We start from the raw sequence: 131432 nt of genomic DNA on the forward strand, positions 1-131432 counted from the left end.
CCCTACATGTTTATGTTCAGTACATCACATAATGTTCAGGTAACTTCAATCGTTATATTTCAGAATACATAATACAATTTATTGTTAAAAAGTTCATAGAACACAAAACAGTTAAGTATTTAGAACTTAAAAAGATAACTATATGGTTGGCGATGTCACTTTATTACTTTAAGTCTTGAACACTAATACTTTGGGTTACTCGAATGGTTCTAGGCAATGGGTTTCCTCAAAAAAAGATGTAATTAGCTGAACTAATGACTTTTTACAGTGTGGGACATATGCTTCAGCCTATACCAGCATTTCCCAAACTCGGTCTTCGGGACCCCAAGGGGTGCATGTTTTGGTTTTTGTTCTAACACTACACAGCTGATGCAAATGATCAAAGATTATTTGGTCCTGCCGTACATACCTACACGTACGCTACGGTCACAAGATGCAGGCCTCCTAATTGTCCCTTGGAATTTCTAAGCAAACAGCTGGAGGCAGGGCTTTCTCCTATAGAGCTCGATTTTTACGGAATGGTCTGCCTACCCATGTGAGAGACGCAGATTCAGTCTCAACCTTTAAGTCTTTACTGAAGACTCATCTCTTCAGTGGGTCATATGATTGAGTGTAGTCTGGCCCAGGAGTGTGAAGGTGAACAGTCCTCCCTAGGACCTGAGCCCTAGGACCATGCCTCAGGACTACCTGGCATGACGACTCCTTGCTGTCCCCAGTCCACCTGGCCGTGCTGCTGCTCCAGTTTCAACTGTTCTGCCTGCAGCTATGGAACCCTGACCTGTTCACCGGACATGCTACCTGTTCCAGACCTGCTGTTTTCACCTCTCTAGAGACAGCAGGAACGGTAGAGGTACTCCTAATGAGCGGCTATGAAAAGCCAACTGACATTTACTCCTGAGGTGCTGACTTGCTGCACCATTGACAACTATTGTGATTATTATTACTTGACCATGCTGGTCATTTATGAACATTTGAACATCTTGGCCATGTTCTGTTATAATCTCTACCTGGCACAGCTAGAAGAGGACTGGCCACCCCTCATAGCTTGGTTCCTCTCTAGGTTTCTTCCTAGGTTTTGGCCTTTCGAGGGAGTTTTTCCTAGCCATCGTGCTTCTACACCTGCATTGCTTGCCGTTTGGGGTTTTAGGCTGAGTTTCTGTACATCAATTTGAGATATCAGCTGATGTAAGAAGGGCTATTTAAATACATTTGATTTGATGATCAAAGCTTGGTGATTTGTTGATTATTGGAATAAGTTGTGTAGTGTTAGGGCAAAAACCAAAACATGCACCACTTGTAGTCCCGAGGACCAAGTTTGGGAAACCCTGGCCTATACTGTTACCTGTCATCTCCCCCAACATGATTAATAGAGCACTACAGACCTTATACAATGTAAATGCTTTTACTAATATGGAAGCCATCAGTATGAAGGGTATAATGTGAAAAATGATTCACAGCACCAGATACAGTTGGGGGAACAAGTATTTGATACACTGCCGATTTTGCAGGTTTTCCTACGTACAAAGCATGTAGAGGTCTGTAATTTTTATCATAGGTACACTTCAACTGTGAGAGACGGAATCTAAAAATCTAAAATCCAGAAAATCACATTGTATGATTTTTAAGTAATACATTTGCATTTTATTGCATGACATAAGTATTTGATCACCTACCAACCAGTAAGAATTGCTGCTCTCACAGACTTGTTAGTTTTTCTTTAAGAAGCCCTCCTGTTCTCCACTCATTACCTGTATTAACTGCACCTGTTTGAACTTGTTACCTGTATAAAAGACACCTGTCCACACACTCAATTAAACAGACTCCAACCTCTCCACAATGACCAAGACCAGAAAGCTGTGTAAGGACATCAGGGATAAAATTGTAGACCTGCAGGCTGGGATGGGCGACAGGACAATAGGCAAGCAACTTGGTGAGAAGGCAACAACTGTTGGCGCAATTATTAGAAAATCGAAGAAAATCAAGATGATGGTCAATCACCCTCGGTCTGGGGCTCCATGCAAGATCTCACCTCGTGGGGCATCAATGATCATGAGGAAGGTGAGGGATCAGCCCAGAACTACATGGCAGGACCTGGTCAATGACCTGAAGAGAGCTGGGACCACAGTCTCAAAGAAAACCATTAGTAACACACTACGCCGTCATGGATTAAAATCCTGCAGCGCACGCAAGGTCCCCCTGCTCAAGCCAGCGCATGTCCAGGCCCGTCTGAAGTTTGCCAATGACCATCTGGATGTTCCAGATGAGGAATGGGAGAAAGTCATGTGGTCTGATGAGACAAAAATAGAGCTTTTTATCTAAACTCCACTCACCCTGTTTGGAGGAAGAAGGATGAGTACAACCCCAAGAACATCATCCCGACCGTGAAGCATGGAGGTGGAAACATCATTCTTTGGGGATGCTTTTCTGCAAAGGGAACAGGACGACAGGACGACTGCACCGTATTGAGGGGAGGATGGATGGGGCCATGTATCGTGAAATCTTGGCCAACAACCTCCTTCCCTCAGTAAGAGCATTGAAGATGGGTCGTGGCTGGGTCTTCCAGCATGACAATGACCCGAAACACACAGCCAGGGCAACTAAGGCGTGGCTCCGTAAGAAGCATCTCAAGGTCCTGGAGTGGCCAAGCCAGTCTCCAGACCTGAACCCAATAGAAAATCTTTGGAGGGAGCTGAAAGTCCTTATTGCCCAGCGACAGCCACAAAACCTGAAGGATCTGGAGAAGGATCTGTATGGAGGAGTGGGCCAAAATCCGTGCTGCAGTGTGTGCAAACCTGGTCAAGAACTACAGGAAACATGATCTCTGTAATTGCAAACAAAGGTTTCTGTACCAAATATTAAGTTCTGCTTTTCTGATGTATCAAATACTTATGTCATGCAATAAAATGCAAATGAATTAAATCATACAATGTGATTTTCTGGATTTTTGTTTTAGATTCCGTCTCTCACAGTTGAAGTGTACCTATGATAAAAATTACAGACCTCTACATGCTTTAAGTAGGAAAACCTGCAAAATCGGCAGTGTATCAAATACTTGTTCTCCCCCCTTTATATCTCAGAGGGAGTTTGCCTCCAGTTTCGCATGTAGTCCTATGTATTTTCAGGTCTGTCTTAACATACTGCTCCAAAACCCATTTATATGCATTCGTACATGTTTGTATGTCTGCACACACATATATTCATCATTATGTTCATGCATACTGTCATGTTCGTTGAAAGGAGGAGACCAAGGCGCAGCATGATATGAATACATGTTACTTTTAATAAGACAGACACTAAACAAATGGGAAGCTATATAATAGTATTGCAGACACAGGCAACTAGACATAGACAATAACCCATGAAATACCCAAAGAAGATGGCTGCCTAAATATGGTTCCCAATCAGAGACAACGATAAACAGCTGCCTCTAATTGAGAACCAATCTAGGCAACCATAGACATACATAAACACCTAGATGGTAAACAACCCCATAAACATACAAAACCCCTAGACAGTGAAAAACACATACATCACCCATGTCACACCCTGACCTAACCAAAATAATAAATAAAACAAAGAATACTAAGGTCAGGGCATGACACATACATATTTTAATACATGCATATGAGCATGGAAGCACACCATGCAGATAGGCCTACAGTCATCACACATAAACTCAGCAACAACAAAAAAACGTCCTCTCACTGTCAACTGTGTTTATTTTCAGCAAACTTAAGATGTGTAAATATTTGTAACAACATAACAAGATTCAACAACTGAGACATAAACTGACAAGTTCTACAGACATGTGACCAACAGAAATTGAATAATGTGTCCCTGAACAAAGGGGGGGGTCAAAATCAAAAGTAACAGTCAGTATCTGATGTGGCCACCAGCTGCATTAACTACTGCAGTGCATCTCCTCCTCATGGATTGCACCAGATTTGCCAGTTCTTGTTGTGAGATGTTACTCCACTCTTCCACCAAGGCACTTGCAAGTTCCCAAACATTTCTGGGGGGAATGGTCCTAGCCCACACCCTCCGATCCAACAGGTCCCAGACGTGCTCAATGATTGAGATCCGGTCTCTTCGCTGGCCATGGCAGAACACTGACATTCCTTTCTTGTAGGAAATCACACACAGAACGAGCAGTATGGCTGGTGGCATTGTCATGCTGGAGGGTCCTATCAGGATGAGCCTGCAGGAAGGGTACCACATGAGAGAGGAGGATGTCTTCCTTGTAATGCACAGCGTTGAAATTGCCTGCAATGACAACAAGCTCAGTCTGATGATGCTGTGACATGCTGTGAGGACCTGCCTTATAACAGGCCTACAAGCCCTCAGTCCAGCCTCTCTCCGCCTATTGTGGACAGTCTGAACACTGATGGAGGGATTGTGTGCTCCTGATGTAACTTGGGCAGTTGTTGTTGCCATCCTGTACCTGTCCCGCAGGTGTGATGTTCGGATGTACCGATCCTGTGCAGGTGTTGTTGTACGTGGACTGCCACTGAGAGGACAATCAGCTGTCCGTCCTGTCTCCCTGTAGCGCTGTCTTAGTACGGACATTGCATTTTTTTGCCCTGGCGACATCTGCAGTCCTCATGCCCCCGTGCAGCATGCCTAAAGGCACGTTCACGCAGATGACTCAGTAGAAAGGCCTCTTTAGTGTCCTAAGTTTTCAAATACTGTGACCTTAATTGCCTACCGTCTGTAAGCTGTTAATGTCTTAACGATAGTTCCACAAATGCATGTTCATTAATTGTTTATTATTTGTTAATTGTTTCATTGAACCAGCATGGGAAAGTGTTTAACTTGTTCACACTACCAGGTTCCCCAAGGGCACCCCCCCCCCACGCCCAACTCAAAAGATGGCGCACAGAATGCAAAAATATTCTTAGAAATATTTAACCTCCACACATTAACAAGTCCAATAGCTCAAATGAAATATAAACACCTTGTTCATCTACCCAGCGAGTCAGATTTCTAAAATGTTTTACGGCGAAAACATAGCACATATTTATGTCAAACCACCACCAAAGACACAGCCAATATATAGCCATTTTGGGCACGCATTTCCTCCAAAGGGGGCAGTATTCTGCCTATCCTTAACTGGTTTAAACCATTAACAATGAAGATCTGTGAAGTTATTTTGATATTTACGAATTATCTTTGAAAGACAGGGTCCTGAAAAAGGGATATTTTTTTTGCTGAGTTTCTTTCATGTTTGAATACACAAACAATATACAACACATGAATAACATGGAAGTATGCATTTAATGCATTTATTAATAAATGACTATTACTATTACTATTACTATTATTATTTATTAATAAATGACAATATGAGTAGAATGCATGACAGTGAATGGACATGGCACAAAAACTATTTGTCATCAATCTGGATATAGCCTACTGTAAACACTGTCGTGGAAATTCTACACAGGGACACTGGAAGTTAATCTTAAATTAATCATTATTTTTTATCAGCTTGCTGGAGAGGTTCCAACCAACTCAATGCACCATGTGCACATGCTCTACTGGGGCCGTCCCGTTAGTTCTCTTATATACAGACAAGTTATATTTGAATGATTTAGCTTTTTCATCATTCATATTTAATTCATCATTAACGTTTGTTTCATTTATGTGACCGGCATACTGGGTAATGCACGTAACAGACCAATAACAGACCAATACCAGTAACAGACCAATACCTCACGAGGCTTCTTCTCTCTAAGCTGAGACCTTGAAACTGAGATATCTTTTGTTCTCAAAACAAGGGTCTGGGCGTACTGACAAATTGCAGATACTGCAATCAATCACTTGCATGAACACATAAATTGATTATTAGAAAAGCACAAACATAGAACACAGAAATTTGTTAATAGAAAAGCACAAACATACATTTTTTTATCACGTTCCCTCCTTGTATCACTCAATCTGTGATAATTATCATTACATTTTAAGGTACGCATTATATTATAGCTTCTATCAAAAGGTCTGATACTTCTATCAAAGTAAGGGAAATCAACACATAAAACCAGACACTTCATAATTTCAAACCCTTCATTCTGTTTTTTTTGTAAAACCATGGCTTATTAAGACCTTCGCTTCATACAGTTACACAAATGCTTCATTACACAATTTCATTTATGAATTCTGACAATAGCATTTCAGCTGGGGCTTTTGTCGCGAGTGGCTGTTAACTACGGGATCAGTGTCCCCCCATGGGACGGTTGAGCTAATGTAGGCTAATGTGATTAGCATGAAGTTGTAAGTAATAAAATAAATCCCTGGACATAGACATATTTGATATTGGCAGAAAGCTTAAAGTCTTGTTAATCTAACTGCACTGTCCAATTTACAGTAGCTATTACAGTTAAATAATATCATGCTATCTTTTGAGGAGAGTGCACAAATTTGAACATGAAAGGATAAAGATATTGATATTAATAAACTATTTAGGCAGATGTAGGCAGTCTTGATACAGCATTTTCAACAGAAATGGAGTGGTTCATTGGATCAGTCTCAAACTTTGCACATACACTGATGCCATCTAGTGAACATAATTTAAATTGCACCTGGGCTGGAATAATACATCATGGCCTTTCTCTTGCATTTCAAAGATGATGGTACAAAAAAATACAAAAGAACGGTTGGTTTTTCTTTGTATTATCTTTTACCAGATCTATTGTGTTATATTCTACCACATTCCTATCACATTTCCATAAACGTCAAAGTGTTTCCTTTCAAATGGTACCAAGAATATGCATATCCTTGCTTCAGGGCCTGAGCAGTTAGACAGGCAGTTAGATCTGGGTATGTCATTTTAGTAAAAAATTGGGGTTAAACAACAGGTCTACACCTAAGGTGTAACCTGTTGTTTTCGGCGCACGTGACAAATAAACATTGATTTCATTTGATTAGGTTTCATATTTTGAATAGTTTATGTCCCAGGGACAGTTAGTACAGACCTGTATGTCAATGCAACAGGCCAAAAAGATTAAGTTTACAGAGAGGAGCTCTGAGATTGTTTACTTCAGAAGGTGTCTATCCAGCTTTACGGGACATCGTATCATCTGATGTGTCTGAAGTATAATTCTGTATACGGATGGGTTTATCAAAACTTCCTGCCCAAAATGCAGTCATCTTGATTAAGATTAAGAATTTTTAGGACTGATCAATTTTTAGGACTGATTAAGATCTGCAAACTAAGAACATGTTTATTTTCTTTCTTCCAGGACTTCCAAGTTTTTTTTAACGTGTTTATCAATAATTCTGCATCTCTCCATTTTGAAATGCTTTCTGAGGCAGGTGCCTTGGGAGTTAGTATAAAGGTTCCCGAAGTTGGCTGTTGAAGGAGGCCCAAATTAGGTAAGGCTTGGCCATTTTGTTTGTTTTTACCTGTTATGAATGTTTGTTAATGGTGTAAAATGCTGCTTTATTGTTTGGGGTCTTTTTATTTTGGTTTGAGTGGGTTTTTCACAGGTTATAAATGATGTACCTTATTAAAGGGCACACAAATTAAATGTTCTGAAGTATCTATTGTCCGAGTTTTGGTGGCACACATGTAAATTCTCTTGATAGAAAATGTAATTTAAATCCCAATGTAAACCTGATACACAAAATGTTTGACATTTTTTAAATATCTTTAAATAATTTTTGAGGTACGGGGAAAGAAACAATCACACAATGGGGTTGAATGACCTCTGACCTCTGTTCTGACTTTGTGGTGAGGCCTGATCACCCTCACTAAAGAGACTAGACATTGGTTGAGATTGAAATGGGCTATGTAAGCACTAATAACTAGCAGAAGTTTATAATTTAGCAATAGTCCTATGTGTGATTTGAACCACGAGAACGACAGAGAGCGAGTGTTGGCCCTGACCGAGGGACACCTGTCTCTAGTCTATTTTACTATTTATTGAATTACCTTATGGGATACAATTAAGTTAAGATGGAGTCATCAAGGGTTGTAATTCTAATTGTATTTGTTATTTTGATTTAACAGGCAGTGTTGTTGTTTTTTTTTCCATCCACTTTGAACATGTGCCATTGGGAGGATGAACAGAAACACCAGAAGAATGAGTCCTCAGAGGTATCAGGTTGATTGTGGAGGTCTGCACACTGCAAAATGTATATCACTTTAGACTAGAAATGCATTGAAGTACTGATATGTTATCAATAACCTTAACAGATCTAAGCACACAAGATATGTGGAAGCAATAGGTATTTCACATCTGTGCAGATGAAAGGCAGGAGAAAAGGAGAGGAAGCCACTTTAGTCTATTGGGATGCATTCTGGCAGGGATTACATCTCCCTCTACTGATCCGTACAGAGATAGACATCCAATACACAAACCACTAACCAGCACACTGAAATAAACAATACACTGTGGAGACAGGCAGAACAGTGCAGAATCTGGGTAGAGGATAGTTATGATGACAATGGTGGAGCTGACAACAAAGTTGAAAATGATTTAGTTACTGTACACTTTGGAAAATTAGTTTCAAAAGGGTTCATTGCGGAGGGATTAGGGTTCTACCAAGAACCATTTTGATCAGAATAACTGTTTTTGGAAGACAATTGTTTGTAAAGCAAAGAGTTCTACCTAGAATCTTTAACATCCTATGAACTGTTTTTGGAACAAAGGGTTCTTTGATGATTATTTGGAAGACATGAAGGGTTCTACATAGAAACATATAATATTTCCCAGCTCGCTCTATTGCAGGGAGATGACAGAATTAGTTGTTTTAATGTGATATCTGTGTTTTTTGCATGTTCACTGAAAATAAATATAAAAGCAACACGCAACAATTTCAAAGATTTTACTGAGGACATCACTCAAATAAAATAAATGCATTATGCCTTAATCTATGCATTTCACATGACTGGGAATACAGATATGCATCTGTTGGTCACAAAAACCATTAAAAAAAGGTAGGGGATTGGATCAGAAAAGCAGTCAATATCTGGTGCAACCACCATTTAACTCATGCAGTGCGACACTTGTCCATCGCATAAAGTTGATCAGGCTGTTGATTGTGTTCTGTGGAATGTTGTCCCACTCCTCTTCAATGGCTGTGCGAAGTTTCTGGATATTGGCGGGAACTGGAACATACTTTAGTACAAGTTGATCTAGAGCATCCAAAACATGCTCAATGGGTGACATGTCTGAGTATGCAGGCCATAAAAGAAAGAATATAGATCCTTGCGACATTTGACCGTGCGTTATCACGCTGAAATATGAGATGATGGCACCGGATGAATGGCACGACAATGGGTCTCAGGATCTCATCAGGATGTGCATTCAAATTGCCATTGATAAAATGCAATTATGTTCGTCGTCTGAAGCTTATGCCTGCCCATACCATAACCTCACCGCCTCCATGAGGCACTCCGTTCACAACGTTGACATCAGCAAACCACTTGCCCACATGACACCATACTTACTGTCTGCCATCTGCCCAGTATATCTGAAACCGGGATTCATCCGTGAAGAGCACACTTCTCCAGTGTGCCAGTGGCCATCGAAGGTGAGCATTTGTCCAATGAAGTCAGTTACGATGCCGAACTGCAGTCAGGTTAAGACCCTGGTGAGGATGACGAGCACAGGCTGAGAGGTAGTTGGCTAAATTATAGATGGGCTATGTACAGGTGCAGTAATCTGTGAGCTGCTCTGACAGCTGGTGCTTGAAGATAGTGAGGGAGATAAGTGTTTCCAATTTCAGAGATTTTTGTAGTTTGTTCCAGTCATTGGTAGCAGAGAACTGGAAGGAGAGGCGGCCAAAGGAAGAATTGGTTTTGGGGGTGACCAGAGAGATATACCTGCTGGAGTGTGTGCTACAGGTGGGTGCTGCTTTGGTGACCAGCGAGCTGAGATAAGGGGGGACTTTACCTAGCAGGGTCTTGTAGATGACCTGGAGCCAGTGGGCTTGGCGACGAGTATGAAGCGAGGGCCAGCCAATGAGAGCGTACAGGTCGCAGTGGTGGTTAGTATATGGGGCTTTGGTGACAAAACGGATGGCACTGTGATAGACTGCATCCAATTTATTGAGTAGGGTATTGGAGGCTATTTTGTAAATGACATCGCCGAAGTCGAGGATCGGTAGGATGGTCAGTTTTACAAGGGTATGTTTGGCAGCATGAGTGAAGGATGCTTTGTTGCGAAATAGGAAGCCAATTCTAGATTTAACTTTGGATTGGAGATGTTTGATATGTCTGGAAGGAGAGTTTACAGTCTAACCAGACACCTAGGTATTTGTAGTTGTCCACATATTCTAAGTCAGAACCGTCCAGAGTAGTGATGTTGGACAGGCGGGCAGGTGCAGGCAGCGATCGGTTGAAGAGCATGCATTTAGTTTTACTTGTATTTAAGAGCAATTGGAGGCCACGAAAGGAGAGTTGTATGGCATTGAAGCTCGCCTGGAGGGTTGTTAACACAGTGTCCAAAGAAGGGCCAGAAGTATACAGAATGGTGTCATCTCCATAGAGGTGGATCAGAGACTCACCAGCAGCAAGAGCGACATCATTGATGCATACAGAGAAGAGAGTCGGTCCAACAATTGAACCCTGTGGCACCCCCATAGAGACTGCCAGAGGCCCGGACAACAAGCCCTCCAATTTGACACACTGAACTCTATCAGAGAAGTAGTTGGTGAACCAGGCGAGGCAATCATTTGAGAAACCAAGGCTATCGAATCTGCCGATGAGGATGTGGTGATTGACAGAGTCGAAAGCCTTGGCCAGGTCAATGAATACGGCTGCACAGTATTGTTTCTTATCGATGGCGGTTAAGATATCGTTTAGGACCTTAAATGTGGACCCTCATCACTGTCAAACACTCCCTAAAACACTTCTGTGAGCTGGCCTTTCTAATCGACCTGGCCCGGGTATCCTGGAAGGACATTGACCTCATCCCGTCAGTTGAGGATGCCTGGTCATTCTTTAAAAGTAACTTCCTCACCATTTTAGATAAGCAGAACTAAGAACAGATACAGCCCTTGGTTCACTCTAGACCTGACTGCCCTTGACCAGCACAAAAACATCCTGTGGCGGACTGCAATAGCATCGAATAGGCCCCCCGATATGCAACTGTTCAGGGAAGTCAGGAACCAATACACGCAGTCAGTCAGGAAAGCTAAGGCCAGCTTCTTCAGGCCCAAAAAGTTCTGGGTCACTGTGAAGTCCATGGAGAACAAGAGCACCTCCTCCCAGCTGCCCACTGCACTTAGGCTAGGTAACACGGTCACCACCGATAAATCCATGATTATCGAAAACTTCAACAAGCATTTCTCAACGGCTGGCCATGCCTTCCGCCTGGCTACTCCAACCTCGGCCAACAGCTCCGCCCCCCCCGCAGCTACTCGCCCAAGCCTCTCCAGGTTCTCCTTTACCCAAATCCAGATAGCAGATGTTCTGAAAGAGCTGCAAAACCTGGACCCGTACAAATCAGCTGGGCTTGACAATCTGGACCCTCTATTTCTGAAATTATCCACCGCCATTGTCGCAACCCCTATTACCAGCCTGTTCAACCTCTCTTTCATATCGTCTGAGATCCCCAATGATTGGAAAGCTGCCGCAGTCATCCCCCTATTCAAAGGGGGAGACACCCTGGACCCAAACTGTTACAGACCTATATCCATCCTGCCCTGCCTATCTAAGGTCTTCGAAAGCCAAGTCAACAAACAGGTCACTGACCATCTCGAATCCCACCGTACCTTCTCCGCTTTGCAATCTGGTTTCCGAGCCGGTCACGGGTGCACCTCAGCCACGCTCAAGGTACTAAACGATATCATAACCACCATATCATAGCAGCCGTCTTCATCGACCTTGCCAAGGCTTTCGACTCTGTCAATCACCACATTCTTATCGGCAGACTCAGTAGCCTCGGTTTTTCGGATGACTGCCTTGCCTGGTTCACCAATTTGCAGACAGAGTTCAGTGTGAGTGAGTTCAGTGTGTCAAATCGGAGGGCATGCTGTCCGGTCCTCTGGCAGTCTCTATGGGGGTGCCACAGGGTTCAATTCTTGGGCAGACTCTTTTCTCTGTATATATCAATGATGTTGCTCTTGCTGCGGGCGATTCCTTGATCCACCTCTACGCAGACGACACCATTCTATATACTTCCGGCCCGTCCTTGGACACTGTGCTATCTAACCTCCAAACGAGCTTCAATGCCATACAACACTCCTTCCCTGTCCGTCAACTGCTCTTAAACGCTAGTAAAACCAAATGCTTGCTTTTCAACCATTCTCTGCCTGCACAGGCACGCCTGACCAGCATCACCACCCTGGATGGTTCCGACCTTGAATATGTGGACATCTATAAGTACCTAGGTGTTTGGCTAGACTGTAAACTCTCCTTCCAGACTCATATCAAACATCTCCAAACGAAAATCAAATCAAGAGTCGGCTTTCTATTCCGCAACAAAGCCTCCTTCACTCACGTCGCCAAACTTACCCTAGTAAAACTGACTATCCTACCGATCCTCGACTTTGGCGATGTCATCTACAAAATTGCTTTCAACACTCTACTCAGCAAACTGGATGCAGTTTATCACAGTGCCATCCGTTTTGTCACTAAAGCACCTTATACCACCCACCACTGCGACTTGTATGCTCTAGTCGGCTGGCCCTCGCTACATATTCGTCGCCAGACCCACTGGCTCCAGGTCATCTACAAGTCCATGATAGGTAAAGCTCCGCCTTATCTCAGTTCACTGGTCACGATGGCAACACCCATCCGTAGCACGCGCTCCAGCAGGTGTATCTCACTGATCATCCCTAAAGCCAACACCTCATTTGTCCGCCTTTCGTTCCAGTACTCTGCTGCCTGTGACTGGAACGAATTGCAAAAATCGCTGAAGTTGGAGACTTTTATCTCCCTCACCAACTTCAAACATCTGCTATCTGAGCAGCTAACCGATCTCTGCAGCTGTACATAGTCTATTGGTAAATAGCCCACCCATTTTCACCTACATCATCCCCATACTGTTTTTATTTATTTACCTTTCTGCTCTTTTGCACACCAATATCTCTACCTGTACATGACCATCTGATCATTTATCACTCCAGTGTTAATCTGCAAAATTGTAATTATTCGCCTACCTCCTCATGCCTTTTGCACACAATGTATATAGACTCCCCTTTTTTTCTACTGTGTTATTGACTTGTTAATTGTTTACTCTATGTGTAACTCTGTGTTGTCTGTTCACACTGCTATGCTTTATCTCGGCCAGGTTGCAGTTGCAAATGAGAACTTGTTCTCAACTAGCCTACCTGGTTAAATAAAGGTGGAATTTTTAAATTTATTTTTTAAATAATAATTGTAGGATGGCTGGGGTGTTAAGCATGTTCCAGTTTAGGTCACCTAGCAGCACGAGCTCTGAAGATAGATGGGGGGCAATCAGTTCACATATGGTGTCCAGAGCACAGCTGGGGTCAGAAGGTGGTCTATACCAAGCGGCAACGGTGAGAGACTTGTTTTTTAGAGAGGTGGATTTTTAAAAGTAGAAGTTCAAATTGTTTGGGTACAGACCTGGATAGTAGGACAGAATTTTGCAGGTTATCTTTGCAGTAGATTGCAATATCGCAACCTTTGGCCCTTCTATCTTGTCTGAAAATGTTGTAGTTAGGGATGAAGATTTCAGAATTTTTGGTGGTCTTCCTGAGCCAGGATTCAGACACGGCTAGAACATCCGGGTTGGCAGAGTTTGCTAAAGCATTGAATAAAACAAACTTAGGGAGGAGGCTTCTAATGTTAATAGGCATGAAACCAAGGCTATTACGGTTACAGAAGTCATCAAAAGAGAGCGCCTGGGGAATAGGAGTGGAGCTAGGCACCGCAGGGCCTGGATTCACCTCTACATCACCAGAGGAAAAGAGGAGGAGTAGGATAAGGGTACGGCTAAAAGCTATGAGAATTGGTCGTCTAGAACATCTGGAACAGAGAGTAAAAGGAGATTTCTGGGGGGGCGATAAAATAGCTTCAAGGTATAATGTACAGACAAAGGTATGGTAGGTTGTGAATACAGTGGAGATAAACCTAGGTATTGAGTGATGATGAGAGAGATATTGTCTCTCGAAACATCATTGAAACCAGGTGATGTCATCGCATGTGTGGGTGGTGGAACTGAAAGGTTGGTTAAGGTACAGTGAGCAGGGCTAGAGGCTCTACAGTGAAATAGCAATGGACAAGGCATATTGACATTAAGGAGAGGCATGCTTAGTCGAGTGATCATAAGGGTCCAGTGAGTAGTGATTCAGACAGCTAGCCGGGCCATCGGTAGCAAGCTAGCATAGGATGGAGTTCTGTTTTTAGCCACCTTGTGCGTTTCCATAGGTAGATTAGTGCGGTTCCGTGTGGTAGAGGGGATCAATTCGATTGGCAAAATACATATAGTTTTAGTGACACAAGAAAAATTGTCCAATAGACCTATTCAGATAGCAGACAATAAAACAGCTAACGATTAGCGGGCGTTTAGGTAACGTCGCGATGGAGGGGCCAGTTGGATAACTCCCTCGGGCAGATAACGTTGGTAGTCCAGTCATGAAGGCCCGGTGGGGCTCTGTATTGGCAGTAAAACGGGTCCGGATAGGCGATTATAGCCCAGGAGTGGCTGATGAAACACTTCAGCTGGCTAGCTCCGGAATAATTGATGTTTGCTCCGGGATCGACGTAAGCCAATAGTCACACGGATAGCAGCTAGCTAGCAGCGAGATCCAGGCGTAAATGTCCAGAGCTTGCGGTTGAAATCAGGGGATATGGAGAGAAAAATAGGTCCGGTATGTTCTGGTCTGAGTCGTGTTGTACAAAACTGGCGATAGCTTTTCGAGCTAAAGGATAGCTGATGACCACAAACCGTGGTTAGCTGAATACTAACGTTAGCCAGTAAACTGGCTAGCTTCTGGCTAGAGAGGCTAGCTTCTATTGTTGCAGGAGAGTGTTTTGAAGTTTGAAAATAAAATATATAAAAGATACGCGAAGAAAGGTGTTAATATATATATACACGGGACACGACAAGACGAGGACAAAGGACATCTGACTGCTATGCCATCTTGGGTAATAAATATGTATGTAATATATTGTCATAAATGATTATAATTTAAAAGCTAATAAGGCTGTTGGAACTGTTCATAGAGGGTTCTAGGAAGAACCCTCCCAAAGATAAAAGGGTTCTGGGGTAGAATCCTTCATAGACAGTTCTAGAAATAACCTAGATGATAAAATTGCTCTTGTTAGAACCCTTCAAAGAGTTCTAGGCAGATCCATTCATAGAGGGTTCTAGGTAGAACTATATTCAGGGGGTTCTTTGAAGAAACCTACATAAAGGGTTCTATATTGAACCCTCTACAAAGGGTTCTATCCATCACCGAAAAAGGGGTCCCCTATGGCAGGGGTGTCAAACTCTGTATGGTTCTACTTTTCCAAGAGAGTAGGTCGTAATTATTACGCTCATCACTGTGCTTACCAATGAGATGCTGATGTGGTCGATTATAACAAGCCTTATTATACAGCTAAATGGCTGTCATTTCTCTGTGCCCTACTGAGTGAGGATGTTCACTGGTTATTTCTCCATGGTTGGTGATGGAGACTGGGGAGAGGGTCAGATGGAGAAAGAGGTGGTCAGAAAGGGAGATGCTGCTGGATGCGCAGCCTGCTGGGAATTGTGCCCTCCTCTCCCTTGTGGTCAGCCCCTTGGCACGTCAGTTGGCAACATGCTGTGACTCTGTCCCGGCAACAGTGTCACAGCGTTGGTCCTCAGCCACGGCGGTCTGAGCCAATCAGAGCACTTACGATGCCAGATTACACGAGAGCCAGCCTATTGGGAGGCTGGGTGAACTCAGTCTCTTCCCTCCCAGATGTGAATTCCTTCAAACCCTCCAGACATACACACACACACACACACTCTCACAGATATTCTTGCTGACATATGCAGACATTTTGAGAATAACTGTCTCTTCCTCTGTATTCGTGGGGACCTTCCCTGAATGCAGCCAGCTAATATTTTCAGTTGTTTTCCGAACTGTGAGCATCTGCATACAGACCAGTGACCACTGCCACACATGATTGGCCTTTCACATGGGAAATGTACCAGCCCACAGTCAGATGCACCACAGTCTTGTGGCGTCCTCTAGTGGGCAACAATGGTGTTACAGTGATGAAACAAAGTGCATGACAGCAAATGGGGGAAATAAGATATTGTATTTAATTAACACAAGCTGTCTCCAATCTGTGCGTGTGTGTGTGTGTGTGTGTGTGTGTGTGTGTGTGTGTGTGTGTGTGTGTGTGTGTGTGTGTGTGTGTGTGTGTGTGTGTGTGTGTGTGTGTGTGTGTGTGTGTGTGTGTGGGGGGGCTCACCTAAGCCAGGGGAGGCTGATCTACAAATAGTATTCTCTGCCAAATAATAGGCTCTGTGTGATTAAGATTCACACAGAGATATGCCTCCCCTGGCTAAGGTGAATCCCCCACCAAATACACACCGCACAACAAGACTGTGATTGATTGATTGATTGATTGGAGAAAGCTTGTATCAATTAAATAACTTTTCCTAGGGTTTTCTACCAGCAGCAAACCCAATGTATCATGCTGGAAATTCAAGTAAAAAGTGCCAGAAAAACAACAACCAAAAAGCATGGTCCTACTTATGTGGTCTTTTAATGTTGTTCTCTATATGTATCTATATCAAATCACATATGAAACATAATTTTAATTCTTACTAATGGTATATGTCATGTTTGTCATTTATTATCATGTCTTGTCCCTGTGCTCCCCATTCTATTCGTTTCCCTCTGCTGGTCTTATTAGGTTCTTTCCCTCTTTCTATCCCTCTCTCTCCCCCTCCCTCTCTCACTCTCTCGCTCTCTCTTCTCTCTATCGTTCCGTTCCTGCTCCCAGCTGTTCCTATTCCCCTAATCATCATTTAGTCTTCCCACACCTGTTCCCGATCCTTTCCCCTGATTAGAGTCCCTATTTCTTCCTTTGTGTTCCGTTCCTGTCCTGTCGGTTCCTTGTTTAGAATTCACCGTGCTGTGATTGTGTATCGCCCTGTCCTGTCGTGTTTTTGCCTTCATCAGATGCTGCGTGTGAGCAGGTGTCTCTGTCAGCTACGGCCTACGCCTACCCGAAGCGACCTGCAGTCTGTGGCCGCTTCTCCTGTTATTCCCCTCTACAGACTAGAGGATTTCTGTTATTCCCTGTTTGGACATTTCCTGTTAAGGATTCAGGATTTGTCGTTTTCTGTTTGGACTTGAATAAACTCTGTTTCTGTTAAGTCGCTTTTGGGTCCTCTTTCACCTGCATGACAGAAGGAACCGACCAAGGAATGGACCCAGCGACTTCAGACGCTCGTTACACTGCCGTCGAGATCCAAGGAGCCATGCTCGGCAGACACGAGCAGGAATTGTCTGCTGCTCGCCATGCCGTGGAGAACCTGGCCGCTCAGGTTTCCGACCTCTCTGGACAGTTCCAGAGTCTACGTCTCGTGCCACCTGTTACTTCCTGGCCTGCCGAGCCTCCAGAACCTAGGGTTAATAACCCACCTTGCTACTCCGGTCAGCCCACTGAGTGCCGCTCCTTTCTCACGCAGTGTGAGATTGTGTTCTCTCTCCAACCCAACACATACTCTAGAGAGAGAGCTCGGGTTGCTTACGTCATTTCACTCCTTACTGGCCGGGCTCGAGAATGGGGCACAGCTATCTGGGAGGCAAGGGCTGATTGCTCTAACAAGTTCCAGAACTTTAAAGAGGAGATGATTCGGGTTTTTGACCGTTCAGTTTTTGGTGGGGAGGCTTCTAGGGCCCTGGCTTCCTTATGCCAAGGTGAACGGTCCATAACGGATTATTCTATTGAGTTTCGCACTCTTGCTGCCTCTAGTGAGTGGAACGAGCCGGCGCTGCTCGCTCGTTTTCTGGAGGGACTCCACGCAGTGGTTAAGGATGAGATTCTCTCCCGGGAGGTTCCTTCAGATGTGGACTCTTTGATTGCTCTCGCCATCCGCATAGAACGACGGGTAGATCTTCGTCACCGGGCTCGTGGAAGAGAGCTCGCATCAACGGTGTTTCCCTGCTCCGCATCGCAACCATCTCCCTCCTCTGGCTTTGAGACTGAGCCCATGCAGCTGGGAGGGATTCGCATCTCGACTAAGGAGAGGGAACGGAGGATCACCAACCGCCTGTGCCTCTATTGCGGAGTTGCTGGACATTTTGTTAATTCATGTCCAGTAAAAGCCAGAGCTCATCTGTAAGCGGAGGGCTACAGGTGAGCGCAACTACTCAAGTCTCTCCATCAAGATCCTGTACTACTTTGTCGGTCCATCTACGCTGGACCGGTTCGGGTGCTACATGTAGTGCCTTGATAGACTCTGGGGCTGAGGGTTGTTTCATGGACGAAGCATGGGTTCGGAAACATGACATTCCTTTTAGAGAGTTAGAGAAGCCTACGCCCATGTTCGCCTTAGATGGTAGTCATCTTCCCAGTATCAGATTTGAGACACTACCTTTAACCCTCACAGTATCTGGTAACCACAGTGAGACTATTTCTTTTTGATTTTCCGTTCACCGTTTACACCTGTTGTTTTGGGTCATCCCTGGCTAGTATGTCATAATCCTTCTATTAATTGGTCTAGTAATTCTATCCTATCCTGGAACGTTTCTTGTCATGTGAAGTGTTTAATGTCTGCCATCCCTCCCGTTTCTTCTGTCCCTACTTCTCAGGAGGAACCTGGCGATTTGACAGGAGTGCCGGAGGAATATCATGATCTGCGCACGGTCTTCAGTCGGTCCCGAGCCAACTCCCTTCCTCCTCACCGGTCGTATGATTGTAGTATTGATCTCCTTCCGGGGACCACTCCTCCTCGAGGTAGACTATACTCTCTGTCGGCTCCCGAACGTAAGGCTCTCGAGGATTATTTGTCTGTGTCTCTTGACGCCGGTACCATAGTGCCTTCTTCCTCTCCGGCCGGGGCGGGGTTCTTTTTGTTAAGAAGAAGGACGGTACTCTGCGCCCCTGCGTGGATTATCGAGGGCTGAATGACATAACGGTTAAGAATCGTTATCCGCTTCCCCTTATGTCATCAGCCTTCGAGATTCTGCAGGGAGCCAGGTGCTTTACTAAGTTGGACCTTCGTAACGCTTACCATCTCGTGAGCATCAGAGAGGGGGACGAGTGGAAAACGGCGTTTAACACTCCGTTAGGGCATTTTGAGTACCGGGTTCTGCCGTTCGGTCTCGCCAATGCGCCAGCTGTTTTTCAGGCATTAGTTAATGATGTTCTGAGAGACATGCTGAACATCTTTGTTTTTGTCTATCTTGACGATATCCTGATTTTTTCTCCGTCACTCGAGATTCATGTTCAGCACGTTCGACGTGTTCTACAGCGCCTTTTAGAGAATTGTCTCTACGTAAAGGCTGAGAAGTGCTCTTTTCATGTCTTCTCCGTTACTTTTCTCGGTTCCGTTATTTCCGCTGAAGGCATTCAGATGGATTCCGCTAAGGTCCAAGCTGTCAGTGATTGGCCCGTTCCAAGGTCACGTGTCGAGTTGCAGCGCTTTTTAGGTTTCGCTAATTTCTATCGGCGTTTCATTCGTAATTTCGGTCAAGTTGCTGCCCCTCTCACAGCTCTTACTTCTGTCAAGACGTGTTTTAAGTGGTCCGGTTCCGCCCAGGGAGCTTTTGATCTTCTAAAAGAACGTTTTACGTCCGCTCCTATCCTCGTTACTCCTGACGTCACTAGACAATTCATTGTCGAGGTTGACGCTTCAGAGGTAGGCGTGGGAGCCATTCTATCCCAGCGCTTCCAGTCTGACGATAAGGTTCATCCTTGCGCTTATTTTTCTCATCGCCTGTCGCCATCTGAGCGCAACTATGATGTGGGTAACCGTGAACTGCTCGCCATCCGCTTAGCCCTAGGCGAATGGCGACAGTGGTTGGAGGGGGCGACCGTTCCTTTTGTCGTTTGGACAGACCATAAGAACCTTGAGTACATCCGTTCTGCCAAACGACTTAATGCCCGTCAAGCTCGTTGGGCGTTGTTTTTCGCTCGTTTCGAGTTTGTGATTTCTTACCGTCCGGGTAGCAAGAACACCAAGCCTGATGCCTTATCCCGTCTGTTTAGTTCTTCTGTGGCTTCTACTGATCCCGAGGGGATTCTTCCTTATGGGCGTGTTGTCGGGTTAACAGTCTGGGGAATTGAAAGACAGGTTAAGCAAGCACTCACGCACACTGCGTCGCCGCGCGCTTGTCCTAGTAACCTCCTTTTCGTTCCTGTTTCCACTCGTCTGGCTGTTCTTCAGTGGGCTCACTCTGCCAAGTTAGCTGGTCATCCCGGTGTTCGAGGCACTCTTGCGTCTATTCGCCAGCGCTTTTGGTGGCCGACTCAGGAGCGTGACACGCGCCGTTTCGTGGCTGCTTGTTCGGACTGCGCGCAGACTAAGTCGGGTAACTCTCCTCCTGCCGGTCGTCTCAGACCGCTCCCCATTCCTTCTCGACCATGGTCTCACATCGCCTTAGACTTCATTACCGGTCTGCCTTTGTCTGCGGGGAAGACTGTGATTCTTACGGTTGTCGATAGGTTCTCTAAGGCGGCACATTTCATTCCCCTCGCTAAACTTCCTTCCGCTAAGGAGACGGCACAAATCATTATTGAGAATGTATTCAGAATTCATGGCCTCCCGTTAGACGCCGTTTCAGACAGAGGCCCGCAATTCACGTCACAGTTTTGGAGGGAGTTCTGTCGTTTGATTGGTGCGTCCGTCAGTCTCTCTTCCGGGTTTCATCCCCAGTCTAACGGTCAAGCAGAGAGGGCCAATCAGACGATTGGTCGCATACTACGCAGCCTTTCTTTCAGAAACCCTGCGTCTTGGGCAGAACAGCTCCCCTGGGCAGAATACGCTCACAATTCGCTTCCTTCGTCTGCTACCGGGTTATCTCCGTTTCAGAGTAGTCTGGGTTACCAGCCTCCTCTGTTCTCATCCCAGCTTGCCGAGTCCAGCGTTCCCTCCGCTCAAGCGTTTGTCCAACGTTGTGAGCGCACCTGGAGGAGGGTGAGGTCTGCACTTTGCCGTTACAGGGCACAGACGGTGAGAGCCGCCAATAAACGCAGGATTAAGAGTCCAAGGTATTGTTGCGGCCAGAGAGTGTGGCTTTCCACTCGCAACCTTCCTCTTACGACAGCTTCTCGTAAGTTGACTCCGCGGTTCATTGGTCCGTTCCGTGTCTCCCAGGTCGTCAATCCTGTCGCTGTGCGACTGCTTCTTCCGCGACATCTTCGTCGCGTCCATCCTGTCTTCCATGTCTCCTGTGTTAAGCCCTTTCTTCGCACCCCCGTTCGTCTTCCCTCCCCCTCCCGTCCTTGTCGAGAGCGCACCTATTTACAAGGTACATAAGATCATGGACATGCGTTCTCGGGGACGGGGTCACCAATACTTAGTGGATTGGGAGGGTTACGGTCCTGAGGAGAGGAGTTGGGTTCCGTCTCGGGACGTGCTGGACCGTTCACTCATCGATGATTTCCTCCGTTGCCGCCAGGATTCCTCCTCGAGTGCGCCAGGAGGCGCTCGGTGAGTGGGGGTACTGTCATGTTTGTCATTTATTATCATGTCTTGTCCCTGTGCTCCCCATTCTATTCGTTTCCCTCTGCTGGTCTTATTAGGTTCTTTCCCTCTTTCTATCCCTCTCTCTCCCCCTCCCTCTCTCACTCTCTCGCTCTCTCTTCTCTCTATCGTTCCGTTCCTGCTCCCAGCTGTTCCTATTCCCCTAATCATCATTTAGTCTTCCCACACCTGTTCCCGATCCTTTCCCCTGATTAGAGTCCCTATTTCTTCCTTTGTGTTCCGTTCCTGTCCTGTCGGTTCCTTGTTTAGAATTCACCGTGCTGTGATTGTGTATCGCCCTGTCCTGTCGTGTTTTTGCCTTCATCAGATGCTGCGTGTGAGCAGGTGTCTCTGTCAGCTACGGCCTACGCCTACCCGAAGCGACCTGCAGTCTGTGGCCGCTTCTCCTGTTATTCCCCTCTACAGACTAGAGGATTTCTGTTATTCCCTGTTTGGACATTTCCTGTTAAGGATTCAGGATTTGTCGTTTTCTGTTTGGACTTGAATAAACTCTGTTTCTGTTAAGTCGCTTTTGGGTCCTCTTTCACCTGCATGACAGTATATACTTTTTAACATAATTTAAAAATGATAAACTACAAATAACACACAAGAGGGAGGAGGACAAAGTAGGTGGTTTGAAATAATGTTTTATTATCAGCAGATAATTCAGCAATAACTGGTGTCTAAATACTTCATCATAGAGAGTAATGGTATGCTTTATTTAATAGAGGTTAAACATCCATTTTTATCTCTGCTGAAAAATGTGCATTAACGCATTAACAAGAGATGAGAGCAAGTAAGCACCTCCACATTGTCTATCTTTGTGGGGAATAAAAACAAGAACACTTCCCTGTCATCAAACCTGCAACAGGAAACCGTAAGAAATTCAAACTATGCAATTTTCTTAAGAAACGTGTTTGAATTGTATAAGAAAAGGTTGAAATAAAAGGTTTCATTTCCAGTTGAACTCCTAGAGATCCATCATATGGAAGTGTCCTGAAGTCATCATTTTGTCTGGAAAAAAGAAAAGAAAAATATAAGTATAAGTTGTGAAAACCTTGTAATGCTTGTTTTATATTCAAAATGTAACTGTGGCTTAACCAGCAATAAAATGTGAGTAAGTGTGATAATGAGGTTGCAGTGACATAGAAAACAACAACATATAGCCTCGGGGTAGACCCATTAGATTTATATGGAACATGAAGATAACCTGAATCCCCTCTGTGTGGGATGACATTCCATGTCTGAAACTCAACAGGTGCTTCAATAGGTCATCAATGCAGTAAAGACACACTGGGACATAAGAATGCATTCTTATATTTAGTGTTTTACGCTAATCGAACAAACATACAGTATATTGCACTTCAAAGCTAAGCAGTGAAAACCTGTGAGGTGGTTATATCCTCCCTCTCACCTTGACCAGAGTGACTGTGAAGCTGTAGAGGAGGGAGATGAGGAAGAGGACCAGGAAGATGCAGGCCATGTTCCAGTTCTCCTCTGCAGTGTCCGCCAGAATGGGATCAGACCTGTTCTCATCAAAGAACACACCCTCCACCTCAAGGAGCTCTACTCAAAATGAAAGAGGTTTTCATTGAGAAAGTATTGCAAAATCAGGCTAGCCTGGAATCCAAACTGTAATACTCTACTATAATGATGAAAGAGGCTAGCACAAGGAAAATGTTCTTGTATCAAAATTGAGTGAACAGACAGACACCTGGTTTGGATATGTTCAGGGCCAGAGTCTGGGTGGAGTGGGTCACCCTGCAGGTGTAAACAGCCCCCGGTGCCCAGTCCTGGTGTGCCAGGCTAAGGTGGCTCCTGATGCCGAACTTTCCTCCTGGTGCCCTGTAGGGGGTGCTAGTGTTGTTGTTCCACAGCTCTGTGACGTTGTCCAGCAGCCAGGTGATGTTGATGTCTGAAGGGCTGAAGCCAAGCACCAGGCAGACGAGCTCACTGGGACCCTGGAACAGGGTTGCTGTTGGTGCGGTGGGGGTCACTGAGCCTGGAGAGAGAGAGATAGCGAGAGTCATGGAAGGAGAGACTGGAATGGATGAGACTGGGGAGAGAGGGGGCTGTATGACTGATAGTCTGGAAGAGAAACTGGGTGGATAGAGGGGGGGCTGCATGACTGATAGTCTGGGAGGGGAGAGAGGGGGCTGCATGACATAGTCTGAGAGAGAAACTGAGTAGAGCATGGATGCTGGATCAGGACAGGAACTGGGGTAATGGTATTTGATCATGGGAAAACTAGGTTGGAGTCATTCAAACGCATTTTTCAACCACTCCACAAATTTCTTGTTAACAAACTATAGTTTTGGCAAGTCGGTTCGGACATCTACTTCGTGCATGACAAAAGTAATATTTCCAACAATTGTTTACAGACAGATTATTTCACTTATAATTCACTGTATCACAATTCCGGTGGGTCAGACGTTTACATACACTAAGTTGACTGTGCCTTTAAACAGCTTGGAAAATTCCATAAAATGATGTCATGGCTTTATAAGCTTCTGATAGAATAACTGACATCAGTTGAGTCAATTGGACATGTACCTGTGGATGAATTTCAAGGCCTACCTTCCAACTCAGTGCCTCTTTGCTTGACATTATGGGAAATCAAAATAATCAGCCAAGACCTCAGAAAAACAATTGTAGACCGACACAAGTCTGGTTCATCCTTGGGAACAATGTCCAAACGCCTGAAGGTACCATGTTCATCTGTACAAACAATAGTACACAAGTATAAACACCATGGGACCACGCAGCCATCATACCTCTCAGGAAAGAGACGCGTTCTGTCTCCTAGAGATGAATGTATTGATTTGCGAAAAGTGCAAATCAATCCCAGAACAATAGCAAAGAACCTTGTGAAGATGCTGGAGGAAACAGATACAAAAGTATCTATATTCACAGTAAAAAGAGTCCTTTATAAACATAACCTGAAAGGCAGCTCAGCAAGGAAGAAGCCACTGCTCCAAAACCGCCATAAAAAAGCCAGACTACGATTTGCAACTGCACATGGGGAGAAAGATCGTACTTTTTGGAGAAATGTCCTCTGGTCTGATGACACAAAAATAGAACAGTTTGGCCATAATGACCGTCGTTACGGTTGGAGGAAACTTGGAGGGAAGGCTGCCATTGCAGTCAGGGGGGGGGGGGTCTGTGCGTATTTGTAAACAACAGCTGGTGCAAGGAATCTAAAGAAGTCTCTAGATGTTGCTTTCCTGAAGTAGAGTGTCTTGTGATAAATTGCAGACCACACTATCTGCTTGGAAAATTTTCAGCAATAATTTTTCTTTAACAAGCAGGACGCACAGGACATTCTCAGAACACCCGACAAGGCCAACATCCCAGTTATTTTCAAGTGGAAGAGACACAGAGCGGGGTGCTTCGTAAGGATCCTCAGAAAGCGAGTGGGATGCTGCCGTTACCGCCAATATTACTCGCCAATGTGCAATCATTGGACAATAAATTAGATGAGGTATGATCACGAATATCATTTCTATCAACATGTCAAATGTGCAACCAGAGGGAAAACAATCCTAGATCATCTGTACTCCATACACAGAGACGCGTACAAAGCTCTCCCTTGCCCTACATTTGGTAAATCTGACCACAATTCTATCCTCCTGATTCCTGCTTACAAGCAAAAATTAGAGCAGGAAGCACCAGTGACTCGGTCTATAAAAAGGTGGTCAGATGAAGCAGATGCTAAACTTACAGGACTGTTTTGCTATCACAGACTGGAACATGTTCCGGGATTGTTCTGATGGCATTGAGGAGTTCACCACCTCAGTCACTGGCTTTATCAATAAGTGCATCGAGGACGTTGTCCCCACAGTGACTGTATGTACGTACCCCAGCCAGAAGCCATGGATACAGGCAACATTTGCACTGAGCTAAAGGGTAGTGTTGCCGCTGTCAAGGTGTGGGACTCTAACCCGGAAGCTGATAAGAAATTCCTCTATGCCCTCTGATGAACCAATCAACAGGCAAAGCGTCAATACAGGGCTAAGATTGAATCGTACTACACCGGCTCTGATGCTCGTCTTATGTGGCAGGGCATGCAAACTATTATAGACTGCAAAGGGAAGCACAGCCGCGAGCTGCCCAGTGACACAAGCCTACCAGATGAGCTGTATCACTTCTATGCTCCCTTCGAGGCAAGCAACACTGAGGCATGCATGAGAGCATCAGCTGTTCAGGACAACTGTGTGATCACACTCTCCATAGCCGACGTGAGTAAGACCTTAAACAGGTCCACATTCAAAAGGCTGCGGGGCCAGACGGATTACCAGGACGTCTGCTTCGGGCATGTGCTGACCAACTGGCAGTTGTCTTCACTGACATTTTCAACATGTTCCTGATTGAGTCTGTAATACCAACATGTTTCAAGCAGACCACCATAGTCCCTGTGCCCAAGAACACAAAGGCAACCTGCCTAAATGACTACAGAACCGTAGCACTCACGTCCATAGCCATGAAGTGCTTGGAAAGGCTGGTCATGGCTCACATCAACTCCATTATCCCTGAAACCCTAGATCCACTCCAATTTGCATACCGCCCAAACAGATCTACGAATGATGCCATCTCTATTGCACTCCTAACTGCCCTTTCCCACCTGGACAAAAGGAACACCTATGTTAGAATGCTATTCATTGACTACAGCTCAGGGTTCCACACCATAGTACCCTCAAAGCTCATCACTAAGATAAGGATCCTGAGACTGAACACCTCCTTCTACAACAGGATCCTGGACTTCCTGATGGGCTGCCCCCAGGTGGTGAGGGTAGGTAGCAACACATCTGCCACGCTGATCCCCAACACTGGAGCCCCCCAGGGGTGCGTGCTCAGTCCCCTCCTGTAATCCCTGTTCACCCACAACTGCATGGACAGGACCAACTCCAACACCGTCATTAAGTTGGCCGACAACACGACAGTGGTAGGCCTGATCATGGACAAAGACGAGACAGCCTATAGGGAGTTTGACGACCCTCCCATTCTGTCTGCCGAATTCATTCTCTTTGCCCTCATTTTCCTTAATAGGATGTCGTTGGGCGGAGCTGGGAGGGTCGTCAGAGAAATGGGACAAACCTGGGCTCAGGTGTGTCCCAGAATAAATACACCACTTACCCATTCATGGAGGAGACTCTCTCCATGCAGACACAGACCGATTTGGTTGTGGCATTTTTGTGGCTATTTGGTTTATATGAATTGGCACCTTTCAACACCCCTCATTATAACATGTATGCACGTGACAACTCACTTACACTACTGACTAAACACACACCATTGTTAATTGTATTTACTTTACTTCAGTTAATAAATATATTTAGCTAATTCCTTATCTCCACATTGTCTCCCTTTTTGTTACGGGCTTAGAGCCAGTTCGTGACAGGAGGAGGTCAGAAACCTGGCCGGGTGGTGCCAGAATAACAAGCTATCCCTCAACTTAACCAAGACTAAGGAGATGATTTTGGACTACAGGAAAAGGAGGACCGAGCACACGCCCATTTTCATTGATGGGGCTCTAGTGGAGCAGGTTGAGACCATCAAGTTCCTTGGAGTCCACATCACCAACAAACTTGAATGGTCCAAACATACGAAGACAGTCTTGAAGAGGGCACAACAAAGCCTATTCCCCCTCAGGAAACTAAAAAGATTTGGCATGGGTCCTCAGATCCTCAAAAGGTTTTACAGCTGCAACATCGAGAGCATCTGACTGGTTGTATCACTGCCTGGTACGGAAATTGCTCGGCCTCTGACCGCAAGGCACTGCAGAGGTTAGCACGTATGGCCCAGTACATCACTGGGGCTAAGCTGCCTGCCACCCAGGACCTCTACACCAGGCAGTGTCAGAGGAAGGCCCTAAAAGTTGTCAAAGACCCCAGCCACCCCAGTTATAGACTGTTCTCTCTACTACCGCATGGCAAGCGGTACCGGAGTGCCAAGTCTAGGACAAAAAGGCTTCTCAACAGTTGGTACCCCCAAGTCAATAGACTCAGACTACTCAGACTATTTGCATTGTGTGCCTCCCCAACCCCTCTTTGACGCGTCTGCTACTCGCTGTTCATCATTTATGCATAGTCACTTTAACTATACATTCATGTACATACTACCTCAATTGGCCCAACCATCAGTGCCCCTGCACATTGGCAAACTGGGCTATCTGCATTGTGTATTTTTGGTAGGCCGTCGTTGTAAATAAGAATTTGTTCTTAACCTTTTAGGGATAGGGCTGTCTACTGCCCCCGCTGGAGTAATTGCGTGCCCATGGTAAACATAATTATTTTTTGTCAAAAGTTGCTAATATATGCAAATAAAAAATATTATTGAATAGAAAACACTCTAAAGCTTTTAAAACTGTTTAAATTGTGTCTCTGTGTAAAGCAGAACTCTCAAAATATGCATTCTCCCAAACTATCTCTTCTCATCAGAAAACTTATGCCACCTTTGACGTCATCACAGACACCCTCCACAAACAGTTACCGCTCCCAGAACAGTCTCCACGTGTTCAGCGTGATCTCAGCTTTCAATGGGGCTTGTCATTGTGAGAATCGCCCGCTCACGAGAGTTTGAGCACGGGGTATGCTCCCAGTCAATCAAAAACAGCTGTCACTTTTCTCTGCGCAGTGGTCAAGTCCTCTCTTTCTTCCAAGATCGATTGAACGGTGCCTGTGTTTCTGTTTGTTCTCAAAATTGCTGTACACCTTTATAACCTGTTAAAGCTTGATTATGAAGTTAGTTTGACAAGTTAACTAGACATATAATATATAATTTCAACGTTTTGGTGCGCAACTACTTCAATTTTGCGTAAATTTCGACCGAAATGTGGGTATTTTGAGAACCGAAAGACGTAGACTTGAAAACTAAACGCTGGTTTGGTAAGTATAATCCCTTCCAGGTCGTTTGATGGAAGAACAACAAAGGTAAGGGAACATTTAATGTATTAATTTTGGGTTTCTGTCGACTCCAAGATAAAGGAGTCATTATGCTACTGTGGGAGCGCCGACTCCATATTATAGTCTAGTGAACGCAAAATGTAACGTTAAAATTAAATGTAACAATGCAATTGCATTTAGAAGAAGTGTATCTTGCTATACATATGTAAAACATGCATATTTAGTCAAAGTTTATGATGTGTATTCCTTGTTAGCTGACGTTATCTGCCGGGGCTATCGTCATTTCTCAGGACATTTGGGTAGCATTTTTTGAACGATGCATCATTGTAAACAGAGATTTATGGATATATATAGCATATTATTGAAAAACAATGAATGTACTGTGTAACATGTTATATTACTGTAAACTGATGAAGATTTCAAAAGGTTAGTGAAATGATTTCTTTTAATCCTACGTTTGTTGATTGCATATTTTTTTCCTACTTGGCTATGCTAATGAGCTATGTCTGCGGTGGTGGTTTGACATAAATATGTGCTATGTTTTCGCTGTAAAACATTTTAGAAATCTGACTTGCTGGCTAGATAAACAACTTGTTTATCTTTCATTTGAGCTATTTAACTTGTTAATGTGTGGAGGTTAAATATTTTTAGGAATATTTCTTGCGTTCCCTGTGCCACATTCCAGCTGGGGGGGTGGGGGCGCGTGTCCAAATGGGAACTGGTGTCTCTAACAGGTTTTAACTGACTTGCCTAGTTAAATAAAGGTTAAGTAACATTTAAAAAAATACAAATATATGATCACAAAGTTCCATGCTAACCTTTAACATTACTAGTCTTCTCTGTGGAGTTGAAGCAGCGATGTTCAGCTCTGCATGTTATTGTGTTCAGGGTTTTCCATTGGCTTGAGGGAAGAGTCAGGTTACTGCTGATGCTCTGAGTTGTGCTGCTGGCCTGGTTCACTGGGGTCCTACTGGTTGGGTCTTTTCCATCCAGAAGCCAGGACACTTTGGCGTCATATGCAGAGTGGATCACACATGTAGCTGTTACCTCAGTCTGTGTCATCACTGTCCTGAATCTGGGAGTCTCCAGGTGGAGGGATGGAGTAGACGAGGGAAACGCTGAGAGCAAAACAGATGAGTGTGGAGATAAAATCGTAAAATAGTGTTTTATAATCCAAGGTAATTAGGTTTTGATTTATGACTTTTAAAGCAAAACTTTAAACAGGTAAGGTGCTTCTGTAAGTTTACAAACTACCTGTGCATAAACTGGTGCTCTTCCTGACAGTTTTCTGAAGGTCTTTGTCATCTACCTCACAGATGAAGTCCTTTCCCTCATTCCACTCCTGCTGTGTTACTGTGATATGACTGGTTAGTGCCACATATCCGTCTTCTCCCATCCTTATCTCATTGTCTGCTGCAGACCTCTGTTCAGACCCAGAGAGCCACTTGATCTTAGGGTTGAAGCCCCACCCAGAACACATGAGTTTCTGGGTCCCTGAGCCAGACGACTCCTCACTGGGGACAAGAAGGAGTTCCATGGACAGTTCACCTGGAAAGAACACCATTTCCTTTTTCAATTTTAGCCCTGGAGTGCTGAATGAATATCATGCAACAAACAATGGAAACATAATTTCATGTTGGTAGGTCTTTCTACATTTTCAAGCATTTGAGAAGGTATAATTGGGTCAGATGAGAGAAGTTCACTCACCAAAAAGTTTGACTTTGGAGCTAGACACCAAGCTGTTGGAGAAACCTTGGTTAACTTTACAGGTGAAAGTGTTGTCTGTCTTCCAGTGTGATTTGGGGATAGAGAACCGTCTGGTGAGTGAATGGGGGCCTTTGGAGGCAGGCAGATCCACATACTGTTTCTCAGGGAAATCAACCCCATTGGCCTGAAAGGTGACATAGAGGTCACTGGAGGAGAGTTGAGTGATGGCACACTCCAGCACAGCACTGTCTCCCTTCAGTAACTCTGGGAGAGACCTCCTGATCAGAACTGTGGGAGTGCTGCTCACTGCAGGTCCTGGAGAACACACACACACAGAGGAGAGGGGTAAACAGGAGAAAGGAACACTGATCTGGCTTCAGTGTCAATAATGTCTATGGGGGAGGACAGAAGAATACTGAATGTTTTTCTGTACATATCTCTGTATATATCTCATTCAAAGACTCAATCATGGACATACTTACTGACAGCTGTGGCTGCTTTGTGTGATGTATTGTTGTCTCTACCTTCTTGCCCTTTGTGCTGTTGTCTGTACCCAATAATGTTTGTACCATGGTTTGTGCTGCTACCATGTTGTGTTGCCACCATGTTGTTGTTATGTTGTGTTGCTACCAATGGCGCCAGAAGAAATGGCAGCAGTTTTACAGGCACCCAACCAATTGTTCTATTATGTGGGGATTTTTCATGTTATTTGTAACTTACTTTGTACATAATGTTTCTGCAACCGTATCTTACTGCAAAAAAGAGCTTCTGGATATCAGGACAGCGATCACTCACATCGGATTAGACAAAGAATTTTTCTTCAACAAGCAGGACGCACAGGACATTCTCAGAACACCCGACAAGGCCAACATCACAGTTATTTTCAAGTGGAAGAGACACAGGTACAGAGGACACAGAGCGGGGTGCTTTGTAAGGATCCTCAGAAAGCGAGTGGGATGCTGCCGTTACCGTCAATATTACTCGCCAATGTGCAAACATTGGACAATAAATTAGATGAGGTACGATCACGAATATCCTACCAACGGGACATCATAAACTGTAATATCTTATATTTCACGGAACCGTGGCTGAATGATGACATGGATTTTCAAGTTAGCGGGAAATATGGTGCACCAGCAAAATAGAACCGCACACTCCGGTAAGACGAGGGGGGATCTGTGCATATTTGTAAACAAAAGCTGGTGCACGAAATCTAAAGAAGTCTCTAGTTTTTGCTTGCCTGAAGTAGAGTATCGTGTGATAAATTGCAGACCACACTATCTGCCTAGAAAGTTTTCAGCTATACTTTTGGTGGCCGTTTATTTACCACCACAAACGGATGCTGGCACTAAGACCGCACTCAGTCAGCTGTATAAGGAAATAAGCAAACAAGAAACCGCTCACCCAGAGGCGGCGCTCCTAGTGGCCGGAGACTTTAATGCAGGGAAACTTAAACCAGTTCTACCTCATTTCTATCAACATGTCAAATGTGCAACCAGAGGGAAAACAATCATAGATCATCTGTACTCCACACACAGAGATGCGTACAAAGCTCTCCCTTGCCCTACATTTGGTAAATCTGACCACAATTCTATCCTCCTGATTCCTGCTTACAAGCAGAAATTATAGCAGGAAGCACCAGTGACTCGGTCTATAAAAAGGTGGTCAGATGAAGCAGATGCTAAACTACAGGACTGTTTTGCTATTACAGACTGGAACATGTTCCGGGATTGTTCTGATGGCATTGAGGAGTACACCACATCAGTCACTGGCTTTATCAATAAGTGCATCGAGGACGTTGTCCCCACAGTGACTGTACGTACAGTGGGGAGAACAAGTATTTGATACTCTGCCCATTTTGCAGGTTTTTCAACTTACAAAGCATGTAGAGGTCTGTAATTTTTATCATAGGTACACTTCAACTGTGAGAGACGGAATCTAAAATCCAGAAAATCACATTGTATGATTTTTAAGTAATTCATGAGCATTTTATTGCATGACATAAGTATTGGATCACGTACCCACCAGTAAGAATTCCAGCTTTCACAGACCTGTTAGTTTTTCTTTTAAAAGCCCTCCTGTTCTCCACTCATTATCTGTATTATCAGCCCAGAACTACACGGCAGGACCTTGTCAATGACCTGAAGAGAGCTGGGACCACAGTCTCAAAGAAAACCATTAGTAACACACAACGCCGTCATGGATAAAAATCCTGCAGTGCACGCAAGGTCCCCTTGCTCAAGCCAGCGCATGTCCAGGCCCGTCTGAAGTTTGCCAATGACCATCTGGATGATCCAGAGGAGGAATGGGAGAAGGTCATGTGGTCTGGTGAGACAAAAAATTGAGCTTTTTGGTCTAAACTCCACTCGCCGTGTTTGGAGGAAGAAGGATGAGTACAACCCCAAGAACACCACCCCAACCGCGAAGCATGGAGGTGGAAACATCAGGGCTAAGATTGAATTGTACTACACTGGCTCTGACGCTCGTCTTTTGTAGCAGGACTTGCAAACTATTACACACTACAAAGGGAAGCACAGCAGCGAGCTGCCCAGTGACACGAGCCTGCTAGACGAGCTATATCACTACTATGCTCACTTCGAGGCAAGCAACACTGAGGCATGCATGAGAGCATCAGATGTTCCGGATGACTGTGTGATCACACTCTCCGTAGCTGATGTGAGTAAGACCTTTAAACAGGTCAACATTCTCAAGGCTGACCAACTGGCAGGTGTCTTCACTGACATTTTCAACATGTCCCTGATTGAGTCTGTAATACCAACATGTTTCAAGCAGACCACCTTAGTCCCTGTGCCCAAGAACATGAATGCAACCTGCCTAAATGACTACAGAACCGTAGCACTCACGTCCGTAGCCTTGAAGTGCTTTGAAAGGCTGGTCATGAATCACATCAACACCATTATCCCAGAAACCCTAGACCCAGTCCAATTTGCACATCACCCAAACAGATCTACCGATGATGCAATGTCTATTGCACTCCACACTGCCCTTTCCCACCTGGACAAAAGGAACACCTATGTGAGAATGCTAGGAGAATTCAATACCATAGTACCTTTACAGCTTATTACTAATCTAAGGATCCTGGGACTCAACACCTCCCTCTACTACTGGATCCTGGACTCCCTGATGGTCTGTCCCCAGATGGTGAGGGTAGGTAGCAACACATCTGCCATAATGATCCTCAACACTGGAGCCCCCCAGGGGTGAGTGCTCAGTCTCCTCCTGTACTCCCTGTTCACCCACGACTGCATGGCTAGGCACAACTCAACAACATCATTAAGTTTGCAGATGACACAACAGTAGTAGGCCTGATCACGGACAACGACGAGACAGCCTTATAGGGAGGAATCAATTTAACCATATCTACATGTACATACTTCCTCAATCAGCCCGACTAACCGGTGTCTGTATGTAGCCTCACTTCTGTTATAGCCTCGCTACTGTACATAGCCTTGCTACTATTTTTTTTCACTGTCTTTTTACTGTTATTTTTCTTTCTTTACTTACCTATTGTTCACTGAATACATATTTTTGCACTGTTTGTTAGAGCCTGTAAGTAAGTATTTCATTGTAAGTAAGTATTTCACTGTAAGTAAGCATTTCACTGTAAGTAAGCATTTCACTGTAAGTAAGCATTTCACTGTAAGTAAGTATTTCACTGTAAGTAAGCATTTCACTGTAAGTATTTTCACTGTAAGTAAGTATTTCACTGTAAGTAAGCATTTCACTGTAAGGCATTTCACTGTAAGTAAGGCATTTCACTGTAAGTCATTTCACTGTAAGTAAGGCATTTCACTGTAAGGCATTTCACTACACCTGTTGTATTTGGCGCACGTGGCAAAAAAATTGATTGGATTTGCTGTGTTGTCATGTGTTGCTGCCTTGCTATGTTGTTGTCTTAGGCCTCTCTGTATGTAGTGTTGTGTTACCTCTCTTGTCGTGATGTGTGTTTTGTCCTGTATTTATATTTTATTTATTTATTCATTTTTAATTCCGGACCCCATCCCCTCAGGAGGCCTTTTGCCTTTTGGTAGGCCGTCGTTGTAAATAAGAATTTGTTCTTAACTGACTTGCCTAGTTATATAAAGATTCAATAAAATTTAAAAAATATACAAATATATCATCACAAAGTTCCATTCTAACCTTTAACATTACTGGTCTTCTCTGTGGAGTTGAAGCAGCGATGTTCAGCTCTGCATGTTATTGTGTTCAGGGTTTTCCATTGGCTTGAGGGAAGAGTCAGGTTACTGCTGATGCTCTGAGTTGTCCTGCTGGCCTGGTTCACTGGGGTTCGGCTGGTTGTGTCTTTTCCATCCAGAATCCAGGACACTTTGGCGTCATATGCAGAGTGGACTACACATGTAGCTGTTACCTCAGTCTGTGTCATCACTGTCCTGAATCTGGGGGTCTCCAGGTCAATGGATGAAGTAGAAGAGAGAAACACTGAAAGGAAAACAGATGGAGATGTCACAAGACTTGTAGATTTGGATTGTTAATAGGTTTTTCAATTGTACACTTTTCTATACCCATCCTCTGGCCCAATACACAGTTCTGCCACTGAAACCCACCTGAGCAAATGCTGGTGGTCCTGGAGACTGGTGTTCCTGTAGGTGGTCCTTGTGCTGCATTGTGGGTTGCCTTGCATGTGACCTCTGACCCTTGAGTCCATTGGCTCCAGTCCAGCTCCAGCTGGCTGTTCAGGCTGAATGTTTTCTCCTCACCTTCTACACTCTGCAGCTTCCGCTGGACTGGAGATGTGGTCACAGTCTTGTCATCTAGCAGCCACTCCACACTCAGCTTGTCAGGGTAGAACCCACTCAGGATGCAGAGGATTCCCACCTTTGATCCTACCTCCAGTTCCTCCCAGAGAGGATACAGTGTGATATTTGGAGGAATGACCCGCTGCACTAATACAAAGTGGAAGGAGGAAGAAAATTCAGGGCCACTTTTTGACTTTGACAATTTTTTCCGATTTGGTGATTAACAAGATGTAAACCAAAGTCAGATTGTAAACTTTTAATCAAATTATTCATACCATTTTATATGCAGTTTAAAGTAACCCAGTCTATGAAAACCAGGCCTGGGCTGAGTGTAATGACTTTTAACATAACCTAGATGGAGCTATGGACCTATTAGGTAGCTGGCTGACTGGGCACTGAGAACTGGTAATGGTAGTGGTCAGATGTGGAGTTGGAGGGTTGTGAAACACAGGTGTTAGAGCAGGACAGGCCTCAGCGAACAGGGAATGCAGCAGGCGGAAGCGTGGGGTAACACCCTGGTCCCAAAAAAGCATCCCAAAAAAGAGAAGTGAAACATGTTGAGCAACCGTGTGTATTAGAAGCCAGGTGTGTGTCTACTTCTGCTTAAGGAAATCAGTTTCCATTTGCATGTTTCTGAGCTATCTGCATGAAGAGTTCTCTTCTATAATTCTGTTATGTAACTTCTTACCACTCGGTGTTACACTTTCGTTGTTATGACAACCCATCAAGCTATTTCTGAATAGTTTGCATACCAAGTTTAGCAAGGCCCACTGATTCCAGATGTGTTCATGCAGAACCCAGTGCGCAAACAGCATCCAGCAAAAATAAGATGTAGATTACTTACTGTAGATTCATCCACACATCACAACAGCCACGCAGTTCTAAAATCACTTTTAAAACACTTATACTAATGTAACCGTAATTAATACATGTGTTTCTTCAATGTTTATAATATATTATAACGCATCATTCTAGCTGCATTTTCTTTCTAATGAATGAAGAAACGCTAAGGGAAGAACAATACACTGTTGTTCACTTCAGTTACACTTTTATTATCTTAATAGTTTAAAAAGGCACAATGAAATATTTACAAATCTAACCTCTACAGTTGAACTATTCAAACAAATCAACAATAAAGACAAGCAGGAGAACAGTTACATGTATTGTATCCATTCATATACTGTATTGTAAGTATGAAAAGTAATATCTTCTTCAAGTACTTCAAACTCAGTTTCTTCATTTCACCTGAAATAAGAAGCAAACATTTGTTCACTTAAATTACTTACAATAATTGTTACATCTCTTTAGATGCAATTATTATTTTTATTAGCTGACACTTCAATAAAACGACTTGTGTAATTAACTATACTTATATATAATATAACTATTAGGCCTATATAATAATATAGTTATAATGTAAGTTATATATAATATATTTAGGTTATTACTGTATTCCCTCTCACTAGTATGCCTCTTGTAGAGAATTGCAACACACAAAACAGGCCTATGTGTACATTCATGTCTTGCTAGAATCTGTTCATGTTCCTACTGAAAGTTCTACCACGCATACATGGATTATTTATTTGAATGTGGATCCATACAGACTATGGAACTTTCAAAACCAAAATGTCTTCCTTTCCCACTACTCTTCCCACACTACGGTCATGGCTAGAAGGGATACAGCTTTTGTCAAGTTAACTTTATTTTTGCATTTTAGCTAACCCTAACCTCTTTCCTAACCTTATCCTAATTCTCCTAACCTGCTACGTTAATTCTCCTAACCTGCTGCGGAAGGTAGCCTAGTGGTTAGAGCATTGGGTCAGTAACTGAAAGGTTGCTGATTTGAGTCCCTGAGCTGACAAGGTAAAAATCTGTTGTTCTGCCCCTGAGCAAGGAAGGCAGCTAACCCACATTTCTCTCAGCTCTGAAAATGTGGATGTTGATTATGGCAGCCCCCTGCACCTCTATGATTCAGAGGGGTTGGGTTAAATGTGCAAGACAACTGACTAGGTTTCCCCCTTTCCCCTAACCTGCTACAAAAAAAGTCAAATCTGACAAAAGCTTATCCCATTTAGTAAAAACCCCAGATTCCCAACAAGGCATTACCTTGATGGCAGTTGCTCCAACGCCATACAGCAGAGTTATGAGGAAGAGTATGATGAAGGTGAAGGCTGTTTTTCCCATGCTGTCCCTGTCGGTTTCCATGGTGTTGCTGCATGGACAGTCAGTCAACACGAGACAATCTGCATGTGGATATGAGAACAGTGTCAGTAGGCAGTCAAAACAGTTACTCATCACTCTGGTGCCCAGTCTGAAACCCAATCACAAACCCCAACTTCTGGACACTTATTGATGGCTCCTAAGAAATCTGAAAGTATTTGTTATAGATCTTAGTTCCGCCATCGCTCCAGCCATATTGTTAACAAGGGGGAGTTTTGCATGTAGCCTACCCTTACTGTTCATTGCAGATCTAAAGGGGCTATCAATAAGTGTCAAACGGTTGGAATGGGTATACTTTCAACTGTTTTATGGGAAACCATGCATAGTACAGCTGTCCCCGGTATCAGTCATAGATAATACTGTCTCCGGTATCAGTCATAGATAATACTGTCTCCGGTATCAGTCATAGATAATACTGTCTCCGGTATCAGTCATAGATAATACTGTCTCCGGTATCAGTCATAGATAATACTGTCTCCGGTATCAGTCATAGATAATACTGTCTCCGGTATTAGTCATAGATAATACTGTCTCCGGTATCAGTCATAGATAATACTGTCTCTGGTATCAGTCATAGATAATACTGTCTCCGGTATCAGTCATAGATAATACTGTCTCTGGTATCAGTCATAGATAATACTGTCTCCGGTATCAGTCATAGATAATACTGTCTCCGGTATCAGTCATAGATAATACTGTCTCCGGTATCAGTCATAGATAATACTGTCTCCGGTATCAGTCATAGATAATACTGTCTCCGGTATCAGTCATAGATAATACTGTCTCTGGTATCAGTCATAGATAATACTGTCTCCGGTATCAGTCATAGATAATACTGTGATATTCGGTAGGACGTGAGAATAAAATCTAAAGCATACTTTGTCTACTGGACTTGAGCATGTTTTTTCTGCCTCACCCCCTATGACCTTTCATCAATTACTGAGTTATTACTTAACGAATACAACACATTGAAAATCTAAAACATGAGGATATCAAACCAGCAGTGAAGGTGACCCTGACTTGCTTTGGCCAAACGGCACACTTGCCGATCAACTTCTACTTGGCTTGGCTTGCTTCTTGTGAACGAACCGTAGTCATATCTCATCCATTTCCAAACCCATGGTGGTAGACTTGAATCAATAGAACGGGCTATAGCATTTCTATAGGTGAGACCCAGTAGCGGGAACAGAAGCACACAAAGCCAAACAACAAGAAGACAGGACAGCCTGATTAAGTTCAATGAACTACATCTGATTACACCAAAGACATGAGGAGAATATCTGAAACAGCAGATAACTGGGTTGCTAATGCTAGAGCTACACTTCCATAGTTCATTCCTATCATCAGGGGAACATTTTAACAATGTGAGTGTATATCACTTCTCTATTGTGTACAAGACTATAGCTCAGTGTGCAAAATAAGCTTTATACTAATACATTATTCACTGTCCACCATTACTGTATTACAGACATATTGCATGGTAATTTGGCCTGATTGCAAATTTGAAGCATCAATACTTTACTTGACTTGTATTGTCACTTTATCATTAGTTGACAGAGAGAGTTGACATTTTCCCCAAACAGAGATACTGAAGCTATGCACAAAAGTGGGGAGACGGGACAGACATGAGTAGGAACTGCATGACATACAGTACATCAACAGGATTAATGATTTCAAGTTTTTATTTGGATTTTGATTCTGCACTTAAAAGACACACAACATGTTATGTCACTGACACAAACAGCAGAGTAACACGCAGCAACACACATCAACAAAACACAACACAACCTCTACTGGGCCTTGCAGCTCTGAGGCACATTCAAGCTGAGGTTAACTAGGTTGGGTTGGTTTGAGGTTCTGTCAATGGTTCTCATAAGAATTTTTGTGGACTTGATCATGCTTTCGTGGTAAACTACACAGCTATACACCACTTCTTCGTTCTTCCACAAGTCATTGCTAAATGTGAGCTGACTGTAGACAGAGTAGGTCCTTCCTGATTGAATCTGGCTAGTGGTGTTGAATTGGTACGATGCTGAACTGCTCGTTCTCTCCACCAGCTCATCGTCAACAAGCCAAGCCACTAAAACGTCCTTGGGGTAGAAGTCTTTGACGTAGCAAGTCAGGGTCACCGTATTATCACTAGTTTGTTCTGCTGGAGCCAGCAGAAAGACAGATGGACGCTGTGGATCTCCTCCTGGAAGCATGAGAGAACAGTCAGGGCTTCTCCCCACGAAAGTACTTGGCAAACAATTTACATTTAGCTGAATGCTGCCTATATTAAGCCAATCAAACAATGTCTTCCCTCACAAGAGTTTCGTCTTGAGAGGCCAAAGGGACCCTTCATAGACAAGCATTTTGTCATTTTGCAGTCAGTCATCATCTGATTTAATCAGATCAAATTGCTATCAGCTCCATTTGGTTCCTTGCAACTCTGACAATTAAAGTCACTTTTCACTAGTCTACACAATCTCCTATCATAATTTTTAATTCCCACATGATGGACAATTGGATATCTGTTTAATAGGTTTTGAAACATTGTAAATATGAAATCCCAATTAAGTAAAAAGAAAAGTGAGGGGGAAACCAAAGCAGTGTGTCTTACCGGTCTCCCTCTTGTAGGCTTTCTTTACCAAGGTCCCCAGGTTTTCCATGTGATCTACAGCGCAGTAGAATACTGTCCCATTGCTCCAGTCCTCATAAGTGATGTCAAGTATGGCAATTTTGTCAGTGGCACCCTTTCGGCTGGTTAAGGTCTTTCCCTTGTCATTTTCCCATTTGACGCACACGAAGCCAGGAACTAGTTCATTGACATCGCACACAAGCTCAGCTTTTTTGTTCATAAGCATATCCTCAAGAGACGGCTCGATGATCGTAATGACTACTGAATGTCCATGGACTGGACCTGCTGAGAAAGGATGTAAGGAATGTTCACCAAGCTGTTTGTGAGAGCAGCAATTAAAATGTAAACAGTTTGTATGTCTTGGATCAATGTAGGTTATTCTGTTTTCCCTCCAGCTGGCTGGTCACAATCAATCCTTTTTCATGCATGGGCTATTTTTATGCAATTTAAGAAAAACATTTAAGTGCTAATTAGAAAAATCTGCTAACTTTTCAATATGGCCTAGAGCTCTGTCACAAAAGCCCTGCTTCTTGATGCTCCCTTAATGAGGTACCAAGAGAAGATAATCTGACGAATTTTACTCACCATCTGATGAAGTGTAGCCCACAGTTCTGCTCACATTTCCAGCTTTGTTCTCAAACACGCAAGTGAATGTTACTTCTTCACTCTTCCACTCACTCTCATTGACTCTGAGATAGCTGGTTGTGCTGTACAGAGTTTTCTCACTCCTCTTCTCACTCTCACAAGAACTCGTGAAATCAGATAAAACTTCGTTTTCTGTTCCTTTTTCCATCCTCATCCATTTGATTGTGTGTGTACGGGGTGAAAAGTCATTGGCAAAGCAGGCGAAGGAAGCCGTCTTATTTTCTGCCATCTCCTCTTTAGAGGGGGTCATTACGTAAAGAGACGGCTGCTGCAGATATTCCGCTAAAAAACAAACATACACACACATATATATATATATATGCAGAAGCAGAGAGAAAACAACATACATTTGCAGAAGCTGGCATAGGCTACACATGCGCAGTAAAGATGAACAGAACAGCTAAACAGCTTATGGGAAATTTCATGGTAACAGAGTGACAGTGAGACTCCGATATTTCACTTCTAAAAAAAAATCAAACTAAAACAAACCATGCAACTCTATCCACAAGGACTCATTTTTACAATTTCCACAGAAAATTTGACAAAAACACATTTACTTGAAGAACAGTGAAGACAAAATTTGGTAACAGAATGACGGTTTGTGCTGTCATTCTGTTACCAAACGTTGAATCGGTACTATTCAAGTAAATATTCTTTCATTTTTTTAAAGTGTATATCAAAGTATATACCGTCTTAGACTGTGGACATAGAATAATTATGCGGGCAGACGAAAGCAAAAAGAGCTGAACTCTGTTTGATGCATGTCTTCTCAGGGGAGATGGCTTAAATAGTCAGCAACTAAAGGGGCAAGCTACAGCCACTCCAACCAACTCTCATCCTAGTGCCATAGCACATTCACCACAACTAGACTGACACCTATCAATGTTTATACAATTGGCCTAAATGGTTTATTCTACAGTGGGTGACAGTGACACAAATGTTGATTGTTACAGTGAACGGCAATTAGCAATGACTACGTTTTAATGCATTTATTGTTAATTTTGCCGGAAGGTGTCAGGTAATTTAGGTGTTACTAAATGATTTAGGTGTTACTAAATTACTGCATGCGCGTTGATAACAATTGTAATATTGTACCCTAGGCTGTATAGTCCATTATTTCAGCATCAAAGTTATTGTACCCTAGGCTGTATAGTCCATTATTTCAGCATCAAAGTTATTGTACCCTAGGCTGTATAGTCCATTATTTCAGCATCAAAGTTATTGTACCCTAGGCTGTATAGTCCATTATTTCAGCAGTGGAATTTTCCAGCAAAAACATGTGCAATTTTTAGGTCTTATTCAGATTTCATAAACTTATTGTCTTCAATATTTTGATTTCTAAAAATGTGTCTTTCAACAAAACTAAACATAAAATTACCAGCAAATTATGATTATCACAGAGGCTGTTTTTTACGAAATTAGTAGATGAATAGGCTACATGGATATAAATACATTAAACTCAATAATATATTATTATTTTTTAGTGACATATGTTATTAAATAGATAAACAAATACATCTTACGTTGTTTTTTCACTGGTACTTTCTTTGATCCAGCAGAATGTTCCACGGCGCATTCAAATGTTTTACTGTCCCAGTCTGCTCTCTTTACACGGAGTTGACTGACTCCCATGTAGCTTCCACGGGTTTGGACCGCAGGGTACTGAACGAAATCAGTCAGGGAATTCCCGCCTTCGTCATTCCATTTGAAGGTGAGGGAGGCAGGCGTGAAGCCAGTGGCAATGCAACCCAGAGTCATCATATCTCCGGTCCCGGAGCCACATTGCGCAAGAGGGAACAAAGTCGGAGCAGTTGATGAGGCTGTAAGATAAATAATGTGTTACAAATACTCCATAAAGCCCAACCATTTTATAGAATACACCATGAAAAGATAAATACATAAATCAACCAACACTGACCAAATAAAATAGTTAACAATTCTGAGGACAATTCTATTTTACATCGTCGGGTTATTTAACATTTAACATTATTTAACATTCATTAAGTAGGCTAGGTTTAATACAGGATGATTTATTACCAGGGTAGGATATTGTTCACTCCAAATACATGCACATCGGTTACACCGAGTTGAATGTGTTATCAAAAACGTAAAATACAATATCCACTGATAAAAGACAGGTAGTTAGGAGTGTAGGCTATATACGTTTTTGATTGATTAAACATATATATTTTTATTGATTAAATATTTGTCCTTAAAATTAAGCGATCATTTTCCACTAGAATATAAACGGCTTCAAAATGTATTTGTAAGATTACGACATTTTCAATTGAAAGTCTCACCTGATGAAACAGTAACCATTGTCCCTTTCCCCCAGTAGTCAAAACGGTAGTCACAGTGCAAATAACCAATACAGGCTACGCACAAAAACCTGTGCCAATGTAGTTCGATATTTAATATCATCGATATCATACTTTTTAAAGGTTCGTTTTAAAATCACATCAATGAATTTCAGTTGTTTTTGTCCAGATTATGAATAGGGCTTTGTTATAGAGTAGGCCTACCGTTACTGTTTTTGATCCTCAATTCAATTTAGCAAATTGACAAAATGAAGCCTAGAATCGAGTTGTATAAAAACCACATGCATTTGACTTTTCGAATGATCACTGACACATTTGATGAAATCATAATGCTTTTTCTTACCTGATGAAACGGTAACCATTGTGCCTTTCCCCCAGTAGTCAAAAACATTGTCACAGTGCAATCTTTCAATACGTGCCACGCACAAAAACTACCGCAAGTGAAGACCAAAAATAAATATTTCAAGCGTTTAGGAGAGAGGGACTTTTAACTCAAACTCCAACCTCAATAATAATGCAAAAATAAACAGAATATGTTTTTGTTTTACCTGTGGACACGGTCACCATGGTCCCTTTCCCCCAGTAGTCAAAGTAGTTGTCACAGTGAATGGTCTGACCAATACTTACATTTACATTTACATTTAAGTCATTTAGCAGACGCTCTTATCCAGAGCGACTTCGTACAAAATCAGTCAAAATAACCTGAATAGTCACTAGTTATGCGTCAATAATTAAATAACTTCTTGAATGTTAAGGCTACTTACCAGAAGTTATCGTGACTTGGGTTCCTTTCCCCCAGTAGTCGAAATAGTAATCACAGTGATAATTGTTTATATGCCCCTAAACTAAAAACCCAATTCATTTCAAACTATTGCTTCATGAACTTTATTTTGTGGCATATTGATGGTTGGCTCCTTCCCTGGGGAGATGCACTTCCCATCAAAACGGAGGTGTTGCATGAAGTTAACTTTGGCTGAAAGTGTGAGCACATTTTTCTTCCTGTTCTTTTTGAGAGTGAGCCGCTGCTTTCTCAATCTGTTGTGAATGTTGATGTATGGGAAGCATCTTGAGCATCATCCTAATAGTTATTCATCCTGATAGGGCTATTTCATTCCATATACTGTGGGTGTGATACCTTGGTGACACACAGAATTAACAATCATTGGTCAAAATCTCTGTTCCTTGTTTCCACACAGTTGCTGGTAGTTGGTCGTGAATGGTGGCCATCATTCCGGAATGTGATATGTATAATTTAGGTCAACGCTTAACACAGACATTTGGCCAAAAAACATTAATGGCCGACCATCACTTAATTGGTCGTCTCTATAGAAACAATTAGAAGACCACAATCATTCTAGTGCCCAAGAAAACCAAGCTGACATGCCTAAATGACTCACCCCGTTGCACTCACCCCTGTCATCATAGTCCTTTGAAAGGCTGGCACACATCAAGGCCAGCATGCCAGACACACTAGACCCACTCCAATTTGCTTAACACTCCAACAGATCCACTCAAGATGCCATCTCCATTGCAATCCATACAGCTCTATCACACCTGGACAAAGAGGAACACCTATGTGAGAATGCTGTTCATTAACTATAGTTCAGCATTCAATACCATTGTTCCCTCCAAGCTCGGGCCCTGGGTCTAGTTTCCGTCCTTTGCAACTGGATACTGGACTTCCTGACAGGCAGACCACAGGCTACAACAGCTGAGGATTGGCAACACCTCCTCCACTACACTGACTCTCAAAAATACCTCCACTACACTGACTCTTAACACGGGGCCAGACACGACACCAACCATCACCAAGTTTTCAGATGACACCACGGTTGTAGGCCTGATCAACAACAGTGATGAGACAAGGGAAGAGGTAAGAGACCAAGCAGTGCGTTTCCAGGACAACAACCTATCCTTCAAAATCAGCAAAAAGAAAGAGGTGATTGTCAACTTCAGGAAGCAGGGAGAAGGATATGCCTAATCCACATCGCTGGGAGTGCTATGGCGAGAGTCAGTCACTTCAAGTTCCTCTGCATCCAAATCACAGAGAACCTGACATGGACACACAACAACATCACTCTGGTCAAGGAGGAGCAACAGCTCCTCTACTTCCAAATCACAGAGAACCTGACATGGACACACAACAACATCACTCTGGTCAAGGAGGAGCAACAGTTCCTCTACTTCCAAATCACAGAGAACCTGACATGGACACACAACAACATCACTCTGGTCAAGGAGGAGCAACAGCTCCTCTACTTCCAAATCACAGAGAACCTGACATGGACACACAACAACATCACTCTGGTCAAGGAGGAGCAACAGCTCCTCTACTTCCAAATCACAGAGAACCTGACATGGACACACAACAACATCACTCTGGTCAAGGAGGAGCAACAGCTCCTCTACTTCCAAATCACAGAGAACCTGACATGGACACACAACACCATCACTCTGGTCAAGGAGGAGCAACAGCTCCTCTACTTCCAAATCACAGAGAACCTGACATGGACACACAACAACATCACTCTGGTCAAGGAGGAGCAACAGCTCCTCTACTTCCAAATCACAGAGAACCTGACATGGACACACAACACCATCACTCTGGTCAAGGAGGAGCAACAGCTCCTCTACTTCCAAATCACAGAGAACCTGACATGGACACACAACACCATCACTCTGGTCAAGGAGGAGCAACAGCTCCTCTACTTCCAAATCACAGAGAACCTGACATGGACACACAACAACATCACTCTGGTCAAGGAGGAGCAACAGCTCCTCTACTTCCAAATCACAGAGAACCTGACATGGACACACAACAACATCACTCTGGTCAAGGAGGAGCAACAGCTCCTCTACTTCCAAATCACAGAGAACCTGACATGGACACACAACAACATCACTCTGGTCAAGGAGGAGCAACAGCTCCTCTACTTCCAAATCACAGAGAACCTGACATGGACACACAACAACATCACTCTGGTCAAGGAGGAGCAACAGCTCCTCTACTTCCAAATCACAGAGAACCTGACATGGACACACAACACCATCACTCTGGTCAAGGAGGAGCAACAGCTCCTCTACTTCCAAATCACAGAGAACCTGACATGGACACACAACAACATCACTCTGGTCAAGGAGGAGCAACAGCTCCTCTACTTCCAAATCACAGAGAACCTGACATGGACACACAACACCATCATTCTGGTCAAGGAGGAGCAACAGCTCCTCTACTTCCAAATCACAGAGAACCTGACATGGACACACAACAACATCACTCTGGTCAAGGAGGAGCAACAGCTCCTCTACTTCCAAATCACAGAGAACCTGACATGGACACACAACAACATCACTCTGGTCAAGGAGGAGCAACAGCTCCTCTACTTCCAAATCACAGAGAACCTGACATGGACACACAACAACATCACTCTGGTCAAGGAGGAGCAACAGCTCCTCTACTTCCAAATCACAGAGAACCTGACATGGACACACAACAACATCACTCTGGTCAAGGAGGAGCAACAGTTCCTCTGCATCCAAATCACAGAGAACCTGACATGGACACACAACAACATCACTCTGGTCAAGGAGGAGCAACAGCTCCTCTACTTCCAAATCACAGAGAACCTGACATGGACACACAACAACATCACTCTGGTCAAGGAGGAGCAACAGTTCCTCTGCATCCAAATCACAGAGAACCTGACATGGACACACAACAACATCACTCTGGTCAAGGAGGAGCAACAGTTCCTCTACTTCCAAATCACAGAGAACCTGACATGGACACACAACAACATCACTCTGGTCAAGGAGGAGCAACAGCTCCTCTGCATCCAAATCACAGAGAACCTGACATGGACACACAACAACATCACTCTGGTCAAGGAGGAGCAACAGTTCCTCTACTTCCAAATCACAGAGAACCTGACATGGACACACAACAACATCACTCTGGTCAAGGAGGAGCAACAGCTCCTCTACTTCCAAATCACAGAGAACCTGACATGGACACACAACAACATCACTCTGGTCAAGGAGGAGCAACAGCTCCTCTACTTCCAAATCACAGAGAACCTGACATGGACACACAACAACATCACTCTGGTCAAGGAGGAGCAACAGCTCCTCTACTTCCAAATCACAGAGAACCTGACATGGACACACAACACCATCACTCTGGTCAAGGAGGAGCAACAGCTCCTCTACTTCCAAATCACAGAGAACCTGACATGGACACACAACAACATCACTCTGGTCAAGGAGGAGCAACAGCTCCTCTACTTCCAAATCACAGAGAACCTGACATGGACACACAACACCATCACTCTGGTCAAGGAGGAGCAACAGCTCCTCTACTTCCAAATCACAGAGAACCTGACATGGACACACAACAACATCACTCTGGTCAAGGAGGAGCAACAGCTCCTCTACTTCCAAATCACAGAGAACCTGACATGGACACACAACAACATCACTCTGGTCAAGGAGGAGCAACAGCTCCTCTACTTCCAAATCACAGAGAACCTGACATGGACACACAACAACATCACTCTGGTCAAGGAGGAGCAACAGCTCCTCTACTTCCAAATCACAGAGAACCTGACATGGACACACAACAACATCACTCTGGTCAAGGAGGAGCAACAGTTCCTCTGCATCCAAATCACAGAGAACCTGACATGGACACACAACAACATCACTCTGGTCAAGGAGGAGCAACAGCTCCTCTACTTCCAAATCACAGAGAACCTGACATGGACACACAACAACATCACTCTGGTCAAGGAGGAGCAACAGTTCCTCTGCATCCAAATCACAGAGAACCTGACATGGACACACAACAACATCACTCTGGTCAAGGAGGAGCAACAGTTCCTCTACTTCCAAATCACAGAGAACCTGACATGGACACACAACAACATCACTCTGGTCAAGGAGGAGCAACAGCTCCTCTGCATCCAAATCACAGAGAACCTGACATGGACACACAACAACATCACTCTGGTCAAGGAGGAGCAACAGTTCCTCTACTTCCAAATCACAGAGAACCTGACATGGACACACAACAACATCACTCTGGTCAAGGAGGAGCAACAGCTCCTCTACTTCCAAATCACAGAGAACCTGACATGGACACACAACAACATCACTCTGGTCAAGGAGGAGCAACAGCTCCTCTACTTCCAAATCACAGAGAACCTGACATGGACACACAACAACATCACTCTGGTCAAGGAGGAGCAACAGCTCCTCTACTTCCAAATCACAGAGAACCTGACATGGACACACAACAACATCACTCTGGTCAAGGAGGAGCAACAGCTCCTCTACATCCAAATCACAGAGAACCTGACATGGACACACAACAACATCACTCTGGTCAAGGAGGAGCAACAGCTCCTCTACTTCCAAATCACAGAGAACCTGACATGGACACACAACAACATCACTCTGGTCAAGGAGGAGCAACAGCTCCTCTACTTCCAAATCACAGAGAACCTGACATGGACACACAACAACATCACTCTGGTCAAGGAGGAGCAACAGCTCCTCTACTTCCAAATCACAGAGAACCTGACATGGACACACAACAACACCACTCTGGTCAAGGAGGAGCAACAGCTCCTCTGCATCCAAATCACAGAGAACCTGACATGGACACACAACAACATCACTCTGGTCAAGGAGGAGCAACAGCTCCTCTACTTCCAAATCACAGAGAACCTGACATGGACACACAACAACATCACTCTGGTCAAGGAGGAGCAACAGCTCCTCTGCATCCAAATCACAGAGAACCTGACATGGACACACAACAACATCACTCTGGTCAAGGAGGAGCAACAGCTCCTCTACTTCCAAATCACAGAGAACCTGACATGGACACACAACAACATCACTCTGGTCAAGGTCAGGAGCAACAGCTCCTCTGCATCCAAATCACAGAGAACCTGACATGGACACACAACAACATCACTCTGGTCAAGGAGGAGCAACAGCTCCTCTACTTCCAAATCACAGAGAACCTGACATGGACACACAACAACATCACTCTGGTCAAGGAGGAGCAACAGCTCCTCTGCATCCAAATCACAGAGAACCTGACATGGACACACAACAACATCACTCTGGTCAAGGAGGAGCAACAGCTCCTCTGCATCCAAATCACAGAGAACCTGACATGGACACACAACAACATCACTCTGGTCAAGGAGGAGCAACAGCTCCTCTACTTCCAAATCACAGAGAACCTGACATGGACACACAACAACATCACTCTGGTCAAGGAGGAGCAACAGCTCCTCTGCATCCAAATCACAGAGAACCTGACATGGACACACAACAACATCACTCTGGTCAAGGAGGAGCAACAGCTCCTCTACTTCCAAATCACAGATAACCTGACATGGACACACAACAACATCACTCTGGTCAAGGAGGAGCAACAGCTCCTCTACTTCCAAATCACAGAGAACCTGACATGGACACACAACAACATCACTCTGGTCAAGGAGGAGCAACAGCTCCTCTACTTCCAAATCACAGAGAACCTGACATGGACACACAACAACATCACTCTGGTCAAGGAGGAGCAACAGCTCCTCTGCATCCAAATCACAGAGAACCTGACATGGACACACAACAACATCACTCTGGTCAAGGAGGAGCAACAGCTCCTCTACTTCCAAATCACAGAGAACCTGACATGGACACACAACAACATCACTCTGGTCAAGGAGGAGCAACAGCTCCTCTACTTCCAAATCACAGAGAACCTGACATGGACACACAACAACATCACTCTGGTCAAGGAGGAGCAACAGCTCCTCTGCATCCAAATCACAGAGAACCTGACATGGACACACAACAACATCACTCTGGTCAAGGAGGAGCAACAGCTCCTCTACTTCCAAATCACAGAGAACCTGACATGGACACACAACAACATCACTCTGGTCAAGCAGGAGCAACAGCTCCTCTACTTCCAAATCACAGAGAACCTGACATGGACACACAACAACATCACTCTGGTCAAGGAGGAGCAACAGCTCCTCTGCATCCAAATCACAGAGAACCTGACATGGACACACAACAACATCACTCTGGTCAAGGAGGAGCAACAGCTCCTCTGCATCCAAATCACAGAGAACCTGACATGGACACACAACAACATCACTCTGGTCAAGGAGGAGCAACAGCTCCTCTACTTCCAAATCACAGAGAACCTGACATGGACACACAACAACATCACTCTGGTCAAGGAGGAGCAACAGTTCCTCTGCATCCAAATCACAGAGAACCTGACATGGACACACAACAACATCACTCTGGTCAAGGAGGAGCAACAGCTCCTCTACTTCCAAATCACAGAGAACCTGACATGGACACACAACAACATCACTCTGGTCAAGGAGGCAACAGCTCCTCTGCATCCAAATCACAGAGAACCTGACATGGACACACAACAACATCACTCTGGTCAAGGAGGAGCAACAGTTCCTCTGCATCCAAATCACAGAGAACCTGACATGGACACACAACAACATCACTCTGGTCAAGGAGGAGCAACAGTTCCTCTGCATCCAAATCACAGAGAACCTGACATGGACACACAACAACATCACTCTGGTCAAGGAGGAGCAACAGCTCCTCTACTTCCAAAGGCAGATGCAGAAACTTGGCATGTCCCCCCCTTATACTCTCCAACTTCTACTGCTGCACCATTGAGAGCATCTTGACCGGCTGCATCACAACCTGGTATGGAAATTGCTCCGCTCTCGACCACAAGGACCTTCAACAGGTGGGGAAGACGTCCCTGTCCATCACTGGTGCCGTGCTCCCACCTGTAAAGTACATGAACTTCAAGCGGTACCTGAGGAAGGCACATAACATCATCAAGGACCCCACATACCCAGCCACAGACTGTTCAGGCCTTTACTGGTTGGCAGACGGCATCGGAGCATTGAGTCTCGGGGCTCAGAGACAGCTTTTACCCACACACTATCAGACTGCTGAACACCTGAACCAGGACGACCACCTCTACACCAACAGTTTATTTGCATGGACTTTTCACAACCTTTGAAGACATGCACTCGCTCACACATCCACTCACATGCCCACAGTCTGTTTTTTCCTGCTACCGAACGGCAAGCGTACCAGTGCCAAGTCTGGGACCAAAAGCCTCCTGAACAGCTCTACCACAAAGCTATGAGACTGCTGAACAGTTCATTAAACAGCTTCCCGGACTTTCTGCTTTTCACCACCTACCTACATGTACATATTACCCTTAATCAATCACCCCAACTATCTTGTACCCCAGTACACTGACTCGGTACTTGTACTCGTTGTATATAGCCTGTTATTGATATTTTATTGTGATATTATTTTGTGTTACTATTGTCTTTTGATCTATTTTTTAATTTTCATACTTTTTAACTGCTTTGTTGTGAACGCGCTTGTAAGTACGCATTTCATGGTAAAGTCTACACTTGTTGTATTCAGCACATGTGACAAATTTGATTTGATTTGACATGCACAAACCCACAAACCATGACTACTGCTTTTGGACTTGTAAAATTATTGCACAAACTTACTGCATAATTCAACACTTTTCTCTCCGTACTCACCCTCCCCAGCACATGTAAATATCCTACTGTAAATTGTTTGTGCCTTTCTTGAATTTATATTTCTGCTAATTGTATTATATTTATATTCCATTGAGCTTTTATTTTTTGCATACTTACTCCTATTCTTATTACTGTCATATTGTTGATAGGTGAACCTGCAAGTAAGCATTTCATTATACTGTGTACCATTTGTATCCTGTGAATACGACAAATCAACTAAGGTCTATTTTTCTGAATTTCCACCTGACTGAAGTGGCCAAAGTTAACTACTACTCAGGCCCAGAAGCCAGGATATGCATATAATCGGTAGCATTGGATAGACAACACTTCAAAGTTTGTATAAAGGTTTAACTAATGTTTGAGACTATAACACAATTTATATGGTAGGAGAAAATCCAAAGAAAAACCAACCAGAATCTTTTATTTTTAGGTACCAGGCTCTTATAATGTAAAGCTATGGGTCCTATGCATTTCCAGCTGCCAGATTGCAATTCCTATGGCTTCCACCAGATGACAACAGTCTTTGTTCAAGGTATCAGGATTTTTTCTTCCAAAACTAGTAAGAATTTTGAGTTTTGGTACAAAGATTCACAGTGGAAAATCAGTCTGTGGACACGCACTTCCTAATTTTACTTTTCTATTGAACATACTTCTTTCCGTATGAAATATTATAGTTTATTTACATTTTAGGGTACCTGAGGATTAAATAGAAACATAGTTTGACTTACTTGAACAAAGTTTAGTGGTAGCTTTTTGCCATTCTTTTGTCTGCATGTTGAACAAGTGGATTACTGAAATCGATGGCGCCAACTAAACAGGCTTTTTAGGATATAAGAACGGATTTAATCTAACAAAATTACCATTCATTTGTTAGCTGGGACACTTGGGATTGCAAACAGAGGAAGATTTTTAAAAAGTAAGTGATTATTTAATCGCTATTTTTGATTTTATGAAGCCTGTGCTGGTTGAAAAATATGCTGTGGGGCGCCGTCCTCAAACAATCACATGGTATACTTTTGCTGTAAAGCCTATTGTACATCGGACAATGCAGTTAGATTAACAATTTAAGCTTTTCATCGATATAAGACACTTGTATGTTCATAAATGTTTAACATTACTATTATTTATTTGAATTTCGCGCGCCCTCCAATTTCACCGGATGTTGTTGACAGGTGTCCACGGGATACCTAGCCTTAAGAAGTTAAAACCTCTCTGGGATATGTGATGCTAGTGTCCCAACTTTCCAAAATCCAGTGAAAATGCAGAGCGTCAAATTCAAATAAATTACTATAAAAATTTAACTTTCATGAAATAACACTTGCAAGATACCAAATTAAAGCTATACTTGCTGTGAATCCAGCCAACATGTCAGATTTCAAAAAGGCTTTTCGGCGAAAGCAAACGATGCTATTATCTGAGGATAGCACCCCAGTAAACAAAGACAGAAAAGCATATTTCAACCTTGCAAGCGCGACACAAAACGCAGAAATAAAGATATATTTCATGCCTTACCTTTGACGAGCTTCTTCTGTTGGCTCTCCAAAATGTCCCATAAACGTCACAAATGGTCCTTTTGTTCAATTAATTCCGTCGATATATGTCAATTTATTTGGCGCGTTTGATCCAGAAAAACACTGGTTCCAATTTGCGCAACATGACTACAAAATGTCTCATAAGTTTAACTATAAGCTTTGTCCAAACATCTCAAATTACTTTCCTAATACAACTTTAGGTATTTTTAACGTAAATAATCGATACAATTGAAGACTGGATGATCTGTGTTCAATACCGGAGGAAAACAAAGTGGAGCGAGCTTTTCAGGTCACTCGCCTCTATCAAAGAGTACACTTCTCTCTACCCTCATTCTGAACAGTGTTACTTCTTCATTTCTCAAAGGAAAAACCTCAACCAATTTCTAAAGATTGTTGACATCCAGTGGAAGCGATAGGAACTGCAGGAAAGTTGATTAGAAATCCTGATTCCCAATGAAAACCCATTGAAAAGAGAGTGACCTAAAAAAAAGAGATCTGGACGGTTTGTCCTCTGGGTTTTGCCTGCCAAATAATTTACGTTATACTCACAGACATGATTAAAACAGTTTTAGAAACTTCAGTGTTTTCTATCCAAATCAACTAATAATATGCATATCTTAGCTTCTGGGTCTGAGTAGCAGGCCGTTTACTTTGGACACGCATTTAATCCGGACGTGAAAATACTGCCCCCTGTCCCAAATTGAGACTGCATTGTTGGTTATGGGCTTGTAAGTAATCATTTTTCTGTACCTGTTGTTTTGTGACCACTATGTGACAAATACAATTTTCTTTTCTTTTGAGATCAGCAAGGATGGAAGTGATGGGGGCAGACTATTTTGTTTGTGTCAGAATCCTTACGGCACTGTTTTGGATGAGCTGTAGTTCATGAACTGAATTTGCAGGCAGCCCCCCAGTAAATGCATGTATTAGCTTTTCTGCATCAGATGTGGTGAGAGTCTTAATTGGGAAATGTTCTTCAGTTGAAAGAATGACATTTTAAAGAAGTGACTTAGGTGGGCATGGAAGGAAAGAGACGGGTCGAATTTGACACCAAAATTAGGGATGACTGATGTGAGTGTGATGATGTGGCCATCTATGGCAGGGCGGATGCTGCAGGAGTTGGTGATCTGCTGGAGTGTGCTTATCAGCATTGCTTATGTCTTGCTGCTGTTGAGATGGAGGAAGTTGTTCTGCATCCGAGATTTGACCACCTTCCAGACAGTTGGACAATGTTGACAAAGCAGATGATGTGTCAGGATTTGTTTTAATGTTCACCTTTGTGACGTCTGCATTGCAGTGGAATTGGACACTGTGTTGTCTGTAGATCTGGTCAAGTGGGAGCATGTAGAGCAGGAAGAGGATAGGTCCTAACACCCACCCATCTGGGACACCACAGTAAATGGTGGAGTCCCCTGATCTTGCCTCACAAAGTGTGACGTACTGCTTGCGGTTAGTGAGGTAGGAGGTGAACCAATGGTAGTTACCTTAAGCCAAGTCTCTCCACTTGGCTTAATTCAACATAGTTACAATAGCTACTGAATTACTGTAGCAAGCTATCCCGAATAATGTGCAATACTTTAAGATGGTTAGCATTCTGCTTCATGTAATGTAGGTTCAAAGATTGTTGAAATGCAGCTTTTAGCACTACCAAAGGACTCATGACTCAAGCTTGGACTCGAGGAATCTGACTCGATCACTAGGGACTTTACTCGGACTCAAGGTTTGGTGACTAGACTACATCGCTGCTGCAGGGAAGAGGACTGGTTTGCTTAAACCTAGCCCTTCTTAATGTCAGTCAAACATGAAATTCATGGAAAATATTGTGTATTGTGTTGACTAATTATGTGGACTGAGGGAGGGGAGGACATGTTGCCACTTTGTGACAGATGTTTACACAACATTGTGGTGCCATGTAACTTTTCTAGTTCCAGAGCTGTATGGCATGTAGTAAAAGGTTATCCAAGTCCTCAGGCTGCAGTATCTGCCAGTTATCATCCTTGCCTTCAGGGACTGAGTTCATTGGTGGGCCAGGAATTTACATTCTCTACCTAAATAAGGAGTCAATTGATCAATTAACTCAGAAGCAAGAATTTGGTTGGTATTTGTTGTAGGACTGTTGAGAAAAATATTTTAGATTCACTTTTACTGTACAATTGAAAAACAGGCTAAAGACTGAATGCTTGTTGATTTAGAAAGTGACATTTGCACCCACTGTTTCATAACATAGTGGTGGTTTCTGAGGGCTCTATGCACCCTCAGTCCAGAGGAGGTTTCAGTTAGTGTGCCTGTGTTATGGGGAAGCACCTGTTCCCTCAGTGTGGTGAATGACATGGCTGGTTTCCTGTCTGTTACCTCTCATTACATAACTAATATCCAGTGTGGATACGCTCTACCACAAGACCAAAATGTTCCCACTATGTCTGTTATTTTGGTTGAATCATCATTCATTTGTATGTTAATCTATATTTTTGTCCATCCATACATCAACTCATATCAACATCAGTTTTATGACGAGCGATATGACACTGTAAACGATAATGGCAAATGTAAGTACCAGTGTTCAACACATGATTAAAGACCTCGACCTTTCATTGCTACCTCTTATCATCAAGATAACTTAGCAGATTTTAGGCAAATATTTTCAGACTACATATGTATAGCTCAGCTAAGAAAAGGGCCAGCCCTTTGTTATTTTGATATTATCTTTGTAGGTGTCTTGTCACATGATATAACTAAAGAAAACAAAACATGTTTTTTTATGTATGACTATGGCATTAGGTCTGTGTTGCGCAAAGTTGGATATCAGTATTAGATATAAGGTATCACTGCACTAACTCTGCACTAAATATATTTGGATTGGGGCAGGTATTGTCGTATAAGCAGTTAATTGTCACAGAGTCTGCTGAGGTTTCAGTAAGTATGTGCTGCCATGACCAGCACTCGGGCTGAGGTTTTTGTTGTGGTGTGTATCACTGTGGCTGTCCCCATACACAGTGACACACACCATTACAAAAACTCACGTCAAATGCTCCCACAGTAAGGCTAATGTATTTATGTGAAACATGTTATTCATTTGCAGTCAAAATCGACATTTGTCAAAACGTCTATATGTGACAAATAATTCTACTATAAAAATGTCAATATGTTACTTTTTTAAGTCCAGCCAATTCAATGTTTTTCCAAATATGATGAAAAAAGCTAGTTCAAAGTTAACATAATATATTTTTTTAAATGCGATGTGAGAACGTTTAATTGCAGACAGAATTCAATGGTTGCTCCAAATATGACATGAAAAGCATGAGACCAGCTAGTTTAAGATTATAGATTGTTTCATTGTGTTAGGTATGTGTAACTGGCTATAAGGGAGGCAGGTGCAGGAGACCAGCTAGTTTAAGATTATAGATTGTTTCATTGTGTTAGGTATGGGTAACTGGCTATAAGGGAGGCAGGTGCAGGAGACCAGCTAGTTTAAGATTATAGATTGTTTCATTGTGTTAGGTATGTGTAACTGGCTATAAGGGAGGCAGGTGCAGGAGACCAGCTAGTTTAAGATTATAGATTGTTTCATTGTGTTAGGTATGTGTAACTGGCTATAAGGGAGGCAGGTGCAGGAGACCAGCTAGTTTAAGATTATAGATTGTTTCATTGTGTTAGGTATGTGTAACTGGCTATAAGGGAGGCAGGTGCAGGAGACCAGCTAGTTTAAGATTATAGATTGTTTCATTGTGTTAGGTATGTGTAACTGGCTATAAGGGAGGCAGGTGCAGGAGACCAGCTAGTTTAAGATTATAGATTGTTTCATTGTGTTAGGTATGTTTAAGATAACATGGCTATAAGGGTAACTGGCTATAAGGAGGCAGGTGCAGGAGACCAGCTAGTTTAAGATTATAGATTGTTTCATTGTGTTAGGTATGTGTAACTGGCTATAAGGGAGGCAGGTGCAGGAGACCAGCTAGTTTAAGATTATAGATTGTTTCATTGTGTTAGGTATGTGTAACTGGCTATAAGGGAGGCAGGTGCAGGAGACCAGCTAGTTTAAGATTATAGATTGTTTCATTGTGTTAGGTATGTGTAACTGGCTATAAGGGAGGCAGGTGCAGGAGACCAGCTAGTTTAAGATTATAGATTGTTTCATTGTGTTAGGTATGTGTAACTGGCTATAAGGGAGGCAGGTGCAGGAGACCAGCTAGTTTAAGATTATAGATTGTTTCATTGTGTTAGGTATGTGTAACTGGCTATAAGGGAGGCAGGTGCAGGAGACCAGCTAGTTTAAGATTATAGATTGTTTCATTGTGTTAGGTATGTGTAACTGGCTATAAGGGAGGCAGGTGCAGGAGACCAGCTAGTTTAAGATTATAGATTGTTTCATTGTGTTAGGTATGTGTAACTGGCTATAAGGGAGGCAGGTGCAGGAGACCAGCTAGTTTAAGATTATAGATTGTTTCATTGTGTTAGGTATGTGTAACTGGCTATATGGGAGGCAGGTGGGAGACCAGCTAGTTTAAGATTATAGATTGTTTCATTGTGTTAGGTATGTGTAACTGGCTATAAGGAGGCAGGTGCAGGAGACCAGCTAGTTTAAGATTATAGATTGTTTCATTGTGTTAGGTATGTGTAACTGGCTATAAGGGAGGCAGGTGCAGGAGACCAGCTAGTTTAAGATTATAGATTGTTTCATTGTGTTAGGTATGGGTAACTGGCTATAAGGGAGGCAGGTGCAGGAGACCAGCTAGTTTAAGATTATAGATTGTTTCATTGTGTTAGGTATGTGTAACTGGCTATAAGGGAGGCAGGTGCAGGAGACCAGCTAGTTTAAGATTATAGATTGTTTCATTGTGTTAGGTATGTGTAACTGGCTATAAGGGAGGCAGGTGCAGGAGACCAGCTAGTTTAAGATTATAGATTGTTTCATTGTGTTAGGTATGTGTAACTGGCTATAAGGGAGGCAGGTGCAGGAGACCAGCTAGTTTAAGATTATAGATTGTTTCATTGTGTTAGGTATGTGTAACTGGCTATAAGGGAGGCAGGTGCAGGAGACCAGCTAGTTTAAGATTATAGATTGTTTCATTGTGTTAGGTATGGGTAACTGGCTATAAGGGAGGCAGGTGCAGGAGACCAGCTAGTTTAAGATTATAGATTGTTTCATTGTGTTAGGTATGTGTAACTGGCTATAAGGGAGGCAGGTGCAGGAGACCAGCTAGTTTAAGATTATAGATTGTTTCATTGTGTTAGGTATGGGTAACTGGCTATAAGGGAGGCAGGTGCAGGAGACCAGCTAGTTTAAGATTATAGATTGTTTCATTGTGTTAGGTATGTGTAACTGGCTATAAGGGAGGCAGGTGCAGGAGACCAGCTAGTTTAAGATTATAGATTGTTTCATTGTGTTAGGTATGTGTAACTGGCTATAAGGGAGGCAGGTGCAGGAGACCAGCTAGTTTAAGATTATAGATTGTTTCATTGTGTTAGGTATGTGTAACTGGCTATAAGGGAGGCAGGTGCAGGAGACCAGCTAGTTTAAGATTATAGATTGTTTCATTGTGTTAGGTATGTGTAACTGGCTATAAGGGGGAGGCAGGTGCAGGAGACCAGCTAGTTTAAGATTATAGATTGTTTCATTGTGTTAGGTATGTGTAACTGGCTATAAGGGAGGCAGGTGCAGGAGACCAGCTAGTTTAAGATTATAGATTGTTTCATTGTGTTAGGTATGGGTAACTGGCTATAAGGGAGGCAGGTGCAGGAGACCAGCTAGTTTAAGATTATAGATTGTTTCATTGTGTTAGGTATGTGTAACTGGCTATAAGGGAGGCAGGTGCAGGAGACCAGCTAGTTTAAGATTATAGATTGTTTCATTGTGTTAGGTATGGGTAACTGGCTATAAGGGAGGCAGGTGCAGGAGACCAGCTAGTTTAAGATTATAGATTGTTTCATTGTGTTAGGTATGGGTAACTGGCTATAAGGGAGGCAGGTGCAGGAGACCAGCTAGTTTAAGATTATAGATTGTTTCATTGTGTTAGGTATGGGTAACTGGCTATAAGGGAGGCAGGTGCAGGAGACCAGCTAGTTTAAGATTATAGATTGTTTCATTGTGTTAGGTATGGGTAACTGGCTATAAGGGAGGCAGGTGCAGGGGAGCAGAAGTTGGGTAGCCAAAGGTGTCATGTTTTGTCATTTATTATCTTGTCTTGTCCCTGTGCTTCCCATTCTATTCGTTTCCCTCTGCTGGTCTTATTAGGTTCTTTCCCTCTTTCTATCCCTCTCTCTCCCCCTCCCTCTCTCACTCTCTCGCTCTCTCTTCTCTCTATCGTTCCGTTCCTGCTCCCAGCTGTTCCTATTCCCCTAATCAATCATTTAGTCTTCCCACACCTGTTCCCGATCCTTTCCCCTGATTAGAGTCCCTATTTCTTCCTTTGTGTTCCGTTCCTGTCCTGTCGGTTCCTTGTTTAGAATTCACCGTGCTGTGATTGTGTATCGCCCTGTCGTGTCGTGTTTTCCTCAGATGCTGCGTGGTGAGCAGGTGTCTGAGTCTGTCTGGTTCAAGTGCCTTCCCGAGGCAACCTGCTGTTCACCTGCTGTTCAAGATCGAGTCTCCAGTTTGTCCTCGTCATTTCGAGTGAAAGTTGTGTTTTTTTGATTGTATTTACTTTACTGGATTAAAGACTCTGTTTTCGCCAAGTCGCTTTTGGGTCCTCTTTCACCAGCATGACAGAAGGAACCGACCAAGGAATGGACCCAGCGACTTCAGACGCTCGTTACACTGCCGTCGAGATCCAAGGAGCCATGCTCGGCAGACACGAGCAGGAATTGTCTGCTGCTCGCCATGCCGTGGAGAACCTGGCCGCTCAGGTTTCCGACCTCTCTGGACAGTTCCAGAGTCTACGTCTCGTGCCACCTGTTACTTCCTGGCCTGCCGAGCCTCCAGAACCTAGGGTTAATAACCCACCTTGCTACTCCGGGCAGCCCACTGAGTGCCGCTCCTTTCTCACGCAGTGTGAGATTGTGTTCTCTCTCCAACCCAACACATACTCTAGAGAGAGAGCTCGGGTTGCTTACGTCATTTCACTCCTTACTGGCCGGGCTCGAGAATGGGGCACAGCTATCTGGGAGGCAAGGGCTGATTGCTCTAACAAGTTCCAGAACTTTAAAGAGGAGATGATTCGGGTTTTTGACCGTTCAGTTTTTGGTAGGGAGGCTTCTAGGGCCCTGGCTTCCTTATGCCAAGGTGAACGGTCCATAACGGATTATTCTATTGAGTTTCGCACTCTTGCTGCCTCTAGTGAGTGGAACGAGCCGGCGCTGCTCGCTCGTTTTCTGGAGGGACTCCACGCAGTGGTTAAGGATGAGATTCTCTCCCGGGAGGTTCCTTCAGATGTGGACTCTTTGATTGCTCTCGCCATCCGCATAGAACGACGGGTAGATCTTCGTCACCGGGCTCGTGGAAGAGAGCTCGCATCAACGGTGTTTCCCTGCTCCGCATTGCACCCATCTCCCTCCTCTGGCTCAGAGACTGAGCCCATGCAGCTGGGAGGGATTCGCATCTCGACTAAGGAGAGGGAACGGAGGATCACCAACCGCCTGTGCCTCTATTGCGGAGTTGCTGGACATTTTGTTAATTCATGTCCAGTAAAAGCCAGAGCTCATCTGTAAGCGGAGGGCTACAGGTGAGCGCAACTACTCAAGTCTCTCCATCAAGATCCTGTACTACTTTGTCGGTCCATCTACGCTGGACCGGTTCGGGTGCTACATGTAGTGCCTTGATAGACTCTGGGGCTGAGGGTTGTTTCATGGACGAAGCATGGGTTCGGAAACATGACATTCCTTTCAGAGAGTTAGAGAAGCCTACGCCCATGTTCGCCTTAGATGGTAGTCATCTTCCCAGTATCAGATTTGAGACACTACCTTTAACCCTCACAGTATCTGGTAACCACAGTGAGACTATTTCTTTTTTGATTTTCCGTTCACCGTTTACACCTGTTGTTTTGGGTCATCCCTGGCTAGTATGTCATAATCCTTCTATTAATTGGTCTAGTAATTCTATCCTATCCTGGAACGTTTCTTGTCATGTGAAGTGTTTAATGTCTGCCATCCCTCCCGTTTCTTCTGTCCCTACTTCTCAGGAGGAACCTGGCGATTTGACAGGAGTGCCGGAGGAATATCATGATCTGCGCACGGTCTTCAGTCGGTCCCGAGCCAACTCCCTTCCTCCTCACCGGTCGTATGATTGTAGTATTGATCTCCTTCCGGGGACCACTCCTCCTCGGGGTAGACTATACTCTCTGTCGGCTCCCGAACGTAAGGCTCTCGAGGATTATTTGTCTGTGTCTCTTGACGCCGGTACCATAGTGCCTTCTTCCTCTCCGGCCGGGGCGGGGTTCTTTTTGTTAAGAAGAAGGACGGTACTCTGCGCCCCTGCGTGGATTATCGAGGGCTGAATGACATAACGGTTAAGAATCGTTATCCGCTTCCCCTTATGTCATCAGCCTTCGAGATTCTGCAGGGAGCCAGGTGCTTTACTAAGTTGGACCTTCGTAACGCTTACCATCTCGTGCGCATCAGAGAGGGGGACGAGTGGAAAACGGCGTTTAACACTCCGTTAGGGCATTTTGAGTACCGGGTTCTGCCGTTTGGTCTCGCCAATGCGCCAGCTGTTTTTCAGGCATTAGTTAATGATGTTCTGAGAGACATGCTGAACATCTTTGTTTTTGTCTATCTTGACGATATCCTGATTTTTTCTCCGTCACTCGAGATTCATGTTCAGCACGTTCGACGTGTTCTACAGCGCCTTTTAGAGAATTGTCTCTACGTAAAGGCTGAGAAGTGCTCTTTTCATGTCTCCTCCGTTACTTTTCTCGGTTCCGTTATTTCCGCTGAAGGCATTCAGATGGATTCCGCTAAGGTCCAAGCTGTCAGTGATTGGCCCGTTCCAAGGTCACGTGTCGAGTTGCAGCGCTTTTTAGGTTTCGCTAATTTCTATCGGCGTTTCATTCGTAATTTTGGGCAAGTTGCTGCCCCTCTCACAGCTCTTACTTCTGTCAGGACGTGTTTTAAGTGGTCCGGTTCCGCCCAGGGAGCTTTTGATCTTCTAAAAGAACGTTTTACGTCCGCTCCTATCCTCGTTACTCCTGACGTCACTAGACAATTCATTGTCGAGGTTGACGCTTCAGAGGTAGGCGTGGGAGCCATTCTATCCCAGCGCTTCCAGTCTGACGATAAGGTTCATCCTTGCGCTTATTTTTCTCATCGCCTGTCGCCATCTGAGCGCAACTATGATGTGGGTAACCGTGAACTGCTCGCCATCCGCTTAGCCCTAGGCGAATGGCGACAGTGGTTGGAGGGGGCGACCGTTCCTTTTGTCGTTTGGACAGACCATAAGAACCTTGAGTACATCCGTTCTGCCAAACGACTTAATGCCCGTCAAGCTCGTTGGGCGTTGTTTTTCGCTCGTTTCGAGTTTGTGATTTCTTACCGTCCGGGTAGCAAGAACACCAAGCCTGATGCCTTATCCCGTCTGTTTAGTTCTTCTGTGGCTTCTACTGATCCCGAGGGGATTCTTCCTTATGGGCGTGTTGTCGGGTTAACAGTCTGGGGAATTGAAAGACAGGTTAAGCAAGCACTCACGCACACTGCGTCGCCGCGCGCTTGTCCTAGTAACCTCCTTTTCGTTCCTGTTTCCACTCGTCTGGCTGTTCTTCAGTGGGCTCACTCTGCCAAGTTAGCTGGTCATCCCGGTGTTCGAGGCACTCTTGCGTCTATTCGCCAGCGCTTTTGGTGGCCGACTCAGGAGCGTGACACGCGCCGTTTCGTGGCTGCTTGTTCGGACTGCGCGCAGACTAAGTCGGGTAACTCTCCTCCTGCCGGTCGTCTCAGACCGCTCCCCATTCCTTCTCGACCATGGTCTCACATCGCCCTAGACTTCATTACCGGTCTGCCTTTGTCTGCGGGGAAGACTGTGATTCTTACGGTTGTCGATAGGTTCTCTAAGGCGGCACATTTCATTCCCCTCGCTAAACTTCCTTCCGCTAAGGAGACGGCACAAATCATTATCGAGAATGTATTCAGAATTCATGGCCTCCCGTTAGACGCCGTTTCAGACAGAGGCCCGCAATTCACGTCACAGTTTTGGAGGGAGTTCTGTCGTTTGATTGGTGCGTCCGTCAGTCTCTCTTCCGGGTTTCATCCCCAGTCTAACGGTCAAGCAGAGAGGGCCAATCAGACGATTGGTCGCATACTACGCAGCCTTTCTTTCAGAAACCCTGCGTCTTGGGCAGAACAGCTCCCTGGGCAGAATACGCTCACAATTCGCTTCCTTCGTCTGCTACCGGGTTATCTCCGTTTCAGAGTAGTCTGGGTTACCAGCCTCCTCTGTTCTCATCCCAGCTTGCCGAGTCCAGCGTTCCCTCCGCTCAGCGTTTGTCCAACGTTGTGAGCGCACCTGGAGGAGGGTGAGGTCTGCACTTTGCCGTTACAGGGCACAGACTGTGAGAGCCGCCAATAAACGCAGGATTAAGAGTCCAAGGTATTGTTGCGGCCAGAGAGTGTGGCTTTCCACTCGCAACCTTCCTCTTACGACAGCTTCTCGTAAGTTGACTCCGCGGTTCATTGGTCCGTTCCGTGTCTCCCAGGTCGTCAATCCTGTCGCTGTGCGACTGCTTCTTCCGCGACATCTTCGTCGCGTCCATCCTGTCTTCCATGTCTCCTGTGTTAAGCCCTTTCTTCGCACCCCGTTCGTCTTCCCTCCCCCTCCCGTCCTTGTCGAGAGCGCACCTATTTACAAGGTACATAAGATCATGGACATGCGTTCTCGGGGACGGGGTCACCAATACTTAGTGGATTGGGAGGGTTACGGTCCTGAGGAGAGGAGTTGGGTTCCGTCTCGGGACGTGCTGGACCGTTCACTCATTGATGATTTCCTCCGTTGCCGCCAGGATTCCTCCTCGAGTGCGCCAGGAGGCGCTCGGTGAGTGGGGGGTACTGTCATGTTTTGTCATTTATTATCTTGTCTTGTCCCTGTGCTTCCCATTCTATTCGTTTCCCTCTGCTGGTCTTATTAGGTTCTTTCCCTCTTTCTATCCCTCTCTCTCCCCCTCCCTCTCTCACTCTCTCGCTCTCTCTTCTCTCTATCGTTCCGTTCCTGCTCCCAGCTGTTCCTATTCCCCTAATCAATCATTTAGTCTTCCCACACCTGTTCCCGATCCTTTCCCCTGATTAGAGTCCCTATTTCTTCCTTTGTGTTCCGTTCCTGTCCTGTCGGTTCCTTGTTTAGAATTCACCGTGCTGTGATTGTGTATCGCCCTGTCGTGTCGTGTTTTCCTCAGATGCTGCGTGGTGAGCAGGTGTCTGAGTCTGTCTGGTTCGAGTGCCTTCCCGAGGCAACCTGCTGTTCACCTGCTGTTCAAGATCGAGTCTCCAGTTTGTCCTCGTCATTTCGAGTGAAAGTTGTGTTTTTTTGATTGTATTTACTTTACTGGATTAAAGACTCTGTTTTCGCCAAGTCGCTTTTGGGTCCTCTTTCACCAGCATGACAAAAGGAGCCTTATATTTCGGCGAACAAAACACACAGCACTAAGAACGCTAGACACAATAGGGGTTGACATAACCCAGCGCAGACCAGTCTATCGTGCACATACCTCGAAACAACAAACAATTCCACACACAGACAAGGGGGAACAGGGGGTTATATACATGTCTAATACTGAGGGAATTGAAACCAGGTCTGTAGAAAAACAAGACAAGACAAATGGAAAAATGAAAGGTGGATTGGCGACGGCTAGAAAGCTGGTGATGTCGACCGCCGAATGCCGCCCGAACAAGGAGAGGAACTGACTTCGGCGGAAGTCGTGACACATTTTAAGATTAAACAGTTGTATTCAACATAGCCCATAGTCATTATATCCAGAATTCATATAAGGTGTATTCAGAATATTCCAGTATGATCCGTCACTTAATACAGATTCTGGTGAGAACCACTTGTGCTGAGGTTTTTGTACTGGTGTATATCATTGTGGCCCCCAGTGTACACAGTGATACATGCCAGTACAAAAACTCATGCAACATAGCGACTCCCTCAATAAAACCATTTGTTATTTTATCTCCAACATTGACACCATAGTTTTCCCCCAATAAACTTTCATTAACAATCAACTTTAAAAAATGTATCATAATAGAATTGGAAATCATGTTTATGCATAAACTGGTTTTCCACTTCATACCAGCTTTATGTCCAATTCTCATCGATAAATGTTTCTCCCTAATTAACAGATGATTTTAAAATTGATTGATGATTTTAATTTTAAAAAGCTATGAATAGGTATGAGAAACACACATTACGCTCTTCACCTAGTTTCTCCCCTAATACACACTCTAAACCCAGCATCAGTGTTAGAGATGGGGTAGGGTTTTTGTCATGAGCTGTATCACTGTGGCCATTATTCTGCACTGTGATACATCCTTGTACAATAACCCCTCTCCTGTCCAGATGGGGGAATTTACAATGTAGTTTGGGCAGTTGTGTGAGACATCAGACATCGATGCCCTTTCTCTCAATATCAAAAGGAAGCATCTGTTGTGTTTGGTAAAACATTGTTTCCCAACAATTGTTTATGAACAATGTGGTTTCAACGTCTTTATGGAGGAAACATAAAAGCTTCTGTAATGATCTTCCTCTGTTGTTTGTAGAAAGTCAGACCGAAATGCAGCGTGTAGGTTACTCATGACTTTTAATGAAGAAAATGCTGTACATGAAATAACTGAGAATACAAAACAACAAACGAGTGAAACTAATACAGCCTATCTGGTGACTAACACAAAGACAGGTACAATCACCCACGAAATACAACTCGCACTCAGGCTACCTAAATACGGTTCCCAATCCGAGACAACTAGAATCAGCTGACTCCAATTAGGAATCGCCTCAGGCAGCCAAGCCTAACTAGACACACCCCTAATAATACACACTCCCAATTAATACAAACCCTAATACGAAATACAACATATAAACCCATGTCACACCCTGGCCTACCCAAACATATAACAAAAACACAAGATACAATGACCAAGGCGCGACAGCTTCTCATCAATCATTGATGTAGCCTATCAATTAACCTCAGATGGAGTACTTGAGATTGCTATATATCAGTAGTTGACGATATAGAATGTTTCTAAATGATGTTACAGTAGAAGGACTACTCTTTGGACTAAGGCAGTATTTGATATGACTATAATAGGAGACTTGGCATTTGATACCTCCTGTAAATAAAGCTATATGTCTGGACAACGTCATAACCATGACTGTTACATCTGAAATGTCATGACTGACCACCTTTAAAGAGTGCTACTGTATATTTATATGGACAAGCGTGTCAGAAAAACAAACATGGTCGTCATACAACATTTTGGCTAAAAACAGCAGAGTAGGAATCAGTATGAAATCAGAAACATTGGACACAATAGTAGAATAGCAACCAATACTGGGATGGAGAAAATGAAGATGAGAATTTGACCATTCAAAATCATAGCAGAAATGATCTCCCATATGGGTCCAGAGTGAAGACAATGTTTACACAGTGTAATGCTGTCAACCCTCATGTCCATGGAGAGGTTTTAGTATTGATGTTTATCACTGTGGCTACTCCCGTACACAGTGACTCACACCATTACAAAAACCCATGTCACATACAGCCACAGAATCCTCCGTTAAAGTCACTGAAACCTTCAATGTCTCCATGTGCACAATGTCTTTTTCCAATTCTGTGTCATTTACATCTGCTATTGAAGTTCAATTCCAGCTAATTTTTTAGATCACATGATTTACAGTGTACATAAAAATAGTTGTTCCTCAGTGTATGTCGGTTTTAAAGTTTTTCTTGTCTGAAGTAGGCCTAAAGAGTATGGACATTTGTTTGAGTTGATGTGTATAAATGTACCAGCACGTTCAGGTTAACTGCCTATATACAACCAGAATGTACATGTCTGTGTTCCTTAGGTGTCAGGACTCTCACACTCTGTGCTTGGTAGAGGTGGAAGCTTTTTGTCATGGACTGTATCATTGTGACCTGCTATATGGCACAGTGGTTTAACCCTGTACAAAAAGCTCCCCACCACTCTGTGCAGGGCCAAAGCTGGAATAAACATGTGCAACTTTTCACAACAACCACAACATGATCTATTGATTTTGATCTGATGAACAGTATGTCAAATTATGTTTAATTACTTATTAATATCTATTTTATTAGTTTGGGCTTTCAGCTTTTGCTCTGTCAGGCATTTTGACCATAACAATGATTAAAGAACTTTGCTGGGACAGTTTTATAGACAGTGATTAAGTTAATTTTGAGTTCTTATTTAAATGTTAAAATACTGCTGTTTTAATAAAATAAAAATATATTCTGTTGTCGGAATCCAATAGTTGGAGAAGCTGTTTAAATGTTTATCTTGTATTTACATATAAGATGAAGTGGGTAGCCATTTCCACTACAGTGGTTTTTGTTATGGTTTGTAACACTGTGCCCCCGTAGTTATCACGATGACACACACCCATACAAAAACCTCTCCACACACCAGAGACCAATAGATGTATCAGGTACCTGTCATATTTCCCTGGAGTCATCACAAATCTCTCTGATTCAATAAATTATCTTATTTTTACCTTGGAAATGTGTCTTTATCCAGTAGAGTTGATCTTGTCAGATTTTATAATCCAAATGTACATGAAGAAATGCCAATCCGTTCTCACCGTCCGTTGTGGATGAAGGATAGCGTGCAGGATAGCGTCAATGTACCAAACTTTACATTGAAGATGAGGGAAAGAGGTAGGATGACTATCCGTACCAAACTTTACATTGAAGATGAGGGAAAGAGGTAGGATGACTATCCGTACCAAACTTTACATTGAAGATGAGGGAAAGAGGTAGGATGACTATCCGTACCAAACTTTACATTGAAGATGAGGGAAAGAGGTAGGATGACTATCCGTACCAAACTTTACATTGAAGATGAGGGAAAGAGGTAGGATGACTATCCGTACCAAACTTTACATCGAAGATGAGGGAAAGAGGTAGGATGACTATCCGTACCAAACTTTACATGGTATTTACTGCCACTAGCATTTTTCCACATCCAAAATTGGTTTAGACATGATTCTTCTGCACTTTGGCTGAGTATAGAGATAAATACAGTGTCTCCTGTTGCCCTGGAAGAGGTGGTCTTCACTGATATGTCCATTTAACAACATAAACTACGCTTTGGTAAAAGCCTATTGTTGCTCACACAATTTCTATTTGAATCAAAATTGAACAAAACAATGTAACTGAGGAAAAAAATGCCATGAAGGTAGGAAACAACATCTCCACTTCACTGATCCTCAACAGTGGGGCCCTACAAGGGTGCGTGCTCCACCCCCTCCTGTACTCCCTGTTCACCCATGACTGCGTGGCCATGCACGCCTCCAACTCAATCATCAAATTTACAGATGACAACAGTTGTGGGCTTGATTAGGAAAAATGACGAGGCAGCATACATGAAAATAACCTCTCACTCAATGTCAACAAAACAAAGGAGATGATCGTGGACTTCATGAAACAGCAGAGGGAGCACCCCCCTATCCACATTGATGGGACAGTAGTGGAGAAGGTGGAAAGTTTTAAGTTCCTCAGCGTACACATCACGGACAAACTGAAATGGTCCCCCCACACAGACAGCGTGGTGAAGAAGGCACAAAAGCGTCTCTTCAACCTCAGAAGGCTGAAGAAATTTGACGTGTCACGTAAAAGCCTCAAACTTTTACAGATGCACAATTGAGAGCATCCTGTCAGGCTGTATCACTACCTGGCACGGCAACTGCACCGCCCTCAACCGCTAGGCTCTTTAGAGGGTAGTGGGGTCTGCACAACGCAACACTGGGGGTAAACTACCTGCCCTCCAGGACACCCACAGCAGCCAATGTCACAAGAATGACAAAAAGATCATTAAGGACAACAACCACCCGAGCCACTGCCTGTTCACCCCGCTATCATCCAGAAGGCGAGATCAGTACAGGTCATCAATGCTGGGACCGAGAGACTGAAAAACAGCTTCTATCTCAAGGTCATCAGACTGTTAAACAGCCATCACTAACAGAGAGGCTGCTACCAACATACAGACTCAAATTAAATGCCACTTTAACCGTTACCAGGCTACCTTTGTGAGACTTGTGGGCGTCGTAGAACAAATGGAAAAACACCATTGTGTTAATGCTGTTTATGAGAGTCTCATCTTGTAGCCAATCGGTTGGGACGCTATTCGATTTTCGGGATGTCTACTCGTCTGAAAAACACCGCTGTATACAGAACCAGTACCGTTCCGGATGTGGGTAGGGTGTGGGTGGGGCTATGTTTACATAAGGGTGCTTTTTTTAAACTCACAAAAGCTCTGACGAAGGCTGTGAGGCCGATACGTAAAGCTTATTAAAGAGCAGTAATACTATCAAGAGCAGTGTGTGGGTTTCTTCTTTCATCTCATTTTATTCAACTGTTACCATGTACCTTCATAAAAGGTAGCTCAGATGTGCGAGTGCCTTTTTGAACTGTGAAGAACATGTAAAATATATATATTTTTTAAATGTAATGCTCACTGTTCAACCCCCCTACACACATTTACAGTATATTACATATGTGGTGTTTGAGTCCACTGCACTCGAGGTTTATAAAAGTGTGGAAAAGTGTGTGTGTAGTTGAAAACAAGTAAAAATTTAACAAAAATATTTGCTGTGTGCCTTCACTCTGTCTTCCTCTTCCCTGGGCCTGCTTTTTCAACACAGCACCAAGAACCTGTCTGTCTCCCTGCCTGTCTCCCGCTTTTCTTGTACTCTTTACCCTTTGTAGTGTGTGAAACTACACAATATCTTGCGGGAACCTGCACAATGTTATTTTAATACATTATTTCGATACATTGTAAACAATTCAGTATTTTCCCACACTCTACCTCAGCCAGGTGCAAATTGGGGGAGCGAAACAACAAATAAATAGCTTTGCATGTGTGGCTCCTTACCACAATCAATCAGTATGGCAAAAAGGAGAGATAAGCTAGTGTGGAGAGAAGCTAGTGTGGAAGGAGCATCTTCCACTTTCCGAATATGAGGATCATGTCTCTGTCAATTTGGAGTCTGACAGTGAGTTGGAAGAAGAGGATGAGATTGACCCTCAGCTGCCCGTCAGCAACCAGCTCATCAACAGCCTGCAGGAGGAGAAATATGGATGTAAAAAAATTGTGAAATTGAATGCTCTTCTTGCCCAAGGAATGAGCCACCCCGCATGGCTGCCAATTTGATAAGGATGCAACCAGGGACGACACAGAGAGTGGTTACTCACGTTCAGGACAAAAGGCATTCTTTTGAACTGTTCATCACAGACACCACCCAGAAAATTATTCTGGACTGCACTAATTTGCAGGGAAGAGGTGTTTTTGGAGAGAGATGGAAGGAGATGGACCAAACTAATTTAAATGCATACTTTGATGTTCTTATCCTAGCTGGTGTTTTCAGATCAAATGGGGAATCCACAGAATACACTGGCAGATACGTTTTCCATGCAACAATGTCTCTGGAAAACTTCCACATTATTTTCAGGATTACCCGCTTTAAAAACCAAGACATCAGACCAGCTCGGCGGCAGAGAGACAAGCTTGCTGCAATCAGGTCAGTGTGGAACAATTAGGTGGACCGCCTTCCCCTGTTTTACAACCCTGGGCCAAATGGTACTGTTAATGAGCAGCTTATGCCATTTAGTGGCTGCTGCCTCTTCAGGCAGTACATATCGTCTAAACCCGCAAAATGTGGAATCAATATCTGAGCTGTCTGTGATGCTGCTTCATCATATGGGTGGAACTTGTAAGTGTATAAGGGGAAGTCAGATGGAGGAGCCCCTGAGAAGAACCAAGGGATGCGTGTTGTCCTGGACGTGACACAGGGACTCCGTGGCCACAACATCACGTGATAACTTTTTTATTTCGCACAAGCTGGGACAGAATCTCCTGAAGAGGAAGCTGACAGTGGTAGGAACACTACCTCAACTGTTGAATATACGGAAAAACCCTACCAATTCCTCTACGTTTGTGTTAAAGGCCAACACGTCCCTAGTGTTCTACGTGTCAAGGAAAGGCAAAAATGTGGTATTTATGAGTACGCTGCATAGGGATGGGAGAATCTGTGGCCAGGAACATCAAAAACTAGATATCATAATTGATTACAATGCCACAAAAGGAGGGGTGGACAATTTAGATGACTGGTGACTGGCTGCAGCTGCAAAAGAAGAACCCCACACTGGCAACTTGAGATATTCAACATCTTGGACGTCTCGGCGTACAACGCTATTGTCATCTGGATGGCGTTGAACCCAGATTGGAACAGAGGGAAGCTCCAGAAGTGACAGCTCTTTCTCGAGGAGCTGGGCAAGGCATTGGTAAGACCTCATATCCAGAGGAGGCAACATATCCCAACGACCCTCGTGAGGAGGATTCAGGAGGAGGATGCTGGTTCCCTATCTGCCACACCCACAGAACCAACAACTCCAATACCTGAAGTAAGTGGGAGTGATGTTGCATGTGTGTATGTCTGACTCTCCTACCTTGACCTGCTGTAACTATATACGTATGTGAGTGAGTGAGTGCAATGTTAGTCAAATTCCTGAACTAAGTGTTTTCATCATTCTAGATTGCAGCTGGTAGCAACAAGAAGCGCTGTGATGTGTGTGGACCCAAGAAGGACAGGAAGACACAGTACACATCAAGTACAAGAAATGCATTTACAACACACACAAACTATGTCCCTCATGTGGTGTGTAGCCTGGCTTTAATTTGTGTTCAATGGGGCTAATTTATAATTTCCATAAAACATTGTATGTAAAAAATGTAGAACGAATAGCGCTTTTATTGCTAAATGTGATCTAGCATAGTTAAATGACAAATATTAACAATGTATGCTGTCTGTATTGCTGGTAATCGATATAAGTCAACATATAAGTATTAAGAATGAAGTATTTTTATGTAAATTGTTGTGGCTATATCGTTTTAAAACCCAAATAATGTTGTGGGTCCATCAGACCTGCGAACATTGGATGAATAACAAAAACATGAACACCACACAGGGGTTAACCATCATGGCTACCACAGCATTCTGCAGTGATACACCATCCCATCTGGTTTAAGCTTAGTGGGACAATCATTTGGTTTTCAACAGGACAATGACCAAGAACACACCTCCAGGATGTGTAAGGGCTATTTGACCAAGGAGGAGAGTGATGGAGTGCTGCATCAGATTACCTGGCCTCCACAATCACCCAACCTCAACCCAATTGAGATGGTTTGGGAAGAACGCTGAGTGAAGGAAATGCAGCCAACAAGAGCTCAGCATATGTGGGAACTCCTTCAAGACTGTTGGAAAAGCATTCCTCATGAAGCTGGTTGACTGAATGCCAAGAGTGTGCAAAGCTGTCATCAAGGCAAAGGGTGGCTACTTTGAATAATCTAAAATGTATTTTGATTTGATAAACACATGTTTGGTTACTACATGATTCCTTGTGTTATTTCATAGTTTTGATGTCTTTATTATTATTCTTCAACTGTGGATAGATGGTAACATTCACGCAAAACTGAACGTGTAAAGTACTGCATTTAACCATGACAAGGTGACTGGGAATATGGCAGAATACAAACAGTGTAGTTATTCCCTCTATCTTAAACTGACAGATTTAGATTTGTTGTATTAAGTTAATTACATTTTTCACACAGGTCAATCGATTAAGGATTTAAAAGGGGTACACACAAATTCACCATCATGAGTAAGAAACTGAAAAATATTTCAATCAAACCCTACTTCATCGATAGAAAACATTTGTCACAGAAAATAAATGATTTGCAGTATGGATCATGAGAGAGGTTATTACCACTAAATAAATCAGTTCATCTTGTTTGTTCAAGCCTAGGCAGCGAAGGGTTGGATCCGGAAGACCTTAAGCTGAGACTTAGTAGTTTGGGGAGGCCTGAACAAACAAGACTTACTGGCACATACAGACAGACAACACAGGTATAAATACACAGGGGATAATGGGGAAGATGGGTGACAAGTGTAGGGGGGTGGAGTCAATCACAAAGACAGGTGAAACAGATCAGGGTGTGACATTTCAGGTGTTATGGCAACTTTGATTTGATCTCTAGTGCTATTCAATATCACTCTTTTTGAATATGGAATGAAATGATGGAAAATATGGTAAAGGTCTATCCTATGCAGCATTGTGTAATAAATGGTAAGACAATTTCAGTGATAGGTGTAGAACCTACAGGAGATAAGGTTAAATCATAAAATGAATACAAGCATTGACAACGGCTTATAATATAAATGAAATAGTGATTCAATTGTCTCATTCTTTGACCCATCTCCCCATTTATTCAAACCAAATGCAAATCGTGTTCACGTGGTTGAAAAATTGTGTGGTTACCAGACACCAGCTGGCTTATGCAAAAAAGGCCGTTTCTCCTCAGCTGAAACATGGTAGTGAGAATTAGATCATGAAAGTGTATAGGAACAGTCCCTGCAGTCCCTGGGCAACTTAACTACTTTAACTGTCTATCTGAATCATCAGAGATGCTAACCTGGGACCCTGAAACACCCAGGTGACAGACTGGAGTTCACCAAGCATGGTGCCACACAGCTGTGAGGGTCACGGAGGGGAAGAGAGAGGGGTGGGGTGTGTGAGAGAAACAGACACCACTGAGAAAAGGAGAGCAGGGCCTGTGTGGAGTGGATTATCAAACATAAATCCTTAGATTATGGAATGGATGCTTTAATAGTTACTTTTCATACAGTTTGAACAAAAGTATGGAAAATATGCTGTTTCTGTGTGACTTAAAGCATAGTAATTATGACAAAAGTAACCATAAATAGGTTTATTCCAAACTCCAAGTATTTACAATTAAATAGTTTATTATTATTGATATGTTCAGTCAATTTGGTCAGAATCTGTGACGATTTGGCTATTTGTACATTTTACCTATTTAATATTACTTTAAAGCTTCAATATCTCAGGCCCAGAAAGTCAGATTCTTACGATGTAAAGTTCTCCTTGTTCAGCATGGTCCTTGGTGGTGCTACAGACCACAATTGTAGCTGAAAACATCTGCATGTTTGTTCTTTCTGTATATTTGCATGTCTTAAAGCATATTAACTGTTTGAAAAGTAACAGTGCACTGGAGATGGAGTGCTCTGTCCATAATAAGTCCTGAGAAAGGATAGTCGGGGCCTTAAGTTTATTTAACATGTTCAACATTCATTGGTTCTACTTAACAGGGCATGGATTTTGTTTCAAAATGTCAATACCTCCTGTAAATAATGCTACACATATGGACAACGTGATAACCATGATTGTTACATCTTTAATGTCAGGACTGACCACCTTTAACTTCTTCGATATAGGGGGCGCTCTTTTAATTTTTGGATGAAAAACGTTCCCGTTTTAAACAAGATATTTTGTCACGAAAAGATGCGCGACTATGCATATAATTGACAGCTTTGGAAAGAAAACACTCAAAGACGCAAATACATTGTCTGTGAGTGCCACAGAACTGATGTTACAGAAAAAACCCAGATAAATATACAACCAGGAAGTGCCACATTTTTTAAAACCGCCTCATGGCAATGACTCCTTATATGGCTGTGGAGAAGCTAGGAGTTAGCTTACCTTTTCCACGTTTTCCCCAAGGTGTCTGCAGCATTGTGACGTATTTGTAGGCATATCATTGGAAGATTGACCCTAAGAGACTACATTTACCAGGTGGTCGTTTGGTGTCCACTTCGGAAAACATCCGAAGTTCTTCAAAGGTAAATTATTTTATTTGAATGCTTTTCTTGTTTTTGTGAACATGTTGCCTGCTGAATGCTAGGCTTAATGCTATACTAGGCTATCAATACTCTTACACAAATTGCTTGTGTAGCTTTGGTTGAAAAGCATATTTTGAAAATCTGAGATGACAGTGTTGTTAACAAAAGGCTAAGCTTGAGAACCAGCATATTTATTTCATTTCATCAGCTTGAGGCTGTATTCACGATCCCGGATGCGGGATGGCTAGAATCAAGAGGTTAACGGGATTACAGCCCTAAGACGTTTTAAACAATACAGAACATGTTTGCTGATTGACTGTGATCACTGATGTCTGGCTTTATCTTAGAATGTATTTATTGCCTTGAAACCTCTTCTATATGCATGTGACATGCTACTACCCAACCATGGTTGTCATGCAAATTCTGTCTCCCAAGTTTGTGTACTTATATGATTTTTCCTCCAATAGGTGAATTGTCTTCCATAGTGATAAGATGACAGGGAAACTACACCTCCTCCTGGTCTTGCTGGGCCTCTGTAGTATGTACTCAATAATCTAGCAATTTATTGGAACAAGGTATTTTACGTATAGACATAATTATAATGTCCATTGAGTTAACATATTAGTGATCTATTGTCTTCCTTCTCTTTTCTCTATTGGAGGTGTATGGTCAGAGTCTGGAGGCCATTCCCTCCAGTCGTCCAGAAAAAGCCTTCAGAACCTCTCAGCCTCTCAGCCTCTCAGCCTCTCCTGTAAGGGACCTTCAGTAGCTACAACATGGCCTGGATATGTCAACCTGCAGGAAGAGCACTTGAATGGACAGGCATTATATGGAGTGATGCTAGTGGAACTTCATATGCAAAAATTGTTGAAGGACGGGTAGAAGTCACCAGAGAGAATTTTAACAGCATCTGAAGCTGTCTGGTCTGAGAGAAGAGGACTCTGCTGTTTATTGCTGTGCAAGAGACACAGTGGTGTGAGTGAGAGGAGGATCTGCAAAAAAATCCCTCAGAGATTCTAACTGGCGGCAGAGTCAACAGAGGGCAGTAGAGCATCAGTACAGAAGAGTCAACAGAGGGCAGTAGAGCATCAGTACAGAAGAGTCAACAGAGGGCAGTAGAGCGTCAGTACAACAGAGTCAACAGAGGGCAGTAGAGCATCAGTACAGAAGAGTCAACAGAGGGCAGTAGAGCATCAGTACAACAGAGTCAACAGAGGGCAGTAGAGCATCAGTACAACAGAGTCAACAGAGGGCAGTAGAGCATCAGTACAACAGAGTCAACAGAGGGCAGTAGAGCATCAGCACAACAGAGTCAACAGAGGGCAGTAGAGCATCAGCACAGAAGAGTCAACAGAGGGCAGTAGAGCATCAGTACAGAAGAGTCAACAGAGGGCAGTAGAGCATCAGTACAACAGAGTCAACAGAGGGCAGTAGAGCATCAGTACAGAAGAGTCAACAGAGGGCAGTAGAGCATCAGTACAACAGAGTCAACAGAGGGCAGTAGAGCATCAGTACAACAGAGTCAACAGAGGGCAGTAGAGCATCAGTACAACAGAGTCAACAGAGGGCAGTAGAGCATCAGTACAGAAGAGTCAACAGAGGGCAGTAGAGCATCAGTACAGAAGAGTCAACAGAGGGCAGTAGAGCATCAGTACAGAAGAGTCAACAGAGGGCAGTAGAGCATCAGTACAGAAGAGTCAACAGAGGGCAGTAGAGCATCAGTACAACAGAGTCAACAGAGGGCAGTAGAGCATCAGTACAACAGTGTCAACAGAGGGCAGTAGAGCATCAGTACAACAGAGTCAACAGAGGGCAGTAGAGCATCAGTACAACAGAGTCAAAATAGGGCAGTAGAGCATCAGTACAACAGAGTCAACAGAGGGCAGTAGAGCATCAGTACAACAGAGTCAAAATAGGGCAGTAGAGCATCAGTACAACAGAGTCAACAGAGGGCAGTAGAGCATCAGTACAACAGTCAACAGAGGGCAGTAGAGCATCAGTACAACAGAGTCAACAGAGGGCAGTAGAGCATCAGTACAGAAGAGTCAACAGAGGGCAGTAGAGCATCAGTACAACAGAGTCAACAGAGGGCAGTAGAGCATCAGTACAACAGAGTCAACAGAGGGCAGTAGAGCATCAGTACAACAGAGTCAACAGAGGGCAGTAGAGCATCAGTACAACAGAGTCAACAGAGGGCAGTAGAGCATCAGTACAGAAGAGTCAACAGAGGGCAGTAGAGCATCAGTACAGAAGAGTCAACAGAGGGCAGTAGAGCATCAGTACAGAAGAGTCAACAGAGGGCAGTAGAGCATCAGTACAGAAGAGTCAACAGAGGGCAGTAGAGCATCAGTACAACAGAGTCAACAGAGGGCAGTAGAGCATCAGTACAACAGAGTCAACAGAGGGCAGTAGAGCATCAGTACAACAGAGTCAACAGAGGGCAGTAGAGCATCAGTACAGAAGAGTCAACAGAGGGCAGTAGAGCATCAGTACAGAAGAGTCAACAGAGGGCAGTAGAGCATCAGTACAGAAGAGTCAACAGAGGGCAGTAGAGCATCAGTACAGAAGAGTCAACAGAGGACAGTAGAGCATCAGTACAACAGAGTCAACAGAGGGCAGTAGAGCATCAGTACAACAGTGTCAACAGAGGGCAGTAGAGCATCAGTACAACAGAGTCAACAGAGGGCAGTAGAGCATCAGTACAACAGAGTCAAAATAGGGCAGTAGAGCATCAGTACAACAGAGTCAACAGAGGGCAGTAGAGCGTCAGTACAACAGAGTCAACAGAGGGCAGTAGAGCGTCAGTACAACAGAGTCAACAGAGGGCAGTAGAGCATCAGTACAACAGAGTCAACAGAGGGCAGTAGAGTGTCAGTACAACAGAGTCAACAGAGGGCAGTAGAGCATCAGTACAGAAGAGTCAACAGAGGGCAGTAGAGCATCAGTACAGAAGAGTCAACAGAGGGCAGTAGAGCATCAGTACAGCAGAGTCAACAGAGGGCAGTAGAGCATCAGTACAGAAGAGTCAACAGAGGGCAGTAGAGCATCAGTACAGAAGAGTCAACAGGGGGCAGTAGAGCATCAGTACAGAAGAGTCAACAGAGGGCAGTAGAGCATCAGTACAGAAGAGTCAACAGAGGGCAGTAGAGCATCAGTACAGAAGAGTCAACAGAGGGCAGTAGAGCATCAGTACAACAGAGTCAACAGAGGGCAGTAGAGCATCAGTACAGAAGAGTCAACAGAGGGCAGTAGAGCATCAGTACAACAGAGTCAACAGAGGGCAGTAGAGCATCAGTACAACAGAGTCAACAGAGGGCAGTAGAGCATCAGTACAACAGAGTCAACAGAGGGCAGTAGAGCATCAGTAAAACAGAGTCAACAGAGGGCAGTAGAGCATCAGTAAAACAGAGTCAACAGAGGGCAGTAGAGCATCAGTAAAACAGAGTCAACAGAGGGCAGTAGAGCATCAGTACAACAGAGTCAACAGAGGGCAGTAGAGCATCAGTAAAACAGAGTCAACAGAGGGCAGTAGAGCATCAGTACAGCAGAGTCAACAGAGGGCAGTAGAGCATCAGTACAACAGAGTCAACAGAGGGCAGTAGAGCATCAGTAAAACAGAGTCAACAGAGGGCAGTAGAGCATCAGTAAAACAGAGTCAACAGAGGGCAGTAGAGCATCAGTAAAACAGAGTCAACAGAGGGCAGTAGAGCATCAGTACAACAGAGTCAACAGAGGGCAGTAGAGCATCAGTAAAACAGAGTCAACAGAGGGCAGTAGATCATCAGTACAGCAGTCAACAGAGGGCAGTAGAGCATCAGTACAACAGAGTCAACAGAGGGCAGTAGAGCATCAGTAAAACAGAGTCAACAGAGGGCAGTAGAGCATCAGTACAACAGAGTCAACAGAGGGCAGTAGAGCATCAGTACAGCAGAGTCAGCAGAGTGCAGTAGAGCATCAGTACAGCAGAGTCAACAGAGGGCAGTAGAGCATCAGTACAGCAGACTACAAACTGCACACATTCCACTGAGAATCAAATCAACCAGTAAACCTTCACCTGAACTGCTGTTAACATGAGCATTGTCCTATAGGCAAGAGTAGATAGTTAGAAACATTGATGAAAGTGTCACTCCACAATACATACTGGTACATTAATTGACAATACAAAATGCTGAAACACATTGTGGACCACTCAGAGTTCTGAGACACTGTAGGCAATCATATGCAAACATAGTTCAGTATGTAATTTGGTATTAGCTATAATACATTATAGAATGGGTTGTTAGGATCCTGGATGCTGATTGGACAAGCAGCATTCCAGGCCGTGCTGTATTGGCCGTTACAGACATGCCAATGCCTGCTGACAGTTCCATCTGAAAATGATCACTGCACCTCCATAAGAATATCATGTTCATGTTGCTGTCTGAATCATCTCTTGTATTTATCTCAACTCGCACAATATTTCCCCTTGCTTCTAGCCCAACATTTAGTTTGGAAAGATTTGGAAGATTTGTTTCACTTTTGAAATTTAAATTCCCTGGTAGAGAGAAAGGTCACGTCCCCCTTTCAGACGTTGCACGCATCAAACAATGGTTGCGTGCCACGTCATCGACTATGTCATCGACTGACAGATTTCCATAGAGATCAGGATGGGGCGGCAGGGTAGCCTAGTGGTTAGAGCGTTGGACTAGCAACTGAAAGGTTGCAAGCTCAAATCCCCAAGCTGACAAGGTACAAATCTGTCGTTCTGCCCCTGAACAGGCAGTTAACCCACTGTTCCTAGGCCGTCATTGAAAATAAGAATTTGTTCTTAACTGACTTGCCTAGTTAAATAAAGGTAAAAAAAGACTCATTCCTAATTCTATGCAGATAGCTGTAACATACAATGTGGTTATCTGCTAGGTAAAATACCTATCCAGGCGTTGTAAGAGTTGACAAGTGTAAGCAATTTTAATTTTAATTTGATTTATTTCACCTTTATTTAACCAGGTAAGCTAGTTGAGTTCTCATTTGCAACTGCCACCTGGCCAAGTTAAAGCATAGCAATTTGACACATTCAACAACACAGAGTTACACATGGAATAAACAAAACATAGTCAATAATACAGTAGAACAAAAGAAAACAAAAAGTTTATATACAGTGAGTGCAAATGAGGTAAGAATTGAGTTAACAGGGTCCTTAGCAATTGATTTTTTAACACTGATGAGTATACCATTAGATGTTTTTGTTGATAAGGGTAAAATATTAGGATTGCTAAAAATTGTTCTATGGCTGTTTTTCGAAACATTCTATACAGTCCCATCCCATAAGTGAAGCATCAAAATTCAATATGGTTCACAAAGGGTTTTCTGACATTCTCATCCCTGTCATACCGTACCTGCCTTCTTATGCAAATTACACATAGCTTTCTAACGTTTTAACTCTTTCATCTCACTCCCTCTGCCTTTTATAAAACGGTCTCTCTGTGTGAATCATATATCTCTCGGGATCAAGCGGGATCAAAACGACAACATCCAGTGAAATTGGAGGGTGCTCAATTAAAATACATAATTGTAATATTAAACATTAATGAAAATACAAGTGACTTACATTCTTGTTAATATTCTTGTTAATCTAACTGATTTGACAGATTTACAAAAGGCTTTACGGCAAAAGCATACCATGCGATTGTCTGAGGACAGCGCCCCCCATCAACATATTTTTCAACCAAAACATGCTTCACAAAATCACAAATAGCGATAAAATATTTGACTCACTTTAGAAAATCTTCCTCTGTTTGCAATCCCAAGGGTCCCAGCTACACAATGAACGGTCGTTTTGTTTGATAAAGTCCTTTATATGTCAAAAAGTCAGTTTAGTTGGCGCCATTGATTTCAGTAATCCACTCGTTCAACATGCAGACAAATGAATCCAAAAAGCTACCAGTAAACTTCGTCTAAACAAGTCAAATGACGTTTCTAATTAATCCTCAGGTACCCTAATATGTAAATAAATGATAATATTTCATACGAAAAGTAGTATGGTCAATAGGAAAGGAAAATAACGAAGAGAAAGACTACTTTTGTTATGGAGCTCCCCTTCGAACAACTCCAATGACTTCATTTCATTTCATTCATTTTTCAAGAAACAAGCCTGAAACCTTGTATAAAGACTGTTGACATCTAGTGGAAACCATAGGCACCGCAATATGGGAGATATTTTTATATATAGTCCCATTGGTTTGCATTGAAAGAGCCTGTGCCCTAAAAAAAAAATATTTTCTGGTTGGTTTTTCTTCAGGTTTTCATCTGCTATATCAGTTCTGTTATAGTCTCAGACATTATTTTAACAGTTTTAAAAACTTCAAAGTGTTTTCTATTATATGCATATCCTGGCCTCTGGGCCTGAGTAACAGGCAGTTTACTTTGGGCACGTCAGAAAGGCGGAAATTCAGGAAAAAGGGGCCTAGTCCTAAGAAGTTATAACATGTTTAACCCTCCCGTCGTCCTCGTATTGTGTCTAGACCCGAGTACTCCGGGTCACCCTGTCCCGTTTTGGCTAAAGGCCCAATGGGCGCAAGTGTGACAGTATGCATGTGAACAGCCTTTGCCGATGTATTACTTACACTTGCTTACCGCCCAAATAGGTCCACAGACGACGCAATCGCAACCACAATGCACACTGCCCTAACCCATCTGGACAAGAGGAATACATTTACATTTACATTTAAGTCATTTAGCAGACGCTCTTATCCAGAGCGACTTACAAATTGGTGCATTCACCTTATGACATCCAGTGGAACAGTCACTTTACAATAGTGCATCTAAATCTTAAAGGGGGGGGGAATACTTATCCTATCCTAGGTATTCCTTAAAGAGGTGGGGTTTCAGGTGTCTCCGGAAGGTGGTGATTGACTCCGCTGTCCTGGCGTCGTGAGGGAGTTTGTCGATGCTGTTCATCGACTACAGCTCAGCATTTAACACCATAGTACCCTCCAAACTCGTCATCAAGCTCGAGACCCTGGATCTCGACCCCGCCCTGTGCAACTGGGTACTGGACTTCCCGACGGGCTGCCCCCAGGTGGTGAGGGTAGGTAACAACATCTCCACCCCGCTGATCCTCAACACTGGGTCCCCACAAGGGTGCGTTCTGAACCCTCTCCTGTACTCCCTGTTCACCCACGACTGCGTGGCCATGCACGCCTCCAACTCAATCATCAAGTTTGCGGACGACACTACAGTGGTAGGCTTGATTACCAACAATGACGAGATTGCCTACAGGGAGGAGGTGAGGGCCCTTGGAGTGTGGTGTCAGGAAAATAACCTCACACTCAACGTCAACAAAACTAAGGAGATGATTGTGGACTTCAGGAAACAGCAGAGGGAGCACCCCCCTATCCACATCGACGGGACAGTAGTGGAGAGGGTAGTAAGTTTTAAGTTCCTCGGCGTACACATCACGGACAAACTGAATTGGTCCACCCACACAGACAGCGTTGTGAAGAATCAACAGCATCCTGTCGGGCTGTATCACCGCCTGGTACAGCTACTTGACCAGCGCCTACTGTACAGCTTGGACTGGACAGTCTACAGGAAAAACACTGGAGAGGATTGGCGTAATTTGTTATGATGAAGCACAACTTATAAAGATTAACTGAAACCCAAGTTCAGCATCACCAGAGACACTTCCAGCAACAGACTGTTTCTAACAGGACAGAGTCTCCAGACTTAATCTCTCTACGCACGGAACCCGCTAGCAGGCTGAAATTCCACAACATACGGTGATCGCTACATAAATAGTCATATTAAACATTCATGAAAATACAAGTGTCTCACATGTATTGAAAGCCTAGAATCTCGCTAATCCATCTGCGTTGTCAGATTTAAAAAAGGATTTACTGCGAAAGAATACGATGCGATTATCTGAGCAAAAAGCCCCATAAAAACCACAATTTTAACCAGCACAGGCATAACATAATCACAAACTGCATTAAGAGACTGTGTATTATTGTGCTGGATGACTACAATGATACTAACCAAGACATGGACCTGTTCTAAAACTGAAAACCCATGAGCATCAAGCACAAGTGCAACATATGGCCACCAGTGATTCAATAGAAGAAAATAATATAAATCGAAAAACTGCTCTATGACATAACACTTATTGTTGATACACTGGCACAATAAGTATTATAACATGTACACCTTGATTCTTCACAAAAACATTTCTCAACAGTGCCAAGATACAGTATGTAGGATTTAAGTCGCTCTGGATAAGAGCGTCTGCTAAATGACTTAAATGTAAATGTAAAATTTAGACCACTAGAGCAATGGGGAGAAACATTTAACACCATAGAGATGCAAATGTGTTTCGATTCACATAGACCCAAGGTCTCCTCCCATTTCAATAGTCTGATATAACTGCCCTCCACAGATCTCCCTCAGTCACGACCACCACTCCCAGTCTCTTCCCTTGTTTCTAGAATCGTAGAACCTTTCCACAATGACACTTTTAGAATGTGTGTTCCTCCTGGCTCTCATCTCAGGTGAGTTAACTGGAGTTATTTCTGTCCAGTGTAGGAGAGGGGAGAGGAGCTGTGCTACCTGGCTGGAGGGTCACAGTAATCTAACCTCTTTGTCTGTTTTTCAGCTGTTCAGGGGCAGTCACTCACCTCCTCTGAGCCAGTGGTGAAGAGACCTAGAGAGTCAGTAACACTGTCCTGTGCTGTCTCTGGCCTTTCTCTAAGCTATCTGCATTGGATCCGTCAGAAACCAGGGAAAGGACTTGAGTGGATTGGGCGCATTGACGGTGGCACTGGCACTGTATTTGCCCAGTCTCTCCAGGGCCAGTTCACCATCACCAAAGACGGCTCCAGAAACCAGCTGTACTTAGAGGTGAAAAGCCTGAAGACTGAAGACTCTGCTGTTTATTATTGTGCCAAAGACACAGTGACACAGGAAGCTGAAGCACTGTACAAAAACTGATCAACAGTGATCCCAGGATGAGAGGCAATGAAGCGCGTCTGTTCTTAAAACACACACTTAACTCTACACAAAAGTTGCTGAAATTATCATAGATCCTTGAACTCCACAATAGATTCCCAAGAGGGGATGTGCAGTAAGAGATACATATAATTCAATACAACTTGTATTGTCCCACATAGGGAAATGTGCTTGTTTCTGTGCTGTTCAGCATTGTATAAAATCAAACATATCTAGTCTGAACATCCCATATGTAAAATCTCTGGCTTTCACAGTCTAGGCAACTTGGACTGACATTACAGCAAGGCCTGCACCAACCTGACTATCACCGAACAAAGTTTAGTACTCTGTAATAAGTAAGTGACAATATTCTGTGTCCACTAGAACAAATGTACCATCATTTTCAGGGATTTTTCAGAAATCATCTGCTACAAAGATGTCGTTGATTATGTGTTTGAATGTATTTTTGTTATTTCATTTCCACAGATGTTCAGGGTCAGACACTGACTGAGTCTCAATCAGTGGTTAAAAAGTCTGAAGAATCCCACAAACTGACTTGCACATATGCTGGGTTTAGAAGCAGCTATTGGAATGCTTGGCTCAGACAGGCTCCTGGGAAAGATTGCTACCATTATTGGTCCGGCAGTTACATCTACTACTCCCCGTCTTTTCAGGGTCGGTTCACCATCTCCAGATTAACAGTCTGAAGACTGAAGACTCTGCTGTGTATTATTGTTGCAGAGACACAGTGACACAGGAGTCTGCAGCACTGTATAAAAACTGATCCAGCACTTCTCTTACTGTGAGAGTATGTGAAACAATTCTGAGCTCTAGTCTCTGTCAACATCAATCCCACGGCCCCACCAACACTATAGGAGGGAGTAGGCACATCGTACTCTAAATTATAACCATAATATACATTTTGGACTATTCGGTTATGTTTTTCAATTTGGTGATCTTATTTAAATGAAACCAGATTTCAAATTTCATTAAACAATTAATGCAATCCAATCCAATATAGATCTTTGGGTGACCCTAATAGATTCTTATTGTTATGCAGGTGAATGAGGACCCAAAAGCGACTTGGCGAAAACAGAGTCTTTAATCCAGTAAAGTAAAAATACAATCAAATAAAACAATTTCCACTCGTAATGACGAGAACCGACTGGAGACTTGATCTTGAACTGCAGGTTGCCTCGGGAAGGCACTTGAACGTAGCAGACTCAGACACCTGCTCACCACGCAGCATCTGAGGGAAACACGACACGACAGGGCGATACATAGACACAGCACGGTGAACAATAGACAAGGATCCGACAGGACAGGAACGGAAAACAAGGGAAGAAATAGGGACTCTAATCAGGGGAAAAGATAAGGAACAGGTGTGGGAAGACTAAATGATTGATTAGGGGAATAGGAACAGCTGGGAGCAGGAACGGAACGATAGAGAGAAGAGAGAGGAAGGGAGAGAGAAAAAGGGGAACGAACCTAAAAAGACCAGCAGGGGGAAAATGAACAAAGGGAAAAGCAAAATGACAAGACAATATATGACAAAACATGACAGTACCCCCCCACTCACCGAGCGCCTCCTGGCGCTCTCGAGGAGGAACACTGGCGGCAACGGAGGAAATCATAGATCACAAACGGTCCAGCACGTCCCGAGAAAGAACCCAACTCCTCTCCTCAGGACCGTAACGGAAAACGATAAAAAGGGAAACTAGGGTACTACTCTAAAAAAAAAATGAGACACGGGTAGAGAACTGAAAGCTTAAGAGCAAACAGAACCAAACAGGCCAGGAGAGTAACAACTAGGGACAGACTGAGACACAGCAAGGGCAGGAACAAGAACAGGAGAGATGCGATGGCAGGGAACAGACTGAGACCCAGCAAGACCAGGAGCAGAAGCAGAAAAAAAATTACCAGACTTCTTCTGCGCGCAGTCTGAACACGCAGCCACGAAACGGCGCGTGTCACGCTCCTGAGTAGGCCACCAAAACCGCTGGCGAATAGAAGCAAGCGTACCCCGAACGCCGGGATGGCCAGCTAACTTGGCAGAGTGAGCCCACTGAAGAACAGCCAGACGAGTAGAAACAGGAACGAAAAGAAGGTTACTAGGACAAGCGCGCGGCGACGCAGTGTGCGTGAGTGCTTGCTTAACCTGTCTCTCAATTCCCCAGACAGTCAACCCGACAACACGCCCAACAGGAAGGATCCCCTCGGGATCGGTAGAAGCCACAGAAGAACTAAAGAGACGGGATAAAGCATGAGGCTTGGTGTTCTTAGTACCCGGGCAATAAGAAATAACGAACTCGAAACGAGCGAAAAACAACGCCCAACGAGCATGACGCGCATTCAGTCGTTTGGCATAACGGATGTACTCAAAATTCTTTTGGTCAGTCCAAACGACAAAAGGAACGGTCGCCCCCCAACCACTGTCGCCATTTGCCTAGGGCTAAACGGATGGCGAGCAGTTCGCGGTTAGCCACATCATAGTTACGTTCCGACGGTGACAGGCGATGAGAAAATACGCACAAGGGTGGACCCCATCGTCAGTATCGGAGCGCTGGGACAGAATGGCTCCCACGCCCACCCCGACGCGTCAACCTCAACAATAAACGGTTTAGTGACGTCAGGTGCAACAAGGATAGGAGCGGATGCAAAACGCTTCTTGAAGAGAACAGGACAACAATCATACGACCGGTGAGGAGGAAGGGAGTTGGTTCTGGACCGACTGAAGACCGTGCGCAGACCATGATACTCCTCCGGCACTCCTGTCAAATCACCAGGTTCCTCCTGAGAAGAGGGGACAGAACAAACAGGAGAAATAGCAGACATTAAACACTTCACATGACAAGAAACGTTCCAGGAAAGGATAGAATTACTAGACCAATCAAAAGAAGGATTATGACACACTAGCCAGGGATGACCCAAAACAACAGGTGTAAAAGGTGAACAAAAAATCAAAAAAGAAATGGTCTCACTATGGTTACCAGATACAGTGAGGGTTAAAGGTAGTGTTTCACATAATATACTGGGGAGAGGACTACCATCCAAGGCAAACATGACCGTGGGCTCCCTAACTGTCTGAGAGGAATGTCATGTTCCCGCGCCCAGGCTTCGTCCATAAAACAGCCCTCTGCCCCAGAGTCTATTAATGCACTGCAGGAAGCTGCCGATCCAGTCCAGCGTAGATGGACCGGTAAAGTAGTACATGTACTTGACGGAGAGGACCGTCTAGTAGCGCTTATCAGTCGCCCTCCGCTTACTGATGAGCTCTGGCCTTTAACTGGACATGAAATGACAAAATGACCAGCGGAACCGCAATAGAGACAGAGGCGGTTGGTGATTCTCCGTTCCCTCTCCTTAGTCGAGATGCGAATACCCCCCAGCTGCATGGGCTCAACACCTGAGTCAGTGGGGAAAGACGGTAGTGTCGGAGAGAGGGGAGACACAGTTAACGCGAGCTCTCTTCTATGAGCTCGGTGACGAAGATCTACCCGTCGTTCAATGCGAATAGCGAGTTCAATCAAAGAATCCACGCTGGATGGAACCTCCCGAGAGAGAATCTCATCCTTAACCTTAGCGTGGAGTCCCTCCAGAAAACGAGCGAGCAACGCCTGCTCGTTCCAGTTACTGGAGGCAGCAAGAGTGCGAAACTCTATAGAGTAATCCGTTATGGATCGATTACCTTGACATAGGGAAGACAGGGACCAGGAAGCTTCTTTCCCAAAAACTGAGCGATCAAAAACTCTTATCATCTCCTCTTTAAAGTTCAGATAATTGTTAGTACACTCCGCGCTTGCCTCCCAGATAGCTGTGCCCCACTGCCGAGTCCGACCAGTAAGGAGTGATATGACGTAGGCAATCCGAGCTCTCTCTCTTGAGTATGTGTTGGGTTGGAGAGAGAACACTATATCACACTGGGTGAGAAAGGAGCGGCACTCAGTGGGCTGCCCAGAATAACATGGTGGGTTATTAACCCTAGGTTCCGGAGGCTCGGAAGACCCGGAAGTAGCTGGTGGCACGAGACGAAGACTCTGATACTGTCCTGAGAGGTCGGAGACCTGAGCGGCCAGGGTCTCAACGGCAAGCCGAGCAGCAGACAATTCCTGCTCGTGTCTGCCGAGCATCGCTCCCTGGAGCTCGAGAGTAGAGTAGAGAGAATCCATAGTCGCTGGGTCCATTCTTGGTCGGATCCTTCTGTTATGCAGGTGAATGAGGACCCAAAAGCGACTTGGCGAAAACAGAGTCTTTAATCCAGTAAAGTAAAAATACAATCAAATAAAACAATTTCCACTCGTAATGACGAGAACCGACTGGAGACTTGATCTTGAACTGCAGGTTGCCTCGGGAAGGCACTTGAACGTAGCAGACTCAGACACCTGCTCACCACGCAGCATCTGAGGGAAACACGACACGACAGGGCGATACATAGACACAGCACGGTGAACAATAGACAAGGATCCGACAGGACAGGAACGGAAAACAAGGGAAGAAATAGGGACTCTAATCAGGGGAAAAGATAAGGAACAGGTGTGGGAAGACTAAATGATTGATTAGGGGAATAGGAACAGCTGGGAGCAGGAACGGAACGATAGAGAGAAGAGAGAGGAAGGGAGAGAGAAAAAGGGGAACGAACCTAAAAAGACCAGCAGGGGGAAAATGAACAAAGGGAAAAGCAAAATGACAAGACAATATATGACAAAACATGACACTTATCCTGTGCTGTTCTGAGAAACAATGTTGACATTATCAACTCTTCCTCTCAGTCTCTATTTAAACCTCTGGTGGGAGGTCTATGCAAAGTCAATCCTTTCATCCCTTTATAATCAGACAGACAGCTCTGGCATTCCCATTATAGGTCGCCTGGCTGACATTACAGTGAGCCCTGCACTAACTATCACTAAACAATGGAGCTTACGAAAAAGCCCTGGAATGGAATGGGAGAATGAATAAAAGGCCAGTTCACTCTGACTGAGGACGTCTTCACAAGCACACAGTTATTGTAGGCCAAGAGGACTCTGCTGCTTATTATTGTGCTCGCCCGTGGCGGGTTTAGGTATAGGCGACATGGGCAGCATCTTGCTGGGGGCGGCACGGGGTGCCCGCACACTAAAAAAATTGTTTTATTACATTTTGAATGGCGACATTTGCGGGACCGGTTCTCTATCGCTCAGTTGCTCATCACGTCAATGATATCATGTCACCATGTGGGAATGTGGGTCAATTAACCTTGTTGGGGTGGGCGCCCTGATAGTTTGTGAGATAGGCAGGCTACTGCCTGGGAAGGTCTCCCACTCAGAAGTACGAGATGGGGAGGGGGGCAGGGTTAGGTTGACCTCAGGTCTCCCCACTGGAAGCCTGAGGTAGGGGGAGCGGGGGAATCTATCAAATAGCGCACCTCTAACTTTGTACAGGACTAATGCAATTAGCGTTGGACTAGTAACCGGAAGGTTGCAAGTTCAAACCCCGAGCTGACAAGGTACAAATCTGTCGTTCTGCCCCTGAACAGGCAGTTAACCCACTGTTCCTAGGCCGTCATTGAAAATAAGAATTTGTTCTTAACTGACTTGCCTGGTTAAATAAAGTTAAAAACATAAAAAATTATGTTCTGCAATTTGGTTTGTGTGTTTCTTGTTTGAAGTGCATTAGTGTAATAATCAGGTTCTATTCTTTATACGTGTGTTATTTTGTGTATTTCTGTGATATAGGATTTGTGCAATTAGGTTAATTTGTGTGTTTTTTTGTTAGCAATAGGGTAATAGTGTAATAATTCATTTTTTTTACATTGGTATTTATTTACTACAATTTGTTTCTATTTGTCTTTGTTAATCCTTTTCGATAGTTATGAGTCTTTTTTGTATATATTTTTAGATTTATATAGTTTTAAATGACCTTTTATTTGTGTTGTTCCAAATGACTGAATAAAAATTACAGTTAACTTCTTAAGGGATATTTTCACTTTTGGATAAATAGCGTGCCCAATTTCAACTTCCTGCTACTCATGCCAAGTAAATAAGATATGCATATTATTACATTTACATTACATTTACATTTAAGTCATTTAGCAGACGCTCTTATCCAGAGCAACTTACAAATTGGTGCATTCACCTTATGACATCCAGAGGAACAGCCACTTTACAATAGTGCATCTAAATCTTTTAAGGGGGGGGGGTGAGAAGGATTACTTTATCCTATCCTAGGTATTCCTTAAAGAGGTGGGGTTTCAGGTGTCTCCGGAAGGTGGTGATTGACTCCACTGTCCTGGCGTCGTGAGGGAGTTTGTTCCACCATTGGGGGGCCAGAGCAGCGAACAGTTTTGACTGGGCTGAGCGGGAACTGTACTTCCTCAGTGGTAGGGAGGCGAGCAGGCCAGAGTTGGATGAACGCAGTGCCCTTGTTTGGGTGTAGGGCCTGATCAGAGCCTGGAGGTATTGAGGTGCCGTTCCCCTCACAGCTCCGTAGGCAAGCACCATGGTCTTGTAGCGGATGCGAGCTTCAACTGGAAGCCAGTGGAGAGAGCGGAGGAGCGGGGTGACATGAGAGAACTTGGGAAGGTTGAACACCAGACGGGCTGCGGCGTTCTGGATGAGTTGTAGGGGTTTAATGGCACAGGCAGGGAGCCCAGCCAACAGCGAGTTGCAGTAATCCAGACGGGAGATGACAAGTGCCTGGATTAGGACCTGCGCCGCTTCCTGTGTGAGGCAGGGTCGTACTCTGCGGATGTTGTAGAGCATGAACCTACAGGAAGGGGCCACCGCCTTGATGTTAGTTGAGAACGACAGGGTGTTTTCCAGGATCACGCCAAGGTTCTTATCGCTCTGGGAGGAGGACACAATGGAGTTGTCAACCGTGATGGCGAGATCATGGAACGGGCAGTCCTTCCCCGGGAGGAAGAGCAGCTCCGTCTTGCCGAGGTTCAGCTTGAGGTGGTGATCCGTCATCCACACTGATATGTCTGCCAGACATGCAGAGATGCGATTCTCCACCTGGTCATCAGAAGGGGGAAAGGAGAAGATTAATTGTGTGTCGTCTGCATAGCAATGATAGGAGAGACCATGTGAGGTTATGACAGATCCAAGTGACTTGGTGTATAGCGAGAATAGGAGAGGGCCTAGGGGGTATAAATAACAGAGCCCTGGGGGACACCAGTGGTGAGAGCGCGTGGTGAGGAGACAGATTCTCGCCACGCCACCTGGTAGGAGCGACCTGTCAGGTATGACGCAATCCAAGCGTGGGCCGCGCCGGAGATGCCCAACTCGGAGAGGGTGGAGAGGAGGATCTGATGGTTCACAGTATCGAAGGCAGCCGATAGGTCTAGAAGGATGAGAGCAGAGGAGAGAGAGTTAGCTTTAGCAGTGAGGAGCGCCTCCGTGATACAGAGAAGAGCAGTCTCAGTTGAATGACTAGTCTTGAAACCTGACTGATTTGGATCAAGAAGGTCATTCTGAGAGAGATAGCGGGAGAGCTGGCCAAGGACGGCACGTTCAAGAGTTTTGGAGAGAAAAGAAAGAAGGGATACTGGTCTGTAGTTGTTGACATCGGAGGGATCGAGTGTAGGTTTTTTCAGAAGGGGTGCAACTCTCGCTCTCTTGAAGACGGAAGGGACATAGCCAGCGGTCAGGGATGAGTTGATGAGCGAGGTGAGGTAAGGGAGAAGGTCTCCGGAAATGGTCTGGAGAAGAGAGGAGGGGATGGGGTCAAGCGGGCAGGTTGCTGGGCGGCCGGCCGTCACAAGACGTGAGATTTCATCTGGAGAGAGAGGGGAGAAAGAGGTCAGAGCACAGGGTAGGGCAGTGTGAGCAGAACCAGCGGTGTCGTTTGACTTAGCAAACGAGGATCGGATGTCGTCGACCTTCTTTTCAAAATGGTTGACGAAGTCATCTGCAGAGAGGGAGGAGGGGGGGAGGGGGAGGAGGATTCAGGAGGGAGGACAAGGTGGCAAAGAGCTTCCTAGGGTTAGAGGCAGATGCTTGGAATTTAGAGTGGTAGAAAGTGGCTTTAGCAGCACAGACAGAAGAGGAAAATGTAGAGAGGAGGGAGTGAAAGGATGCCAGGTCCGCAGGGAGGCGAGTTTTCCTCCATTTCCGCTCGGCTGCCCGGAGCCCTGTTCTGTGAGCTCGCAATGAGTCGTCGAGCCACGGAGCGGGAGGGGAGGACCGAGCCGGCCTGGAGGATAGGGGACATAGAGCGTCAAAGGATGCAGAAAGGGAGGAGAGGAGGGTTGAGGAGGCAGAATCAGGAGATAGGTTGGAGAAGGTTTGAGCAGAGGGAAGAGATGATAGGATGGAAGAGGAGAGAGTAGCGGGGGAGAGAGAGCGAAGGTTGGGACAGCGCGATAACCTTCGAGTAGGGGCAGTGTGGGAAGTGTTGGATGAGAGCGAGAGGGAAAAGGATACAAGGTAGTGGTCGGAGACTTGGAGGGGAGTTGCAATGAGGTTAGTGGAAGAACAGCATCTAGTAAAGATGAGGTCGAGCGTATTGCCTGCCTTGTGAGTAGGGGGGGAAGGTGAGAGGGTGAGGTCAAAAGAGGAGAGGAGTGGAAAGAAGGAGGCAGAGAGGAATGAGTCAAAGGTAGACGTGGGGAGGTTAAAGTCGCCCAGAACTGTGAGAGGTGAGCCGTCCTCAGGAAAGGAGCTTATCAAGGCATCAAGCTCATTGATGAACTCTCCGAGGGAACCTGGAGGGCGATAAATGATAAGGATGTTAAGCTTGAAAGGGCTGGTAACTGTGACAGCATGGAATTCAAAGGAGGGGATAGACAGATGGGTAAGGGGAGAAAGAGAGAATGACCACTTGGGAGAGATGAGGATCCCGGTGCCACCACCCTGCTGACCAGAAGCTCTCGGGGTGTGCGAGAACACGTGGGCGGACGAAGAGAGAGCAGTGGGAGTAGCAGTGTTATCTGTGGTGATCCATGTTTCCGTCAGTGCCAAGAAGTCGAGGGACTGGAGGGAGGCATAGGCTGAGATGAACTCTGCCTTGTTGGCCACAGATCGGCAGTTCCAGAGGCTACCGTAGACCTGGAACTCCACGTGGGTCGTGCGCGCTGGGACCACCAGATTAGGGTGGCCGCAGCCACGCAGTGTGGAGCGTTTGTATGGTCTGTGCAGAGAGGAGAGAACAGGGATAGACAGACACATAGTTGACAGGCTACAGAAGAGGCTACGCTAATGCAAAGGAGATTGGAATGACAAGTGGACTACACGTCTCGAATGTTCAGAAAGTTAAGCTTACGTAGCAAGAATCTTATTGACTAAAATGATTAAAATTATACAGTACTGCTGAAGTAGGCTAGCTGGCAGTGGCTGCGTTGTTGACTTTGTAGGCTAGCTGGCAGTGGCTGCGTTGTTGACACTACACTAATCAAGTCGTTCCGTTGAGTGTAAGAGTTTCTACAGTGCTGCTATTCGGGGGCTAGCTGGCTAGCTAGCAGTGTTGATTACGTTACGTTGCGTTAAAAGAACGACAATAGCTGGCTAGCTAACCTAGAAAGTCGCTCTAGACTACACAATTATCTTTGATACAAAGACGGCTATCAAACAAATCAAACCGTTGTACTGTAATGAAATTAAATGAAAATATGATACTACCTGTGGAGCGAAGCGGAATGCGACCGGGTTGTTGAGTGCAGAAGTTCTATTCGGTAGACGTTGGCTAGCTGTTGGCTAGCTAGCTGTGTCTCCTATGTTAAGGATGACAAATAGCTGGCTAGCTAACCTCGGTAAATTAAGATAATCACTCTAAGACTACACACTCTAAACTACACAATTATCTTGGATACGAAGACAGCAAAGACAGCTATGTAGCTAGCTAACACTACACTAATCAAGTCGTTCAGTTGAGTGTAATAGTTTCTACAGTGCTGCTATTCGGTAGACGGTGGACGTTTGCTAGCTGGCTAGCTGCTGGGCAGATAGCAGTGTAGACTACGTTAGGATGAAGAAATACGATAATTACGCAATTATCTTTGATACAAAGACGGTTATGTAGCTAGCTAAGAAGAAATTGCTAAGATTAGACAAATCAAACCGTTGTACTATAATGAAATGTAATGAAATGTAATGAAAAAGTTATACTACCTGCGGAGCGAAGTGCAGATGCGACCGCTCGCTCCAACCCGGAAGTGCATGTCCTCTGGTCTGATGAAACAAAAATAGACCCGGAAGTAAGTTGGAGCGATTTGGATAGAAAACACTCTGAAGTTTCTACAACTGTTTCAATCATGTCTGTGAGTATAACATAACTTATGTAGCAGGCAAAACCCAGAGGACTAACCATTCAGAAAAAATACATTTGAGGTCACTGTCTATTCATTGGGGAACTATATTTATAAGGCACTTGTTTGCAGTTCCTACCGCTTCCACTGGATGTCATCAGTCTTTTGAAAATGGTTGAGGTTATTCCTTTGTGAAATGAAGAAGTACGGCCATCTTGAAAAAGTGTAACATTGTTGAGAGTTGCGCAAGACTTGAAAAGTAGCGTCAGTTTGTTGTTGTCCTGTATTGAAAACAGATAGACCCGTCTTCAATTTGATTGCTTATTAACGTTTCAAAATACCTAAAGTTGTATTACAAAAGTAGCTTGGAATGTTTTGGCAAAGTATACAGGTAACTTTTGAGATATTTTTTAGTGACGTTGTGCAAATTGGTAGCTGTTTTTTTCTGGATCAAACGCGCCAAATAAATTGACATTTTGGATATATATGGACGTAATTAATCGAACAAAAGAACCCATTATGATGTTTATGGAACATATTGGAGTGCCCACAAAAGAAGCTCGACAAAGGTAAGGCATGATTCATATTTTATTTCTGCGTTTTGTGTAGCGCCTGCAGGGTTGAAATATGCTACTCTCTTTGTTTACTGTTGTGCTATCATCAGGTAATAGCTTCTTATGCTTTCGCCGAAAAGCCTTTTTAAAATATGATATGTCGGCTGGATTCACAACGAGTGTAGCTTTAATTTAATATCTTACATGTGTGAGTTAATGAAAGTTAGATTTTTATCTAATTTTATTTGAATTCGCCGGGCTGCATTTTCTCTGGCTTTTGGCCAAGTGGGACGCTATCATCCCCCTATCCTAGAGAGGTTAAGGTAGGTGAACACCCCGCTGAAGGGGGGATTCAACCAGGGAGCCATACAAGCTAGATCCTCCACTGCTCGACAGAAACACTGACTGAAGCTGGTGAACCAGCTGTACAACATGGATAGGTGGGGTACTACTACCTCTCTTTGTGTCACACTAGAATAATACTGAGTATCAGTAGCGTAAATAATAAAACAACAATATCACAAAGCACTACACTATAAGAGTCCAAACACTAACATTCAAACTACCTCTTGCCTAGACTGGTCAAGCTTTCTTGATGTCACATGAACAAGTAATTAACTTATTTGGGACAGGGGGGCAGTATTGAGTAGCTTGGATAGCTACTCAGTAGCTGGTGCCCAGAGTAAACTAAATGCTACTCTCTCCTAAAAGCTAGAATATGCATATAATTAGTATATTCTGATAGAAAACACTCTGCAGTTTCTTAAACTGTTTGAATGATGTCTGTGAGTATAACAGAGCTCATATGGCAGGCAAAAACCTGAGAAAAAATCCAACCAGGAAGTGGGAAATCTGAGGTTTGCAGTTTTTCAACTCAGCCCGTATTGAATATATAATGGGATATGGGTCATCTTGCACTTCCTAAGGCTTCCACTAGATGTCACCAGTCTTTAGAACATTGTTTCAGGCTTCTACTGTGAAGGGGGGCTGAATGAGAGGGGAATGAGTCAGAGGTATATCAGCAGCTACAGGCTCGCGATGCGCGGTCATGAGAAAGTTACCTCTCATTCCATTGCTTTTCTACAGACAAATGAATTCTCCTGTTGGGACATTATTGAACATTTATGATTTAAAAAATCCTAAAGATTGATTCTATACATCGTTTGATATGTTTCTACGACTAGTAATATAACTTTTTGGAATTTTCGTCTGATATTTCCGCTGGACTTGCCCCGCGCCTCATGATTTTCGATTTGTACTAAACGCCCTAACAGAAGGAGGAATTTGGGCATAAATTATGGACAATATGGAACAAATCAAACATTTATTGTGGAACTGGGATTCCTGGGAGTGCATTCTGACGAAGATCAATCAAAGGTAAGTAAATATTTATAATGCTATTTCTGACTTATGTTGACTCCAACATGGCGCATATCTTCTTGGGTTGTGTATGTCTCTGAGCACCATACTCCAGATTATTGCATGGTTTACCGTAATGTTTTTTTTAAAAATCTGACACATTAACTTCTTTGGGATAGGGGGCAGCATTTTCACGTTTGGATAAATAGCATGCCCAAATTCAACTTTCTGCTACTCCTCTCCAGAATATAAGATATGCATATTATTAGTATATTTGGATATGAAACACTCTGAAGTTTCTAAAACTGTTTGAATCATGTCTGTGAGTATAACAGAACTTATGTAGCAGGCAAAACCCTGAGGACAAACCATTCAGATTTTTGTGAGGTCACTGTCTATTCAATGAAATTTCATTGGGAAACCAGATTTCTAAGGGACTTGTTTGCTGTTCCTACTGCTTCCACTGGATGTCACCAGTTTTTAGAAATTGGTTGAGGTTATTCCTTTGCGTAACGAAGAAGTACGGCCATCTTAAAGAAGTGTCACATTATGGAACTGGAGGCAGAGACAGCGAGGCTAGCCTCCGGTCCTACTGTGCCTGTTTGTGAGCCGTCCTCACCTGCTGTGTCCTCAAACACGTTTGACATTAGTAGGCAGATTGCCTTAGTACCTTTGTTCAGAGAGTCAGAGGTTGACTCCTATTTTTGTATATTTGAGCGTATAGCCATAGCATTGAAATGGCCTGAAGAGGTATGGTTCCTATTACTTCAGTGTAAATTAACTGGTAAAGCCCAAGAGGTTTTGTCAGCACTACCTCTGGAGGACAGTTTGAATTATGAAGTGGTCAAAGCTACTGTTCTTCGTGCCTATGAGCTTGTGCCTGAGGCATACCGACAGAGATTTAGGTCTCATAGAAAGTCTTCTAGTAAGACTTATGTGGAATTTGCTAGAGACAAGGGAAATCTTTTTGATAAATGGCATGCTGCTAGTAAGGTAACTGATTTCAACTCTCTCCGGGAGTTAATCTTGTTGGAAGAGTTTAAAAATTGCTTACCCGAACGCATTGTAGTTTACCTAAATGAACAGAAAGTATCCTGTCTGGCAGAAGCGTCTGTGTTGGCAGACGAGTTTGTGTTGACGCACAAGAGTGTGTTTTCGGCTCAAACTGAGAGTAGAGCCACTGAGTTTCCTACCTTTAGCCCTAGTCGGCCAACAGTAGTATATCAAGCACGCCAGAAGAATGAGCGTCCCTGTTTCTATTTTCATAAAGTAGGACATATGATTAATGATTGCTTCCTGCTTAAACGCAAACAAGGGATGCCTCTTCATGCCAAGCCACCAACAGGTGTTGCTCTAATTCGTACGGTTAAGAGGTCGGCAACAAAACAGGTGCCTCAGGGTAACTGTAGTTTGAAAGTCTCAGTCCCCGACCGCTGTTATGAACCATTCATTTTCGAGGGGTTTGTGTCCCTAACGAATGACGAAGCGTCTCAACGACCGGTTAAAATCCTTAGAGATACTGGTGCGGCGCAGTCGTTTATATTGTCTGATGTGTTGCCCTTATCTGACGATACATACTGTGGTTCCAGTGTGTTAGTGCAGGGTATTGAAATGGGTTTTGTCCCAGTACCATTGCACTTTGTAAATGTACACTCTGAGTTAATCAGTGGAATATTCAGAGTGGGGGTACGTCCTATGTTGCCAGTGAAAGGTGTGACCTTTATAATGGGTAACGATATTGCCGGAGGAAAGGTAGTACCCGTATTGGAAGTATTGGATAAAAGTGACCACTCTCTCTCGAATGAGCTGGCACAGAGTTATCCAAATGTGTTCCCCGCTTGTGCTGTCACTCGTGCCCAGGCACGACAAGAGGGTGACGAGATAGATTTGTCGAACACTGTTCTGTTCAAAGAGGTTGATCAAGAGGATGGATTGTGTGATACCTCTGAGAAGCTGATCACCTCTGACAAACAGCCCAGGAAAGAATCAAAGAACGTTGAACTTATTGCTGATGCAATACAGTTACCAGTCACTCGTGAGCAGCTGATTGCTAACCAAAAGGTTGACAACAAGCTTGCTAAATGTTTTTCTAGTGTTGTCTCATTGGAAGATGTGAAGAAGAAGAACGTGGCTTACTTCATTGATGGTAATCTCCTCATGCGTAAATGGAAATCCCATGTTGACGCGGATGGAGATTGGAATGCTGTTTACCAAATAGTGATTCCTACAGCCTTTCGACAAAATGTGTTATCCCTTGCTCATGATCACCAGTGGTCTGGTCATTTAGGAATCACAAAAACTTATGATCGGATCCTTCGACATTTCTTTTGGCCGGGTTTAAAACAAGATGTGGCTCAGTTCTGTCGGACATGCCACACCTGTCAGATAACAGGAAAACCAAATCAGGTTATTCCTCCCGCTCCTCTTTGTCCCATACCTGTCATAGGTGAACCATTCGAGCATGTGGTGGTTGATTGTGTCAGACCGTTACCGAAGACAAAATCGGGTAACCAGTTTTTGTTGAGATAATGTGTTGGCAGATGCATTGTCTCGTGTGTGAAAATGATTTCTGAATGTTTTGCAAGGTTGTTGCTTTGTAAGTATTCATTGAAATACTGTAGTCGCAACCCCTAGGGTTGCTCTTTTAAGGGTGGGAGTGTTACGGATACAGTTATCCTGTGTGTGTGTATCCTGTGTGTGTGTTTCTTTTCTCTTCTTCTCCCCTCACAGGTGAAAATCATCACTCCCCAATCAGTCAACAATCAATCATCAATCAGAAGACACACCTCCTATTTCCTGACCTATCACAGTTCCTTCCCCATGGTTTAAAAACCCCATTTGTTTGTTCTAGAGCTCAGCTCAATCTCTCTGTAAATGCCATGTCTGTAGGTCTCTGTGTTTCTCTCGCTTTGTATCTTAACCTCTCTTTTGTTTAAGCACCTCCATAGCACTTTCATCACCTGTGAGTATTGTTTTTGTTTATGGTGTTTGTGTTTGATTGCTGGTGGGAAAAGGGGGAAACCAAGACAAGTCGCCCATGGGCATACACTACCCGTAGGTGAACTTAGTTAAATACACTAGTTAGAACTGGGCGGACCACCCACTGTATTTTTGGTTAGTTAGTTAGTTGTTGTTAAAGTAGGCTAGTCTAGCTTAGGGGGGTGTTTTTGTATATTTATTGTTTCTTTCCTTGGGTCCAGCTCAGCCCCTTTTCCGGCTCCCCCCATTACCGTGTGTTTATAAATAAACCTAGAGTTTGACGGTAGATTTCTGTTGTCGTGGTTATTTCGTTCACACTTTCACTTTGTCACAATAATAATTTGCATGAGTTATGTTACGGATCTCATTACCATCCCCCCTAGACTGTCGGGCCAAAAGGGATTCGTAACAACCATTTTTAGGGCCTTCCTCTGACACCACCTGGTATAAAGGTCCTGGAAGGTCCTGGAAGCTTGGCCCCAGTGATGTACTGGCTCATATGCACTACCCTCTGTAGTGCCTTGCGGTTGTAGGCCGAGCAGTTGCCATACAAGTCGGTGATGTGACCGGTCATGATGCTCTTGATGGTTTAGCTATAGAACATTTTGAGGATCTAGGGACTCATGACAAATATTTTCAGTTTCCTGAGGGGAAAAAGGTGTTGTCGTGCCCTCTTCACAACTGTGTTGGTGTGTTTGGACGATGATAGTTTTTTGGTGATGTGGACACCAAGGAACTTGAAACTATCGACCCGCTCCACTACAGCCCCGTCGATGTTAGTGGGGGCCTGTTCGTCCCTCCTTTTCCTGTAGTACATGATCAGCTCCTTTGTCGTGCTCACATTGAGGGAGAGGTTGTTGTCCTGGCACCACACTCCCAGGTCTCTGACCTCCTCCCTATAGGCTGCCTCATTGTTGTCGGTGATCAGGCCTGCTACTGTTGTCTGTCAGCAAACTTAATGGTGATGTTGGACTCGTGCTTGGTCACGCAGTCGTGAGTGAACAAGGAGTACAGGAGGGGACTTAGCACGCACACCTGAGGGACCCCATGTTGAGGATCAGCGTGGCCGATGTGTTGTTGCCTACCCTTACCACCTGGGGGAGGCCCATCAAGAATTCCAGGATCCAGTTGCAGAGGGAGATGTTCAGTCCCTCCCAGACTGTGTCAGGGAGAGGTTGAAAATGTCAGTGAAGACACTTGCCAGTTGGTCCGCACATGCTTTGAGTACATGCCCTGGTAATAAATCTAGCCCTGCGACTATTGACGTCCCTTCCGTCTTCAAGAGAGCGAGAGTTGCACCCCTTCTGAAAAAACCTACACTCGATCCCTCCGATGTCAACAATTACAGACCAGTATCCCTTCTTTCTTTTCTCTCAAACTCTTGAACGTGCCGTCCTTGGCCAGCTCTCCCGGTATCTCTCTCTGAATGACCTTCTTGATCCAAATCAGTCAGGTTTCAATACTAGTCATTCAACTGAGACTGCTCTCCTCTGTATCACGGAGGCGCTCCGCACTGCTAAAGCTAACTCTCTCTCCTTTGCTCTCATCCTTCTAGATCTATCGGCTGCCTTCGATACTGTGAACCATCAGATCCTCCTCTCCACCCTCTCCGAGTTGGGCATCTCCGGCGCGTCCCACGCTTGGATTGCGTCCTACCTGACAGGTCGCTCCTACCAGGTGGCGTGGCGAGAATCTGTCTCCTCACCACGCGCTCTCACCACTGGTGTCCCCCAGGGCTCTGTTCTAGGCCCTCTCCTATTCTCGCTATACACCAAGTCACTTGGCTCTGTCATAACCTCACATGGTCTCTCCTATCATTGCTATGCAGACGACACACAATTAATCTTCTCCTTTCCCCCTTCTGATGACCAGGTGGTGAATCGCATCTCTGCATGTCTGGCAGATATATCAGTGTGGATGACGGATCACCAGCTCAAGCTGAACCTCGGCAAGACGGAGCTGCTCTTCCTTCCAGGGAAGGACTGCCCGTTCCATGATTTCGCCATCACGGTTGACAACTCCATTGTGTCCTCCTCCCAGAGCGCTAAGAACCTTGGCGTGATCCTGGACAACACCCTGTCGTTCTCAACCAACATCAAGGCGGTGGCCCGTTCCTGTAGGTTCATGCTCTACAACATCCGCAGAGTACGACCCTGCCTCACACAGGAAGCGGCGCAGGTCCTAATCCAGGCACTTGTCATCTCCCGTCTGGATTACTGCAACTCGCTGTTGGCTGGGCTCCCTGCCTGTGCCATTAAACCCCTTCAACTCATCCAGAACGCCGCAGCCCGTCTGGTGTTCAACCTTCCCAAGTTCTCTCACGTCACCCCGCTCCTCCGTTCTCTCCACTGGCTTCCAGTTGAAGCTCGCATCCGCTACAAGACCATGGTGCTTGCCTACGGAGCTGTGAGGGGAACGGCACCTCAGTACCTCCAGGCTCTGATCAGGCCCTACACCCAAACAAGGGCACTGCGTTCATCCACCTCTGGCCTGCTCGCCTCCCTACCACTGAGGAAGTACAGCTCCCGCTCAGCCCAGTCAAAACTGTTCGCTGCTCTGGCCCCCCAATGGTGGAACAAACTCCCTCACGACGCCAGGACAACGGAGTCAATCACCACCTTCCGGAGACACCTGAAACCCCACCTCTTTAAGGAATACCTAGGATAGGATAAGTAATCCCTCTCACCCACCCCCCTTTAAGATTTAGATGCACTATTGTAAAGTGACTGTTCCACTGGATGTCATAAGGTGAATGCACCAATTTGTAAGTCGCTCTGGATAAGAGCGTCTGCTAAATGACTTAAATGTAAATGTAAATGACTATTGAGAATGTTGACCTGTTGAAATGCCAGGATAGGGTGCTACACTGTATATTTATATGGACAGGCATGTCAGAAATCAAACATTATTTTTAGTCAACAATTTGGCTAAATAACAGCTTAGTAGGAATCAGTATGAAATCAGAAACATAGGACACAATTAGTAGAATAGCAACCAATACTGGAATGGAGAAAATTAAGATGAAAATATGACCATTCAAAATCATAGCAGTGAAACGATCTTCCGTATGGCTCCAGAGTGAAGACAATATTTACACAGTACAATCCTGTCAACCCTCATGTCCATGGAGATGTTTTACTATTGATGTGTATCACTGTGGCCACTCCCGTACACAGTGACTCAAAAACCAATGTCACAAACAGCCACAGAATCCTCTTAGTAAAACTCACTGAAACCTCCAATGTCTTCATGTGGACCATGTCTTTTCCAATCCTGTGTCATTTACAACAACAATTGAAGTTCAATTCAAGCTAATTTTTAGATCACAGTGTACAGAAAATAGTTGTTCCCCAGTTTATGTCTGTTTTAAAGTTTTTAACGATGAGATTTCTTTCTCTGAAGAAGGCCTGAAGAGTATGGACATTTGTTTGAGTTGATAATGTGTATAAATGTACCAGCACGTGTAGGTTACCAGCCTATAGATGTAGGTTACCAGCCTATAGATAATCAGAATGTATATGTCTGTGTTCCTTAGGTGTCAGCACACTCACACTGTGTTTGGTAGAGGTGGAAGCTTTTTGTCATGGACTGTATCATATGGCACAGTGGTTTAACCCTGTACAAAAAGCTCCCCACCACTCTGTGCAGGGCCAAATCTGGAATAAACATGTGCAACTTTTCACAGTAACCACAACATGATCTATTCATTTGGATCTGATGAACAGTATGTCAAATGATGTTTTACTACACATGATTAACTCTTAATTAGTTTGGGATTCCAGCTTTTGCTCTGTCAGGCATTATGACCATAACAATGATCAAAGCGCCTTGCTAAGGTCATTTATTTGTCATTATTGAAAGTTTAAAATATATATATTCTTTTTTTAAATAAACACATTATTTTGTCAGAATCCAATAATTGGATAATTGGAGTAGCTGTTTTAGCCAGTAGAGTTAATCTTGTCAAATATTATAATCTAAAAGTATATGAAGAAATGCCAATCCATTTTCACCGGCCATCATGGCTAAAGGATAGACTGCACAGATGAGAATGGGATAATCATACAGCTTAAAGAGTGAGTTATGCAGCATCTCTTTAGGTTGTAAAATACATGTAATTTGCATAACAGGAATATAAATGTGTTCTTGACCGTAGCCCTAGATGACAGTGTTTAGCTGGTTTAAAAGAGCTGCTGTCCTCAAGCTCCCTGTAGTTGTTAGCAAAAGTAGCCTCATGCGCTGAATAAAGGTTTTGCTGTTGATTGCAGCTCTGACGCCCTGGCAGCCTGCTAGTCTCCAGTAGTTGTAAGGTTCTGCTTTCTTTTCTTACTCAAGCTTGTGTTCTTTTTCTTTGTGTTCTGGAACGTATCGCTGTTTCTTTGTGTTCTGGAACATAGTCCTGTCTTTCATTTTTGTTCATTGATTTCACCTGTGTTCGTTTCTCACCTGGTCTCATCAGCTCCCTATTTAGTTCAGTTCTTCCTGTTTGTATGGTTGTGAGGTATTGTTTGTTTTTACCTACCTCTGTTTGACCATTGCCTGCCTGTGACCATGATACCTGCCTGTGACCATGATACCTGCCTTCTGCTAAGGCATAATAAACAACTGCCGTGCTCTGCTCGTGAATCTACACCTTTTCTCCCTGAGTATTCATTACAGTAGTATTTACACACATAGAAAGTGACCTGTATCTAAGTCAGTGGTTCACAACTGTTATGGGATATAAAATTCTGTGGCACACGTAAAATGTCCCAATTAATTAGATAATTTAGTTGTAATGATCACATCTGATCCATTTTGAAAATCATCTATTTTATGTGTCAAACATTTTTATCAATAAATTATATAGGGTATATTTGAAATATGTTAATAGTTTTCATAGTTTCTTACTCTTGAGCGTTAATTTGTCTCTAAGAGTCGATTGGTCCGGGGTTAACATGACAAAAAAAATATACAAAATCTGTCCATTTTTAATCTGTCAGTTTCATTTTTAATTAATTAATTAAACATTTTATGGGATGCCTTTGGCAACTACGGTGGAAAGGCACAGAGCTACAGTGCTGTTTGCCAGACCAGGAGACATCTCGGAAATCTGTCTTCTCATGAAAATCTGCAGGGTCTGAATGGATTGGCCAACAAGATGAGACTCTCACAAACACAATGGTGTTCTCAGTTTTGTCCTACAATCCCCACGAGTGTCATAAAGGTAACACGGTACCGGTTTAAAAAAAGATGAAAATCACGAGCTTTCTCATATCTTCTAGATATAGGACAGACAATTCAAAACCATATTTATTTTGATAGATGTGTATATTTTGCCATTTATAAATGTGTTATTCAATGCATTTCTGTGGACTTGCAGTAAAGGCCAAATTCAATATTTTATCAAATACTGTAATTTGTTTATATATTTTTGTTGAATCCTAAACGAGTCCTAAAATTCCAAATCAAATATATAAATGATCCATGTATTGACCATCTTTAAACAATGACATATGTTAACTTAGTGGGACCCTCCTTTGTTACGTGCCCCTCAACAGCCTGAGGGCACTGGACTTGAAACAACATTACAGATCAAATCAAATCAAATCAAATCAAATTTTATTTGTCACATACACATGGTTAGCAGATGTTAATGCGAGTGTAGCGAAATGCTTGTGCTTCTAGTTCCGACAATGCAGTGATAACCAACAAGTAATCTAACTAACAATTCCAAAACTACTGTCTTATACCCAGTGTAAGGGGATAAGGAACATGTACATAAGGATATATGAATGAGTGATGGTACAGAGCAGCATAGGCAAGATACAGTAGATGGTATCGAGTACAGTATATACATATGAGATGAGTGTGTAGACAAAGTAAACAAAGTGGCATAGTTAAAGTGGCTAGTGATACATGTGTTACATAAGGATGCAGTCGATGATGTAGAGTACAGTATATACATATGCATATGAGATGAATAATGTAGGGTAAGTAACATTATATAAGGTAGCATTGTTTAAAGTGGCTAGTGATATATTTACATCATTTCCCATCAATTCCCATTATTAAAATGGCTGGAGTTGGGTCAGTGTCAATGACAGTGTGTTGGCAGCAGCCACTCAGTGTTAGTGGTGGCTGTTTAACAGTCTGATGGCCTTGAGATAGAAGCTGTTTTTCAGTCTCTCGGTCCCAGCTTTGATGCACCTGTACTGACCTCGCCTTCTGGATGATAGCGGGGTGAACAGGCAGTGGTTCGGGTGGTTGATGTCCTTGATGATCTTTATGGCCTTCCTGTAACAACGGGTGGTGTAGGTGTCCTGGAGGGCAGGTAGTTTGCCCCGGTGATGCGTTGTGCAGTCCTCACTACCCTCTGGAGAGCCTTACGGTTGAGGGCGGAGCAGTTGCCGTACCAGGCGGTGATACAGCCCGCCAGGATGCTCTCGATTGTGCATCTGTAGAAGTTTGTGAGTGCTTTTGGTGACAAGCCGAATTTCTTCAGCCTCCTGAGGTTGAATAGGCGCTGCTGCGCCTTCTTCACGACGCTGTCAGTGTGAGTGGACCAATTCAGTTTGTCTGTGATGTGTATGCCGAGGAACTTAAAACTAGCTACCCTCTCCACTACTGTTCCATCGATGTGGATAGGGGGTGTTCCCTCTGCTGTTTCCTGAAGTCCACAATCATCTCCTTAGTTTTGTTGACGTTGAGTGTGAGGTTATTTTCCTGACACCACACTCCGAGGGCCCTCACCTCCTCCCTGTAGGCCGTCTCGTCGTTGTTGGTAATCAAGCCTACCACTGTTGTGTCGTCCGCAAACTTGATGATTGAGTTGGAGGCGTGCGTGGCCACGCAGTCGTGGGTGAACAGGGAGTACAGGAGAGGGCTCAGAACGCACCCTTGTGGGGCCCCGTGTTGAGGATCAGCGGGGAGGAGATGTTGTTGTCTACCCTCACCACCTGGGGGCGGCCCGTCAGGAAGTCCAGTACCCAGTTGCACAGGGCGGGGTCGAGACCCAGGGTCTCGAGCTTGATGACGAGCTTGGAGGGTACTATGGTGTTGAATGCCGAGCTGTAGTCGATGAACAGCATTCTCACATAGGTATTCCTCTTGTCCAGGTGGGTTAGGGCAGTGTGCAGTGTGGTTGAGATTGCATCGTCTGTGGACCTATTTGGGCGGTAAGCAAATTGGAGTGGGTCTAGGGTGTCAGGTAGGGTGGAGGTGATATGGTCCTTGACTAGTCTCTCAAAGCACTTCATGATGACGGAAGTGAGTGCTACGGGGCGGTAGTCGTTTAGCTCAGTTACCTTAGCTTTCTTGGGAACAGGAACAATGGTGGCCCTCTTGAAGCATGTGGGAACAGCAGACTGGTATAGGGATTGATTGAATATGTCCGTAAACACACCGGCCAGCTGGTCTGCGCATGCTCTGAGGGCGCGGCTGGGGATGCCGTCTGGGCCTGCAGCCTTGCGAGGGTTAACACGTTTAAATGTCTTACTCACCTCGGCTGCAGTGAAGGAGAGACCGCATGTTTCCGTTGCAGGCCGTGTCAGTGGCACTGTATTGTCCTCAAAGCGGGCAAAAAGTTATTTAGTCTGCCTGGGAGCAAGACATCCTGGTCCGTGACTGGGCTGGATTTCATCTTGTAGTCCGTGATTGACTGTAGACCCTGCCACATGCCTCTTGTGTCTGAGCCATTGAATTGAGATTCCACTTTGTCTCTGTACTGACGCTTAGCTTGTTTAATAGCCTTACGGAGGGAATAGCTGCACTGTTTGTATTCAGTCATGTTGCCAGACACCTTGCCCTGATTAAAAGCAGTGGTTCGCGCTTTCAGTTTCACGCGAATGCTGCCATCAATCCACGGTTTCTGGTTAGGGAATGTTTTTATCGTTGCTATGGGAACGACATCTTCGACGCACGTTCTAATGAACTCGCACACCGAATCAGCGTATTCGTCAATATTCCCATCTGACGCAATACGAAACATGTCCCAGTCCACGTGATGGAAGCAGTCTTGGAGTGTAGAGTCAGCTTGGTCTGACCAGCGTTGGACAGACCTCAGCGTGGGAGCCTCTTGTCAGCCTCTTGTCAGATGTAAACATGTTCCATATAATGTATTATCTGACCGCAACTAGAGCTCACCAGTCTAAACTCCATGTACATACATTTTTTGAGTGTTTCATTAAAAAAAATCCCAATCAGGAAAAGTTTCAAAGCATACAGTGGGGCAAAAAAGTATTTAGTCAGCCACCAATTGTGCAAGTTCTCCCACGTAAAAAGATGAGAGAGGCCTGTCATTTTCATCATAGGTACACTTCAACTACGACGGACAAAATGAGAAAACAAAATCCAGAAAATCACATTGTAGGATTTTTAATTAATTTATTTGCAACTTATGGTAGAAAATAAGTATTTGGTCAATAACAAAAGTTTCTCAATACTTTATTATATACCCATTGTTGGCAATGACAGATGTCATAGGTTTTCTGTAAGTCTTCACAAGGTTTTCACACACTGTTGCTGGTATTTTTTTGCCCATTTCTCCATGCAGATCTCCTCTAGAGCAGTGATGTTTTTGGGGCTGTTGCTGGGCAACACGGACTTTCAACTCCCTCCAAAGATTTTCTATGGGGTTGAGATCTGGAGACTGGCTAGGCCACTCCAGGATCTTGAAATGCTTCTTACGAAGCCACTCCTTCGTTGCCTGGGCGGTGTGTTTGGGATCATTGTCATGCTGAAAGACCCAGCCACGTTTCATCTTCAATGCCCTTGCTGATGGAAGGAGGTTTTCACTCAAAATCTCACGATACATGGCCCCATTCATTCTTTCCTTTACACGGATCAGTCGTCCTGGTCCCTTTGCAGAAAAACAGCCCCAAAGCATGATGTTTCCACCCCCGTGCTTCACAGTAGGTATGGTGTTCTTTGGATGCAACTCAGCATTCTTTGTCCTACAAACACGACAAGTTGAGTTTTTACCAAAAAGTTCTATTTTGGTTTCATCTGACCATATGACATTCTCCCAATCTTCTTCTGGATCATCCAAATGCTCTCTAGCAAACTTCAGACGGGCCTGGACTTGTACTGGCTTAAGCAGGGGGACATGTCCGGCACTGCAGGATTTGAGTCCCTGGCGGCGTAGTGTGTTACTGATGGTAGGCTTTGTTACTTTGGTCCCAGCTCTCTGCAGGTCATTCACTAGGTCCCCCGTGTGGTTCTGGGATTTTTGCTCACCGTTCTTGTGATCATTTTGACCCCACGGGGTGAGATCTTGCGTGGAGCCCCAGATCGAGGGAGATTATCAGTGGTCTTGTATGTCTTCCATTTCCTAATAATTGCTCCCACAGTTAATTTCAACTGTAATAATAATAAAATAAAAATAATGTAAAATAATCAACAACTATAATAATAATCATCAAAACATTGAAATATACAGTATATGTGTGTGTGCTGGTGTGGGTGTGTGGGTGCATTGCTATCGTACATGCAGTATTTCTCTTCTTTCAAGGAAGTGTATTTGTAGCCCTGGCAGTTGCTGGACAGTTTCAGTGCCACAGGTGTGGTATCAAGGGGATAGAGAGAGAGAGGAAGCTGCTTTTGCATGACACTATTGTTAGACAAGTTAGAGAACCAAGAAACGGATCAACTGATAACAGAATGTTGAAGTCTTAGTTGAGTATTACAGATATAGCCTAACGTTGTTTAAATCAGTCCTGGGAGGAAGTACAGCTGTACATTGTCTCCATAGAAAACTGCCAAGCAGAAACACTTCAGTAGGCAATGTCTTTTTTATTTGACCTTTATTTAACTAGGCATGTCAGTTAAGAACAAATAATTTTTTCAATAACGGCCTAGGGACAGTGGATTAACTGCTTGTTCAGGGGCAGAACAAACGTTACTGGCTCAACGCTCTAACCATTAGGCTTCCTACCGCCCCAAACACAATATAGGATGAGTCCTTCACCCAGCATTTACATCCATTGGATGTGTCAGTAAAATGATAACGACTAGCTAAAAGTTAGACTTTATAAAAGTGAAAAAGGACACAGACTTCACAGGACAAACATATTTAAAGATACTGTACAATAGAAATCAATGAATGAAAAGTAACATATCACTACAATGAATGTATAATAGTGAGAAAAACAATACTAATCAATCATAATCAATAATGTATTGGATATATACATAACATTATTAGTGAAGAACACTGTCCCATAACCATCTTTCTAATCTAGACACATCTATCTCTGCAGTCCATCATGTGTTCTTCACTGCTTCATCTGCAAAGAGGCAGAGATAGACACAGGTTATTACAGTAAACAGACAATAAACAAACAAACACTTGATACCTTATTCTTTCATTTAAAATCATAACGTTTCTGCTGCCAATGGCCTTCATCAGAAGTCTACTATCACATGAAATAAGTGGTGTCAGTACCTTGACCAGGCTGAGTACTGTGCTGTAGGTGAGAGAGAGAAGAAAGAGGATGATAAAGGAGGAGGTGGTGGACCACAGGCTGCTGAACTCATCCTCAACGTTGTCCGTGCAGCTCAGAGCGAAGCCCGCCTCAGGCTCAGTCAGTAGGAAGTTCGCTGAGAACAGGGAGAGAGACAGGTGGTGAGGAACGGATGTATACTTGTGTCTGCGTGTGTGTGTCTGCTTGTTTGTGTGTGTGTGTCTGTATATTCATGTGTTCATGTGTATTGTACACCTATATTAGTCTTTATCGTATTCTAACAAATACAGCTACATGAACTCAAATTATATGGACGCACACAGACACACATCAACACACATGTGTTGATGAAACTGATCTGAAACTGATCTGTGCAGACTCATATCTTGGCCTAATATTAACATTGTGGCGAAGTCTCTCTCTATTCTACTCTTTTCCTTTCGGCATGGTTAATACCTGCCTGGCGCCCGAACAAAATCTTTCTTTACCCCTCTCTAATAAATAACACTACAACATGGACACCCACTGACATTATGTCAAACTACACCTTTACACTAAATAGTACATCCATAACCACCTTACTGGAAGCATAATACTACTATGTAGGTTATTTAGTACCGTTGTCTTTTCATAACAATTGTCTGCATTCTGTTTTTTTTAAATCTACAATAGACCAGACTTTAAGTCATTGATATACGAACATCAAACCATGTGATCTCATATGCTGTATTGTTTATTAGCCAGCCTCCACATTAAGAAGACACATTGAACAATGACAAAGGACAACAATGGCAACACAAGGCTGTGCATTAGGACATAAATATTTTTAGGACATAAATCTCCACCCGGCACAGCCAGAAGAGGACTGGCCACCCCACATATGCTCTCTCTAATTCTCTCTCTCGGAGGGCCTGAGCCCTAGGACCGTGCCCCAGGACTACCTGACATGATGACTCCTTGCTGTCCCCAGTCCACCTGACTGTGCTGCTGCTCCAGTTTCAACTGTTCTGCCTTATTATTATTCGACCATGCTGGTCATTTATGAACATTTGAACATCTTGGCCATGTTCTGTTATAATCTCCACCCAGCACAGCCAGAAGAGGACTGGCCACCCCTCATAGCCTGGTTCCTCTCTAGGTTTCTTCCTAGGTTTTGGCCTTTCTAGGGAGTTGTTCCTAGCCACCGTGCTATTACACCTGCATTGCTTGCTGTTTGTGGTTTTAGGCTGGGTTTCTGTACAGCACTTTGAGATATCAGCTGATGTAAGAAGGGCTATATAAATACATTTGATTTGATATTGGCAGCATTGTTTCTCAGAAGAGCAAAGGATGACATAATCTATTTGGATTAATACAATAAACGTGTTCCATCTAAATATGTTCTATCTATACTTGTTCCTTCTGTACTTGTTCCATTACTCTTTAACATTAAGGACCGTCATGGTTCAATATTCAATATTATACTTATTCAAGTCCACATCACTAAGGACTTAAAAAATAGTCCTCTCACACGCTTACAGATGTGAAGGCACAACAGCGCCTCTTCCCCCTCATGAAGTTGGAAAGGTTTGGCATGGGCCCTGAAATCCTCAAAAACTTCCAGAGCTTCACCAAGCAGAGAGGGCCAATCAGACGATTGGTCGCATACTACGCAGCCTTTCTTTCAGAAACCCTGCGTCTTGGGCAGAACAGCTCCCCTGGGCAGAATACGCTCACAACTCGCTTCCTTCGTCTGCTACCGGGTTATCTCCGTTTCAGAGTAGTCTGGGTTACCAGCCTCCTCTGTTCTCATCCCAGCTTGCCGAGTCCAGCGTTCCCTCCGCTCAAGCGTTTGTCCAACGTTGTGAGCGCACCTGGATGAGGGTGAGGTCTGCACTTTGCCGTTACAGGGCACAGACTGTGAGAGCCGCCAATAAACGTAGGATTAAGAGTCCAAGGTATTGTTGCGGCCAGAGAGTGTGGCTTTCCACTCGCAACCTTCCTCTTACGACAGCTTCTCGTAAGTTGACTCCGCGGTTCATTGGTCCGTTCCGTGTCTCCCAGGTCGTCAATCCTGTCGCTGTGCGACTTATATTGTCTTCTTCCGCGACATCTTCGTCGCGTCCATCCTGTCTTCCATGTCTCCTGTGTCAAGCCCTTTCTTCGCACCCCCCTCAGATGCTCGTCTTCCCTCCCCCTCCCGTCCTTGTCGAGAGCGCACCTATTTACAAGGTTAAAGACGTTTTCGCCAGGATCATGGACATGCGTTCTCGGGGACGGGGTCACCAATACTTAGTGGATTGGGAGGGTTACGGTCCTGAGGAGAGGAGTTGGGTTCCGTCTCGGGACGTGCTGGACCGTTCACTGATTGATGATTTCCTCCGTTGCCGCCAGGATTCCTCCTCGAGTGCGCCAGGAGGCGCTCGGTGAGTGGGGGGGTACTGTCATGTTTTGTCTTATATTGTCTTGTCATTTTGCTTTTCCTTCTGTTCGTTTTCCCCCTGCTGGTCTTTTTAGGTTCGTTCAGAAAACAGAGTCTTTATTCCAGTAAAGGAAATAGGCAATACTCCTGGACAATCAGAGCAGAAAACAAAACATAAAAAACTAATTCCACTCGTAGTGACGAGGACAGACTGGAGACTCGACCATTAACTGTAGGTTGCCTCGGGAAGGCACCGACCGTAGCAGACTCAGACACCTGCTCACACGCAGCATCTGAGGGAAACAAGACACGACAGGGCGAGACAAAGACACAGCACGGCGAACAATATACAAGGATCCGACAGGACAGAAACGGAAAACAAGGGGAGAAATAGGGACTCTAATCTGAGGGCAAGATACGGAACAGGTGTGAAAAGACTAGATGATTGAGTAGGGGAATAGGAACAGCTGGGAGCAGGAACGGAACGATAGAGAGAAGAGAGAGAGGGAGGGAGAGAGAAAAAAGGGAACGAACCTAATAAGACCAGCAGGGGGAAAACGAACAGAAGGGAAAGCAAAATGACAAGACAATATAAGACAAAACATGACATGTTCAGCAACACTTTGTGATATGGCACAATACACTTCTGTGAATCAAATTCGACACACATAATCAATTAAGCAATACCAGCCTACTGCGTTTCCAGTACATACAGTTCCATTTACAGCAATAGAATCCAATAGGCTACCAGGAAACCGTAATATAATGTATCTATTTCTATGATGAACATACTGATATGTAGCTATACCAGGGGCATCATTTGGGTTCATTCATTGGAATTATATTTTATTCTGCTAATATCATGCTACACCACAATAAACATAAATGCAAATGCTCTTGAGGACAATACAGTGCCCCTGACACGGCCTGCAACGAAAACATGCGGTCTCTCCTTCACTGCAGCCGAGGTGAGTAAGACATTTAAACGTGTTCACCCTCGCAAGGCTGCAGGCCCAGACGGCATCCCCAGCCGCTCCCTCAGAGCATGCGCAGACCAGCTGGCCGGTGTGTTTACGGACATATTCAATCAATCCCTATACCAGTCTGCTGTTCCCACATGCTTCAAGAGGGCCACCATTGTTCCTGTTCCCAAGAAAGCTAAGGTAACTGAGCTAAACGACTACCGCCCTGTAGCACTCACTTCCGTCATCATGAAGTGCTTTGAGAGACTAGTCAAGGACCATATCACCTCCACCCTACCTGACACCCTAGACCCACTCCAATTTGCTTACCGCCCAAATAGGTCCACAGACGATGCAATCTCAACCACACTGCACACTGCCCTAACCCACCTGGACAAATGGAATACCTATGTGAGAATGCTGTTCATCGACTACAGCTCGGCATTCAACACCATAGTACCCTCCAAGCTCGTTATCAAGCTCGAAACCCTGGGCCTCGACCCCGCCCTGTGCAACTGGGTACTGGACTTCCTGACGGGCCACCCCCAGGTGGTGAGGGTAGGCAACAACATCTCCTCCCCGCTGATCCTCAACACGGGGGCCCCACAAGGGTGCGTTCTGTGCCCTCTCCTGTACTCCCTGTTCACCCACGACTGCGTGGCCATGCACGCCTCCAACTCAATCATCAATTTTGCGGACGATACAACAGTGGTAGGCTTGATTACCAACAACGACGAGACGGCCTACAGAGAGGAGGTGGGGGCCCTTGGAGTGTGGCGTCAGGAAAATAACCTCATACTCAACGTCAACAAAACTAAGGAGATGATTGTGGACTTCAGGAAACAGCAGAGGGAACACCCCCCTATCCACATGGATGGAACAGTAGTGGAGAGGGTAGTAAGTTTTAAGTTCCTCGGCGTACACATCAAACTGAATTGGTCCACCCACACAGACAGCATCGTGAAGAAGGCGCAGCAGCGCCTCTTCAACCTCAGGAGGCTGAAGAAATTTGGCTTGTCACCAAAAGCACTCACAAACTTCTACAGATGCACAATCGAGAGCATCCTGTTGGGCTAACCATGTGTATGTGACAAATAGAATTTGATTTGATTTGATTTAGATGCTACTACCACTTGGACCAGATATGTAAGCTATCCACTCCAATCCTTTTCCAGAAGCTTGTCTGATCCAGCTAAAGTCAGAGCTAGTTGAGATTCCAGCATAAGTACAGGTCAGTTTGTGTTGTTCCCCAGGCTCTTAACTACTTGTCCAGACTCAGTCAGTGTCTGACTGTTATCACCTGTGTAAAAAGTAAAGTATATATGTTAATTCCAATGTCATCTCCACAATCTGTTTGACTTGATTCAACACTTATAAAACATTGTCACCTGTCAGACATGTTATCAGTAGCAGTAGTCCAGTCATAGAATACATGCTGGACTGTGGTGTGTCCCTGAGAGGAAGTAGTACCCCACCTATCCATGTTGTACAGCTGCTTCACTAGCTCCCTAACCCTAACCCTAACCCTAACCCTAACCCTAACCCTAACCCTATTATTATTATTATATTATTATTATTATATATTTACATATATTAATATACAATAAAAAAGAGAATCAAATTATTACACTATTACCCTATTGTTAACAAAAAACACACAAATAAAACTAAATTGCACAAATCCTATATCACACAAATACACAAATAGAATAACACACTTATAAAGAAGAGAACTTGATTTTTACACTACTGCACTTCAAACATGAAACACACAAACTAAATTGCACAACTAATTGTATAAGTAATTGCATTAGTCCTGTACAAAGTTAGAGGTGCGCTATTTGATAGATTCCCCCACTCCCCCTACCTCAGGCTTCCAGTGGGGAGACCTGAGGTCAAGCTACCCCCGCCCCCCTCCCCATCTCACACTTCTGAGTGGGACACCTTCCCAGGCAGTAGCCTGCCTAGCTCACAAACTAGAATCAGGGCGCCCACCCCGACAAGGTTAATTGACCCACAGTCCCACACGGTTACATGACATCATTGACGTGACGTGCAAATGAGCGATAGAAAAACGATCACGCAAATGTCATCATTCCAAATGGCAGGTGCCTGTGTCGTCTATACCTAAATCCACCACTGGAGAGTACAATGATAAACAGCAGTCCTCTTGGCCTACAATAACTGTGTGCTTGTGAAGACGTCCTCAGTCAGAGTGAACTGGCCTTTTATTCATTCTCCCATTCCACTCCAGGGCTTTTTCATAAGCCCCATTAATCAGTGATTGTTAGTGCAGGTATTGTTGTAATGTCAGTCCTAGCTAGAGGTTTAAATAGAGACTGAGAGGGAGATATTTTCTTTCAAGGTTGATATTGGCATCATTGTCTCAGAACAGCACAGGAACATCATTATTGGGATTAATGCAAAAAACTTGTTCAATCTAACTTGTTCCGGACCATATATTCTTGTTCCATCTATACTTATATAACGTTATTGACCTTCATGGTTCTGTATTCAATATTGTACTAATTCTGTTAGCTGAAATTTGACATTTGAATTCATTCAAACAAGCTCAACAAATTGAAAGACAGTACCAGATAGGCCTGAATGGTTTTATCTGCATTAGATCATTCATTTGACTGAATGACTGCATATATTATTGATCCTGTTCGGGTTATTTTCCAATGTCAGCTGAATTTGAATGGCTCTAAAATGTTCTGTGACAGTTTCATGAGGATATTCATACAGTTATCTTGACAGATTGTCAGGTATATTTTATGCTTTTCAAGTAGTCATGTAAATGATGGTTATAAATACGAGTATTATATGTCTACTCTCCTATAGTGTTGGTGGGGCCATCAGATTGATGTTAACAGATACTGGAGATCAGAATCGCAGACTCTCACAGTGAGAGAAGTGCTGGATCAGTTTATGTACAGCGCTGCAGCCTCCTGTGTCACTATGTCTCTCTGGCACAATAATAAACAGCAGAGTCTTCAGTCTTCAGGCTGTTCATCTGGAGATACACCTGCTGCTTGCTGTTGTCTCTGGAGATGGTGAACCGTCCCTGAATAGACTGGGAGTAGTAGATATAACTGCTTGAATCACTAATTGTTGCAACCCATTCTAGCCCTTTTCCTGGAGCCTGCCTGATCCAAGAATTCCAATTGTTGCCACCAAACCCAGAATATGTGCAAGTCAGTTTGTGGGACAGTTTGTGGGCATCTGACTCTGAACACCTGTGGAAATGAAACAACAAAAATACATTCATACAAATAATCAGTAAAAGCAGAGGATTTCTGACAAATGTGTTCTTGTTGATATAGAATATTGTAACTTACTTTTTACAGACACCACCAAGAGCACAAAAATCAAGACAGTCCTCATTGTTCTGTGATAGTCAGGTTAGTGCAGGACTTGTTACCATGTCAGTCCAAACTGCCTATAAACACATTACCAGAGCTCAGTGCCTGATTCTAAAGGGATGAAGGGGAGGGATACTTTGCATAGATTGCCTCCTAGAGACATAGAGACTGAGAGGGAGAGGTCTTCTGCTCTATTCGTTGATTTTCTCTCCTCCATGTCCTTTATTCTGCAGTTCAGATTTTACTTATGAGACATGTTGACTGTAATGTTTTTATTATAATGTGTTAATGATCAGCAACACAGGAACAAAAGTTCAGAATTGATTTGGGTTTACATTTCCATAAAGCTTTTAATGGTGTATGGGTTTTAACACTTTTTGTAAGGTTAATTTATCAAATTATAATTTTTGAGACTGAGCATTAATCTTAAATATTTTGATATCTTGGTGTGGAGATACATTTATATTATGTTGTGCTTGTACCATTCTCCCATGGGTATCTGGGTATTTGTTCAGGTCTGGTGCTGGTTTGTATCACTGTGGAGGGTAGCGAACACAGTAATACACAGCTGTGTCTTCAGGTTGCAGGCTCTGCCCTTGTAAAGACACAGAGTTGCTGGAGGCATCTCTTGAAATTGTAAGGGTTTTCCTGTGGTGAAGGAGAAGCGGACCAAAATGCAGCGTGGTGGTTATTCATGTTCTTTAATAAAGGAACTAGACATGAAATCACTAACAAAACAATAAATGTGCGAAAACCTAAACAGACCTATCTGGTGCAAACACAGAGACAGGAACAATCACCCACAAAACCCAACACAAAACAGGCTACCTAAATATGGTTCCCAATCAGAGACAATGACTAACACCTGCCTCTCATTGAGAACCATATCAGGCCAGACAAAGAAATAGACAAACAAGACATTCAACATAGAATGCCCACTCAGATCACACCCTGACCAAACAAAACATAGAAACATACAAAGCAAACTATGGTCAGGGTGTGACAGTACCCCCCCCCCCCCAAGATGCGGACTCCGGCCGCAAAACCTGAACCTATTGGGGAGGGTCTGGGTGGGCATCTGTCCACGGTGGCGGCTCTGGTACTGGACGTGGTCCCCACAGTCTTAGTCCTCCTTATAGTCTGCTTCCGTGGCCTCCTAACCACGGCGACCCTTCGAAATGACCCCACTGGACAGAGGGGCGGAAGCTCGGGACAGAGAGGCGGAAGCTCGGGACAGAGGGGCGGAAGTTCGGGGCTCCGACGCCTCTGGGCTGAGGGGCTCCGGCGCCCCTGGCTGTCTGGCGGCACTGGCGGCCCCTGGCTGACTGGCGGCACTGGCGGCCCCTGGCTGACTGGCGGCCCCTGGCTGACTGGCGGCCCCTGGCTGCCCCTGGCTGACTGGCGGCACTGGCGGCCCCTGGCTGACTGGCGGCACTGGCGGCCCCTGGCTGACTGGCGGCGCTGGCGGCCCCTGGCTGACTGGCGGCGCCTGGCAGACTGGCGGCACTGGCGGTCGCCGAACAGGCGGGAGACTCCGGCTGCGCTGGAGAGGAGGAAGGCTCTAGCAGCGCTGGACAGGCGGGAGACTCCGGCAGCACTGGACAGGCGGGAGCACCTGTAAGGATGAGCCGGAGAGACAACCTGGTGCGGGGGGCTGCCACCGGAGGGCTGGTGCGTGGAGGTGGTGACGGATAGACCGGACCGTGCAGGCGCACTGGAGCTCTTGAGCACCGAGCCTGCCCAACCCTACCTGATTGCATATGCTCCCGGTCGCCCTGCCAGTGCGGCGAGGTGGAATAGCCCGCACTGGGCTATGCAGGCAAACCGGGGACACCATGCGCAAGGCTGGTGCCATGCAAGCCAGCACAAGGAGACGCACTGGAGACCAGATGCGTAGAGCCGCCTTCATGGCACTTGGCTCGATGCCCACTCTAGCCCGGCCGATACGCAGAGCTGGAATGTACCGCACCGGGCTATGCACCCGCACTGGGGACACCGTGCGCTTCACAGCATAACACAGTGCCTGCCCGGTCTCTCCAGCCCCCCGGTAAGCACAGGAAGTTGGCGCAGGTCTCCTACCTGGCTTCGCCACACTTCCTGTGTGTTCCCCCCCCAAGAAACTTTTGGGGCTGACTCTCGGGCTTCCATCCACGCCGCCGTGCTGCCTCCTCATACCAGCGCCTCTCCGCCTTTTTCGCCTCCAGCTCTTCTTTGGGGCGGTCCTTTCCCGTCAAGGATCTCCTCCCAAGTCCATTTATCCAAATAGTGCAGCCTCTCCCACTGCTGCTGCTGCTGCCTCTCACCACGCCACTTGGTCCTGTTGTGGTGGGTGATTCTATAAGGGTTTTCCTGTGGTGAAGGAGAAGCGGACCAAAATGCAGCGTGGTGGTTATTCATGTTCTTTAATAAAGGAACTAGACATGAAATCACTAACAAAACAATAAATGTGCGAAAACCTAAACAGTCCTATCTGGTGCAAACACAGAGACAGGAACAATCACCCACAAAACCCAACACCAAACAGGCTACCTAAATATGGTTCCCAATCAGAGACAATGACAAACACCTGCCTCTGATTGAGAACCATATCAGGCCAGACATAGAAATAGACAAACAAGACATCCAACATAGAATGCCCACTCAGATCACACCCTGACCAAACAAAACATAGAAACATACAAAGCAAACTATGGTCAGGGTGTGACAGAAATGCTGAACATGTTTTTCAGTGCATCATTTTTGTAGATATCTCCATCATCCCATATATGGAAATCCACTCCATTGCCTTCCCTGCAGGCTTTCAAACCCAACCTGTGGTAAAGCTGCTATCACTAACAGAATACCCAGAGATCTTACAGGTGATGATTGGAGACTCTCCAAGCTTTACAACCATTACACTTGGCTGGCTGAGTTCAAGACCACCACAATGCACATCTATCAATCCATTCCTTCCCCCAAATCCCGAGAGACTCACAGGAGGCAGCTGCCAGCAGGAGCAGCAATAGAAGAGTTTGAAGATTTGAAGAGTTTTAATTCCAAAACTTTATATCCATTTTCAGAAATGTTGGTAAATTAGCATTTATTGTTTTAAGAAAATATGAAAGAGATTGTGTGTTGTTCAATGACAGGCATGTTTTTGTTTTAAATCTAGCAATTGATTGTTTCATTTTAGAAAGACAAATAATTGTGTATTTTTTGGAAAACACTATGTATCCTTCTGACCTTCTGAGAAATCAGTGGTACTGCTTATTTTAACACAGTCAAATAAAACAAATAACTACCTCTTCCTCCACGTTGAAATTCGTCCTTTTAAACGTATGGACATCAGTCCTCAAGTCATCGGGAACACAATGTTGATTTCGTTAGGTTGTAGTTGTTCAACCATTCGCAACCAGAGCTCACGCTGAGGTTGGCTTAGTTCTGTCATTGATATTAGCCCTTTTAAACATATGGACAGCAGTCCTCACGTCATCAGGAACATAAGAAGTTGACTTTGTCAATGGCTTTTTTTAGTGGGGGAGAAAAGGGCGTGTTACATAGTTCACAACCAATGCCTGTTCACTTGGGCGGAGCCACAGAGTGAGCATAGTTCACTTATGAAAACAATTCTCACATTTAGAAGCTAAAATTACATTTAATCTTTTCCCAAATAGTTTCATATTTAAACATTTAAATTGCACAAGAATTCCACGTGAATCTGATAACTAGAATGTGTAGACTTTCCGAGATACAGTTTATGTCGTCCTATCATCAGTAATAATGTCTCAGATGACTGATCTGACATCATATTCTTTCAGTACCAACGGTACCATACTTTCAACTGGTTGGATTACCTAAAGATTGTTATTTTCCCCAAACCTTTGATGTTACAAAACTCTCTCTTAGTTAAAAAGGGCTTTCCCAGAGTCCATTCTGTAGAGTGGAGAGAAAAAAGGGGAAAGGTATTTATGGGGGTCTTAAAACCTGCCCCAAGTCATGACAGTAGTTTATATAAACATCCGCATTTGAATGTTTTTATCTTGTTATTTTTATTAACAAACAAATAAAGATGTTGATGAAGAAATACTGTACTGCTCTTTTGAGTTAGAAATTTAACACTTTAAAGTACTTAAAACTTCTTAAGGATAGGGGGCAGTATTTTCACTTTGGATGAATTGCGTGCCCATAATGAACTGCATCAAACTCTGTCCTAGATTGCTAATATATGCATATTATACTATTGGATAGAAAACTCTCTGAAGTTTCTAAAACTGTTTGAATTATGTCTGTGAGTATAACAGAACTCATAGGGCAGGCAATCTTCCAAACAAGTTTTGAAACTCTGAAAGTTGGGGCAACTTTGACGTCATCGCCCCCTCCCTTTCCAACAAGTTATGGATCTGGAAATACTTCCTACGCCTTCCACTAGATGTCCTCATTCAGTAGAACGTGTAATGGAGCATTTGCTGTGAACTTTGACCTAATGGGAGGGAAACTAGTCGGTGTCGCAAGAGAATGCCATTTTGCTGTGGCGCATTTGTCTGTGAGTGCTACGGCTGTTCCAATCTGCCCCAGATGAAAACGAATGATCCGCTTGGAACGTTATTGGATATATATGATTATAACATCCTGAAGATTGATTCTGTACTTAGTTTGACCAGTTTTTTTGACCTGGAATATATCGTTTGGAAGTTTTCATGCAAGTTATCTTGGACCAGAAGTCCTTTTTGGGCACGTGAGCTGAAAGTAGTATTGGACATTATGGAACAAAACAACGATTTATTGTGGAACTAGGACTACTTGCACTACATTCTGATGAAAGATCATCAAAGGTAAGGGAATATTTATGTTGTAATTTTGTATTTCTGTTGACTCCAACATGGCGGAGAAATATTGTTACGTCTGAGCGCCGTCTCAGATTATTGCAATGTTTGGCCTTTTCCTTAACGTTTAAAAAAAATGTGACACAGCGGTTGCATTAACAACCAGTGTATCTTTAATTATATGTAGATCATGTATTTTTAGTCAAAGTTTATGATGAGTATTTCTGTTATCTGGCGTAGCTTTCTATAATTCCTCCGGATATTTTGGAGGAATTTCTGAGCATGGCGTCAATGTAAACTGAGATTTGTGGATATAAAATGCATATTATCGAACAAAACATAAATGTACTGTGTAAAATGGTCAATCTTCCAATGATATGCCTACAAATACGTCACAATGCTGCAGACACCTTGGGGAAACGACAGAAAGTGTAAGCTCATTCCTGACCCATTCACAGCCATATAAGGAGACATTGGAACACAGCGCCTTCAAAATCTGGGGCACTTCCTGGTTGGATTTCTATCTGGGTTTCGCCTATAACATCAGTTCTGTTGCTCTCACAGACAATATCTTTGCAGGTTTTGAAACGTCAGAGTGTTTTCTATCCAAAGCTGTCAATTATATGCATAGTCGAGCATCTTTTCGTGACAACATATCTTGTTTAAAATGTGAACATTTTTTATCCAAAAATTAAAATAGCGCCCCCCCTAACACCAAGAGGTATAAATTATTATTTCATGTACGATGTGTTGTAGCTGAATCATAATTAGTTAGGTAACATTGATAAATAAGATGTTTTATTTACTGTCATGATATGCTTTACTAGGGAAAAGTCACTTGGGGCCCAGAGAGGGGAGAGGTCAGGTTTGTATTTTACATGTCTGGTAATATGCAGAATATCAGAAAGGGAGAAGTCAGTTTTGAACATTGTCTTCATAATGAATATATCTGTGAAAGCATGTGAAGGGCTCCACTATGTCTGTACTCCAGTCACTCCCTCCTTTTCCCATTGGGGGAGGGGTATGGCAGTGTCTTCGACCATTGTATGTCCCCTCTGATGTTGAAACTTACCTTTCATAGTACATGACCTAGAGGCTCACTCCTCTCAGGGAGCTTGTCCAGGGGTGGGTTGTATTTGAGATGGGGGTATCCTACTGGTTAGAGCGTTGGACTAGTAACCGGAAGGTTGCAAGTTCAAACCCCCCGAGCTGACAAGGTACAAATCTGTCGTTCTGCCCCTGAACAGGCAGTTAACCCACTGTTCCTAGGCCGTCATTGAAAATAAGAATTTGTTCTTAACTGACTTGCCTAGTTAAATAAAGGTACAATAAAATAAATAAAATAAAATAATTAACAATTGATATATGCCAGTGGATGAGGTAATGTTTTGGTAATAGTGTTCTTCCTTGGACACTGTACTATCTAACCTCCAAACGAGCTTCAATGCAATACAACACTCCTTCCGTGGCCTCCAACTGCTCTTAAAAGCTAGTAAACCAAATGCATGCTATTCAACCGTTTGCTGCCTGCACCCGCACGGCCGACTAGCATCACCACCCTGGATGGTTCCGACCTAGTCTCCTTCACTCACGCCGCCAAACTTACCCTCGTAAAACTGACTATCCTACCGATCCTCGACTTTGGCGATGTCATCTACAAAATAGCTTCCAACACTCTACTCAGAAAACTGGATGCAGTTTATCACAGTGCCATCCGCTTTGTTACTAAAGCACCTTATACCACCCACCACTGCGACCTGTATGCTCTAGTCGGCTGGCCCTCGCTACATATTCGTCGCCAGACCCACTGGCTCCAGGTCATCTACAATTCCATGCTAGGTAAAGCTCCGCCTTATCTCAGTTCACTGGTCACGATGGAAACAACCACGCGCTTCAGCAGGTGTATCCCACTGATCATCCCTAAAGCCAACACCTCATTTGGCCGCCTTTCCTTCCAGTTTTCTGCTGCCTGTGACTGGATCGAATTGCAAAAATCGTTGAAGTTGGAGACTTTTATCTCCCGCACCAACTTTAAACATCTGCTATCTGAGCAGCTAACTGATCGCTGCAGCTGTACATAGTCCATCGGTAAATAGCCCACCCAATTTACCTACCTCATCCCCATACTGTTTTTATTTATTTACTTTTCTGCTCTTTTGCACACCAGTATCTCTACCTGCACATGACCATCTGATCATTTCTCTCCAGTGTTAATCTGCTAAATTGTAATTATTTGCCTACCTCCTCATGCCTTTTGCACACAATGTATATAGACTTTTTTTTCCTTTTTTTCTACTGTGTTATTGACTTGTTAATTGTTTACTCCATGTGTAACTCTGTGTTGTCTGTTCACACTGCTATGCTTTATCTTGGCCAGGTCGCAGTTGTAAATGAGAACTAGCCTACCTGGTTAAAACAAACCAAAAACAAACCCAAATGTGGGGATTAATTCACCTTGTTTCAATGTACATTCAAATGTTATCCATTCTCTTGAATAGTAATGATTTTAGGGCATATAACCCAAAATTGTCAGTTCGATCCACGGGACCACTCATAAGTAAAATGAATGCACACGACTGTCACTTTGGATAAAAGCCTCTGTTAAATGGTAAATATTATGGCATACACGTTATATTATATTATATATGTTCCTGTTCCCAACTGACCTGTAAGGAGTCCATGCAAAACTCTAAGCTCATCCATCACTACTTATCTCACTGCAGAGAAGAGGAGAGGAACAGAGACATACTGTACTAAGAGTTCATCATGACGTTTACTATTGTGTTTCTACTGATGACAATAAGCTCGACAGGAACACTTTTAGACTATTTTGATTTGCAACAGAATGTTTGCTGAGGTTTTGAGTCCATGTATTATCTCTAATAGTTATTTTTTTCTCAACAGGTGTTCAGGGTCAGACATTGACTGAGTCTGGACCAGTGCTTATAAGGCCTGGAGAATCCCACAAACTGACCTGTACATATTCTGGGTTTGGTGGAAATATTTATGCAGCTTGTATCAGACAGGCTTCTGGAAAAAGATCTGCAGTGTGTTTCCTATATTAGCAGTGGTAAAACTATCTACTACTCCCAGTCAGTTCAGGGTCGGTTCACCATCTCCAGAGACAATAGCAAGCAGCAAGTGTATCTCCAGATGAACAGTCTGAAGACTGAAGACTCAGTCACAGTGACACAGGAGGCTGATTGCTGTAAATAAACTGATCAAGTGCTTCTCTCACTGTGAGAGTCTGTGATTCTGATCTCCAGTCTCTGTTAACAGCAATCCCATGAGCCCACCAACACTATAGGAAAGAATAGACATATCATACTCTAAAATATAACCATAATTTACATGACTACGTAAAAATAATAAAATATACATGACAATCTTTCAAGATAACTGTATGAATATCCAGATTTCGTACAATTGTGAATACAGAGCCATGAAGGTCAATAATGTTATAGAAGTATAGATGGAACAAGAATATATGGTCCGGCACAAGTTAGATGGAACAAGTTTTTTGCATTAATCCCAATAATGATGTTCCTGTGCTGTTCTGAGACAATGATGCCAATATCAACCTTGAAAGAAAATCTCTCCCTCTCAGTCTCTATTTAAACCTCTAGAGGGCAGGCTATGCAAAGTCTTCCTCCCCTTCATCTCTTTATAATCAGACAGTCAGCTCTGGTTTTCTCATTATAGGTAGCTAGGACTGACATTACAACAATACCTGCACTAACTATCACTGATTAACGGAGCTTATGAAAAAGCCCTGGAGTGGAATGGGAGAATGAATAAAAGGCCAGTTCACTCTGACTGAGGACGTCTTCACAAGCACACAGTTATTGTAGGCCAAGAGGACTCTGCTGTTTATTATTGTGCTCGCCAGTGGCAGGTTTAGGTACATGCGACATGGGCACACGCCCAGGATGGCATCTTGCCGGGGGTGGCACAGGGCGCCCGCACATGAAAAAAATATATAATAATTACATTTGGAATGATGACATTTGCGTGATCGGTTTTCTATCGCTCATTTGAACGTCACGTCAATGATATCATGTCACCGTGTGAGACTGTGGGTCAATTAACCTTGTCGGGTGGGCGCCCTGATTCTAGTTTGTGAGCTAGGCAGCCTACTGCCTGGGAACGGCTTCCACTCAGAAGCACGAGATTAGGAGGGGGGAGGGAGTAGGTTGTCCTCAGGTCTCCCCACTGGAAGCCTGAGGTAGGGGGAGTGTGGGAATCTATCATATAGCGCACCTCTAACTTTGTACAGTACTAATGCAATTAGTTGTGCAATTTAGTTTCTGTTTCTTGTTTGAAGTGCAATAGTGTAATAATCAGGATATCTTCTTTATAAGTGTGTTATTCTATTTGTGTATTTGTGTGATATAGGATTTGTGCAATTTAGTTTTATTTGTGTGTTTTCTGTTAACAATAGTGTAATAGTGTAATAGTGTAATAGTGTAATAGTGTAATAGTGTAATAGTGTAATAGTGTAATAGGGTAATAGTGTAATAGTGTAATAGTGTAATAGTGTAATAGGGTAATAGGGTAATAGTGTAATAGTGTAATAGTGTAATAGGGTAATAGTGTAATAGTGTAATAGTGTAATAGGGTAATAGTGTAATAGTGTAATAGTGTAATAGTGTAATAGTGTAATAGGATTTGTGCAATTTAGTTTTATTTGTGTGTTTTCTGTTAACAATAGTGTAATAGTGTAATAGTGTAATAGTGTAATAGTGTAATAGGGTAATAGGGTAATAGTGTAATAGTGTAATAGTGTAATAGTGTAATAGTGTAATAGGGTAATAGGGTAATAGTGTAATAGTGTAATAGTGTAATAGTGTAATAGTGTAATAGGGTAATAGTGTAATAGGGTAATAGGGTAATAGTGTAATAGTGTAATAGTGTAATAGTGTAATAGTGTAATAAGGTAATAGGGTAATAGTGTAATAGGGTAATAGGGTAATAGGGTAATAGTGTAATAGTGTAATAGTGTAATAGTGTAATAGTGTAATAGTGTAATAGTGTAATAGGGTAATAGTGTACTAGTGTAATAGTGTAATAGTGTAATAGTGTAATAGGGTAATAGGGTAATAGGGTAATAGTGTAATAGTGTAATAGTGTAATAGTGTAATAGTGTAATAGGGTAATAGGGTAATAGTGTAATAGGGTAATAGGGTAATAGTGTAATAGTGTAATAGTGTAATAGGGTAATAAGGTAATAGTGTAATAGTGTAATAGTGTAATAGGGTAATAAGGTAATAGGGTAATAGGGTAATAGGGTAATAGGGTAATAGTGTAATAGGGTAATAGTGTAATAGTGTAATAAGGTAATAGGGTAATAGTGTAATAGGGTAATAGTGTAATAGGGTAATAGTGTAATAGGGTAATAGTGTAATAGTGTAATAGTGTAATAAGGTAATAGGGTAATAGTGTAATAGTGTAATAGTGTAATAGGGTAATAATGTAATAGTGTAATAGGGTAATAGGGTAATAGTGTAATAGGGTAATAGTGTAATAGGGTAATAGTGTAATAGGGTAATAGTGTAATAGGGTAATAGGGTAATAGTGTAATAGTGTAATAGTGTAATAGGGTAATAGTGTAATAGGGTAATAGTGTAATAGTGTAATAGGGTAATAGTGTAATAGGGTAAATCATTTGATTCCCTTTTTTATTGTATTTATATACTGCAGTATGTTTCTATTTGTCTTTGTTACTTCTTTTTGGTATTCATGAGTCTTATGTTTGTATATATTTTTACATTTATATAGATTTAAACGTTATGATTATTTGTGTTGTTCCAAATGTCTGAATAAAAATGATAGTTCAGGGGGTGAAGGGGGGGGGGTCACCCCAGGGAGCCTTACAAGCTAGAACCACCACCGCTCGACAGACACACTGACTGAAGCTGGTGAACCAGCAGCTGTACAACATGGATAGGTGGGGTACTACTTCCCCTCTTTGTGTCACACTAGAATAATATTGAGTATCATAACTGTAAATAATACAACAACAATATCAGAAAGCACTACACTATAAGAGTCCAGACACTAACATTCAAACTACCTCTTGCCCAGTCTGGTCAAGCTTTCTAGATGTCACATAAACAAGTAATTAACAAGGTATTCAGAACATATGAACCTGTTCCCCATCTCTGAATTCTCTATTTAATCTCTGTGTGATCTTCCCACCTGTGAGGAGGAGTCAATGCAAAACTCTGAGCTCTTCCATCACTACTTATCTCACTGCAGAGTGGAGGAGAGGGACTGAAGCACTGACTAGACTGAGGAACAGGGACACACCATAGTTCAGCATGGATTCTATGACTGGACTACTGCTACTGATAACATGTCTGACAGGTGACAACATTTATAAGTGTTGAATCAAATCAAACAGATTGTGGAGATGACGTAGGAATTAACATCTATACTTTATATTTCCACAGGTGTTAACAGTCAGACACTGACTGAGTCTGGACCAGCAGTTAAAAAGCCTGGGGAACAACACAAACTGACCTGCACTTATGCTGGAATCTCAACTAGCTCTGAATTTAGCTGGATCAGACAGGCTTCTGGAAAAGGATTGGAGTGGATAGCTTACATATCTGGTCCAAATGGTGGTAGCATCTCCTACTCCCAGTCTGTTCAGGGTCGGGTCACCATCTCCAGAGACAACAGCAAGCAGCAGGTGTATCTCCAGATGAACAGTGAAGACTGAAGACTCTGCTGTTTATTATTGTGCCAGAGACACAGTGACACAGGAGGCTGCAGCACTGTACAAAAACTGATCAAGCACTAATCTTACTTTGAGAGTCAATGAGATGATTCTGTGCTCCAGTCTCTGTTACATCAATCCCATGGTCCCACAAACACTATAGGAGAGAATAGACACATCAAACTCTTAATTATAACCATAATATACATTATTACTTGAAATACATAAAATATAACTGACAACTTGTCAAGATAACAGTACAAAAATCCTTATAAAACTTTATAGGCATTCGTAATCAGTTGACAATAGCAAATAACTCCAAACAGGATCAATAATTTATACAATCATTCAGAGAAAATAATTAACAATCTTTCGCAGCTAAAACCATTTATTTGTATGTCTTTCAATTTGATGAGCGTATTTGCATGAAACCAAATGTCACATTTCTGCAAACAGAAATAGTACCATATTGAATATACAGTTGAAGTCGGAAGTTTACATATACCATAGCCAAATACATGTAAACTCAGTTTTTCACAAATCCGGGCATTTAATCCTAGTAAAACACCTTGTACTAACACACTGTAACCATTTGCCGAAGTGTCAGACAAAGCTGAACTAGTGGGAGCTGCTTTTACACCAACTGAGTGAAAGACAGACGGACACTTTTCTTTATATACAGAGAGGAGAGTTGCTTTGCATAGAGTGAGAGAGTTGGCATGAAAGGGGGAGATAAATAAACGACTAGTATCACTATGCATGCTTATTGGATTTGTTGTTGTTTTTTAAAGCAGAATGTACCTATTGGCTTCCCCCATGAGACCTATACTGTACTTGGTTCATTACAATATTTACTTTACATTAATAACCCTTATATGCTACCCAGACGTGTAATGTTAATTATGTTTGTTGATGTGATACCTCTGAAATGCTGTCACGACTTCCGCCGAAGTTGGCTCCCCTGCCTGTTCGGGTGGTGCTCGGCGGTCATCGTCATTGTCCTACTAGCCGCTACCGATCCCTTTTTCGTTTGTCTGTTGGTTTTGTCTTATTAGTTTCACCTGTGTGTATTTTAGTTTAATTAGCATCCTTATATATAGTAGGTTGTCCCGCCCTTGTTTTGTGCGGGATTGTTTTTGTTACTCTGTTGTATGGTGGTTTTCGTATGGTTATTCTCCGGACTATTTTGGTCCTGTGTTTGGGCTGGTCTATTGTATGCGCCCTGTGTGTTGGCGTGACCGTTTTTGTGCGCCGGAGAATAAATTGACAATCTACTGAACCCTGCTCTCTGCGCCTGATTCCACCCACCACTCCTAGTAAATCGTGACAAATGCATACATTTAAAAACTGATTACATGCAAATAAGCTAACCTAATTGAAAGGCACTGCAAAATAAATGGTTTGAGCTGCTTGACATGTATGATAATCTTACTGAATGACCACATTTATTATTGATACTGTTGGTAATTTGCCATTGTTAACTATGAATGGCTTTACAGTTTTCAGTGAGAGTTTCATACAGTTATTTTACAAAAGATGACAGGTATATTTTATGCTTTTCAACTAATTATGTATATTTGGGTTATGATTTAGAGTGTGATGTGTCTAGGCTATTCTTTCCCAGTGTTGGTGGGGCCATGGGATTGATGTTGACAGAGACTGGAGCAAAGAGTTCTGTTTGATGATCACATTAATATAATCCTGTCCGATAAAGATATTCAAAACAGACTGAATTGCATAAAATGTACTTCTGTGTTAATTTACATTTTCACAGTTTATTATGTGATTTGTGTGGATAACATTGATTTCAGTGGACAGTGTGTTTTTCATTACTTTTGAGAACAAACTGTTCACCTGGAGAGACACCTACTGCTTGCCAACCTAAGTGTATGTACACTTCAACTGTATTAGTAGTTATGGTGTGTCTCTGTTTCTCAGTCTAGTCAGAGCTTCAGTCCCTCTCCACTCTGCAGTGAGATAAGTAGTGATGGAATAGCTCAGAGTTTTGCATTGACTCCTCCTTACAGGGCAGTAGGGTACAGGAACACATAGTATAGAATATAATGTATATGCCATAATATATGTAGCTCAGTTGGTAGAGCATGGCGCTTGTAACGCCAGGGAAGTGGGTTCAATCCCCGGGACCACCCATACGTAGAATGTATGCACACATGACTGTAAGTCGCTTTGGATAAAAGCGTCTGCTAAATGGCATATATTATTATTATTATATTAGAACTCATAGATGGTGAACAGCTTCATATGCAGTGGCATGTATTCATGGATGCCAAGGGAAGCCAGGCTTCCCCCAAAAATTGACCAATAGAAAAACATGATCTTTATCTTTTGTCTCTCTGTGTTTCGTAATTGTCCTTCAATTCGCAAGAGGCTAAATGCATCTCACCCGAGAAAGCATCTAAGCGATATGTGTCACTTTATGTGTAGGCCATCTATATGATGCTGTCTGGTCCAAAAGAGTATGACATTGTTGCCGCCCGTAGCATTGAATGCAAGGAAAGCCAGCGAGCATTTTGTCTCCATTGATAAAAAAAGGTTAAAATAATAGCCAATCAGTGTTGAGCTGAACTGAGTGAGCTGAACTGTGAATGGTCTTGGCACTCCAAAAAAATATAAAGGGAAGCCAGTTTGGATTTGGCGTCACTCCTATGAAATTGCACCGAGAGCATACGTCATTGACAGAAACAACTTGAATTGTTGCATCTCGTTATGTTGTTGTCCTCGAGTTGCTAGCTAACTAGCTAGCTAAAATGGTCCCATTCCTATATTAGCCATGGATGGAGATTTGGACTTTTACTTACTTAATTTGGGTTTTACTTAATTCTCCATACTGGCCAATGATTATAACGGCGATTCTGAATCAACCCATTAATTCATATGTTATGCCCCTGGCCTGAGAGGATTGAAGTTCAATACGTGGTTAGATGTACGGTAGGAGGCTAATGTTAACTGGCTATCTTCTTATTGGTGTTATTTCTTACATTAGTACCCCAGGTCATCTTAGGTTTCATTACATACAGTCGAGAAGAACTACTGAATATAAGATCAGTGTCAACTCACCATCAGTACGACCAAGAATATGATTTTCGCGACGCGGATCCTGTGTTCTGCCTTTCAAACAGGACAACAGAATGGATCCCAATGCAGCGACCAAAAAAACGACTCAGAAAAAGAGGGAAACGAGGCGGTCTTCTGGTCAGACTCCGGAGACGGGCACATCATGCACCACTCCCTAGCATTCTTCTCGCCAATGTCCAGTCTCTTAACAACAAGGTTGATGAAATCTGAGCAAGGGTAGCATTCCAGAGGGACATCAGAGACTGTAACGTTCTTTGCTTCACGGAAACATGGCTCACTGGAGAGACACTATCGGAGGCGGTGCAGCCAGCGGGTTTCTCCACGCATCGCGCCGACAGAAACAAACATCTTTCTGGTAAGAAGAGGGGCGCGGGGGCGTATGCCTTATGGCTAACGAGACATGGTGTGATGAAAGAAACATACAGGAACTCAAATCCTTCTGCTCACCTGATTTAGAATTCCTCACAATCAAATGTCGACCACATTATCTACCAAGAGAATTCTCTTCGATTATAATCACAGCTGTATATACCCCCCCCCCCCTCCCCAAGCAGACACATCAATGGCTCTGAACAAACTTTATTTGACTGTTTGCAAACTGGAATCCATTTATCCGGAGGCTGCATTCATTGTAGGGGATTTTAACAAGGCTAATCTGAAAACAAGACTCCCTAAATTTTATCAGCATATCGATTGCGCAACCAGGGGTGGAAAAACCTTGGATCATTGTTACTCTAACTTCCGCAACGCATATAAGGCCCTGCCCCGCCCCCCCTTTCGGAAAAGCTGAC

At 43.7% G+C, this 131432-nt stretch overlaps 2 gene segments (V, D, J or C); one reads left to right on the top strand and one right to left on the bottom strand.

The window, feature by feature from the left end:
* Positions 1-22221: 22221 nt before the first annotated feature.
* On the bottom strand, positions 22222-116129 carry LOC123998671. The segment is given in 11 exon segments: positions 22222-23156; positions 23305-23592; positions 29311-29610; positions 29747-30040; positions 30200-30514; positions 34361-34660; positions 34786-35124; positions 41986-42282; positions 42763-42816; positions 115625-115896; positions 115999-116129. Coding segments are annotated over 10 exon segments (2406 nt in total).
* LOC123998692 lies at positions 83169-83759 on the top strand. The segment is given in 2 exon segments: positions 83169-83305; positions 83410-83759. Coding segments are annotated over 2 exon segments (378 nt in total).
* Positions 116130-131432: the final 15303 nt, after the last annotated feature.

Source organism: Oncorhynchus gorbuscha, linkage group LG16 (genome assembly GCF_021184085.1).
Source record: "Oncorhynchus gorbuscha isolate QuinsamMale2020 ecotype Even-year linkage group LG16, OgorEven_v1.0, whole genome shotgun sequence".
NCBI classification, from domain to species: Eukaryota; Metazoa; Chordata; class Actinopteri; order Salmoniformes; family Salmonidae; genus Oncorhynchus; species Oncorhynchus gorbuscha.